Here is a 110,810-nt window from a genome sequence, read left to right as displayed (position 1 = left end):
TAACCACGTGGTCACTAGATTGGATTGCAAATTATTGAGCAACAATAGATTGCAGTACATCTCGTGATTTAATAAATATATCACGCACACATAATAATAATTATGTGTGACAAAACCGTGCATATTCATAAAGCAGTGGTTCCTAAACTGTTACCTCGTGGGTCACTAGATTGTATTGCTAATTATTGCGCAATAATAGATAACAGTATATCTCGTATATACATATATCATGCAATCATAATAATACCCCTACGATTTATCCCCCGCCCAATTCAAACGGGGATTGATATTATGACGGCCTGAGGTGAGGTTCGAACCCCTGACGGTGCCCTCACACTACAGTCGTATCCGTCAGGCGGGAGTTGGCCTTCAGCCGCTCCATAAGTTCTTCCTTTGGTTTGGAGTGTCATCTACACTCGCACTTTATCGTCCGGTGAAGCTGTAAAGATCAGCTGGCAGGGCAACAGTCGAAAAAAATCATAATAATGATTATGTGTGACAAATCCGTACTGATTGGTAGAACAGTGGTTCCCAAACTGTTACCTCGTGGGTCACTGAATTGCATTGCTAATATATTTTATTTTATTTATATAACTCACACCGATATAAACAATCGTACTCACAAATAAAAATGTTTGCTTTTGACAAAATTGCAATATTTACTATTGCATATGCACTTTATTCTCCCAAATTTGAATTTCAAAATGTATCTGTATTATTGTAAACATGTACAACTATATTTGAAAATAATACGAGCTGAGTTTCTTGTCAGTTCTCATCTCGAAATCATTCTGAACTGACGGTAGATTTGACATACCATAAGTCTGCAATAGACCTACACGAATACAGATATTTTGGTTTGACTTGACGTTGCGAGGAATCGAACCCGCGACTATTAGAAATAAATTAGTGTAAAACCGCTAGATCACCGAAGTCGTCGGATGTCCATACATGTCCATAAACAAACAAAGTAATAGAGCAAGAAAACTGTCTGGCAATTTAGGAAACTCAGTCTGAGAGAACTCTCAATAATATATATAAATTTCAGCTTTATTAAAATGACGTAAGTTTATTTATAAAATAGTATAGTTTAGGGGGGTCCGGCGGGGGGTTGGAACCACACTAAGTGTCTGGCAATGAGCAGCGCAAGTTATAATAATGCTACGAACAACATATGAAAATATGGAGTTTCTTAAAATAACGAATTTGATATGTTTTTTTTACACCTTTGTTACCTGTTACCTGCCAAATGAACCACGATCCAGGTTTCATGTTTGGGGATCGTTCTTACCTGTGTTGGGGACACACATACAAGAACTTTCACGTTTACTACAATGACGTATGTCAGGCCGTCGTGGGCTCTTGGGCTATAAGCTTTCTGGTTTAATGTTAAATTAAATATTTCCAGTCGAAACCAGGTGAGGTGACGCAAGCTGTGAGCGACGCCATAGACATAGGTTATCGGCACTTGGACTGCGCCTTTGTCTATGGTAATGAGAAGGAGGTCGGCGCGGCCATTACAGAGAAAATTAAGAGCGGCGTTGTGAAGCGGTAAGAAAGAATGAAAATATTTATATAATTTATTATTATTTAGATTTACAATAAAAATTTTAAATATTTCTTTTAGTTTTCCATAACACAAGCTCTGCGGGGAGTAGGGATTATTAATTATTATTATTATTATTATTAATAATAATAATAATAAGGCTTGGCTTAGGCCCGTACATACCAAGATTACCGGCGAAAGTCGAGAAAAAATAATATAAAAAAATAATAATAATAATAAATGAAACTGAAAACTGAAACAATTAAATATACAAAAAATATTTAAATAATTTATAATTAGTTATTTAGGTTCACAATCTTGTAGGACTACTGGACGGAACGGGCTGAAATTAGGCATGCAGGTAGATGTTATGACGTAGGCATCCGCTAAGAAAGGATTTTGATTAATTCTACCCCCAAGGGGATAAAATAGTGGATGAAAGTTTGTATGAAACTTTGTCAATTTTAAACCGATCGGACTGAGACTTTGCTTGTATAAAGCTACTATGACGTAGGCATCCCCTAAGAAAGGATTTTGATAAATTCCACCCCTAAGGGGATAATAGTTTGTATAAATCTTCTTAGATTTTCGACTGATTGAACTGAAATTAAAGATTGGAGCTACTATGATGAAGACGTTCGCTTAAATAAGATTTTGATAAATTCAACCCCCATGGGGATAAAATAAGGGATGATGCAGGATGTAAATGTATTAGTTTGATTACCTAATAGAACGAATAAATTAAGACGAAAATAATTTTTAGTTCTTTAGGCTACTTTTATTTTAGAAACAAAGTTAAATTCCACGCGGACGAAGTCGCGGGTAAAGCTAGTTCTTTAATATAAATGTTTGATGTGAAATCACAAACAGAGTGAACACTGTGCTTAAAATATTGAAGTAACTTTTATCTGTAGTCTATTTTTAATAATATAAAAGGACTACTGTATACACATCATAAATTAATACACAATCAAATACTTCATTTAAATTAATGGTGGGCCGGGTCGTGCAATGATGGCTGGCTCATCCATCATACTCGTGAACGGGTGCTCCTTGTCCCCACAAGGAGCACTGGTCTGTTCAGGTTACGAACACTGAATAGATTTTTTGTTTTATGCAATAGCATATGCTGGTGGTCACTCTATTCTCCCAAATTTGAATTTAAATGAATCTGTATTATTGTAAACATGTACAACATTTATTTAAGAAGAATACGAGCTGAGTTTCTTGTCAGTTCTTCTCATCTCGATATCATTCCGAACTGACGGTAGATTTGACATATCATAAGAGTCTGTAATAGACCTACATGAATAAAGATATTTTGAATTTACACTGAGTATATTGAGGACTAGCTTTTACCTGCGACTTCGTTTGCGTTTGTGAAATATATACCCCATATACAGATATAGGCTATTGAATTATATTAGAACAAAATATCATAAATGAAGAAAGAAAAGGAAAGAAACATAGAAATTTATTGTCAACTGGTTGTACCCGCGATATGGAATTTAACAAAAAAGTTAATTAGAGATTTTTTTTAAAATAAAAGTAGCCTAAGTTTCTCCTTATTACATCAGCTACCTGCCAGTAAAAGTTCCTTCAAAACATATAAATAAAATTGGAGTGTCTGTTTGTAATATTGAAATAACTGTTTTTACTACACGCATATGAATATAAATACGGTACATACACCAAAATAACATTTTTTACAATTTTTGTCTGTCTGTCTGTTTGTTACGGCTAATCTCTGAAATGCCTGGACCGATTTTGATGGGACTTCTTTTGGCAGGTAGTTGATGTAATAAGGAATAACTTAGGCTACTTTTATTTTAGAAAAATAAAGTTAAATTCCACGCGGACGAAGTCGCGTGTACAGCTAGTAAAAAATGTAACATTTCCAGGGAGGAGCTATTCATCACATCCAAGTTATGGAACACCTTCCACCGTCCAGACCTGGTGCGGGGCGCCCTTAATGCAACCCTGGAGAACCTGAACTTGAAATATTTGGACCTCTACCTTATACACTGGCCTCAAGCTTACAAGGTAAGGTAACAAGCACCTCGGTCGTCCAGCGGTTCCCACCGCCTTATTTCTCCTAACTCCACCTGATGGTAAGTGGTAACCGTCGCCTGTATACATAAACAGCTAAACGGTTTGTTTTTATTGATGATAATGGAATGGTGCACATGTCTGTGCTAACGGTTTACGCTGGCGGGGCACCAGTGGATGATAAGGTCAGGTCAGTTAGCCCATCGTGACAAATTCCCCAGGAATTTGACAAGATGGTTTCCAGGAGAAACCGCGTGGAGGACAACCTGACGTGGTACATTGCTAGCAATAGCTATAGCTTGTGGATAGTGACAGCAAGATGTGGGACTGATCAGGCTAGCCGTGAGCTTCTTTTTTCATTTGCCAGACATTTAAAGTACTAGGACAACATGAAAATGATTTCCATCGAATTATTCTGTCAGTTTATTTTTTAATTTATTACTAGTATTTACATAACCTAATTGTACAACTAAGACCCTAAAATTAAAAAGCTTAAAAAAAAATATAATAAAATATAGATGATCTTCCATGTGGTTGGTGACTGCAAGATGTGGGACTGATCAGGCTAGCCGTGAGCTTCTTTTTTCATTTGCCAGACATTTAAAGTACTAGGACAACATGAAATTATAGATGATCTTCCATGTGGGTGGTGACTGCAAGATGTGTCACTGATCAGGCTAGCCGTGAGCTTCCTTTTTCATTTGCCAGACATTTAAAGTACTAGGACAACATGAAGTTATAGATAGTTTAATGATACTTATCAGTGAATATGGACATATGACTACTTGGGCATATGTTAACTGCTGTTCATGTATATAGCAACATTGTTTTTTTTAGGAGGAAGCAGGTAGTCTATTCCCAGCTGACGAAGCAGGAAAGCTTCAGTTCTCCGACGCAGACTACGTGGACACGTGGAAGGAGATGGAGGGTCTGGTCAGGGACGGCCTGGTGAAGAGCATCGGAGTCTCAAACTTCAACAAGAGGCAGCTGGAGAGGTTACTCCAAGTGGCATCCATCAAACCAGTTACCAATCAAGTAAGTTCTAAGAGAATTTTTTTTCAGACTATTATAATAGAATAGAATAGAAAATCATTTATTCAAATAAACTTAATTTAAGTACTTTTGAATAGTCATAGTTATCATTCTTTTAATCTACCGCTCATTCGGAAAGCTGTTTCATCACAAAAAGAACGAGCAAGAAACTTGCGTGTTGCTCTTTTAAATAATCATTGTAATTTTACATTTCCAATTCGAAACGTGTGAATACAAACTACCAACCAGAACTAATTTATTTGGGTCAAATATAAAAACACAATAAGATTAAGTCGGTTGTAGTGATAAGAGCAGACCTGTCCCTACAAGCAGCACTCGTTCACGAGTATGACGGATGAGCCAGCCATCACTGCGCTCGACCATATTTTAGGGAGCCCAATGACTCGAACACTAAACTATTCTATATTATATTTATATACAGAATAGTTCAGCATTAATAATCTATACATATAAATAAAATTGGAGTGTCTGTTTAATAGAATTGAGTAATATTGAAATAACCGCTTATAGAAGAAGTTTTGACCGCATTCAGAACCGAGCAGCCAGAATCATTGGTAATCAACGTCTATGTGACAGACTCGACCAATTGGCTTTGCGGCGAGATATTGCATCTCTGTGCATTTTCTACCGCATATATCACGGGGAGTGTTCTGAGGAATTGTTCGGATTAATACCAGCTGCTGAGTTTCACCACCGTACCACCCGCCAGAAACTGAAATACCATCCTGATCATCTGGATGAATGGCGGTCTTCCACAGTGCGGTTTTCTAGAAACTTTTTGCCTCGCACAACCACATTGTGGAATCACCTTCCAGCAATGGTATTTTCGAACGGATACATTATTGAAACCTTCAAGAAAAGAGCTTATTCCTTTTTAAAAGGCCGACAACGTACTTGCAATTCCCCTGGTGTTGCGGGTGCTCATGGGCGGCGGTAATCACTTACCATCAGGTGAGACGCATGCTCGTTTGTCCCCTGTGTTATATAAAAAAAACGTTTTTTACTACATGCATATGAATATAAATGAGGTACATACACCAAAAAACATTTTTTACAATTTTTGCCTGTCTGTCTGTTTGTTCCAACTAATCTCTGAAATGTCTGGACCGATTTTGTCGGCACTTTTATTGCCAGCTAGCTGATGTAATAAGGAGTGACTTCGCTACTCTTATTTTAGACAACACGAGCGAAGTCGCGGGAAAAACTAGTTTTTAAATATATTAAATGACTATTTGCGATTGGAAACAAGTATAGTAAAATATGAATTAAAATATTTCAGGTAGAGTGCCACCCGTATCTGAACCAGAGCCGCCTGAAGGCGTTCTGCGAGGAGCGCGGTATCACCATCACGGCGTACTCCCCGCTGGGGTCGCCGGACAGGCCGTGGGCGCAGCCCGGCGAGCCGCTGCTGCTGGAGGACCCCAAGCTCAAGGCCATCGCCGACAGGATCGGGAAGACCGTCGCGCAAGTGCTCATCAGGTATAAAACCTTGGAGTATTTCCACCACCATCAGTATCAGCGCCATCTAGTCATAAGCTAAGCAGAGCTTGTGTTATGGGTACTAGACAACTGGTAGAAATACTTTGTGGCTATATGTACTTATCTTAATCTAAATATATATAACTCAAAGGTGACTGACATAGTGCTCTATCAACGCACAGCACAAACCACTGGACGGATCGGGCTGAAATTTAGCATGCAGGTAGATGTTATGATGTAGGCATCCGCTAAGAAAAGATTTTGATTAATTCTGCCCCCAAGGGGATAAAATAGGGGATGAAACTTTGTCAATTTTAAATCGATCGGGCTCAGACTGTATGCATAGAGCTACTATGACGTAGGCATCCCCTAAGAAAGGATTTTAATAAATTACACCCCTAAGAGGTTAAATTAACGCGAGCGAAGCCGCGGGCAAAAGCTAGTAATATTATAAACGCGAAAGTTTGTAAGTATGGATGTTTGTTACTCTTTCACGCAAATGCTACTGAACGGATTATTTTGAAACTTTACAGTGATATAGCTTACGCATCCAGGGGCGGATCTACTTAAGGACTTTTTGGGCTGCTGCCCACGGCCCCGAGGATACAAAGTGCCCTAGTCCTCACTGAAACGATATTTAGAATATAAGAAAATATCTAGAATGTTAAAAAACCTATCATAAGGTTGGCAACCCTGAGATCAATCAACGGAAAGAAAGGAACGGGGAATTTCTGGTCGGTGTATTTTTTTAATCTATACATATAAATAAAATTGGTGTGTCTGTTTGTAATATTGAAATAACCGTTTTTTACTACATGCATATGAATATATATACGATACATATACCAAAATAACATTTTTAATCATTTTTGTCCGTCTGTCTGTCGGTCTGTTTGTTCCGGCTAATCTCTGAAATGGCTGTACCGATTTTGACGGGACTTTTTTCGGCAGGTAGCTGATGCAATAAGGAGTAACTTAGGCTACTTTTATTTTAGTAAAATAAAGTTGAATTCCACGCGGACGAAATCACAGGAACAGCTAGTTAAGTAATATAATTAGGTAGGCCCCTCAGTAGATTTAGCCCAGGGTCCCACAAATTCACGATCCGCTCCTGTATGCATCAGTACAGTATATAGGCTATATTTTTTATTTAAATTAAATATAAGAAAAACAGCGTTGCAGCACTCCAGCCTGCAGCATTATGCTGAGCATGGACCTATTCAGTAGATGCTTCGACAAACATACACATGCATGGACACTGCACACTCGTAATTTGTGTACTGTTTCTTTTTTTTTGTAATTGTCGCAATGTTTGGTTTATTTTAAATTTTGTTTGTTTAATGTGTGTTTTAGTTTTTTCTTCTACTGAATATATATCATTTTGTTCAAAATATACCCTGTACCATCGTAAGCACAGATTATTATATTAGAGCACGTTAGTTTGTGTTCCCGCGGCCTTCCCTGCCCCTCCCTTAACTAGTAACAGACGGACCGTACAGCGGCCTTGACGCGCGCGCGCATTGTGTTGTGAATTAAAATAAATTAGAACTGTGTTACTGTGTTAACCTACTGTGAAAGTGTGTGAAAGCTAGCGAAGATACCTTCGAGACCCTGAAGCCCAAGAAATCCGCAGAACCAAATCAAGTACACGACAGACATAGTAAATTCCCTAACATTTTGGTAGCAGAGTAGTTTCCCAAACACATTTCATTTCATTTTAATTTAATATAACCCTGCGTTAAATTAAATTATAATGAAATGAAATGAAATATAATAATAAAACCGCGGGTAGGCAGCTGATTAAACATTATATTTCACAGATACCAAATAGAGCGCGGGGCGATCGTCATACCCAAGTCTGTGACGAAGGCGCGTATAGCGAGCAACTTTGACGTTTTCGACTTTAAGCTGTCGCAGGAAGACGTAAATTTGATTGACAGCTTCGACTGCAACGGACGCCTGGTGCCTATGACTGCGTAAGTGAAATCAAATCAAATAAAATATTGTAATTATAATGACCCTGGACAATTCACATAGCGCCATCTTTTGGTTTTGCTAAACAGAGGCTGTGTAACTAGACAACTGATATAAATACTCTGCTAGATGCATTTTGATTATAAAATTAATAAATATATTCAATCTATACATTTGACGATTGTGATGAACAGAATGCATATTGAAACACTTTATAATTAATTAAATTGAATAGTCGATTTCGTCAGAGGCAAGTACTCGAAATGGACAGCTAGGGTTGCCAATACCAAATATGTGTGTACATATATTATTTAAAAGAGTAGGTAAATGAGGGTATTTTTCACAAATATTGAAGATGTATACGCAGAATTAGGAATTATGAAAATAATATATCATTTCTTTCTTGACGACCTCGGTGGTCTAGCGGTTTACGTCCGATGGTCGCGGGTTCCAGTCGTCTCACGGCACATACATTTGTATTCTTGAGTATGACTGTTTGTATCGGTCTGGGTGTTTTCTATGTATAATATGTATGTATTTACGAAAAAAAATATCTATGTATTTGTATCAGTTGTCTAGTACCCATAACACAAGCTTTAGCTAGCTTAACTTGGGTCTAGATGGCGTTGTGTGAATTGTCCTGAGATTATTATTATTATATATATAAATAAAATTGGAGTGTCTGTTTGTAATATTGAAATAACCGTTTTTTACTACATGCATATGAATATAAATACGGTACATACACCAAAATATTTTTTTTTACAATTTTTGTCTGTTTGTTCCGGCTAATCTCTGAAATGGCTATGCTAATGCTAAACCAGACCACACATGAGTGCATAAATCAAGGAAATATATCTATTTCGTTTTAATCAATCTGTCTTACTCACACGGTACTTTATATCCCCTCCGATCGATACCCCGTTCAATTCAAACGGGGATCGAAATTACGACGGCCTGAGCCGAGGTTCGAACCCCTAGTGGTGCCCTCAGACTAAAGTCGTATCCGTTAGGCGGGAGCTGGCGATAAGTCCTTCCTTTGGTTTGGAGTGCCTCGCACTCTGTCTGCACTCGCCCCCTATCGGCTCTTTGTATTTATAGTGGCCTGGTACTGTGTACATAATATCTATATTTTTATTTATTTACTAATTTTATTATAAATGTGAAAGTAGGCATTTTTGTTACGCTTTCACGCAAAACTACTGAACCGATTATCATGAAATTTTGTACACATGTTCTTGGATGTATTAGAATGAACATAGGATACATTATTATTGTAATGATCTCCGATACTTATTTAATGGATTCAGTGCGAGTGAAGCAGCGGGTAAAAGCTGGTAAATATATAAAATATGAAAAATGTATGTGTCCAATACAAGATGATATTTGTTCAAAATCTACCCTGTATCATCGTAAGCACAGATATTATATTATATTAGAGCCCGTTAGTTTTCTGTTCCCGCGCGTTCCCTTCCCCTCCCTAACTAGTAACAAACGGACCGTACAGCGGCCTTGACGCGCGCGCGCATTGTGTTGTGAATTAAAATAAATTAGAACTGTGAAACCTACTGTGAAAGTGTGTGAAAGCTAGCGAAGATACCTTCGAGACCCTGAAGCCCAAGAAATCCGCAGAGTAGTTTCCCAAACAATATTTAAATGGTCCTCACGGTTTACTGGATTTTGATGCCTAGTACCAGGCAATCAGAAATAGAAGGAGCTTACAACATGTGAGAAGGACAGATTGACTTAAAAAAAGATAGATATACATATATATTCCAGTGATTTTATTTTGACTTACATATTATAGTAGTAACGAGCTACTCACCCCGATGTACATGTATTATATATACAAATATTCCTCTTGAATCACTCTATCTATTAAAAAACCGCTTCAAAATCTGTTGCGTAGTATTAAAGATTTAAGCATACATAGGGACAGCGACAGCGACTTTGTTTTATACTATGTAATGATAACGTACTTTTTCTAACCTTTTCTTTAGGAATAAATAATTTATTTTTTCTATTTGTTCTTTTTACAGCTCCCTCGGACACAAAGACCACCCCTTCGAGGAAGATGAATACTAATTACTAATAATTAGTATATAATAATTGCCATAATAAAAAAACAAAAGCTAGAAAACGGGTAAATAAATGAACTCACATAAAAATAAAGTATTTACACACTATGGGAACAAGTTGCAATAAATAAAAAATGTTTTACATATATTCTCAAAGCATAATAAACTTATAAATATATTAATTTATAATGTTCAAAATTTGAACATATGGAATATTACTAATGATTTTTTAATTTGATTTAATAATTTTTATTTCATTTTACATTTAATTTATAAATATGTAAGTAAAACAAATAGTAAAAATTAAAAAAAAAAGATATTTTCAACGCATAATAACATTATAAATATATAAACATTTAATGTTTAGTGATTATATGAAATGACTAATGATTTTTTGGTTTGGAAGCATCTTTTATTTTATTTTACATTTATATCTAAAATTGTTAAATATATTTATTTGTGTAATGTCATATGATTTTCTTTGTATCATATTGAAAATGTTTATAATAAATACAAAAATACATTTTCCGCGGTTATAATATTAAAAAATATTAAATAAATATATATTTTTAACGTTACTACAATGTTTATTTTACATTTATTTTGTCACTATATGAATTTGAAATGTTCAAATAAGATGTCAGTATTTTTTATATGTTACATTCTTATTGTCAAAATAATAAACTATATGAATTTGTAATGTTACATTTTTGTGTTTTTTTTCCTTTCTTACAAGAGTCCGCCCGGGTACCTACTAATATTTTTTTTTGTTTATATTAGAATGGCAAACAAGTTGATAATAATAATAATAATAATAATCTCAGGGCAATTCACACAGCGCCATCTAGACCCAAGTTAAGCTAGCTAAAGCATGTGTTATGGGTACTGGACAACTGATACAAATACATAATTTGTTTCGTAAATACATACATATTATTACATAGAAAACACCCAGACCGATACAAACAATCATACTCATGAATACAAATGTTTGTGCCGTGCGAGGAATCGAACCCGCGACCATCGGACGTAAAGCAGTGTCGCCGCTAGACCACCGAGGTCATTATGACGAGATACCTGATGGTAAGTGGTAATGAATACACGAATGACATGGGACTCCTTGAAACAGTCGCCGTAGCCGGAGTAGAGTATCATATCATCAGTAGGAACAGTACTTACTGAAAATATTCTATAACTTCATGTAATCCTGTACTCTCACTGTAATACCATTGACTTTTATGTAACGGTAAGGCAAACAAGCTGAGGTCTGATGGTGGATGGTAAGTAGTAACGGAGGCCTATACATAAATAGTAGGACTTGAACATGTTAGCCAACAGTATCCACTGAGAATATTCTATAACTTCATGTAATCCTGGTACTTTCACAGTAAAACCATTGCATAATTTACTTTTATATATCGATAATTGGCAAACAGCGACAGTCAAGTGATAAACGTTAATAAGATGAACGGAGTACGGTAGCTACCACTGCCCCATGGGGAAGATCCTATAATTTCATGTAATCCTGGTACTCTCACTGTAATACCATTGACTTTTATGTAACGGTAAGGCAAACAAGCTGAGGCCTGATGGTGGATGGTAAGCAGTAACGGAGACCTATACATAAATGGTAGGACTTTTACTTTGCGGCGCTTGCGCGGGAATGTGTCTCTCTTGCGCACCGCGGCCCGTGTACCTTCGGCGCTTGATGACAGATAATAAACCGCTAGTGTTACCACTACACTGGTGGCATATACGTGCATAGTTAACTATCAGTATCCACAAAAAATATTCTATAACTTCATGTAATCCTAGTACTCCCATTGTAGTATCATTGTATCACACTTGACTTGTAATACTAATGGAAAGCTAACAGCCCACCCGATGGTAAGTGGTAACAGTTGTCTATATGCATGAACAGCGCCATGGATATTTCATTATTTGACGGCCGTGATGAGCTGCCGCTGTTGCTTACACCGTATTACCATTGTATCGCTCTTGACTTTTTGTTTCATCAAATATCTTGAACCCGGGACCTGCAGATCCCGTGCTATTTTGCAACATAGCCACCCGATTATCATTTGTTAAGTAAATAAAACACAAAATAAATATATTACAACATTTATTACACTTCACAATTCATTATGAACCGTTCATACACAATTTCCATCACAGTCGTGCTCTCCCATATTGCTTACCGCCATTGTCAGTTTTGGCGCCAAATTGGAGTTCGAAATTTAAGTAAAAAAATAATCTATACCATAACGCTAAACTACGCTTTTTGTAATCATGTACAAACTCATTTGAAAAGAATAAGAGCCGAGTTTCTTGTCAATTCTTAGCTCGAAAGCACTCAGAACTGACGGTATATTTGACATATTATAAGAGTCTGTAATAGACCTACATGAATAAAGTCATTCTTTTTACATAATACCTCCTTCATTTCCATAACTATTATTTATAATTAAAATTCTTATTACCATCAGTCGAGTTTTGAAATAGATCGGTTATGTACAATCTTAAGATTAAATAGTAATAACTAATTGATCTTGTAATATCAGGGGTGTGTTACATTATCAATCTTTTTTTTTTATTTTGTAGAAAATATATTAAGGCAGGTGTTACATATGAATGTGGATGGTTATAAGGGCACAGGAAGGCCGAAAAATATGGTAAGAAAGGGATTAAATAACGAGATGACTGCGAACAGGGATGAATGGAAGTGAAAAACATATTACGCCGACCACAAATGAGAGGAATAAGGGAGGCGGCAGATGATATGTAACTGAAATGGCAACCTGAGTTTGATGGTAAAGCAAACCGTCACCTATTTACATGAACAGCATCATGAATATCACGTATGATACCTGTAGAACTTCCCACGCGTTATCACGCCTCTTACCCTGTAATTTCACTGCCTAATCTGCACCCTATAACCGAAACAGCTTACAAAGCAAGCTGCTTGACGGCTCAAATAGCTGAGACTGAGGTACACACGCAGAGGACTTTGCTCAAAGTCTACCTTAAATTTTATGATGATTATTTAAATCATTAACGTATGAACGCATACCAAAGAAACTCACTTAATTTTAGGATAAAATAATAATTTATAGTAAAATCATTGTCATGTAAAAAATTAACTTACTATTATAATATTATAAACGCGAAAGTTCGTGAGTATGGATGGATGTTTGTTACTCTTTCACGCAAAAACTACTGCACGGATTTTGTTGAAACTTTACAGTAATATAGCTTATACATTAGGATAACACATAGGCTATAATTTAAAAAGATATTATATATAATTGGGTGGTATATAATGATAATTGTGATGCAGACGAGGTCGCGCGGGTCAGCTAGTGCAACATAAAAATATCTTTCTCAACTTGTTTAGTAAAGTAAAAAAGTGTCAAAGGTATGTTAAGTGCATTAAAAAATCAAATACAGGTCTAATTGTAAAGATTATACTACCAATTAATATTCTAGACTAGTTGTTATCTGCAAATTTGTGCGCGTGGAATTTAACTTTATATTTTTTAAATAAATGTAACTTCTGAAATACATTAGGTATCAGCCAGTGAAAGTTATGTTAAAATGGATTTAGTCGTTTCAGAGATTATCTAGAACTGTCAGACTATTTTTTTTAAAGTCATTGATTAAATTTTTATGTAAATATATACGTAATATATACTTTCATACATAATAAGTGTATATATTACTTGAATGACGAGCGTGTATGGCAATAGTTTTCATTTTAATTTGTCATTATAAACAGACACATCAATTTTATTTAATAATAATAATCCAAAATGCTGTAATATTAAACACTTGTAGAATAGTCCGCAAATTTTAGTCTTCCACTTAAAAATTATCCATCCTCATCATTCATAATTTATACTGTCATTGTTTGGTGATTTTTACCCGCAATGATCAGTCTATTACCCCATCAAAGGGAGATACATAATATATATATATATATATAAAGAAATAATAATATCGGCCCGTAAGTATGGAGAAAACCAGCAAAAGCTGAGAAAAAATAAATAAATAAATAATAATAATATTGCCATCTCCTCTCCTTAAGAGGGGAGATGGCAACAAAGAATTTTTGGAAAAAAATAAATAATAATATTTATTCATGATACACATTTACATTTCAATTTATTATAGTTCTACACTAGACTCGCAGGCCTATTTGTATATATGTTGCGGGTGAATATATATAATTGTTGGTCGAGACGATATATATTACAGATGATGATAAACTGACAATATGTACATAGAAATAATGATCTTATATACTAAATGACAATAGGAAAATGTAAGGTGGGGTGACACAGTTTAGATACAGCAGTGCTTAGTAGACAATATTGAATTTGTCTTACTAGACATTATTAAATGCAATTATTATTTTGATGTATCTAGGTGACTGTGTTCCATAGATACATTGGAAAATACTCGTTTTAACTATAAGACGCTATGTACCCTTAAATTACATCACACATTTAAGGAACAGGAAGGTCCAGGAACTGTGTCGAGAGGTCGTAGATGTCATAAAATAAATTTGATAAATTTTCATGATTTAGAAATTTATTTACATTGATAAATATTTAAAAAATAAATTTACATTTCTAGTTGTAGAACATGTGACAGAACGCTAGGATGGGTCTCATAATTACGACCCCACTAGTTGACCCACGCAACTTCGTCTGCGTTTCATTTCTCCACCTTTTGTAATATATTTCATTGCAGCTCCGCTGCTATTGGTCGTAGCGTAATGTTATATAGCTTAAAGCCTTCCTCGACAAATGGACTATCCAACACAAAAATATTTTTTCAATTTAAACCAGTAGTTTTTGAGGTCAAACAAACTCTTTAGCTTTATAATATTAGTATAGATGTGACAAGGTGGTGGTGTGACAAGGAGGTTAAAATAATTGAATTGGTGTGACGTACAGTATTGAAAGATATCTGTGGTTGATGAATCACCACTGATCGGAGTAGGTGCTCTCAGACAGTGTAGTTTCAGAGGAGCTTCCTCCCACATACACTTACATTGTGGAATGAACTACCCTGGTTTTCTTGAGAGAAAACTTCGGGACATTTTTCTCTTTCTGGGGCAGTGGACACAACTACCTTTTACCATCGCACCGCTCGCCATCGTCAGGGAATTCATCCCCACACACTAGAACCTAAGTGGTCTCGGACAGTGCAGTTTCAGAGGAGCTTCCTCCCGCGTACACCTACATTGTGGAATGAACTACCTGCCGAGGTTTTCTTACGAGACTACAGCATAGGGTTTTTCAAGAAGGGTATATTAAGGTTTCTTAAGGGTCGGCAACGCGTATGTGACACCCCTGGTGTTACAGGCGTCCATAGACTACGGTAACTGTTTACCGTCAGATGGACCGTATGCTTGTTTGCCACGTACGTGGTATAAAAAAAAGGTAATATTGATATTATTCTATAATATGACGATTACACAAAATAGCTCTACCTACTCCGATCACTAGTGATAACAGAAACCATATGTTTGTACTGTTTTAGTTTAGGACTAGATGCCGTTGTTGTAATATTTTATACATTCTTAACTTACGTTTTTAAATAATCCAATATTACATTAAATTCATAAATAATTGTAACATTACAAAACCACTAACCAAATTCCTATGTTAAATATACAAAAATATACAAAAGAAAACGCTAAAAGAAACTCCAATACGCTCACAACACTGCACTTACTTGGTCAGATATCTGTTATTTATAACAGTACTAATTCACTCGATAACAGCCTGTTAGTTGTAACAGTATAAATACTAGTTCTCTTAGTTATTAACTTGGTCACAGATATCTGTTATTTATAACAGCAAGTTGTTGTCCAAGTTACTACTTAATATCACTCGAATAGTCGTCAAAACATACCTATCCAACCACTTCACTTTTTAACAACAGTTTATTACTTGTAACACGATAATTAACGCTTAAAATCGCGCTGTTACAAATATCGGTTATTTGTAACGAGTAAAACATTGAATTTACCTTGTAACAGCTAACTGTTACTTGTAACTAAATACCGTTTCATTGTAACGTAAGTCTGTTACTTTAATACGCACGCTACATCACTTAATATCACTTCGTTACAGTACACAAGTGTCACGATATTTCGTGAATCACTGAACAATCGTCACGTAAATACTAGGTAACAGGTGACGCTGTTATTTGATACCTGTTCTTTTTAATCAGTACTTTATCGCTCGATCGGAGCAATACGTCTCACTTACTGTTATTTATTCGCCTTTGATCCTTTTACTCATTTTCTCTTGTTGTAATTCTCGCCATTCCTTCTTTGGTTTCATTCGTTTCAATTGACCGTCCCTATAAAAAAAAACAATTTTAATATAATATGACAGCCTCGGTGGTTTAAAGGTTTAGTCGCTTTATTTCTAATGGTCGCGGGTTCGATTCCTCGCACGGTGCAAACATTTGTATTCATGAGTATGATTACTTGTACCAGTATGGGTGTTTAAAAAAAAAACGAAAATATATCTAAGTATTTATATCAGTTGTCTAGTACCCATAACACAAGCTCTGCTTAGCTTGAGACTAGATGGCGCTGTGTGATTGATATATTATAGTTATTTACGATTTCCGTTCATCATCATTATATGTGTAGACACCTTTTTAGTTTTTTTTCTATTAAAAATGTAAAAAAAAAACTATTTTAATATTATATGATAGCCTCGGTGGTGTAACGGTTTAGTCGCGGGTTCGATCCTCGCACGGTGCAAACATTTGTATTCATGAGTACGATTGTTTGTACCGGTGTGAGTGTTTTGATGGATTGATCTCAGGGTTGTCAACTTTATGATAGGTTTTTTCACATTCCGGATATTTTTTTATTTCTAAATATCGTTTCAGTGGGGAGTGGGGGGCCTTTATATCCTCGGGGCCATTGGCTGCAGCCCAAAAAGCCCTTAGATCCGCACTGTGTGGGTCACCTTCTTAGATTTCTCCTGGTCGCACATTACCAAATAGTAGGTAATGGAATCTAAGAAGGTCATCCTGCTCCATATGTAAATCAGTTTCCCTATGGTTGCCTTAAAAATATTGCTTTCAGCAATAAGACCGCCTTATTGTAACTGTACAGGTGTTCTTTAATTGCTTATGTCTTTTTCTTATTAATATTATAAATGCGAAAGTTTGTAACTATAGATGTTTGTTACTGTTTCACGCAAAAATTACTGAACGGATTTTGGCGAAACTTTACAGTAGTAGTAGTAGTACTAATGTTAGGGGTAGTCCACCCCTATTTTTGTTTTTATTTTAAGGCAAAACAACGTTTGCCGGGACAGCTAGTATAGACTATACATTTTACGTGGCACAAACCGCTACGGACAGTTAGTATATTATTAACGCGAAAGAATGTGAGTATGGATGTTTGTTACTCGTTACACGCAAAAACTACTGAACGGATTTTGACGAAACTGTACAGTAATATAGCTTATAAATCAGAACAACATATATGATTTAAATTTCGAGCGGCTAAAACTCTACGGATAGCTAGTCAAAAATATACACTTACCACATAAGGTCAACCAGTCCTCCACGTAGAGCGATCACAGATTTGACCCGGTTGGCGAAATCGACGGCCGACTCGTGCTGCTCCCTGTGCATAGGGGGCAGGTACCATACGTCGCACACGATAGCCCACGAGGTCATCATGTTGAGGAGATAGTGCAGCATCCCGTAGCGGGAGCTGTTCCAGAACGCGTCTCCGAATCTTGGGTCGTATCTGTAATAGTTCAAATTCAAAACATCTTTATTCATGTAGGTCTATTACAGACTCTTATGATATGTCAAATCTACCGACAGTTCGGAATGATTTCGAGATGAGAAGAACTGACAAGAAACTCAGCTCGTATTTTTTTCAAATGAATGTTGTACATATATACAAAAATACAGATTCATTTATAAATTCAAATTTGGGAGAATAGAGTTACCATCAAAGGGTCGTCATTGGGCTCTCTAAAATATGGTAGAGCGCAGTGATGGCTGGCTCATTCGTCATACTCGTGAACGGGTGTTGCTTGTAGGGACTGGTCTGCTCTAATCAGTTGATTATATTTTTTTTATTTGAGTATTTAAGGAATTGAATTAGTGTTAATTGGTAGTTTGTATTCACACACTTCAACTTAAAAATGTAAAGTAACAATAAAAATATTTAAAAGAGCAACACGCAAGTTTCTTGCTCGTTCTTCTTGTGATGAGACAGCTTTCCGAACGAGCGGTAGATTAAAAAAATGTAATGACTATTCAAAAGTGCTTCAATGTAAGTTTATTTGAATAAATGATTTTCTATTCTATTCTTATTCTTATGGTCGAGCGCAATGATGGGTGGCTCATCCGTCATACTCGTGAACGAGTGCTGCTTGTAGGGACTGGTCTGCTCTTATCACTACGACTGATTTAATCTTATTATGTTTTTATATTTGAGCCTAAATAAATTAGTGCTGGTTGGTAGTTTGTATTCACACGTTTCGACTTGTAAAATGTGAACTTACAAGGATTGTTTAAAAGAGCAACATACAAGTTTTTTGCTCGTTCTTCTTGTGATGAGACAGCTTTCCGAATCAGCGGTAGATTGAAAAAAATGTGATGACTATTCAAAAGTGCTTCAATGTAAGTTTATTTGAATAAATGATTTCCTACTCTACAACTAACATTATAATAATAATAATAAATTTATTTGCAATAGATTTTGGGTACATACATATATGATGTTATACAAAAACATGGCCCTTGCAAAATCTGCTTATATCAAGTGTACAAATCTTAAGTTAATTGAATTATCGATTGTTTATATAATTATGAATTATTGTATGTAGGTATATGTCAATTTGTGTATAAATCTAAATGTCATGAGGAACAATTTATTATTTTAGTATTCCAAAAACTCTTTAATTGAGTAAAAACACTTGGAAACTAACCATTCATGCAGTTTTCTTTTAAATAATATTCCAGAGAGAGTTCTTATATCGTCAGGAAGCTTATTAAATATTTGTATCGCCATACCAAGTAGACTCTTTTTTGTTTTTCCGTCTTAAAGGGATATGAAAGACTTTTTAATAGATACATAGCTTTTTTTATATTACCATCAGGTGACCCAGCTTATTCGCATTTGTAGTCTATACATCTATACATATAAATAAAATTGGAGTGTCTGTTTGTAATATTGAAATAACCGTTTTTTACTATATAAATACGGTACATACACCAAAATAACATTACAATTTTTGTTTGTCTGCTCCGGCTAATCTCTGAAATGGTGATCCGATTTTGACGGGACTATTATTGGCAGATAGCTGATGTAATAAGGAGTAACTTAGGATACTCTTATTTTAAAATTCCACGCGGACGAAGTCGCGGGGACAGCTAGTATGTATATAGGTTTGAACTCACTTGATGGCCACAGGATATATGGTACCGCCGACCTCGAAGCTGCCCTTCTTGAACTGCATCACCGATGTATTGTTGATGCATGTGCCTTCGGGGAAGATCAGGATTGGTGGATTGCCAGGAACCGATATGTGCTCTTTGAGTCTGTAAATAGAATAGAAAATCGTTTGTTGAAATAATACTAATATTATAAACCCTAATGTTTGTGACTATGGATGGGTGTTTGTTACTTTTACACGCAAAAACTACTGAACGGATTTTGATGAAACTTTCCAATAATATAGCTTATACATGAGAATAACTCATAGGCTGTAATTTAAAAAGATATTTTGTAAATTGGGCGAAAAAAATCATAAATAAATGCAGACGAATTTGCGTGGTCAGATAGTAATAAATAATTAAATAGCAGAATTAAAATACAATAAAATTTCTTATATTTTCGTAATTATTTTTTTTAATTTAGTTTAAACAAAATGGCCGTTATGAAGTACATATCAAAACTAATCCAATAAAATATACACAATCCCGGCATATAACGATTTAATAATTATTAATATAATATATTAATAAACGAGGCTGTAGGAAGATAATAATATTTCTTACCTTTTAGCGACTGCATGTCTGTCTTTCACTTCCGACCTCTCAAACCAGATATGGGGCGAGGCTCTAGCCAATGCTCTTTGTAAGAGACCTAAGAATCCGCCATGACGTTGGCCAATCTAAAAATATGTTTTATTACATTAGTATTTAAATCCATAATAGCATAAACTTAAATCCCATAGTATACCGTAAACATTCAATGAATATAACCCTTGCAAATCCATAAGCAAAACCACATAATATATACTTATAATTAGAAAAAATTACGCGATCTTACCACGGTTTATTCAGTATCAGAAAGTGTGTTAAATGTACCGGAAGATACTGTGAGTATAGTTTGCCGAGATGAGTATCGAGCGAGTTCCAATAGTAGCAACAAATGAAGACGTGTGAAGGTACACGAATTACGTTACTCCACTACGTCAATTATATTATTTACAGCATAGGCTGTACCGATCACAGTTTTCACCCATTACAATATTAAATTTACAATATGTCATTAAAAAATTTATAATAAGTTTCTTTAATGTTATTACATTATCCATGTCAATGGGAAAATTATATACCTCATAACAAAAGTTAACATTGTAATTAAGTCCACACATTATAGACTCTTTAACAGAAGACGTGTGAAGGTAGACGAATATGTCTGCCCATAATTTTGTTTACCATCTACTCGCTACTCTTCAATTTACCCGCGATCATTGGATGTGGAAACACTGCCGAAATATTGGGAACTCAATAAAAATAAAAAATAAAGTGGTAAGATCCCGTGATTTTTCCTAATTGTAGATATAAATAATAACCGCGTCAAATTTAAAACAGAATAGAATATATATATATATATATATAACGATAACAGATGACTTTTCTTGACATTTTTGGGCATAAATAAACGACAAACTTTATCTTACAATAACTAAATAATCAACTATTTTTAAAAAGTTTCTTCACTTTATTTTTAATTAAAAATATATCCCAAAAGAAAAAGAAAAAAAAACATTACAATAGTTTTTTTTTTAGTTAATTTTAAACTTTCGTGTTTAATATACATTATTTAAATTATTAACCAGTTATGTTACTCCAGTCAGCTCGTGACCACGGCTAGTGCAACCTAGTCGAAACATCGAGAGAGGTAAATACCTTTATTTGCCATAAAATTATTCGTGTTAAGACCCGGTTAATAATTTAAATAGTTTTTTTTTCTTTTTTATATCTTGACACTATTACAATAGTTATAAATTTATTCGATTTATGACGTAAAAATTAAAGGTTATATTTGGTGGAGTTCCCGCCAAACATTACCTTTAATTTTTACGTGTGTCATAAAATTTCGGTTTTGGGATCCAACTATTTGACCATCCTGCTTGAACGCTCTAAACTTTGGAAATTATAGTATTACTTTAGAAATTTGATTTACATTAATGAAATAGCCCAATTCTCATTTAGGTATCAAGATATTTATTTAACACCACACAACGTTCTTTGAGATCCCTATACTCGTGTAAAAGAATAATTTTATAACTATTTTCTGTTATTACATGACAAAGTCAGTATGAGTTTGCAATTCATATGTAATATACCATTTATTAGAACTTTTAAACAGCTTACGATAACTGTAATATTCAATTAATAGAAACACATGCACCCATAATTGTTTTAAAAAAAACTAAATTATATTAATTATTATTTTTATACAACAACCATATATCTATTAACACCTGTACTTCATTTATTTTATGTTAATGCGTTTTAAATATTTTTTTTTATAGGTGATTCAGAAATAATGTGTGGGTGACATTATTTCTGAATCACCTGTAAAAATGGGTAATTAATATTAATTTCCGACAGTGCCACAACCCTGGCAACATCGGAAATGTCATTAAAAGACTGTTCTATTATTATTCATAAAAAAACCCTTTATGACTTTAGTCAATTTAGGCTCCGAGATTAAACAGACTATATCTACTAATACTTACCAAATATCCCTTAATGACTTTAGTCAATTTAGTCTGCGAGATTAAAATATAGCTATACTAATACTTACCAAATATCCCTTTATGACTTTAGTCAATTCAACATCCAGCATTAAACAGACTATATCTACTAATACTTACCAAATATCCCTTCATGACTTAGTCAATTTAGGCTCCGAGATTAAACGGACTATAGCTATACTAATACTTACCAAATATACCTTTATGACTTCAGTCAATTTAGTCTCCGGGATTAAGACTGTTCTATTATCATCCATAAAAAAACCCCTTTATGACTTTAGTCAATTTAGTCTCCGAGATTAAACTATAGCTATACTAATACTTACCAAATATACCTTAATGACTTTAGTCAATTTAGTCTCCGAGATTAAACTACAGCTATACTAATACTTACCAAATATCCCTTTATAACTTAGTCAATTTAGGCTCCGAGATTAAACTATAGCTATACTAATACTTACCAAATATCCCTTTATGACTTAGTCAATTTAGGCTCCGAGATTAAACAGACTATAGCTACTAATACTTACCAAATATACCTTTATGACTTTAGTCAATTTAGTCTCCGAGATTAAACGGATTATAGCTACTAATACTTACCAAATATCCCTTTATGACTTTAGTCAATTCAGCATCCAGCATTAAACAGACTATAGCTACTAATACTTACCAAATATCCCTTAATGACTTTAGTCAATTTAGTCTGCGAGATTAAACTATAGCTATACTAATACTTACCAAATATCCCTTTATGACTTTAGTCAATTCAACATCCAGCATTAAACAGACTATATCTACTAATACTTACCAAATATCCCTTCATGACTTAGTCAATTTAGGCTCCGAGATTAAAGGGACTATAGCTATACTAATACTTACCAAATATACCTTTATGACTTCAGTCAATTTAGTCTCCGGGATTAAGACTGTTCTATTATCATCCATAAAAAAACCCCTTTATGACTTTAGTCAATTTAGTCTCCGAGATTAAACTACAGCTATACTAATACTTACCAAATATCCCTTTATAACTTAGTCAATTTAGGCTCCGAGATTAAACTATAGCTATACTAATACTTACCAAATATCCCTTTATGACTTTAGTCAATTCAGCATCCAGCATTAAACAGACTATATCTACTAATACTTACCAAATATCCCTTTATGACTTCAGTCAATTTAGTCTCCGGGATTAAACTATAGGCTATACTAATACTTACCAAATATACCTTTCATGACTTTAGTCAATTTAGTCTCCGGGATTAAATGACTGTTCTATTATCATCCATAAAAAAAAAACCCTTTATGACTTTAGTCAATTTAGTCTCCGAGATTAAACTATAGCTACTATTAAAAATAAAATAAAAATTACGACGGCTTGCACAGCAACTTACCAATGAGTAACAGCTGTCGCACATAAGCACGAGAGCGTCAATAGGGCTCGTATGATTGGCGACGCAGATGCCACCACACGGCTTGTTATGCGCGTCGTGGTATGTTATCACGGCGGAGATACACCGCGATAAGAAGTTGAAGCACATGATCGAGATCACGTAGTTCACGCGCTGTTTGAACGGCCCGTCCGGGAGAGTTCCGATGCAAGCCGTGCATAGTATAAGGAGCCAGACCTGGATGTACCCAATGAATGAGCGAAGAGCATTTATGAGTATTAATGATTTATGTATTCTAGAAAAAAACAATTTTGCGTTTAATGTTTTGCATGATTTTTTTTTTTTTTGGTTAACATTTTCCGTTTCAGGGAAAGGCAAAAGGACTGAGCCTATACAGCCATTGTCTTCAGAAATGAAAATGAGTTTAATTTTTTTTTGGTCGCATTTTCCGTTTCAGGGAAATGCAAAAGAACTGAGCCTATTACAGCCATTGTCTTCAGTAGTGAACAAATTCAATTTTTTTTTAATGGTTCAATTTTTCCGTTTCAGGGAAAAGGACTCAACCTATACAGCCATTGTCTTCAGTAATGAACATGATTTTAGTGTTCTAAATCCCATTTTTAATTAGATGTTAAAGGATTTTTTTTGTTTTATTTATCATTATAGGAAAGGCAGAGTCTACGCCCATACAGCTTTTGTCTTTGGTATCATTTCTGTATTTTAATTTATTTTTCCTTCTTCAGATCAGAGATCTTTCAAGGGCATTATTAAATGACAGATGTCAGATCACATTTCACTCTATGGTTAGTTAAAAAACGAAGGTTAATACTGTCGTTGTCTATGTATTGGAGTCATGGTATAAAGATAGGATATACACAGAAAGTAAGTGATTAAAATGTTTATTATTAAATTAAGTTATCTTGGACTAATGGTAAAAATTGCTATTTTGCATATAACGTTAAAATATGAATGCAAAACATATATCTTGTTATTTTTATAAAATTATTAAACAAGTGTGATTATAAATGCTCTCCACGCTGTATTAAACATTACACTCGAAGCATCACTTCGATAAACATGAAGAAATGATGTTTAATTAAAAAAAAAATCATCAATAGATGTCCTTGACCAACACCCTTAAGTCAGTGATTTCTATTGGAATTAAAAATTTTTTTTAAAAAGTAATAAAAAAAAAAAAGAACTGATATATATCATCATTTCTACACGCAATATAGACATATGACAAATGAGGTAATATTAAACATAACCATGCACATATAAGCAGTAAGTACCCATAGACAACACAAAATTCCCGATAAAATTAAAAATTACTACCAAAGAGTAACAATTATTGATGCTTAGCGCGGCAACATCGATCGGGCTCGTGTGGTTGGCAACACAGAATCCATTGCTCTTCGGTAAGTACTTTGTGTCATGGAACGTTACATTACAAGAGAGAGATCTGAACAGTACTCTGAATGACATCTTATATGCCAACGCTCCCAGATATAGTCGAATTTTGCAGGCTGGCAACAAACTTATCAGCATAGTTGATACGATCATTGTTAGCACCTGGTGTTGCCAATTTATTATCACCAGAATTACACAATTGATAATAGTTTTGGGAAAATCCGATCCAGATGGTAGAAATCGTAGATCCAATTTATTTGATTTTGGAATTATATTTTCCCGCCATTATTTTTGTTTATGGTCACGTTTCCAATTGCCATGTCATGTCCGATCATCGAATGTTGCCACATCAGATTAGTAAAACGAAAAGAAAAATAAAATTAATAATGACAAACAAAATTAATTATAAGACAAAATTAATATAAGGAAGTAACTTAGCTCCAGAATGTTCCATTTATTAATACAACAGACAGACAAGAAATTATATTTTAATATAGGGTCCTGTTATGTAGAGTACGTAGGAGAACTCGTCCCTCAAGGGAAATCGTTTATGGACTCTTTTCGCGCGTAAAAAAAACTATGCTATAAAAAAAACTGAAAAGTATAGAGAAATACAAATAAAAATATACAGCCGAATTGAGAGAGTCCTTTTTGAAGTCGGTTGAAAAAAAATCTTTAAACTTTCATGAATCTTGTGAGATACCAGAGTACTAGGAGAACATAACCATATAGGAGGTTTTCAGGATAAATACTGAGCATTGCTTAGTTTCATACTATATGGCGCTGATTTGTTGTATCATTCTGTTGCTAAGTACAGGGTACAGACAGACAAAGTAAAATAGTTATTATTACATTTACAATTAAATTAATTATTAATAACTATGAAAGGATTATTCTAGTTCACAGGAACATTTAGTAATCAGTCGAAAAAAAAATGGAAATTAAATAGAAAAAAAAAACAGTTTTTTTTTTTGTCTAACATCTCCTCTCTGTCTTTCTTATAATCTGTGGCAGAGATTCAATGAATTAGGATAGAAGTACTGACAATCATTTCGAGTCAATAAATACCCTTTAACTTTACCATCATATGTGTTTTAAACTACCTACAACTTCATGTTATCCTGGTACTTTTGCTCTTCATACAGTATCAAAATTTACCGCTTTTGATGATTTTTTCTTTCCTCTCGCTTTCCGATCTGTGGGTAAATCGTGATAAGGTACGGAAATGTGTAATAGGAAGCTGGGGAGCGATGGTAGAGTAGACCGTCAGATGGTACCACTTTTTTCGAGAAGTCGTTTCTTAGATACTGTTTGCAGTGTAGTACTCGGGATTTCATGTATACATATATATATTTAATTATTCATGGATACAAGACCTTCAGTCGATTATGTACCTAATATTAGCGAGTATTGCCACTTACCATCAGGTGGGCCATAAACTTGGTTGCCATATCAAATACTAAAAAAATCAAAGAATATGCGATTCTCTATGGATCATCAGAATTTAGAATATGTTTCAAATAATAATTGTTCAATTATTATTATTATAATCATAATTCATGTGACTATAATTACATAATTAAAACAAAAAATAATTTATTCATTTACGACATTTTACCCGCGAAACTCAAGTTTTTTTTATTAATATTTTCCCTACCGTACAGTTCAGTATACATATTAAATTGAGAAGAACTGGCAAGAATCTCGACTGAATTTCCTTTTTAAAGCCAGTTTATTTACAATGTATATTTATATAGGTGTCTATGTCTAACATTAAATGAAAATCCCGTGCATGAACCACTATTGCCATGCACGTTTGTCATTTTTTTTTTATTTAATATTTTACGGCTCTGGATACAAGTCCTTTTTAGCCCAACATAAAATACAAAACCTAAAAAAAATTATAATTTCTTCCCAGTGTTAGAAATAAATTTATATAGTGATTCGTACTTACCCCAACAATGAAGATCAACACCCGCAGTGGTAGCAAGAAAAAATATCTGACCAGAAAGCCCATAGCCCAAATTATTGTAAGGCGCCATGTTAGAAATTCATATTGTCTGAAAACAAACAGATCAACTTTACGTCGTTATCTATACATATAAATAAAATTGGATTTGGATTGGATTGGATCTGTTTGTAATATTGAAATAACCGTTTTTTACTACATGCATATGAATATAAATACGGTACATACACCAAAATATCATTTTTTACTATTTTTTGTCTGTCTGCTGTTTGTTTCTGATAATCTCTGAAATGGCTGGACCGATTTTGACGGGAGTTTTATTGGCAGGTAGCTGATGTAATAAGGAGTAACTTAGGCTACTTTTATTTTAGAAAATAAAGTTAAATTAACTAACTAAGGTTATTTACATTACGTGTGAATTATCGAAAGTGGAAATTACTAAATTGCTCATAAATGTAGATTATAATTTAGTGTGATTTTTTTTTATTGTATTAACTGTGTTTAAGATTCACAAAAGTAAAGAAGTGTCAATAAACCTAATTTACAATTAATGTTTTGTATAGGCCTTGAATTGTCGAATTATGAGGAATTTTTTAAGAAACATTTTTCGCCCATACATAGGTATGGATACATTTACAGCATTTAAACTATCACTTCTAGGATCTTCCGGCAGGAAGACGTGGAGTTGCCAGTAACTCTAACGTTACAGTGGTGAGGTGATAAAAATAATATAATAGACTTACTTGTTGGTTCTAGTGAGGAGATTCCAGCTGCGCAACTCCTCAGCTTCGAAGACTGACGTGACCTGGTCTTCAATGATGGACTCCATACCGACTTTGAGCAAATCCAGGCAATGGGACAGATGGAAATCCAGATTTTCCTGAAAATATTTTTATTTATTTATTTAGGATCAAAAACAGGTTCACAATTAGGAAACTTATAATTATTTTACATTTTCTATGTACTATGTTATTGTAAACCCAACATGCACGATCACAAATTATATTAAAGTATTAAGATATGTGGGTCGCATACAAACTAAACGCATACAAACTGTTGCGGGTGGTTGATACTATGTTGTTGGTTGAGACGATGTATATTACAGATGATAGTAGACTGACAATATGTACATAGAACTAATGATCTTATATACTAAATAACAATAGGAAAATGTAAGGTGGGGTGACACAGTTTAGACACAGCAGTGCTTAGTAGACAATATTGAATTTATCTTACTAGACATTATTAAATGCAATTATTATTTTGATGTATCTAGATGACTGTGTCCCATACAAACTAATATATTTTCTACTTATAATTATGATGGTGTATATGTAGTGGGTTGAATGAGGAAAAGAGATATGAGATATGTGTGAAAAGAAATTTGAGAAAAGGTTGTATGGAAGTATCGTCACTTTTAAAGTTAGAAGCTTGAAACTTATTTTTTACACTGTGGCTGTACAAATATACATAAACAAAAAGGGTTGTAAGGGGTTGAAAGGGGAGATAAAAGGAAGTATCGTTATTTTTAAAGCAAAAATACCGAATTACTGTTTAGACTGTTAAGTATTAGGTTGTTCGGAAAGTAATTTCGTTTTTTCCTAACTTAGGATTTAATTGTATTTTTTGCACTCAACTTCACACTTAAGCCGCATAATTTTTATATGCTTTGAGAGCTCATATAGCAAGGATTGTGTGTGAAAAATTACAATTAATTCTACGCAGTAGTTTATGGTTGGTGCCCTTTTAAATATGGAGAGGAATAAGCAGCATTTTCGACATATCTTACTGTTTTACTACAGAAAGGGTAAAAATGCTGTTCAAGCCAGAAAGAAATTGACCGACGTGTGTGGAGAAGGTGTGTGAACAGTACGCCAGTGCCAGAACTGGTTCGCAAAATTTCGGTGGCAATTCTGATGTCGAAGATGCACCACCCTCGGGAAGGCCGGTTGAAGCTGATAATGGCACTGGTTGATGCGAACCAGCGATTCAAAGCAACCTCCGCCTGATGGATACGACTCAGGATCGTCATAATTTCGATCCCCATTTGAATTGGGACGGGAAATTGATAATGGGTGATCGGTGGCGATGTGGAGAGCCCGGTTGCTTGCGCGGTATGACGTGGTTGAGGTCGTCGTCTTGGCCGGCGAGGACGGTGTCGTGTTTGTGATAGCGACGATACATAAAAAAGTGGGTGTATTATTAAAGAAAATACCTCATTCTTTTCCTGGTCGGGCCCAAGTCCATTTTGCATCCGTTCCGGGCTAGAACTTCTCTTGTAGTTCAATTCTGGTGATGGACCCAATATCTCCTGTCTTTCTATCACCGTCATCTTTGTACCTGGAATTATTATAATAATCATTACTAGTAAGTCGCTGTCGCTGTCTGTCCGTCCCTATGTATGCTTAAATCTTTAAAACTACGCAACGGATTTTGAAGCGGTTTTTTTTAATAGATAGAGTAATTCTAGAGTAAGGTTTATATGTATAATACATGTACACTCAGGCAAAGCCGGGGCGAGTAGCTAGTAATTTTATATACTCATTCATTCAGGTCATTGGGCTCCCTAAAATATGGTCGAGCGCAGTGATGGCTGGCTCATCCGTCATACTCGTGAACGAGTGCTGCTTGTAGGGACTGGACTGCTCTTATCACTACGACTGATTTAATCTTATTGTGTTTTTATATTTGAGCCTAAATAAATTAGTGCTGGTTGGTAGTTTGTATTCACACGTTTCGACTTGTAAATGTAAACTTACAAGGATTATTTAAAAGAGCAACACACAAGTTTCTTGCTCGTTCTTCTTGTGATGAGACAGCTTTCCGAACGAGCGGTAGATAGAAATTGTTATGACTATTCAAAAGTGCAAATACCAACCAAAAATACAAACTACCAACCAGCACTAATTTTTGAGTCAAATATAAATATACAATAAGATTAAATCAGTCGTAGTGATAAGAGATATACATATATATATAGAGAAATTAAGATTTGTAATGGATACGTGCGAAGGCGCGTCGGGTTGTGTTGTGGATGTTTCATGGAAACCGTATAAACAGACAAATATCAAATCGTAGCGTGACTAAAGTCAATTTGTAATAAACAATGCAAGTTAAGCGACATAATATGTGACTGTTCATTTGTGTTATCTAATATATTTACTACATAGCTGTTCGCGACTTCTTCCGCGTGGAATTTAACTTTATTTTTCTAAAATAAAGGTAGCTCAAGTACTCCTTATTAAAATAGCTACCTGCTAAAAAAAGTCCCGTCAAAATCGGTCCAGCCATTTCAGAGATTCGCCGGAATGAACAAACATACAGACAGATAAAAATTGTAAAATATGTTATTTTGGTGTATGTACCGTATTTATATTCATATGCATGTAGTAAAAAACGGTTATTTCAATATTACAAACAGATACTCCAATTATATTTATATGTATAGATATATAGACTAGCTGTACACGAGACTTCGGCCGCGTGGAATATAAGGTTATTTTTCTAAAATAATAGTAACATAAGTTACTCCTTATTACATCAGCTACCTGCCAATAAAAGCCCCGTCAAAATCGGTCCAACCATTTCAGAGATTCGCCTGAACAAACAAACATACAGACAGACAAAAATTGTAAAATATGTTATTTTGGTGTATGTACCGTATTTACATATATTCATATACATGTAGTAAAAAACGGTTATTTCAATATTACAAACAGACACTCCAATTTTATATGTATAGATTTCAAGTTAAAGTACTAGGAAAACATAAGCAGTCAGGAGAATTTCTGAATACCGAGGTAGGCTTTGTTTAGACTCGTTTTCTGACTAACTCGCCAGCAAAGTAAACAACTACATATAACAAAATAAAAAAATATCCGAGACATGGCCGTAGCTTTGCTTTTGTCACATTTCATTGTTAGTAACGAAGGAAAGAATGGGCATGTAAATGTAGACAATGAGTACGAAAGACCGCGCGCAAACAGCGAGTTCCCGCGTACAACAATCGTGAGTGGTTTTGGCGCCTTTTTGTAATAATTAATTGTCATTTCAAAATGGCGGACATCTGACTATAGACTATATAGCATAGACTATTATAGATTTATTGATCATTACATAGTATAAAACAAAGTTGAGCCAAAAGAAGAAAAAAAAAGAAAGTAGCTGTCGCTGTCTGTCCGTCCCTATGTATGCTTAAATCTTTAAAACTATGCAACGGATTTTGAAGCGGTTTTTTTTAGTAGATATAGTGATTCAAGAGGAAGGTTTATATATGTAACATATGTACACCCGGGCGTAGCCGGGGCGAGTAGCTAGTAAATTAGAAACGTGTTTTTGGAAAATATCGTATACTGGCTGTTCGCGACATTGCTGAAAAAATGCAGGAAAGTAGGCTGCGATGGTATGGACACGTGAAGAGAAAGCCGCCTGATTACGTCGGAAACCTGGCACTGCAACTTTCTATTCCTGGTCGAAGGGGCAGAGGCAGACCAAGGAAGGGATGGGAAGATGTTGTTGTTAGGGACATGATAGAGTGTGAGGTCTCTGAAGACGATGTCCGGGACAGGATAAAGTGGCGGACAAAAATAGGGAAAGCTGACCCCACCACCATGTGGGATATATAGCCAGGAAGAGAGAGAGAGAGTCTTTGGAAAATATTGTCTGTGGAATAAAATATACAATTTTAAAGAAAAACTTGAATCTCGCGCTATAAGGGGTATAAAAATTGATAACAAAAAAAAAATAGTAAAATATCTTTCACGACTGCGCGCGCTCTTTCCCGCGCCAAATTGCGCTATCATAAACATTATCAATGAGTGCAATGATGGCTGGCTTATCCGTCATACTCGTGAACGAGTGCTTCTTGTGGGGACTGGTCTGTTCAGGTTGTGGACTTAATTACAATTTTAACTTTTGTTATGAGGTATATAATTTTTCCCATCGACATGGATAATGTAATAACATTAAAGAAACTTATTACAAATTTTGTGATGACATATTGTAAATTAAATAATGTTAATTTAATATTGTAATGGGTGAAAACTGTGATCGGTACAGTCTATGCTGTAAATAATATAATTGACGTAGTGGAGTAACCTGAAACAGTCATGCTTGCTATAAAGTTCAAACTTGTGGCGGCGTGGTGGGCCGGGTCGATGTGCTCCCTCAAATATGGTTGAGTACAATGATGGCTGGCTCATACGTCATACTCGTGAACGGGTGCTGCTTGTGGGGCCTGGTCTGTTCAGGTTGCGAACACTGATTAAATTTTTTGTTCTTTGCGATAGCATATGCTGGTGGTCACTCTATTCTCCGAAATTTGAATTTTAATGACTGTGTATTATAAACATGTTCCACTATTATTTGCAAAAAATACGAGCTGAGTTTCTTGTCAGTTCTTCTCATCTCGATATCATTCCGAACTGACGGTAGATTTGACATATCATAAGAGTCTGTAATAGACCTACACGAATAAAGATATTTTGAATTTGAATTTGAATTTGTTTCCTTTACACAACATGGTGTCAACGGTGTGTTAATTTAATAATAAATAGTCTATTACAGTTTATATTCTCTGTGAATAGTGAATTTTGAAAGTTATACATAAAGCAAGTATAGTGGTTGCTCCATATAACATTTATTTATTTTATTTATTTGATTTTAATTCGGATTACATCCATATTGTGTTAGTAAAAACTTATAAAACTATGTTAGTAACTTATAATATACATATACGTAGATATATTTAATTCATATATCTGTGTCCACGTCCAGAAGCACTGGGTCCACAATGCAACGTTATACAGTGCCTCTGGAGCGGACAATCAGGTATAACAGTTTTTAGGATGCTGTTTGAGCTCCCCCGAATTCTAGACATCAGTGATGCAGCTCTTTTACGCATTATCTAGCTTCAAATCCATCTACCTACCATACCATACCATTACATTTTTGTTTATTATTATATAATTATTATTAGTAATAGTTTGTTGAAATAAATAATTTAACGTTAATTTTCTAAGGATTGGCACTACACTAATTCCTTCATCCTCTCCTATTCCTTTGTTTTAAGTGCGAGCGAGAAGATTCACTTGTATCGAAAGTGACATATCGCGCTCGCGCGTCACTGTTAAACTGAACTTTCAGAGTTCAGTTTAACAGTGAACTGAACTCTGAAGTTGACATTGAATTCCCGCCTTGATCGCGTTTACGACCAAGTATTTTTTGTAGTTCGTGATAATTATTAAACACTTTAATCCACTGCATCGCTCTAGTGTGTTTAAGATCATTGTGTTTGTGCCATAGTTGTGAAGCAAGTCGCTGGGACCAGAAACACCGATAGCCGCCGCACTGTAACCTACGATTCAAAGGCACTGTGCCCCCTTCCTTACCAGAACTGTCTTTCTTTGTGTTCCATCCTCACAAGCAGTTCTCAATCACCAACCTAACAGTGTATCGTGTCAATCCACGTACCCGTCAGATTATTTAGATACAGTCCACTTAAATCAAAATCAAACAATATTTATTTCACCCGCACCGCCATATAGTAAATATAGATGGAGCATGCGAGGCCTCCGTCAGAATTGTCTGGATGGCAGCCCGTCAGCAGGGCTGACGCGTGGCAACTATGGAAAAGTTGTTTTTAAAGCATGATGATCTGCTTCTTCCTTATCCTATTTATTTCTGGTTGTCGTAATATGTTTTTTTCTGGATGGCAGCCCGTCAGCAGGGCTGACGCGTGGAAACGATGGAAAAGTTGTTTTTAAAAGCATGATCATCTGCTTCTTCCTTATCCCATTTATTTCTGGTTGTCGTAATATGTTTTGTCTGGATGGCAGCCCGTCAGCAGGGCTGACGCGTGGCAACTATGGAAAAGTTGTTTTTAAAGCATGATGATCTGCTTCTTCCTTATCCCATTTATTTCTGGTTGTCGTAATATGTTTTGTCTGGATGGCAGCCCGTCAGCAGGGCTGACGCGTGGAAACGATGGAAAAGTTGTTTTTAAAAGCATGATCATCTGCTTCTTCCTTATCCCATTTATTTCTGGTTGTCGTAATATGTTTTGTCTGGATGGCAGCCCGTCAGCAGGGCTGACGCGTGGCAACGACGGAAAACGCAGTTTAAGTTGTTTTTAAAAGCATGATCATCTGCTTCTTCCTTATCCCATTTATTTCTGGTTGTCGTAATATGTTTTGTCTGGATGGCAGCCCGTCAGCAGGGCTGACGCGTGGCAACGATGGAAAACGCAGTTTAAGTTGTTTTTAAAAGCATGATCATCTGCTTCTTCCTTATCCCATTTATTTCTGGTTGTCGTAATATGTTTTGCCTGGATGGCAGCCCGTCAGCAGGGCTGACGCGTGGCAACGATGGAAAACGCAGTTTAAGTTGTTTTTAAAAGCATGATCATCTGCTTCTTCCTTATCCCATTTATTTCTGGTTGTCGTAATATGTTTTGTCTGGATGGCAGCCCGTCAGCAGGGCTGACGCGTGGCAATGATGGAAAACGCAGTTTAAGTTGTTTTTAAAAGCATGATCATCTGCTTCTTCCTTATCCCATTTATTTCTGGTTGTCGTAATATGTTTTGTCTGGATGGCAGCCCGTCAGCAGGGCTGACGCGTGGCAACGATGGAAAACGCAGTTTAAGTTGTTTTTAAAAGCATGATCATCTGCTTCTTCCTTATCCCATTTATTTCTGGTTGTCGTAATATGTTTTGTCTGGATGGCAGCCCGTCAGCAGGGCTGACGCGTGACAACGATGGAAAAGTTGTTTTTAAAAGCATGATCATCTGCTTCTTCCTTATCCCATTTATTTCTGGTTGTCGTAATATGTTTTGTCTGGATGGCAGCCCGTCAGCAGGGCTGACGCGTGGCAACGATGGAAAATGCAGTTTAAGTTGTTTTTAAAAGCATGATCATCTGCTTCTTCCTTATCTCATTTATTTGTGGTCGTAATATGTTTTTCTCTTCCATTCATCCCTGTTCGCAGTCATCTCGTTATTCACTCCCTTTCTTACCATATCATCTTTCACACAGTCCATCCATCTCTTTTTCAGCCTTCCTCTGCCCTTATAAAATCCTTTTAAAAGCATCGAGGGTGTATAATTTATTTACACAACACAATGTAAATAAACTGGCTTTTAAATAAAAATAAAAACTGTTGAGTTTCTTGTTGATTATTTTTAATTGAATCTATATATTGAAAGGGACAGTCGAAAAAGAGAAATTCAAAAATTTTACGTTCATAAGCGGCTAAAATGTCCTACATGAATTATTGATTTTTAATTTTAATTTTTTTTTTTAAAAACGTACCGTTAACTCCGTTCTCCTTGATGATGGCTGATGGTGGCTTATCATCAGGTATTGGAGGTTCCTCTTCCTCATCAGAGCTGTCATTTCTCTGCACCTTTTTCGCAACTTCGATGTGTTGGCGGCCATACTGCAAATAATTATTAAAATTTTAATTTCAAATAGTTTTTTCTTTTTACTGTTGACTAGCTGTCTCCGCGACTTCGTCCGCGAGGAATCTAACAAAAAAGTTAATTAGAGAATTTTTCTAAAACAAAAGTACCCTAAGTTACTCCTTATTACATCAGCTACCTGCCAATAAAAGTCCCGTCAAAATTGGTCCAGCCATTTCAGAGATTAGCCGGAACAATCAGACAGACAAAAATTGTAAAAAATGTTATTTTGGTGTATGTACCATATTTATATTCATATGCATGTAGTAAAACCCGATTATTTCAACATTACAAACAGACACTCTGATTTTATTTATATGTATACATTGTAGTATGTAGGTAGTGAGTATACCGGTGAAATAATTGTACTATTTATTGTACACTAGCTACTCGTCCCGGCTTCGCCCGTGTGTACATGTATTATACATATAAACCTGCCTCTTGAATCACTCTATCTATTAAAAAAACCGCTTCAAAATCCGTTGCGTAGTTTTAAAGATTTAAGTATACATAGGGACGAACGGACAGCGACAACGACTTTGTTTTATATTATGTAATGATAATGATTACCAAGTTTCTTTGGTAGTGTGCTATATGGCTTATTAGTAACGCGTACATTCGACGCGGAGTAGTAACGTGGCCTGACTTTACACTGAACTTATTAGTAACGCGTACATTCGACGCGGAGTAGTAACGTGGCCTGACTTTACACTGAACTTATTAGTAACGCGTACATTCGACGCGGAGTAGTAACGTGGCCTGACTTTATACTGAACTTATTAGTAACGCGTACATTCGACGCGGAGTAGTAACGTGGCCTGACTTTACACTGAACTTATTAGTAACGCGTACATTCGACGCGGAGTAGTAACGTGGCCTGACTTTACACTGAACTTATTAGTAACGCGTACATTCGACGCGGAGTAGTAACGTGGCCTGACTTTATACTGAACTTATTAGTAACGCGTACATTCGACGCGGAGTAGTAACGTGGCCTGACTTTACACTGAACTTATTAGTAACGCGTACATTCGACGCGGAGTAATAACGTGGACTGACTTTACACTGAACCTAAATATATTGCTACGTTTACATTCAGTCGCTTCCTCTGCCACTTGCGCTGCTGGAAATATTGCCGGGCGATAAACGAGCGAGAGGACTGACTGCAAAAACACGCTGCCACTCGCGCTGCCAGTCCTTTGACTCGCGCACGAAATACCGACAATCGAGGGAGCGCCGGGCAGCGCGAGTGGCAGCGCCAATGGCATGGGAAGTGTTTCCACTCGTGTTTACACTCTCGCGCTGCTCACTTCCCTGTTGAGCATATGTTATCTGGAGAGATACTAATGGAAGGGAGTGTTGTTAGATTTCTTTACCATTATGTTTTATTAGTTAAGTATCATTTAGAAATAGTCAATAGGTCTTTTATGGGAATAGGTATAAAAATTTACAATAAGATACCAAAGGATATATTGGAAATACCCTTAAATAAATTCAAAACATCTGTTAAATCATATTTACTGAGCAAAGCCTATTACTCACTAAACGATTACTTGAATGACGAGCGTGCATGGCAATAGTTGTTCATGCACTGGATTTTCACTTAATGTTAGACATAGACACCTATATAAATATACATTGTAAATAAACTGGCTTTAAAAAAAAGTAATTCAATTGAGTTTCTTGCCAGTTCTTCTCAATTGGATCTATATACTGAACTGGATGGTAGGGGGAAAAAATTAAAATTATAATGTAAAAAATTTGACGTTCATAATGCTAAAATGTCCTACATGAATAAATGATTTTTCATTTTTTTTTTTAATTTTGAATTAATTTAAAATAATATACGGAACTTTCAGATCACAAGTTTGTTTCGTATATACCGAATTTTTGAATTTTTACTTGAATATTTAGTGTCAATATTTGCTACACTCAATACAGAGAGGTGTTTTTATATGTTTGTAGCGTTTGTCCAAATATTTGATTGTTAAATATCGTATGTTTAAAACTAAACTGAGCTAACAAAACTTACAAATTATTGGAAATAGACCTAATAGTGATAAAATTAAGATCGATATTGCAAATTTTGAGTTAACTGCACTTTATTTTTAAAACTTATGTTAATTTTTACACTTACTTGTCTTTTAGAATAAAAGTCAATATAAAAATTGCAACACTGAATGTACCAGGACAACATGAAGTAACAGATATATAGAAGAATTAAATCTTTACTGAATTATTTGTATAAAAAAGGACACGTGATCCAAACGTCAAAAGGCAAACCCAAACGGTCGTGCTATCAGTCGAGTCGTATGCCCATCGACATAAAATTTGAATATTTTAACAATGAAAGTACCAGGATAACATGAAGTAACAGATAGTTTGAAAGATTCAACTACTAAACTATTATTTGTATAAAAAAATACCGACACGTCATTCAAAAGCCAAGGCAATCACCAAAAGGTCATGACATCAGTCGAGTCGTATGCTTATCGACTTCATATCTAGTTTTTATATAATTGAAGTACCAGGACAACATGAAGTAACAGATAGTTTGAAAGATTCAACTACTAAATTATTATTTCTATAAAAAAATACCGACACGTCATTCAAACGTCAAAAGGCAATCAGAAAAGGTCTTGACATCAGTCGAGTCGTATGACAAACGACATAAAATCTAGTTTTTATATTATATAATATTGCAACAATGAAACTACCAGGACAACATGAAGTTATAGATGGTTTGAAGAAATAAATCTTTACTGAATTATTTGTATAAAAAAAATACGGAAACGCCATCCAAAGGTCAAAACGCAATCACAAATGATCATGACATCAGTCGAGTCGTATGCTTATCGACTTCAAACCTAGTTTTTATATAATTGTACAACAATGAAAGTACCAGGACAACATGAAGTTATAGACAGTTTGAGGGATTCAATCATAATTAAGTACAGTATTGAATCATTAATATTCATACAAAAAAATACATGTCATCCAAACGTCATACATTCAAAGATCATACAAACTTGACAAACAATAGAAATAATGAATTCTTCACTATTATATCATTATTTAAATGTAGTCGACTTTGACATTTTAATTACTGCGTTTTTGTTCAAGTCAGTATGTTCTATATAGGAATAAATGTGTACAATATATCTTATATATAAAATTCTCGTGTCACAGTTTTCGTTCCCATACTCCTCCGAAACGGCTTGACAGATTCTCATGAAATTTTGTCACCGGGACAGCTAGTCTTTATATATAAAAATTACGTGTCACGTTGTTTGCCCGCGATGGACTCCTAAACTACTGAACCGATTTCAAATTTGATTTGCACATTGTGTGCAATTTGATCCAACTTGAAAGATAGGATAGCTTACATCTCAATTTATAGTCGCAATATTATTTTATTCAAGAACCTTAGACACAGCAACGCGTGGCCGGGTCTGATAGTACTTATATTTCGGACTACTCTAATGCTATTGGCCGCAGCTGGCCTTTACAGCTTCACCGGACGTCAGGGGGCGAGTGCAGATGGCACCCCAAACCAATGGAGCGGCCTGCCTGACGGATACGACTTTAGTCTGAGGGCACCACTAGTGGTTCGAAACTCGGCTCAGGCCGTCAAAATATCGATCCCCGTTTGAATTGGACGGGGGTCGATCGGAGGGGAAATATACATAACAACTAGTTGCCCAAATAAAGAAAAAAATATTTAATAATAAAAAATTACAATTATCAACCTTTATTTCTTATTATATTTGACTCCCTTAAGGGTAACATTTTTACAAACTTTGAATGACATATTTATTTATATTTAATCAACGGCCTAAAAAATAAATTTCAACCTCTAGCTTCAAAAATAACAATGCTTCCATACGAACTTTCAGAAAGGGGTTGTAAAGGGTTGAAAGGGTTGAAAGGTTGAAAGGGATCTCCCCTTTCAACCCTTTACAACCCCTTTTCGCATTAAAAAGAAGCCTATGTACTTTCTCAGGGCCAATACCATCTGTGTATCATTATTTCATTTCATTTAAATCGCTTCAGTAGTTTTGCGTGAAAACGAGTCAGACAGACAGAGTTTCTTTCTTATATATAATATTAGTTAGGATTTATACGCCAAGGGAGAAAGATTGATATTACAAAAACCACTAGGTCCTAATTCTAAAGGAACTATAACACTATATTAATAATTTCGTCAAAGCGTACGGTAGACTCGAACGTAACCTTATGTGAATAACAAAACATAAAAAAAATATTGATTTCGAGTCGACAACATATATCGGCAAAATTCGGATTATGGAGTATTTCGTTAAATTCTAATGACACTGACAAACAAACCGCAGTCGCCATCTTTTCATTTCACTAGCATTTTCTTCGGTCGTTGACGTTTCGCGAAAATATTGTTTTTGATACTTTTTTATGATAAAAGAGTATGTGTTTTTTCTTTAAACCTGAAATTGGCTGATTGCGAGACAAATTTGGCAATTTATTTTTATTAATTTGTTTTACGGCTCTGGATACAAGTTCTTTTTAGCCCAACTTAAAGATTTATAAGAAAAAAAAATAGTTTAAAAACTTTTGCACCTTTATTTACTATATTTATTAAACACAATGAACGAAGCGTTACAAATCTATGCCTTGCTTACTTTTAATATTCCATGAGAACCGATGACTACAGAAATATCTACCCATATTTCACCCGAGCGAAGCCGGGTTTTCATCTAGTAACATTATATTTTTCGGGCGAAGCCAAGATACGTTACTAGTATTTATATTCAGATTAAGAAAATGCGCAACCGACTATATGCCAAGGGAGAAAGACTGATATTACAAAACCCACTAAGTCCTAATTCTAAAGGAACTATAACACTATATTTTTCGTGCGAGGCCAAGATACGTTACTAGTATTTCTACATATGAAGAAAATACGCAACCGTGTTGTGTTGTGCTTAATTTATGTTGACCTTAATTTATCCTCATTCAGGATCCAAGGCAGAACAGGTTATCTAGATTCATACATCTATAAATAGATAGACAGACAATTGTTTTATATAATTGAATGGTAAACAAACTCGACCATCCATCCAATGATAATTGGCGACAGTCTGAGTAAAGGTATACAGAGTAAATATGTACAGAAATGATAACAGAGATAATGGCTGTATGGGTTTAGAGTCTTTGCCTTTCCTGTAATCTATTTATTTATTTATTTATTTAATTAATACAATATAAACTTACAGCTAATTGCCAACACGTTTATATTTTAAAACTATTTATTCTACTTAAAATTATACGATGATAAACATATTCTTATTTCAGTAATTATGAAAGGCAAGGCTTCTGTATAAACGTCAGCATCTATACATATAAATAAAATTGTAGTGTCTGTTTGTAATATTGAAATAACCGTTTTTTACTACATGCATATGAATATAAATACGATACATACACCAAAATAACATTTTTTAGAATTTTTGTCTGTCTGTTTGTTCCGGCTAATCTCTGAAATGGCTGGACCGATTCTGACGGGCTTTTTTTAGCAGGTACGTGCTGTAATAAGTAATAACTTAGGGTACTTTTATTTTAGAAAAATAAAGTTAAATTCCACGCGGACGAAGTTTCGGGTATAGCTACATTGTATACGGTACATATTTTATAATTTTTGTCTGTCTGTCTGTCGGTCTGTTTGTTCTCTGAAATGGCTGGACCGATTTTGACTGGACTTTTTTTGGCAGGTAGCTGATGTAATGGCGAGTAACTTAGGCTACTTTTATTTTAGAAAAATTGTTTTATTTTAGAAAAATAAACCTAAATTCCAATGCGGACGAAGTCGCGGGAACAGCTAGTGCTAAATAAAACAAAAAAGTCATTAATGACATATGTCATCACGTGGCGGTTGCAATATCCCAAATGCACTACCATTCTAGAGAACAAAGGGGTCTCTACTCTGTAACCTATAATTTTACTACCATATTGACATGCTTTCAAACGAAACAACAATTATTAAACAGAGCAACACACAAATTTCTTTCTAGTTTTTCTCGTGATGATACACTTTCCGAATAAATATATATTAAAAAAAAAACTTAAATTTAAGTTTATTTGAATATAGAATTTGCTAAATCGAATAAAAAAATTTGCTTATTTTGGATGACTTGGGGGCGGGGGAGTCTTGATGATGATTACGTCATCGTAATCATCATCATTTACTTTTTTACACGAATGGCAACCCGCACATTATCTTTGCTAAAAAAACAATATCATTGCCTTGCCTTTTTCCCATTATTTGGGGTCGGCGCAGTATGTCATTCTCTTCCACTGCTCTCTATCGGTCGTCATATCAGAACATACTCTATTTAAATTATTAACGTATTTACCTCTCTCTCGTACACTAGCCGTGGTCACGAGCTGACTGACTAGCTAGTGCAACCTAGCCGAAACGTCGAGAGAGGTAAATACCTTTATTTGCCATAAAATTATTCGTGTTAAGACCCGGTTAATAATTTAAATAATGTATATGTTGTGGTGGGGTTCTTTTTTGTTGAGATGTGTTAAATAAGAATAATATGTATGTTTGCAGAATAATTGTATTGTCTCTTTTTATGATATATTTACACTGATGTCAATCTATATTTTGTATTTTGACAACTAAACTATTACTCGTAATATATTAAATAACAAATTAATAAGTAGGTCGTATATACTCGTAACAGTATATTAAACACGAAAGTTTAAAATTAACTAGAACATACTCTTCTTTTATTGACATCATCTTTCACACAATCCATCCATCTTTTCTTAGGGCGTCCCGTCCCTTTACATACAAAAAAAATATTTACGTAAGCAAGGAAAAAAGACTATTCAAAAGTGTTTAAATTTAAGTTTATTTGAATAAAGAACTTTCTAAATTTGCCTGAAAAAAGATTCAGATGTCGTGTTCAAACACTGCCCTTGTAAATAAAAAAATTATTACAAAATTGAAGAATTTGTAAATGATAGTAATGTTTTTGTTGAAAAACACTTTGAATTCATAGCACTGACAATATTATCTGATTGCACTAAGAATGAGTGCATAGCGGTTTCTATGTTGCATACGTCTTACCTGCTATGGTGTAATTATTTATTAAAAAAGAAACATCTATTCTATCAAAGGAGCAACACATAAGTTTCTTGCTCGTTCTTCCTGTGATGAGTCTGCGTTCCGAATGAGTGGTGGAATTAAAAATGTGACTATACAAAAGTGCTTGTATTGAGTTTATTTGAGTAAAGATTATTTCTATTCTAAACACAGTATATAAAGCAAGCTGAAGAGGCAGAATGTGAGAGAAAGTCACCCAAGCAACACGACTTCCTACAAATGTACTGCTTCCAAAAATCGGTTGCACTGTATCATTTCCTAGAAACATTATCTAAATTCCTAGCGTACTCTGAGCCCCTAATAGAGCGGTCATCGCGCACAGATTAGATAACATTGTAATCTTAAAATCCATAGATTAATTTTATACTCGATAAAGCATATTTATTTGTTAATTTTAAAAATACAATAAGATAATGTAATACCAAGTATATATTACATAAAATTAACATCCTGGTTATAAATATAGATAATCTGGTTATCATAGGACTTGCGACCTTTCAGTAACTTGATTTCACATCTTAGTAATTTAATAAATTAACATTACAAATTTTCCAACACACATGCTAGTAAAGTCTATCTAAATTGACTGTTTTGCGATATATAAAGTCACTTATAAAACACCTGTGCGTTATAAATGCTCACAGTTACTATATTCCATGCTCGGAGTTTCTCTGCGTGATCGAATCAGAAATGAGGAGATCCGCAGAAGAACCAGAGTGACCGACATAGCCCGAAGAATTGCGACTTTGAAGTGGCAATGGGCAGGGCACATAGCTCGTAGGACAGATGGCCGTTGGGGCAGTAAAGTCCTCGAGTGGCGACCACGGACCGGAAGACGCAGCGTGGGAAGGCCTCCAGCAAGGTGGACCGACGATCTGCTCAAGATCGCGGGAAGGCATTGGATGCGAGCAGCGCAGGACCGATCGTCGTGGAGATCTTTGGGGGAGGCCTATGTCCAGTAGTGGACGTCTTCCGGGCTGCGATGATGATGATGATGATGACTATATTCCATAACCTCAGTTGAAATAAATTCAAGAAAGTGCTTCCTCAAATATGGTTGAGTGCAATGATGGCTGGCTCATCGGTTATACTCGTGAACGGGTGCTGCTTGTGGGGTGGAAGTATATTGTCAAAGTAATATTCAATAACAAATAATAGACAATGTCGGATTACAAGGGGGGCCAGATTAGACAGGGGCCGGATTACCGCGGGTCCACTGTACTACAGTAGAAGTACCAGGAGAACATGAGTGTATAGACAATGTGAACTAATTTCATGTAATTTCAGTATCATGAAATCGTAACAAAGCATTTGTTGGCGGTAAAAATTGATTACATATTGAAAAGCAAACAATTAACAAATGAGTCATTTGTTTTGCTTTTCCTTATACGTGTGTAGAAACGTGCGAGGGGCACCACTATCTATATAATAGGGCAAGAGGGACATAACTATCTTTACATCTAATATATAAAATTCTCTTCCTTCCTACTAATATTATAAATGCAAAAGTAACTCTGTCCGTCTGTCTGTCTTATATCTTTTAAACTACGCAACGGATTTTAATGCAGTTTTCAGCCATAGATAGAGTGATTCAAGAGGAAGGTTTATATGTATAATACATGCGTGTTATAGTATAGAAGAAGGCGAGAAATTAAAAGATTTGTAACGCATGTGCGAAGCTAGTATATAATATAATCCTTACTTCCTACTAATATTATAAATGCGAAAGTAACTCTGTCTGTCTGTCTCGCTTTCACGTCAAAACTACTGAACCGATATAAATGAAATTTAGTACGAAGATTGTCTAGATCCTGACAAAGGACATGGGCTACTTTTTACCGATTTAAATTAAATATTTTTAGGCTGTTGATCATTACATAGTATAAAACAAAGTCACTGTCGCTGTCCGTCCCTATGTATGCTTAAATCTTTAAAACTACGCAACGGATGTTGAAGCGGTTTTTTTTAATATATAGAGTGATTCAAGAGGAAGGTTTATTTGTATAATACATGTACACCCGTGCGAAGCAGGGACGAGTAGCTAGTTACATATAAATATACTAGCTTTTGCCCGCGGTTTCGCTCGCGTTAAGTTGAAAAAGGGAGAATTAATCAAAATCCTTTCTTAGCGGATGCCTACGTCATAACATCTACCTGCATGCCAAATTTCAGCCCGATCCGTCCAGTGGTTTGGGATGTGCGTTGATAGATCACTGTGTCAGTCACCTTTGAGTTGTATATATTAAGATTGTACATTCAAAGTTTGTAAAATTCTTACCCTTAGGAGAGTGGTCTCGGACAGTGCGGTTTCAGAGGAGCTTCCTCCTTCCACTTAGATTGTGGAATGAACTTCCTGCCGAGGTTTTCTCACGAGACTACAGCATGGGGTTTTTGAAGAAGGGTATATTAAGGTTTCTTAAGGGTCGGCAACGCGCCCGTGACACCCCTGGTGCTTCAGGCGTCCATAGGCTACGGTAACCATTTACCATCAGATGGGCCGTATGCTTGTTTGCCACCATAGTAGTATAAAAAAAAAGGAGTAAAATAGGGGGTGAAAATTTGTATGGAAATTCGTCACTTTTGAAGCTAGAAAGATGAAACTTTTTTTTGCTTTTTTGGGTTAGTTTATTGATTTTTATTCGTTATTTAGTCAAGGTTTTCACACGCAGACGAAGTGGAGTGGACAGCTAGTAATCAATATGACAAATCAAAACGTTAGCGATGAGCTGGACTTTGTATCTGCGTTATATCAACAATTTATATCTAATGTTCGATTTCCAATGTACAAACGATGACTGTGACAACATATAATTATACACTACAATGTATGTAATATACATTACTCAGAGGACTCACAGGACATTGCAAATTGAATAAGCATATGGCAAAACTAAGCCTATGCACGACAAATATCTGCAGATTCTGCCAAACTGAAGAGGAAACGCCACTACACATCCTATGTGGTTGTAGCCCACTCATGCATAAACGAAATATCTTCTTTGGAAAGTTTACACTCTTTCCAGAGGAGATAAAAACCATCGCTCCTAAGAATATCCTTCAATTCTTGTCCCTGACGGGTCTAGGTAGCGAACTCTGAAAAAGGGCGAGCACAATAGATCCATGTAGGTCGCAGTGCTACAGGTGCTACAAACACCTGACAATAACCCAAACAAACCAATAAAATACATTAGAAATTTAATTAATATTACAGCACATATATGTACATACTAGCTGGGCCGACGACTTCATTCGCGTAAAATAGTGACATTGACCAAATAATTAAATATTTTTTAATTATCTAACCTAAAAAAAGTCAAATAAAAAGTTTCATATAGCTTAAAAAATGACGAATTTCCGTACAGAATGCCATACAACTCAATGAACAGCCTAAAAATTAATATTAATATGAGATCATATATATGTACATACTAGCTGGGCCGGCGACTTCATTCGCGTCAATTAGTGACATTGACCAAATAAAGAAATATTTTTTAATTACATATCTAACCTAAAAAAAGTTTCATGTACATTTAAAAATGACGAACCATACAGAATTCCATACAACTCAATCAACAGCCTAAAAATTAAGTTTCAGACTTCAAGCTATAAAAGTGACGATTCTTCCATACAACATTGCATCGCCCCTTTCAATCCCTTACAACCCTTTTTCGCATCAAAAACTAGGCTATGTTCTTTCTTAGAGTCCACACTATCTGTGTATCAAATTTAATTTAAATCAGTTCAGTATTTTTGGCGTGAAAGAGAGACAGATAGACAGAATTACTTTAGCATTTATAATATTCAACAACAAGCATCCAATTTATGTTTTTTCTTCGGACTATTGTAATGCTGTTGGCCGCAGTTGGTCTTTACAGCTTCACTGGACGATAGGGGGCGAGTGCAGATGGCACTCCAAACCAAAGGAAGGACTTATGGAGCGGCTGAAGGCCAACTCCCGCCTGACGTATTCTTTAGTATTTAGCTTTGTCATTTTTGGGTTAGATTTTTTTTTCTTTATTTAGTTAAAGTTACTAGTCCACGCTGACGCTAACGGTAGACGCTGGCGGGGCACCAGCGCAAGAACCGCGTGGAGGACGACCTGACGTGGTACAGATGGTTGCAGGTTCAAATTAAAATTATCTCATGACACAAACATATTCATGATTACAATTGATCTGGGTGTTTTCTATGTATATTATGTATGTATTTACAAAACATATATTTTTAAGTATTTAGACCAGTTGTCTAGTACCATAACACAAGCTCTGCTTAGCTTGGGACTAGATGGCGCTGTATGAATTGTCCTGGGTTATTATTATTATTACAGACTAGTTGACCTGTGCGACTTCGTTCGTGTTTAATTTCCCTACCTTTTACAATATTTTTCATTGCAGCTCCGCTCCTATTGGTCGTAGCGTAATGTTATATAGTGGGGGAAGGGGATTGTTAGTAATATGGATTGATAACCCCATTGTTAGCAATGTACCATGTCAGGTTGACCTCCACGCGGTTCCCCCTGGAAACCATCGTGATAAATTCCCGGTGAATTTGTCATGTTGGGCTAACTGACCTGACTTCATGTTCATCTTATCATCCTCCACTGGTGCTCCGCCAGCGTAAACCATTAGCGCAGGCGGGTACACCATTCCATTATCATCAATTAAAAAAAAAATGTTATATAGTAGTATGTAAGCGTCGACAAATGGACTATCCAACACAAAAAGAATTGTTCAATTCGAACCAGTAGTTCCTGAGATTAGCGCGTACAAACAAACAAACTCTTCAGCTTTATAATGCGAAAGTAACTCTTTCTATCTGTCAGTCGCGCTGTCAAGTTAAACCTACTGAACCAATTTAAATATAATTTGGCACACAGATAGTCTAGACTTTGAGACAGAACATAAGCTACTTTTTAATGCTAAGAAAGGGTTGTAAGGGGTTGAAAGGGGAGTTGAACAGTTGTAAAACAAACAAACAAACTCTTCAACTTTATAATCTTAGTATAAATAACATATACCGCATCTCATAGATAACGGGGTCATATTGAGGTCAATTAATGGAAATATTATATGAGATACATTATACACAGAGAAATAACAACATCTTTCCGTGGGGAAAGGGAATTGTTAGTAATGTGGACTGATGATCTTATTTTTTTTTATGGATGATAATGGGATGGTGCACCCGCCTGCGCTAACGGTTTACGCTGGCGGGGCACCAGTGGAGCATGATAAGATGAGCATGAGGTCAGGTCAGTTAGCCCATCGTGACAAATTCACCAGGAATTTATCACGATGGTTTCCAGGGGGAACCGCGTGGAGGTCAACCTGACATGGTACATTGATAGTAATGGGTTCATGAGTCCATATAACTAACAATCCCTTCCACCTTGATGATCTTATTGCTACCAACCATGTCATGTACCTCCACGCGGTTCCCCCTGGAAACCATCGTGGTACATTCTTGGTGAATTTGTCACAATGGGCTAACTGACCTGACCTCATGCTCATCTTATCATCCTCCACTGGTGCCCTGCCAGCGTAAACCGTTAGCGCAGGCGGGTGCACCATCCCATTATCATCCATAAAAAAAAATAAGATCATCAGTCCACATTACTAACAATTCCCTTGTTGCTCAACTCATGCTCAGCCTATCATTCTCCACTGGTATATATCCAGGCCGATAAAAATAATCATACTTATGAATACAAATGTTTCTTTCATCAAAGGAATCGAACACGCGACCATCGAAAATAAGGCTACGTTCTATAGTGTTAAAACTGGAGACATTGTAAAAAAAATCGTGAAATATAACAGATTTTGTGACGCCATTTTAAATTTTTATATCAAAACACGAAATTTAATAAAAATATTTTTTTTAAATGATTTTTTTAAAAGTCATTACCAAGGTCATGTACTAGGATATTATGAAAATATCAGAGGTATTTACGACCTCCTGTCATTCTTAATCATTATATAACAAAGTATGTATACATAAATAAGTTTATCTGATAAACAGAAGAGAAACAACATACTGATAATAATTTATGTTTATCACTATTTATTGATCATTTATCAATATTATAAATATATATTATATATGCTGGCCGGGGGGAGTGGTTACGCCTTTTATAACATTTTTATTGTTACCAATTATATATATTGTTATTTCGCTGGTCTGTTGTATTTGTAGTCAAGGTTTGTATATTTGTAATTTGGCGGGTAAGTGTGTACCTGTAAAGTGGCGCCTCTGTCGCGTCACTGCAAGTGCAATTGTGCATGTACATGTATTCACTTCGAAAAAACTCTGATTTGTACAATCAACCGCAGTGCACGCTGCTCAAAGTTAATCTCGAATTTAGACAATATTTTTGTGTTTTGTGCTTATATCATTGTGATCTGTGCGACAGCTGTTCAGAGGTGGTCTCCAGGAGTACGAGCCCAATATATTGTAGGTAACAAGCCTTGAATGTTTTAATCAGTCAGCGAGTTAACATCATATTTCTGAACCAGCGACCGCGCCCTACCGCATGGTGGTGAAACCTTATTTGCTATATTTTTCCGCAATTTCCCACCAGGAAGGCTTGTTAATAATGCTGACTTAACAATACAACACAATGTAATGTAAACTGTGAAATTAATAGTAGTGTAAGATTTATATAATTGTATATGCATATTGGTAAATGTTGGCTCCTAGCAAAAGAAAAAAAATACTATAAACAAATATATATATATATAGGAGCCTAGGAGCACAGCAGCCTAACACTTCTGAAGAAAAAGGAAAACAAATCCTAATAAAGATAGGTGACACTGCATGTCGTCAACTCACCCGGCCGGCCAGCGGTGGTTCTGGGCCAGACGGATAAGGTCTGCCTCGGTGCCACTGTTAGGCAAATTGTAACATCTCGGCTGGAGTTGTACAAAAGTGGAAATTAAAGAAATATAATAATATTAAAGTAAATTAAAAAAAGGCACGGACCAATATTTCTGTGGAAAATTGTATTTAATTAAAAAACAAAATAATGCTGACTAACAACCCTACTGCTAGCAATTCAAAATTCAAAATATCTCTATTCATGTAGGTCTATTACAGACTCTTGATATGTCAAATCTACCGTCAGTTCGGAATGATTTCGAGATGAGAACTGACAAGAAACTCAGCTCGTATGCAATGTACTATGTCTTATTGACCTCCACTAATTTTATACATTCCTGGTAAATTTCCCCTTACTTTCTACATTATGATCCTCAATTGCTGCGAAATTATAAAAAAAAAAACACCCAGACCTACAAACAATCATACTCATGAATATCAGTTTGCTCCATGCGAGGTATTGAACCCACAACCGTGGGAAGTAAGGCGGAGTGCTAAACCGATAAACCACCAGGGTTTTTTTATACTACGCTGGTGATAATCCGAGTGTACCAAAACGAACCTCTCTGTGACAACCTCAGCCATTTCAGATATCTAAATTCTTCTACCATCTACAACTTTATGTTATCCTGGTACTTTTACGGATTCATTAGCATATCTTGGTGGGAGAAAGGAGAGTTTGTAATAGGGGCTGATGTTTCCCATTGGGCTCCCTAAAATATGGTCGATCCCAATGATGGCTGGCTCATCCGTTATACTCGTGAACGGGTGCTGCTTGTAGGGACTGGTCTGTTCTAATCACTATGACTGATTTCCTCTTATTAATTGTTTAAGCAGTTGGTTGTATATTCAATATTTTTTCTATTTGAGTATTTAAGTAATTGAATTAGTGCTAATTGGTGGTTTGTATTCACACTTAAACTTAAAAATGTAAAGTAATAATAAAATTATTTAAAACACGCAAGTTTCTTGCTCGGTCTTCTTGTGATGAGACAGCATTCCGAATGAGCGGTAGATTAAACAAAACGTGATGACTATTCAAAAGTGCTTCAATGTAAGTTTATTTGAATAAATGATTTTCTATTCTATTCTATTCTTATTCTATTTATTGCAAACTTTTTTTATACTACGACGTTGGCAAACTAGCATACGGCCCATCTGATGGTAAACGGTTACCGTAGCCTATAAATGCTTAAAACACCAGGTGTCCGTGCGCGTTACCGGCCGTTAAGAAATCTTAATATACCCTTCTTGAAAAACCCCATGCCGTAGTCTCTCGAGAAAACCTCGGCAGGTAGTTCATTCCACAATCTAAGAGTACGCGGGAGGAAGCTCCTCTGAAACCGCACTGTCCGAGACCACTTAGGTTCCAGCGTGTGGGGATGAATTCCCTGTCGATGGCGAGCGGTGCGATGGTAAAAGGTAGCATGGACAACATCTACTCTTGAAAAACCCCTAGTCTCTCAAGAAAACCACGGCAGGTAGTTCATTCCACAATCTAAGAGTACGCGGGAGGAAGCTCCTCTGAAACCACACTGTCCGAGACCACTTAGGTTCCAGCGTCTGGGGATAAATTCCCTGTCGATGGCGAGCGGTGCGATGGTAAAAGATAGCCATAGGCAACATCTACTCTTGAAAAACCCCTAGTCTCTCAAGAAAACCTCGGCAGGTAGTTCATTCCACAATCTAAGTTTACGCGGGAGGAAACTCCTCTGAAACCGCACTGTCCGGGACTACTTAGGTTCCAGCGTGTGGGGATGAATTCCCTGTCGATGGCGAGCGGTGCGATGGTAAAAGGTAGCATGGACAACATCTACTCTTGAAAAACCCCTAGTCTCTCAAGAAAACCTCGGCAGGTAGTTCATTCCACAATCTAAGTGTACGCGGGAGGAAGCTCCTCTGAAACCGCACTGTCCGAGACTACTTAGGTTCCAGCGTGTGGGGATGAATTCCCTGTCGATGGCGAGCGGTGCGATGGTAAAAGGTAGCATGGACAACATCTACTCTTGAAAAACCCCTAGTCTCTCAAGAAAACCTCGGCAGGTAGTTCATTCCACAGTCTAAGTGTACGCGGGAGGAAGCTCTACTGAAACCGCACTGTCCGAGACCACTTAGTTTCTAGCGTGTGGGGATGAGTCGATTGCGAGCAGTGCGCTTGTAAAAGGTAACCGTGGGCAAGATCTATTTTTTTATTTAACTACTAAAACTAACTAAGTATTGAAAATTGTGTCAATTACAATCAGAGATAAGTGATTCGTAGTCCTACAGAAGCGTAATTACGAAACTTTGTTGATAATAATTATCAATTTAAACTGTTTAAAATCGACATACTTACAATTTATTTATTTATTTAACTTCAATGCACACAATATACAAAATATAGTTTAGTACATTTGGCGGACTTAACACCATGCGGCATTTTCTACCAGGCAACCATAGGTGGTGCTGAGAATAATTGTTGGCGGTGCAAATATAATAAATGATAAACAAAATGCAATCTTAATATATATAACTCAAAGATGACTGACATAGTGATCTGTCAACGCACAGCCCAAACCACTGGATGGATCTTGGTGGCTGAAATTTGGCATGCAGGTAGATGTTATGACATAGGCATCTGCTAAGAAAGGATTTTGATAAATTCCACCCCTAAGGGAATAAATAAACGCGAGCGAAGACACGGGTAAAAGCTAGTTAAATATAAATAGAGCGATAAACAAAATATATATCTAAGAATCACATATATATATAAATATATTATATTATACATATATACAATAATATATATACATACCTATATCTATATTGTAACCTGTTTGTAATATTGAAATAATCGTTTTTTACTACATGCATATGAATAAATATGGTTCATACACCAAAATAACATTTATTACAATTTTTGTCTGACAGTCTGTCTATTACGGCTAATCTCTGAAATGGCTAGACCCATTTTGACGGGACTTTTTTGGCAGATAACTGATGTAATAAGGAGTAACTTAGGAGTCTATTTTTATTTTAGAAAAATAAAGCTAAATTCCACTCGGACGAAGTCGCGGGGACAGCTAGTTTGTTAATAAAGATGTCTGTTAAAAAACATAAAACTCTCAAAAGATTAGTAGAAAAACATGAATCCAACAATATTATGTTGCATTCATACCAGGGATTCATAATTAAGCCACAGGTTGTAATTATCTTTTTATTACATTACTACAGCATATTATTGACTTACTAGTCATTACTGATAAGAGAAGGTTAGCGACCACAAACATTTATAGAGTGTCATAAATGTTTATTTAAATGATGGAACATTTGTATGTGAATAGACAATATATGATTTTTAATCTATACAAAAAAGAAATAATTAACAAAAAATACTTCTCCTTTTTTTTTTTACTGTAATAATTCTTTTAGATCTAATACATTTTTAATCTATAAACCTATAAAAAAAAAATCTGTGCCAATTCTTATTGTAATAATTCTTTTAGTTCTAATAGATTTTTAATCTTATAAATCTATACAGGTTTACATTGTACCTTTTCTTTCTTCAGATAGAAATAATGGTAGGAATAGATTATTATTAAATAAAATTCAATTCAAATAGTATTGATAATATATATATATATATACATTAATTATAGTAGTGGAATTATTACAGTAAGAAATAGCATAGATTTTTTTTTTATTTAAATACTTTTAACAATATATTTAATATCTATTGTAGATATTAAATATACAATATCATCATCATTGATGAAAAAGAAACATCACTGTTGCTCTTTTAAACAAATGTGGTGCAACTTTACTTTTTAAAGGTAAAATATCTGAAAGTCATACTATTAAATTATGTTATGAGTCAAAATAAAAAGAAAAAAAAAATAGCATAGAAATCATTTTTTCAAATAAACTTAAGTTGAAGCATTTATCAATAGTCACAGTTATTTATTTTTATTACTTATTCATAATACTGTCCCATCACAAGAAGAACGAGCAATAAACTTGCGTGTTGCTCTTTTGAATAATTGTAACTTTACACTTTTAAATTCAAATGTATGAATAAACTGCCAACTAGCACTAATTCATTAGAGACATATTAAATACACAATAAGATTAAATCAGACACAGTGATTAAAACAGACCAGTCCCTACAAGGAACAGTCATTCACAAGTTCATGAGTATATATAGTAGAATAATAAAATAATATTTACATATTATTATGGGTTTCAGCAGATTTTGTTATGATGAAAGTATACTCTACAACCTCTGCACAGAATAGATAATTTCATTTACATCAATTCTGAGGGATGTATAAAGTTAAATTATGTTTCTGTGATACTTGATCTGCTATGTTTTGTTAATATCTACAAAACTAAGCTATTGGCACACAGGAAAAGCTGGGGCGGGTGACTAGTCAATAAAAACAAATACGCATTATGAGCGTAATTACAGGCTTGGCCATACTTATCTTTTAAATTTCGACAGTGAATCGCAAAAAATGGTAAATCATGCAGTCTTTATGAATCATATGGCGTGGGAAGTCAAAATAAAACGTAGGATGAATTTAAATATCATAAAGAATTAATTTATTCAGGAGTGAAATTTGTAAACAATTAATTTTAAGTGTAGAAAACGCAGGAGTATGGTTGTCTTGTTCAGCGTATTTATTAGCTTAAATAATAAAGTCATGAGTGGGGCAATGCGGCCAGTATCCTGTAGATAACTTTTTTTTTTATTATTTCATTTTTTTTTTGGTTTTGTCGCATAAAGGAATCCTTTATCAAATCATTTAATATCCATTTAGAAAGAACAGAAACAGCTTTAATTTGTTATCTGTGACAAACACATGTTCGAACCGTTTAAAATTAAGACGTAGGTATTTTTAAATAATTTAAGGCAAAATACTCACCTCGAAAAGTTTGAGCAGTATATTCACGTATAAACGTCTGACGCCCAGAGATTTTCCGATTGAAGCAAGGAATATAACACACAGTACTAAAAGAAGAAACGGAGTATACAGTATAGAGATCGCTACTGACACAATAGACATGATCAACGCCATTTTGACGACTGAATCATAGACCACTATACGATGAAATACGAGTGGGAATTAAACCATAAAGTAATTTCATTTTAGTTGTCATCGTCATGTCATGTCACCAAATCCATCCAAATAGTAATGTCACAAAAATTATGACCGACTTAGCAGATTATTTTCGAGGATTGCAAATTTTGAAACAGATTGTAAAAGATGTGGCACTTGTTACATTAAAAAAAATATTAACACAGTAGACTAACGTCTTATTAAAAAAAAATTGTATTAAAAAAATTAAACCGTCTATCAAATCCTTAGTCAACGTACAGAGTAGTTGAATATATTTCGTGACTGTCAATCAACAGACTTGAAGTAAAATTAACCTGTACTCTCCACCTTTATCAAAAATCTTCAAGGATTCATAACCAAAAGATATTACAATTTTACTGAATCTATTAGATATTTTTAATAAATTAACAAAATGTCTGACCTTCCATACGGACCCCCAGTACGAGTATCACCATTGATCAGGGTAATTATTGTAAATTATTTTTAATTCGATGATCATATCAGTGAATATTATGTAACAAATAGGATTCTATATTTGAATTAAACATTAATTAAGGAATGTATAACAGGTTGTTTAATAATCAACCCTATTATTTAGATATTAATAGAACTATTTTAGCTTATTGATAAATAAGAACGAAATATTTTTATGAATTTGTAGAACCCTTTTTTTTTTCTTTACCACGGCATATTTGCATGTAATTGTTTCCTTAGATTCATTTTGAAGGATTTCAAATGAAAATCATTTTGAAGGATTGAAAATAAAAAAAATATTTATTCAGGTATGATTTTATACGCACGTCATAATTTTTTATTGTATATAGTTCGACTAGCTTCTTCAGTTAAGAAGAACGGGCGAGAAACAGTACTGATACTTTATATATGTTATTATTTTTAGTTGGTATCAATTTTGAAATCATAGCATTTAACTATTATATATGTGTAACATATTAAATCCCTTTTTAGACTAACTACCACTAGGCAGATGGGGATTGTTAGTAATGTGAAATAATAAAATTTCTAGCAATGTACCAAGTCAAGCAGACCTCCAAGTGGTTCCCCTGGAAACCATCATGATAAATTACTAGTGAATTTGTCACAATGGCCAAACTGATCTCATACTCATCTTATCATCCTCTGTTGGTGTCCAGTATGTTAGTGCAGGCAGGAGTACCATGCCATTATCATCCAAAAAGGAAAAAATCTTATATAAGCTTACTAGCTACTCGGCCCGACTTCCCCCTGGTGTACATGTATTATACATATAAACCTTCCTCTTGAATCACTATCTATTAAAAATAACCACTACAAAATCCATTACATAGTTTTAAAGATTTAAGCATACATAGGGACGGACAGACAGTGACAGCGACTTTGTTTTATACTATGTAATGATATATATAACATCTTTTCTATGGTGTTTCCCCATATAATCATTTATTGAGGCATTATTTAGTACTTTTTTTATAAAATTACTGAAATCATTAAACTATACTTCTAAAGTATGGGGCCATATTGTAAAATGTAATGCCTGTTTCCATAAAAGATACATCAATCAATCAATAATCTCAGGACAATTCACACAGCGCCATCTAGACCCAAGTTAAGTTAGCTAAAGCTTTATGGGTACTAGATAACTGATACAAATACATAGATATTTTTTTTTCGAAAATACATACATATTATACATAGAAAACACCCAGACCAATACAAACAGTTATAATCAAGAATACAAATGTTTATGCCGTGCGAGGAATCGAACCCGTGACCATCGGATGTAAAGCAGTGTGCTGGACCACAGAGGTCGTCAAATATATTATATCGTCATATATATTATGTGTATTATTATAATTGATGATAATGTAATGGTGAACCCGTCTACACTAACAGTATATGCGCTCAGTCCGCATGTGACAGGCACAGCTAGTCGATAATATGTGAATTTAACATGTTAATCGCCAGGATAATATCAGAAAAAATTCACTTTATTAGATAATTTAGTTAAAAATGTATCAAGGAAACTTAATGTTTAACAGAATTTTTTTTGCCAAAATTCCCGGAAATACAGGATGTTTTATATCACACATATATGACTGACATGACCCTATATTAAAACTTTTTCTCGACAAGCTGTATCAGAGTCTTATATGTCTGATGCATCCAAACAAGATACAACAAATATTAACCTATTGTTTTGAAGTTTTTGAACACGCCTTCAACCAAATCGCGTACGTCAGACATATGTATATGTCTGACATGGCTCATGTAGAACTTCTTAGCGTCAGACACATACGACTGACATGGCACGTGTTAATGGGATTCAAAATATCTTTATTCATGTAGGTCTATTACAGACTCTTATGATATGTCAAATCTACCGTCAGTTCGGAATGATGTCGATGAGAAGAACTGACAAGAAACTCAGCTCGTATTTTTTTTGTACATATTTACAATAATACATATTATATTTATTCCAGTTTGGTAGGTGGTCATTCCTCGGCGCCGGTATACTGTATGGAGCATTCCACCAGAATAGACTGTCAAAGAAAGAAGCCAAGTTCAGAGAGATCGAGGCCAAAGAGAAAGTCATCCGAGATGCAAAGCTGAAGGAAGAGAAGGCCATAGCGGCAGCTGGTATGTGTATATCTTTTACAAAAGTAGACATGTTCTCCTGCTGTTAGTGATCACACAAAGAACACAAGAAGGCTATTTTTTTTGTGAATGATAGTGGAATGGTGCACCTGTCTGCGCTAACGGTTTCGAAGATGACAAGATGAGCATGGTGTCAGGTCAGTTAGCCCATTGTGGTAAATTCGCCATGAATTTATCACGATGGTTTCCAGTGGGTACCGCGTGGAGTTCAACCTGATATAGTACATTGCTAGTAATGGGGTCATGAGTCCACATTACTAACAATTCCCTTCACCCAGAAGGCTATATTAAGCTTTCTTATGGGTTGTCAATGCGCACATAACACCCCTGATGTTTCAGAAGTCCATAGTCTACAGCAGGGATCTTAGGTCCGTAACCGTAACCGAAACTATCGGAATAAAAGTAAAAGTTTCAGATAATATCGGATAGGGACGGAGCCTAATTCAGATATGTTATGCAACCAATATATTAGCTGTTTGTGTTTTACTTTTGAAATTCTATAAAAAATTAATATCCGTAACCGAAATTATCCGAAACTAACGGATAATCCGAAATAATTTCATATCCGCAACCGTATCCGTGTCCGGTATAATAAACATTCCTATATCCGAAACCTATCTGTATCCGATATTTCTACTCTACGGTCTACGGTAACTATTTACCAGCAGATGGGACGTATGCCTATTTGTCACCATAGTTTTATAAAAAAACAAATAGGGGGGGAAAGGATATTGTGAGTAATGTGTAGTGATGATCTTATTGCTAGCAATGTACCACGTCAGGTTGACCTCCACGCGGTTCCCCCTGGAAACCAACGTGATAAAGTCAGGCGAATTTGTCAGGACGTGCAGACTGACCTGACCATCATGCTCATGTTATCGTCAACTGGTGCCCCGCCAACGTAAATCGTTAGCCCAGCAATATAGATACGGTATATACACCAAAATAATATATTTTACAATTTTTGTCTGTCTCTCTGTTTGTTCCGGCTAATCTCTGAAATGGCTGGACCGATTTTGATGGTGTTTTTTTTGACAGTTAGGTGATGTAATGAGTTGTAACTTAGACTACTTTTACTTTAGAAAAATAAAGTTAAATTCCACGCGGACGTAGTCGCGAGTACGGCTAGTTGCTAATATGATTTTTTTTTATATTTCCAGCCGAGATTAAAGCTCTCGAAGAACTCGTCTCGCCCGTGAAGAATTGAACAGGATGTAAATGACTCTAGTTTTAAGTTAACAGTGAAGAAACACCGCCATCTTGTATTTTGTGTATTGCCATAACGAATAATTCGCAAAACAGGTCCCTTTATTTAATTAACAATTGTAATTAAATATTTACAATTTTGCACTAATTTAGTGTTGCGAATCTTATAACTCTCAAATATTTATTAAATGTCGATTTTATGCTGCAATAAAGGAGTGTTACCAGGGATGCATAATAAAGACAGAAGTTCGGCTGTATACAGTTGTAGGTCTTTACCTGTTTTTTAGTTTTTATATGGCATAAAACAAACGAAATCTTGTTTAATTACTGTTGTATTTAATGAAATATAGGTGATTATATGATGTAATAGTTGCTTTTATTTAACACTAGTTACCTGTCCAGACTATAGAAAATATGTATGTACATGCACCAATTTTTATTAAATTTTATAATTTAATAAAAATTGTTCAAACCGTTACAGAGGTGATACGAGAATTTTAAACACATTGCTGTGGCTAAGGTTCTTGAATAAAATAATATAGCGACTATAAATTGAGATGTAAGCTATCCTACTTTTCAAGTTGGATCAATTTGCAATCGGTTCAGTAGTTTAGTAGTCCATCGCGGACAAACAACGTGACACGTAATTTTTATAAGACTAGCTATGCGCGCGGTTTCACTAGCGTGTAATTTCAAATTCAATATATAAAGCAAAAGACAAGCATGCGGCGAGACACTGTCACACTCGACCAAGAGGATTTCAAAGTAGCGTTCCTGGTACTCATCAGGGCCGTCTTTCACCTATTAGAGGCCCTGGGCACATTAACATACCTTCAAAACAAACCAGGCAAAAATTTTTTTTTTTCTTTCTTTCTATCTGCGATCAGCCCTTCCGGCTATAATCAGATTTTTTGAAGTTATTGGCTTTTTGAGATGAGGCCCCTTCAGTAAGGTGCCATCTCATTTACTTTCTTTCTTTAGATGTTGGCAAGGCGAGCTCTTTTTAATCTAGATGGACAGTTATTTATATCCAGTAGTTTTGAAGCTAACTGGTTCTTATGGCCGGCTAATCTGTGTTTATATCTTCCACAGGCTTTCTGTATCTCTTCTTTTACAGTTGGAATTTCTAGATGTGTATGTACTTCAATGTTTTTTATGAACCAAGGAGCTCTGGCTATGGTTTTTAATGCCTTGTTTTGGAAGCGCTGAAGAATTTCTATGTTAGAGTGTGAAGCTGATCCCCATAGTTCCATTACATATGTCCACACTGGTTTTATGATGCTCTTATAGATGAGGAGTTTGTTTTCCAGACTTAATTTAGACTGTCTACCTATCAGCCAGTACATGTCTTTAAGTTTTCTATCAGCTTGGTTTTTTTTTGCTTTTATGTGGTCTCTCCAAGTAAGTCTTCTGTCCAGATGCATTCCAGGCAAAAATAATGTTAAAAATCTTTATGTGTTGAGGTGTCCAAGTTCTTGGTAGACATTTATATGTATTTGTAATGTAATGACATAATATGTTAGAACTGTTTCCACATTAGCGAATGAGTAAATATAGGTGACATAGTTACCTATCATCACATTGATATAGGCTAACCTTTCAGTAAGGCCATAATATGTTAATAATAACAACTGACGATCTCAGTGGTCTAGTGGTTTAGCATACCGCCTTACTTCCGATGTACGCAGGATCGATTCACTGTCACACTCGACCAAGAGGATTCCAAAGTAGCGTTCTTGGTACTCATCAGGGCCGTCTTTCACCTATTAGAGGCCCTGGGCACATTAACATATTGGGGATGCCCTACCTTCAAAACAAACCAGGCAAAAATAATGTTAAAAATCTTTATGTGATGAGGTGTTCAAGTTCTTGTAGACATTTATATGTATTTGTGGGTATTTGTAATGTAATGACATAATTTTATATTAAATTGAATATGATTTAATTCGAATATTTGCAAACCTGTAAGGGGTGCTGCATGTCATGTACTTTTACTAGTTAATAATATCCGAAACTACCATGTAGCAAGGAAATAAATTATTATTATTATTATTAAGATTAAGATAATTGAACCTATAATTATACCAAAAAACACATTCAAATTACATATATAAAATAATGGGTAACATCCCACTTCATGTAACAGTTTTTGGATGCATTCATCATCTCGGGATATGCAAATATCTTCTGGAATTTATGCACAATTTCGTAGTATGGATCATAGAAGACTTATAATACAAAATTTTGTTCCATTGTTATCTTTGCGTCTCGTATTGGCTTAACTTTAAAAAAATGTTATTACAATTTAGTATTTATTTAACTTTAATTAATATCTTTACTAGATAATTGTGTCGTTAATACTATTCATTAGGTTTTTTTCTCTCCAAATATTAATATAAAGAAAAATTGTACTTGCTGCATCAATACTTTTGTGTCCAAAGTAATATTACAGTTTGAATTGACCGCCATTTTTCCTGATGTCAGTGTGCCTTGACATTTGTGAAGTATATTTTTTTTTTGGTTCGGTTTTTCCTTAATAGGGATAGGCAAAAGGACTCATCCCATACAGCCAATGTGAAGTATATATACAGTGAATTAGTTGTCAACAAGCCAGCCGTCATATATTACAAGGTACTCTGTACCAACTGGAGCAATACATAACTATAGATAGTGCAAGTAGAGATGTGCTAACTCGTATTAAACATTATATGAGTTAACTCGAGTTGAAATTCACTTAACCAGAGCCGGTTTTTTTAAAGCTGGCCTTGACAACTTCACCGAACTATACGGGGCGAGTGGAACAGGCACTTCAAACCTGTGGAGAACTTCAAAGGACTTACGCATGGCTGCTGGTCAACTCCTCGTATTTGAGTGCTCAATTTGTATTTCCTAAATGTTTATATCAAATCCGATTTTTAAATTTTACATGTCTACTTACTGGTGATTCGAAAATGTCCTAAATAAGGGATTTCCTCATATGTTACGGAATTTATAAAAATATACTAGGTATTTAAAGGTAACAAACAAATGACAACTGACAACCGCCAATGTACCTAATCATTTTAATGATAACATAATCTCAAACCTATAATGAGAAATATGTGACGAGTGAAAATGGTATGACATAAAATGATCAGGAAGAAGTCATTGTCGGTTCGACATGTCATGCTCACGCTCTTTCACTTGATTCGTTCATTTACCGGTCGAATTCCCCCAATTCGAGTTGGAAAAATTCAACTCAAGTTACATTGAACAAGTTACAAATCAACCCTGGACAATTCATTAGAGTAATCGTATATTCAATTTGTATTGGTCTCTAGTTTAAAGTTATTGTATGCTGTAGTTTTATTGGATTATAGTATGCTTTTCAAACTCGGCTAAATTGACAGGTGAAAATGTCAAATTTTCAATCTTTGGGGGTTATTTTATGGGGATTTGGAGGGATTTACACCTTCCCCTTGATGAGGAGAGTAATGAATTTTTAAAAATTTTAAGAACAGAATGCTTTTTGCAATATATTTAATAGATTTTAGGAGGGAGGGGTTGGGGGACTACTTATATTGATATTACTGGTACCTACCCTTTACTTTGGTGTCCCCCTTACAAAAGGGAATCCCCCTTGGGAAGCTGCGGTTCCTTATTGATTTTGAGGAGGACAGGTGAGCTTCTTCGTTCTGACTTACCTAACCTATACATTTATTTTCGACACTGACATTTGTAACGAATAACAAAACGCCGAAAGGATGTCAAAAGTATTTTCCTAAGCTAAACCTATTATTTTCACGTATTTTAATTTATATGTCAAAAATTAATACTTTCCGCAAGTTGATATTTTAGTAGACTAACAAAAACAAGAACAATCAAAGGTAAAATTATCGACTCTCAAATCGATTGTATAGATTTTACAGGTTATCTCTATACTTTATTAACTTTGTTTTAATGCGTTATTTTTATTAATACACCCACACATTATTTCTCAGTGACCCATAAAAATCGGTAATAAATATTAGTTTCCCATAGCGTACAACCCTAAAAATCGTAACAATTACAAGCTGGCAACATAGGTAATGTGAAATTTGTTTCTGCTTTCAAAACACTGAACGCTGTCAATTTCCCTGAAATACACTGAATCCACTACCTCCAATCTATTACTGGTTTTATTATTCTATCACAATTTTATATATGAAGTGAAAAAGTCTGTTAGATTGCCGAAATGCATTCAATCACCGACCACCACGACGCACAAGTAAAGGAGGAGCCTTGGTACTCAGTATCAGATGTAGCGGCAGTCAATATACGGGGAGACAATCTGCATGTTACTGGTGACACTAAACAACAGTCGCTTCCACTAGATGAGAAGTATCGGCAATACAATGAAGGTAGAAATACTGATGAGGAGCAGTGGACTGAAACAGAGGGTAATGGGCACGACGTAGATAGAGTAGTGGTTGTAAAGACTGAGTATGTTGATGAAAACGAAGAACCAGCAGATGTTAAGGATATATTGTGTGGTGAGGTAAATGATAATGTCCTAGAACTGTATGAGGATCATGAAATAAAAAACGAGATGGTTATAGGATCTACAGTTGTACAAGTGGAGTCTAGTAAATGCATGAAGCATGATATACAAAAGTCGATACAACAGAAGAGAAGAGGACCATCTAACAGTAAACAAGTTCATATGTGTGATATATGCAGGAAGACATTCAAGGATCATAAAACACTAAAAGACCATGTGTTATTGAAAAACCATGTTGTTGAAAAGCCATATACTTGTAATGTTTGTAACAAATGTGTTAGAAACAAGAGAAATTTAACCAACCACATGCTTATACACTCAAAAGAAAAACCATATAGTTGTGGTGTTTGTAACAAATGTTTTAGGTCCAAGTCTAGTTTAACCAGGCACATGCTTGTACATTCGAATGAAAAACCATATACTTGTAATGTTTGTAACAAATGTTTTAAAGTGAAGAATAGTTTAACCAGTCACATGTTGGTACATTCCAAAGAAAAGCCGTATAGTTGTGATGTTTGTAACAAATGTTTTAAAGTGAAGACTAATTTAAAACAGCACATGCTTGTACATTCAAATGAAAAACCATATACTTGTAATGTTTGTAACAAATGTTTTAAAGTGAAGAATAATTTAAAACAGCACATGCTTGTACATTCAAATGAAAAACCATATACTTGTAATGTTTGTAACAAATGTGTTAGAAACAAGAGAAATTTAACCAACCACATGCTTATACACTCAAAAGAAAAACCATATAGTTGTGGTGTTTGTAACAAATGTTTTAGGTTCAAGTGTAGTTTACCCAAGCACATGCTTGTACATTCAAATGAAAAACCATATAGTTGTAATGTTTGTAACAAATGTTTTAAAGTAAAGATTAGTTTAACCAGTCACATGTTGGTACATTCCAAAGAAAAGCCTTATAGTTGTGATGTTTGTAACAAATGTGTTAGAAACAAGAGAAATGTAACCAACCACATGCTTATACATTCAAAAGAAAAACCATATAGTTGTGGTGTTTGTAACAAATGTTTTAGGTTCAAGTGTAGTTTAACCAGGCACATGTTTGTACATTCAAATGAAAAACCGTATACTTGTAATGTTTGTAACAAATGTTTTAAAGTGAAGAATGATTTAAAACAGCACATGCTTGTACATTCAAATGAAAAACCATATACTTGTAATGTTTGTAACAAATGTGTCAGAAACAAGAGAAATTTATCCAACCACATGCTTATACATTCAAAAGAAAAACCATATAGTTGTGGTGTTTGTAACAAATGTTTTAGGTTCAAGTGTAGTTTAACCAAGCACATGCTTGTACATTCAAATGAAAAACCATATACTTGTAATGTTTGTAACAAATGTTTTAAAGTGAAGAATAATTTAAAACAGCACATGCTTGTACATTCAAATGAAAAACCATATACTTGTAATGTTTGTAACAAATGTTTTAAATTGAAGAATAAATTAAACCAGCACATAGTTGTACATACCTATCCAAAGCCTTATAGTTGTGATATTTGCAAGAAATGTTTTAGACACAAGGACTATCTACCCATACACATGCGTAGACATTGCAATGAAAAGCCGTATAGTTGTGATGTTTGTAACAAATGTTTTAAAGTGAAGATTAGTTTAAAACAGCACATGCTTGTACATATCAATGAAAAGCCATATAGTTGTGATGTTTGTAACAAATGTTTTAGAAATAAGAGCAATTTAACCAAACACAAGTGGTGTCACCGTTAATAACATTTCACGATTAATTTTATATTGTTATTTTGTACATAAGTATGTACAAAGTGGCAGCTCTGTCGTGCAATTGTACATCTGTTCACTTCATAAAAAAATTATATTTTAAGTATTTTTTGCTTTATGTCATTGTGTACTGTGCAACCTCTGTTTAGATGTAGACTCCAGGAGTTTAAGCTCAGTATATTGCAGGTAATAAGCTATGGATGTTATTAATGAGTCAGTGAATTGTCATAATATTTCTGAACCACCTCACCCTACCATGTGGTGGTGAAACCTTATTTTCTATTTTATTTCCTCAATTTCTCAATATGCTTGTACATTGCAATGAAAGACCATGTAGTTGTGATTTTTGTAACAAATGTTTTATAATCAAGCACATGGACGTACACTCCAATGAAAAATCATTGGATTGTATAAATTATAAAATATTAAAATTAAGAACCTATTAAAAAATGTAAGACTAATAAAAACTATTAGTTGTATAAAAATTGTTTTGGTATCGAAAAGTGAAATTACGAATTTACTATTCATTAATTAGTGTTTTACTGTCCAAGCATTTGTCTAAAGAAAAAATTGTACTGGGGGAATGAAAATTTTTGTGTCCAAAGTAATGTCATAATTTGAATTGACCGCCATTTTTCTGATGTCAGTGTGCCTTGACATTTGTCAAGTAGATATTTAGTGAATTATTGGTCAACAAGCCAGTCGTCCTACATTATAATGTACTGTGTGCCAACTGGAGCGATATACAACTATAGATGGTGCAAGTAGAGATGTGCTAACTCGTAATAAACATGACTTGAGTTAACTCGAGTTAGTCTAATATTGTTGGCCGCAGCTGGCCTTGACAGCTTCACCGAAATGTAGGGGTGAGTGGAAATGGCACTTCAAACGCGTGGAAGGACTTACGCATGTCTGTCAACTCCTCGTATTTGAGTGCTTTGTAGAGAATAGCGATAGCAATCTCCCGAAACGCACCGTTCGGTTGACAGCCCGCTACCGCTAGTTTCCGGACACAGAGCAGCGTACGTCCGGTATCTATTAATAGACAACTCGAGCTAGCCCTGCCGTAGCTTTTTCTGTATTTCCTACATATTTAAAATAAATCCGAGCATTTTTTACATTTTACGTCTATACTTGCTGGTGATTCAGGGATTTCCCCATAAGTCACGGAATTTATAAAAATGTACTTGGTATTTAAAGGTAACAAACAAATGATAACTGACAACCGCTAATGCTCCTAATCATTTTAATGATAACATAATCTCAAACCTAAAAAATATAATGAGAAATTTGTGACGAGTGAAAATGGTAAGACATAAAATGATCGGAAAGCTTCTGGTCATTATCGGTTCGACTTGTCATTCTCACGCTCTTTCACTTGAGTTCATTTACCGGTTGAATTCCCCCAATACGAGTTGGAAGAATTCAACTCAAGTTTCATTCAACAAGTTACAAATCAACCCTGGACAATTCATTAGAGTAAATGTATGTTCAATTCGTATTGGTCTCTAGTTTAATGTTATTGTATGCTTTAATGTTTTTGGATTATAGTATGCTTTTTAATCTCGGAGGCTAAATTGTGGTGTAAGTGTAAAATATTCAAATTTAGCGGTTTTGGGGCACAAGATATGGGCGCGTGAGGTTCTCAGGGTTTTTATGGTGAGATTTAAAGACTCTCTTATGGAAAGCTGTTTTATTTGTTAAAATACACAAAACTTTATGCAGACCAAATCGCGTGTGTCTTAACTAATTGTAAGGAATATACTACCAATCCTACTTGTTTTTTTTTCGGACTGCTCTAATGCTGTTGGCCGCAGCTGGCCTTTACTATTTTACCGGACGATCCTACTGATACAGTGGACATATTTATAGAATAGCGAGCGGGCGGGCGGCCGCAAGTGCTCCGGATTGGTCGGTCTGTTGCTACAGTGGTGGCATTCTTTGTAGTGAATGCCATTGGAGGTTATTTTAGGGAGGCAGGTCACCTCTCCCTTGAATTGTTATGAATTCTCATAGCTTTATTAAAATGTTTTTTGAAAATTTTAAGGTTAGGACGCTGTTTGCAAAATATATCTAATAGATTTTGGGGGGGAGGGGGTTTGGGGATACTCCTTACTTGGGGGGTTCACCCTTACTGAAGGAAATCTCCTTTGGGGGTTGTAGTTCGGTGTGGAGGACAGGTGACCTTCGATCTGAGCGTACTAGTGACCATAGCTCCAGTTTTCTTTTGTTTTATCATTTTTATCGTGTGGAAAAATCTTCAAAAGACCGTCACCCCGCCGGAGGGATGGCGAGGTGGTGTGTGGGACTTGTACCCACTAAAAAACCACACGGTGTACCTACGAGCGCCTATGCCGGAGCCAGGGGATTCGCAAGTGCATTCTACCCCAGCTCCGACGGCGACGGCCCGCCCGCCCTGTAGATGTTGTAGGGCAGGCCCCATCTCGTTTTGTGGTTAGGGCGACCTATTTCGCCCTACTCCATTGTGGAGGCGTGTGGGTCACGGTACACGCGCACACCTCCGGGGCCTTTGGATTGGGGGGACTGCCTCCCTCAAGGCAGTCACCCCGGCCCCAGTGGGGGATAGAGGGGGGCGGAGTTGGATACGCCCCCACCTCTAGGCCTGGCTCTTCTGCGGCGGAGGGAAGCGGGACGATCTGACTCCCGCTCCCTTTCCGCCGCCTCCTTCCGCGAGATAACTTCCTCGCAGAAGGAGCTCACCGCCAGCCACGATCTCTCGCTACTGATCATCCTCCGAACTAAATTCGGCAGCGAGAGATCGTCCCCCACTATTCGTGTGAGGACACGGCGCTCACTCTCAAACGCTGGACATATTTCCAGCGTGTGTTGCGCCGTGTCCTCAACACCTCCGCACTCGTGGCAGCCGGTCGTCGGCTCCTTCCTCGCCACATGACACAGATACCGCCCGAAGCAACCGTGCCCGGACAATATCTGTGTCATGCGGTACGTCAGTGGCCATCGCCTACTCATCCACCTTTTGAGGATGGGACGGACAGCCTCGACGGTCCTCAGGCCGGCCGATGGACTGGCCAGCCTTTCTCTCCACCTGATCCTGAGGATCCGCCGAAAGTCGGACCTCCGCGCTCCAATCTCGTGGCCAGCGGGTGCCTCCCCCATGGAACGTCGCTCCGCGCGCCAGTGATACACTGACGCGTGGAGCTCCGCTACCAGGTCCCACGGAGGAGACCCCGCCAGCAGATCCGCCGCTTCCCCGGATATGGTGCGGTAGCCTCTTATGGCCCGTATGGCCATGACCCTGTGTGGCCTGTTGAGGCAGGCCACATTTTCCCTACCTAGGGCCCCCACCCAGATGGGGGCCCCGTACAGGGCCATGGACCAACCTTCTCCCGGGCTCCTCACATTTGGCAGCAGCCAGCTAAGAGCGCCGGCGGCTGCCATAAGGCGAGGGACCAGGTTCCGGAAGTGAGCGCGGAAGCTCCAACGACTGTCCAGGTCAAGCCCCAAGTATCGAATACAGGGCTTGACCCCCACCCTCTGGCCACTGACGACCAGCTGGGCATCCGGAGGTGGCGCACGCCGAGGCCCATGAAAACACAGGACCTCGGTCTTCTCCAGCGCCACCTGGAGCCCAAGCCTTCTTATAAAAAAAAATGTGGTCAAGTTGTGCCTTAACCATTTTGTGTGTTCCATCCTTGTCAAGGGGAGTGCTAACCGTCTCTCCTTTCAATAGACACTTATCATTACACTCTAACCTAACGTAACCTACGCATTTAATTTTCGACTGACATTTGTAAGGAATAAAAAAACGCCGAAAGGATGTCAAAAGTATTTTCCTAAGCTAAAACAATTATTTTCACGTATTTTAATTAAAATGTCAAAAATTACTACTTTCCGCAAGTTGAAATTTTAGTAGACTAACAAAAACAAGAACAATCAAAGGTAAAATTTTTGACTCTTAAATCGATTGTATATATTTTACAGGTTATCCCTATACTTTATTAATTTTGTTTTAATGCGTTTTTTTTTTTATTAATACACCCACACATTATTTTTCAGTGACCCATAAAAATCGGTAATAAATATTAGTTTCCGATAGTGTCACAACCCTAAAAACCGTAACAATAACAAGCTGGCAACATAGTTAAAGTGAAATTTGTCTCTGAAGCTTTTGAATAGTATAATTTTTGCTCTGAATTTAAAAAACCCGTTATAAATAATTGTATACACTGACCACTGTCAAATTCCCTAAAATACACTAAATCCATTACTGGTTTTATTATTCTATCACAATATTATATATGAAGTGAAAAAGTCTGTTAGGTTGCCGAAATGCATTCAATCACCGACCACCACGACGCACAAGTAAAGGAGGAGCCTTGGTACTCAGTATCAGATGTAGCGGCAGTCAATATACGGGGAGACAATCTGCATGTTACTGGTGACACTAAACAACAGTCGCTTCCACTAGATGAGGAGTATCGGCAATACAATGAAGGTAGAAGTACTGAAGAGGAGCAGTGGACTGAAACAGAGGGTAATGGGCAGGACGTAGATAGAGTAGTGGTTGTAAAGACTGAGTATGTTGATGAAAACGAAGAACCAGCAGATGTTAATGATATATTTTGTGGTGAGGTAAATGATAATGTCCTAGAACTGTATGAGGATCATGAAATAAAAAACGAGATGGTTATAGGACCTACAGTTGTACAAGTGGAGTCTAGTAAATGCATGAAGCATGATATACAAAAATCAATACAACAGAAGAGAAGAGGACCATCTAACAGTAAACAAGTTCATATGTGTGATATATGCAGGAAGACATTCAAGGATCATAAAACACTAAAAGACCATGTGTTATTGAAAAACCATGTTGTTGAAAAGCCATATAGTTGCAATGTTTGTAACAAATGTTTTAAAAACAAGAACTATCTACCCAGACACATGTTGGTACATTCCAATGAAAAACCATACAGTTGTGATGTTTGTAACAAATGTTTTAGGACCAAGAACTATCTAACCGAACACATGCAAATACATTCCAAAGAAAAACCATATAGTTGTGATGTTTGTAACAAATGTTTTAAAAGGAAGAATAATTTGAAACAACACATGTTTGTACATACCAATGAAAAACCATATAGTTGCGATGTTTGTAACAAAGGTTTTAGAATTAAGATAATATTAATCAGGCACATGCTTGTACATACCAATGAAAAACCATACAGTTGTGATGTTTGTAACAAATGTTTTAGACACAAGGACTATCTAAGCACACACATGCAAATACATACCAATGAAAAACCATATAATTGTGGTGTTTGTAACAAATATTTTAAACTGAAGAATACTTTGAAACAACACATGTTTGTACATACCAATGAAAAACCATATAGTTGCGATGTTTGTAACAAAGGTTTTAGAATTAAGATAAATTTAATCAGGCACATGTTTGTACATACCAATGAAAAACCATACAGTTGTGATGTTTGTAACAAATGTTTTAGATACAAGGACTATCTAAGCACACACATGCAAATACATACCAATGAAAAACCATATAATTGTGGTGTTTGTAACAAATGTTTTCGAATAAAGGGACGTTTAACCACACACATGCTTGTACATACCAATGAAAAGCCATACAGTTGTGATGTTTGTAACAAATGTTTTAAAACAAAGAGTAATTTAACCATACACATGCTTATACATTCCAAAGAAAAACCATATGGTTGTGATGTTTGTGACAAATGTTTTAGAAACAAGAACAATCTAACCAGACACATGCGTACACATTCCAAAGAAAAACCATATAGTTGTGATGTTTGTAACAAATGTTTTAAAGTGAAGAGTAATTTAAACACACACTTGCTTGTACATTCAAATGAAAAGCCATACAGTTGTGATGTTTGTAACAAATATTTTGCAACGAAGACATGTTTAACCAGGCACATGCTTGTACATAGCAATGAGAAACCATACAGTTGTGATGTTTGTAACAAATGTTTTAGAAAAAGGAACTATTTAACCAAACACATGCAAATACATTCCAAAGAAAAACCATACAGTTGTGATGTTTGTAACAAATGTTTTAAACTGAAGAATAGTTTAAAACAGCACATGCTTGAATATACCAATGGAAAACCATATAGTTGTGATGTTTGTAACAAATGTTTTGGAATGAAGGTAAATTTAATCAGGCACATGATTATACATAACAATGAAAAACCATATAGTTGTGATGTTTGTAACAAATGTTTTAAAGTGAAGTATAATTTAAAAAAGCACATGCTTGTACATTCAAATGATAAACCATATACTTGTAATGTTTGTAACAAATGTTTTAAATTGAGGAATAATTTAAACCAGCACATAGTTGTACATAGCTATGCAAAGCCTTATAGTTGTGATATTTGCAAGAAATGTTTTAGAAACAAGGAGTATCTATCCAGACACGTGCGTAGACATCGCAATGAAAAGCCATATAGTTGTGATATTTGTAACAAACGTTTTAAAGTGAAGAATAATTTAAAACAGCACATGCTTACACATACCAATGAGAAGCCATACAGTTGTGATGTTTGTAACAAATGTTTTAGAACCAAGAGCAATATAACCGCACACATGCTTATACATTTCAATGAAAAGCCATATGGTTGTGATGTTTGTAACAAACAGTTTAGAAATAAGGGCAATTTAAAGAGACACGTGTGTGTCACCGTTAATAACATTTCATGATTAATAATTTTATATTGTTATTTTGTACATAAGTATGTACAAAGTGGCAGCTCTGTCGTGCAAATGTACATCTGTTCATTTCAGAAAAAAATATATTTTAAGTATTTTTTGCTTTATGTCATTGTGTACTGTGCAACCTCTGTTTAGATGTAGACTCCAGGAGTTTAAGCTCAGTATATTGCAGGTAACAAGCTATGGATGTTATTAATGAGTCAGTGAATTGTCATAATATTTCTGAACCACCTCACCCTACCATGTGGTGGTGAAACCTTATTTTCTATTTTATTTCCTCAATTTCTCAATATGCTTGTACATTGCAATGAAAGACCATGTTGTTGTGATTTTTGTAACAAATGTTTTATAATCAAGCACATGGACGTACACTCCAATGAAAAATCATTGGATTGTATAAATTATAAAATATTAAAATTAAGAACCTATTAAAAAATGTAAGACTAATAAAAACTATTAGTTGTATAAAAATTGTTTTGGTATCGAAAAGTGAAATTACAAATTTACTATTCATTAATTAGTGTTTTACTGTCCAAGCATTTGTCTAAAGAAAAAATTGTACTGGGGGAATGAAAATTTTTGTGTCCAAAGTAATGTCATAATTTGAATTGACCGCCATTTTTCTGATGTCAGTGCACCAATGTCAGTGTGCCTTGACTTTTGTCAAGTAGATATTTAGTGAATTATTGGTCAACAAGCCAGTCGTCCTACATTATAATGTACTGTGTGCCAACTGGAGCGATATACAACTATAGATGGTGCAAGTAGAGATGTGCTAACTCGTAATAAACATGACTTGACTTAACTCGAGTTAGTCTAATATTGTTGGCCGCAGCTGGCCTTGACAGCTTCACCGAAATGTAGGGGTGAGTGGAAATGGCACTTCAAACGCGTGGAAGGACTTACGCATGTCTGTCAACTCCTCGTATTTGAGTGCTTTGTAGAGAATAGCGATAGCAATCTCCCGAAACGCACCGTTCGGTTGACAGCCCGCTACCGCTAGTTTCCGGACACAGAGCAGCGTACGTCCGGTATCTATTAATAGACAACTCGAGCTAGCCCTGCCGTAGCTTTTTCTGTATTTCCTACATATTTAAAATAAATCCGAGCATTTTTTACATTTTACGTCTATACTTGCTGGTGATTCAGGGATTTCCTCATAAGTCACGGAATTTATAAAAATGTACTTGGTGTTTAAAGGTAACAAACAAATGATAACTGACAACCGCTAATGCACCTAATCATTTTAATGATAACATAATCTCAAACCTAAAAAATATAATGAGAAATTTGTGACGAGTGAAAATGGTAAGACATAAAATGATCGGAAAGCTTCTGGTCATTATCGGTTCGACTTGTCATTCTCACGCTCTTTCACTTGAGTTCATTTACCGGTTGAATTCCCCCAATACGAGTTGGAAGAATTCAACTCAAGTTTCATTCAACAAGTTACAAATCAACCCTGGACAATTCATTAGAGTAAATGTATGTTCAATTCGTATTGGTCTCTAGTTTAATGTTATTGTATGCTTTAATGTTTTTGGATTATAGTATGCTTTTTAATCTCGGAGGCTAAATTGTGGTGTAAGTGTAAAATATTCAAATTTAGCGGTTTTGGGGCACAAGATATGGGCGCGTGAGGTTCTCAGGGTTTTTATGGTGAGATTTAAAGACTCTCTTATGGAAAGCTGTTTTATTTGTTAAAATACACAAAACTTTATGCAGACCAAATCGCGTGTGTCTTAACTAATTGTAAGGAATATACTACCAATCCTACTTGTTTTTTTTTCGGACTGCTCTAATGCTGTTGGCCGCAGCTGGCCTTTACTATTTTACCGGACGATCCTACTGATACAGTGGACATATTTATAGAATAGCGAGCGGGCGGGCGGCCGCAAGTGCTCCGGATTGGTCGGTCTGTTGCTACAGTGGTGGCATTCTTTGTAGTGAATGCCATTGGAGGTTATTTTAGGGAGGCAGGTCACCTCTCCCTTGAATTGTTATGAATTCTCATAGCTTTATTAAAATGTTTTTTGAAAATTTTAAGGTTAGGACGCTGTTTGCAAAATATATCTAATAGATTTTGGGGGGGAGGGGGTTTGGGGATACTCCTTACTTGGGGGTTCACCCTTACTGAAGGAAATCTCCTTTGGGGGTTGTAGTTCGGTGTGGAGGACAGATGACCTTCGATCTGAGCGTGATCTGAGATTTTTTTTTTTTTATCGTGTGGAAAAATCTTCAAAAGACCGTTACCCCGCCGGAGGGATGGCGAGGTGGTGTGTGGGACTTGTACCCACTAAAAAACCACACGGTGTACCTACGAGCGCCTATGCCGGAGCCAGGGGATTCGCAAGTGCATTCTACCCCAGCTCCGACGGCGACGGCCCGCCCTGTAGATGTTGTAGGGCAGGCCCCATCTCGTTTTGTGGTTAGGGCGACCATGGCCATGACCCTGTGTGGCCTGTTGAGGCAGGCCACATTTTCCCTACCTAGGGCCCCCACCCAGATGGGGGCCCCGTACAGGGCCATGGACCGCACCACGCCGAGGTATAGGCGGCGGGAACCTTCTCCCGGGCCCCTCACATTTGGCAGCAGCCAGCTACGAGCGCCGGCGGCTGCCATAAGGCGAGGGACCAGGTTCCGTGAGAACGTGAAGTGAGCGCGGAAGCTCCAACGACTGTCCAGGTCAAGCCCCAAGTATCGAATACAGGGCTTGACCCCCACCCTCTGGCCACTGACGACCAGCTGGGCATCCGGAGGTGGCGCACGCCGAGGCCCATGAAAACACAGGACCTCGGTCTTCTCCAGCGCCACCTCTCCAGGTGGTTTGGGCTCCCCCAAGCCTTCTTATAAAAAAAAATGTGGTCAAGTTGTGCCTTAACCATTTTGTGTGTTCCATCCTTGTCAAGGGGAGTGCTAACCGTCTCTCCTGGGGGGAAGGGGATTATTAGCAATGGGAACTAGTAATTCCCATTGCTAGCAATGTACCATGTTAGGTCGACCTCCACGCGGTTCTCCCTGGAAACCATCGTGATGAATTCTTGGTGAATTTGTCACGATGGGCTAACTGACCTGACCTCATGCTCATCTTATCATCCTCCACTGGTGCCCCGCCAGCGTAAACCGTTAGCGCAGGCGGGTGCACCATTCCATTATCATACACAAAAAAAAAAACGTCTCTCCTTTCAATAGACACTTATCATTACACTCTAACCTAACGTAACCTACGCATTTAATTTTCGACTGACATTTGTAAGGAATAAAAAAACGCCGAAAGGATGTCAAAAGTATTTTCCTAAGCTAAAACAATTATTTTCACGTATTTTAATTAAAATGTCAAAAATAACTACTTTCCGCAAGTTGAAATTTTAGTAGACTAACAAAAACAAGAACAATCAAAGGTAAAATTTTTGACTCTTAAATCGATTGTATATATTTTACAGGTTATCCCTATACTTTATTAATTTTGTTTTAATGCGTTTTTTTTTTATTAATACACCCACACATTATTTCTCAGTGACCCATAAAAATCGGTAATAAATATTAGTTTCCGATAGTGTCACAACCCTAAAAACCGTAACAATAACAAGCTGGCAACATAGTTCAAGTGAAATTTGTCTGGACTTTTTGGCGGGAAGTCAAATTGAGCGGGTGTTTTAAATCTTCTCCTTTTTGATTTTTTTATTTTAATTGTAAATACCTAAATAGTAAATCAAGCAGAGAAAATGAGTGATAGTAGCGACGGGGGAAACCCCGTCGACCGTGGAAAAAGTCAACGCGGCAAAAAACGGAAGATGTCGCCGAATCATTTAATTATATCCGAGGACTATAAAATGTATACAAAACCCAATTACAAAAGACAGTTTCCTGAAAATCATAGTGTAGATTGTGTTGTCTATGTAGAATCTACAGAAAATGAAAAAGTTGGGAATAAAAACCCCATTACTTTAACAAAGTTATTCACCGAAAATGTGAAAGGCATTGCAGGTGTACACAGAGTAAACGCCTATAAAATAGGTGTGACCTTTCGAAAGCCCGCACCAGCCAATAATTTTTTAAAAATGGACAATTTTTTAAACAAGTATAAATTCAAGGCTTTTGTACCAGCATATATCACAGAAAAAACTGGTATCATAAGATACGTACCGACAGACATGTCCAACGAAGATATTTATAAAAGTATTAGTTGTGATACCGAAGTGATATCCATCAAACGTTTTATGAAAAAAGTAGAGGGAAAACTATCTCCATTGGGCACTGTAGCCGTCACATTTGCAGCTACCACTTTACCACAATATGCCTACATACAATTATTTAGATATCCTGTACACACTTATATTCCACCATTAGTCCAATGTTACAAATGTCTGAAGTTTAACCATTCAGCTAAAGTATGCCGTAGCTCACAGATGTGCTCATCATGTGCTGGTCAACACTCATACAAAGAATGTGATGTAGAAGAAATCGTTTGTATCAATTGTAGTGGTAACCACTTAGCAATTTCGAGAGATTGTCCCATTAAAAAGAAGAAAATTGAAGAAAAAAGAAGTAAATATGTCAATCACTCCTATGCCGCTGTTGTGAGTATGCCCTCAAGTAGTACAACCCCAAAAGTATATCCCACTTTAGAGAAATCTTTAAATGTATATAATTCACAATTTAAACAAAATGTAAATAATAATAATACTGCATTCAATGCAGATCAAATTGTAAATAATGAAATTATAATTAATGCATTAGTTAAATCTCTTGTTGCTCTCGGTAACAACAAAGAGAAAATGTCAATAACTAATAAGACAATAAAAGAAATATTGTTGTCAAATTTAATTTAATGAATACATACTTAAATATAGCACAGTTTAATATACAAAGCTTACAGAGTAAAAAAGCTCTGTTGCAAAAATACATGAATGAACAAAATATTGATATCTGTCTCATTAATGAGACATGGCTTAAAAGTAACAGTAAATTTCCTAAATTTACATCCTATAATTTCATATTCAAAAACTCAGTAAATACACACAATGGAGTGGGTATTTTAATAAAAGAAAATTTTAAATATAATATCATAACTACTACTTTTTATGAATCAGTTCAGAATATATGTATTGCAATAGAAACATCCATAGGCAAATTAAACATACTATGTGTGTATTGTCCTCCTAATGGAAGATTTGATACCAAAAAAGTTTTGAAAAAAGTTCTACTTAGTGCTCCTAAGCCATGTCTCATTATGGGTGATTTTAATGCACATCATATTTTGTTTGGTTGTCATACAAACAATAGTAGAGGTAATAACATATACAATCTCATAGATGAACTTGACTTATGTGTGTTAAATGATGGTAGTCCAACCACCATTGAATCACCAAACAGGCAGGCATCAGCAATAGATATAACATTAGTTAGTCCCCGAATAGCTCCTCTCTGTGAGTGGAAAGTCCATGATGACCCGATGGGCAGCTATCACTATCCAACTCACGTAAGTGTAAATGTGAGGCCAACAGTGTATGAGGTCCGACCTGTAGAACAAAAATTTTTATATAATAAAGCAGACTGGTCGAAATATTTTTCTTTATCAGAAAGTATTTTTTCCCACTTAAATGTACATAATAATGTAAATAATGACACACCATTACAATTTTATAATAATTTTGTTAATATTTTATATGACATCAGAGACAAGACAGTACCAAAATCAAAGTTTAAACAAACTATACACACTTTAAGAAAACCAGTGCCTTGGTGGAACAAAACATGTGATGATGCTGTTCAACAGTCTAAGAGAGCCCTTTTACAATATAGAGTTACCCCAACAATTGTTAACTTCATAAATTATAAAAAAGTTGATGCTAAAAAAAAAAGAATTCTAAAGGAACAACGCATAGATTCCTGGCAAGAGTTGTTAGTAGCTTCAATAGAATGACACCTATTTCAAAAATATGGAGTTCCATTAAAAAGTTTAAAAGGATAGGTACATCTTCCAACAAAAATTTTAATGATGACTGGGTACAAAGTTTCTTAGATATGTTGACAGCTCCATCACAATGCAATGATGCAAATTTAGTTGATATATTGAATCAATCTGATAAAAATGACAGTGACTCCTTTCTCAACAGACCCTTTACACTGGCCGAGCTTCATATTTCGCTTAAGAGTAGGAAAGATACAACACCAGGTTTGGACAATATTACATATAAATTAATAAAACAGCTACATCCAAATGCAATTAAAATACTATTAGATATATACAATAAACTTTGGGAGAATTTAATAATACCGGAATCCTGGAAAACCCAGTGTGTTATTCCAATTTTGAAAACTAATAAGGATATTAACTGTGCATCATCTTATAGGCCCATTTCCTTGTCATCGTGTCTAGGCAAACTATTTGAAAACATGTTAAAATTACGTTTGGACTACTTTACTGAAACACAGAATAAGTTGCCAGATATTCAGTTTGGATTCAGAAAAGGCAAAAGTTGTTCTGAAAGCTTTGTAACTCTTATATCCCTATTAAAAAAAGCAAAATTAAGTCATTCCAATGTTGTGTGTGTATTTTTAGATGTTAAAGGTGCTTTCGATAATGTAAATATAGAATCCTTAATTCATGTCCTACATAATTTAAATTTCCCCTGCAAAATATTAAACTGGATTTTTAATTTTTTAAAAAACAGAACTGTTTATGTTAAGTATAATAATATCCTACATGGACCTAAATATGTTAACAGGGGAACAATGCAGGGAGCAACCCTGTCCCCTCTATTGTATGGCTTGTATACATCTGAAATCCTCAATTATGTGGATACTACAAAAGTTAACATACTACAGTTTGCAGATGATTTGCTTTTATACACTGAGAGTCAAAGTTTGCCTTTGGCTATAAATAATATAAATACTGCACTAAATCAATTACAAAAGTATTATTCAAATATTCTAAAACTAGAAATCAGTTCAGAAAAAAGCTCTGTGTTAGTATTTAGTAGAGATACATTCACACAATCTAATCTTAAAATTATGTATCCCATCAAAAACATAAATGTGAAATGATAGCCGAGTTTAATATTATGATATATGCCTTGATTGTTGACTTCTACGACAAAAGAGATGAGATCTAAATGGGTGCCAAGTTCAATGGTCTGTCCTGAAATGTATTTATAACAATATAAAATATCATTTCTTCTTATAACTTAGGATAATATACCGTAGCCTAAGGTCTAACTTGGGCAGTTCTCATATACCAATTATTACTTTCGATTGCTAGTTACTATTAATATTAAAATAGGAACCGACAAGTAACATGTTTAGAACTTGCGAAGGCTACAGTATATTTCGTATATGAAAACTAGCCAAGTTAGACCTGGCTACAGTATATTATCCTAAGTTATAAGAAGAAATGATATTTTATATTGTTATAAATACATTTCAGGACAGACCATTGAACTTGGCACCCATTTAGATCTCATCTCTTTTGTCGTAGAAGTCAACAATCAAGGCATATATCATAATATTAAACTCGGCTATCATTTCACATTTATGTTTTTGATGGGATATCATTACTTTTTGTACATAAATTATACTAGGTACATATTTATAACTAAATTAATACCAAATTATTTTTGATAAATTACTGTATTTTCGTATATTTACGGGGTATAATTGTCTTTTTTTTGTGTTATTTTCTATATTTTCTTGTAACTTTTAAATGTTGAAGTCCAAAGCCAATTCAGTATCAGGAATTTTTGGGCAAATCGGGGCGGTATAACGTCCACAGATGGTTGTACTCTACAATAGAGCTCTCGTGACTTGGATCTAAATTGTTAAGACGTACCCCATCTAAGGTTTTAACTCTGGAGAGTCCAACGTAAACCTGCCCTTTATTAAATATGGAGGAGCCTATGTTGAGAAGAGGACTGCCAAAACTAAGGCCTTGTGATTTGTGGATAGTAATAGCATATGTTAAGCAAATACGGAATTGTTCTCTTTCAACATATACATTATTTAATATCTGAAACTTGGTATTGACACGTTATAGTTCGTAAAGACGATTATGTAACAAATTGACTGTTATATATTGAATTCTCAAGAAAACAATTTGTTACCAATGAGTTCTCATTCTCGAGTTAACTATACATTCCTACTTATAACTATACTAAAATTGTTATTAATTTTTGGTTTAAACTATTGTCGATACCATACGTATTTACTAAAATAATGTAATAATAATATAACCACAAATATATAAGTATAATTTAAGAAAGCTATAAATTTCGTAGCATAAATCGCAACCTTATAGGTTAGATATCGAGAAACAAAACATTGAGGCATATGAGGGTGGCTGCCATTCGCTCGGACAGGTTCGCGTCAACGTTTTATCGCACCGCTCCCACACGGCGCCGCCGCGGCGCCCTATACCGAAATGTCTATTATTTATAAAAATAATGATTTTACACTATCGATGTGCGCTAAATATTGAAATAATAATTAATACCAAATCTCAGTTAATAACATAATAAATACGAAATTCGACTATACTCCTAGTTATAAGTACGAGTATATTTTAGACAGAATCTAAATTATAGCAACTAGTGTTTACCGCTCAATGCAATATTTGAAGTTTGCTAGTTATCGACACTGATGTGAAGGGGTCAACGTAAATTGGTAATGATCGACGTTTTCATACAATATTACTTTCCGTCCAGTACAAGATGAAATTTTTCGCCAGGGATCAATGTCAATTGGTGGTTATCGACGTTTTCATAGAATTTTAGTATTCGTCCAGTATAAGTTGAAATATAATCAATTAAAGTGAAAAATTGTAGTAAAATGATAACAATGTACCAGTTTCAGATTTTTTCCTTTATATTCACCTAATTACCTATCTGCATGCCAAATTTGAACTTCCTAGGTCATCTGGAAGTGGGTTATAATTTTGATCTATAGTTGATCAGTGATAAAAATGACAATTTTTGGACATTAATATCTAAATAACCGTTTGAGATATGTTTATGAAATTTGGAACACATATTTATCTCGCAAGTCTCAATATATGAACCAAATTTGACAGGTTTGTGTGATAGAGTTTTTGAGTTATGAGGGGGTCAAAAGTGGCTCCAAATGGTTCGTGTAAATATACACACGGTGCTGCAAGCCAGTTTACTTGAAACTCGGCTTGACACGCTGCCGCGTGTCTAGATAATAACAAAATAATACGCATTGTCCATCAACACAAATTTTTAGGTATAGTTTTGGACAATAAATTAAAATTTGATAAACATATAGATTACATTTGTCAAAATGCAATGAGGAGCATAAATATTTTGAGATGTTTAGCAGGGACTTACTGGGGCTCTGATCCCAAAACACTCAATATACTATATAAAAGCATAGTCAGAAGTCATTTTGATTATAGTAGTTTAGCCTATATGACTGCTAGTACCACATTGTTGAGGAAATTAGATGTTATACAAAATATAGGGTTGAGAATCATTAGTGGAGCTATGCGTTCCACACCTATAAATAGTATGGAAGTTGAAAATTGTATACCTCCATTGTCTCTAAGACGTTTGCAACTGGCAGAAAGATTTTGTTTAAAGGAATTATCTTCCAGTAATAGTATTGTGCTTAAAAATATTTTATATCCTGCACAGCTTTCTCAGTTAGTTGTAGGTTCCCCCATATCAGCATCTGTTATTATTTCAGGATCATTACCTGAAATTTCAATAATAATGACACATGTTAAAAATGCTACAGGTGGAATATATATAAATGACAAATGGCCAGTATACAAATGTCCATATGATTCACTAATCTGTTTCCTTGACACTACATTTCATTTAGATTTAATATATAACAAATATGACTTTACAGAATTTTTAAATAAGAAATCAGAATTTTATGTTATTTATACCAATGGTTCTAAAAATTTAAATGATGTTAAAGCAGCTTATTATGATCCACAAAAGAAATATACTAAATGTATTAAACTCAAAAGTAATTGCAGCATCTTTACAGCCGAAAGTTATGCTATATTAAGTGCTTTGTTATATGTTAATAACCTTGTAAATAATGTAAATATACTAATAGTTACTGATTCGAAGAGTGTATTGGAGACTTTATCCAGTGGCGATTGTACATATAAACAAAATTATATTATATATGAAATAAAAAATAGGTTAATAACTTTAATTAAAAATAAGAATGTAGAATTTGTATGGGTACCCTCACACAGTGGCATACCTGGAAATGAGGTCGTTGACTTGGCAACTCGTCAACAATATGATGAAGATCAGAGAGACATTTTGAAAGTGCCATTTACCGACTACTACCAATATTTTAAAAGTAACTTACGAAGAGTGTGGAAAGAGTACTGGAACATAAGCACAGAAAATAAAGGAAAATGGTATGCAGAATTACAGCCAGACTTACCAGTGACACCTTGGTACAGCAAATTCAAATATTACAATAGAAAATTTATTACTATCATCAATCGTCTACGTTTCGGCCATTGTTTAGTTCCATCCCATCTCAACAGAATTAAAATCACAAATGACAACAGATGCAACCACTGTTTCAAGATAAATGCTGACATAAACCATATTATATTTGAATGCCAAGTTTTCAACATACAACGGTTGATTCTTGTCAGTGACATTAGTGACATCGCAAAGGAACACTCACAAAGTATTCCCCGCCGCGTTCAAGATTTGCTATCTCACTTTGCATATTTTATTCCAATATATAACTACATTGTACATACTGTGGAAAAAATTTAATATTAATGAATTATTACTAAAATTGTATTGTCTAAGCTTATATAATAGTTTATTTCTTATGTTTTGTATTAAATTCATTATAAAAATGTGTTCGACTGAAGGACTTGTATCCATGGTCATGAATAAAGCATTATTAAAAAAAAAAGAAATTTGTCTCTGAAGCTTTTGAATAGTATAATTTTTGCTCTGAATTAAAAAAACCCGTTATAAATAATTGTATACACTGACCACTGTCAAATTCCCTAAAATACACTAAATCCATTACTGGTTTTATTATTCTATCACAATATTATATATGAAGTGAAAAAGTCTGTTAGGTTGCCGAAATGCATTCAATCACCGACCACCACGACGCACAAGTAAAGGAGGAGCCTTGGTACTCAGTATCAGATGTAGCGGCAGTCAATATACGGGGAGACAATCTGCATGTTACTGGTGACACTAAACAACAGTCGCTTCCACTAGATGAGGAGTATCGGCAATACAATGAAGGTAGAAGTACTGAAGAGGAGCAGTGGACTGAAACAGAGGGTAATGGGCAGGACGTAGATAGAGTAGTGGTTGTAAAGACTGAGTATGTTGATGAAAACGAAGAACCAGCAGATGTTAATGATATATTTTGTGGTGAGGTAAATGATAATGTCCTAGAACTGTATGAGGATCATGAAATAAAAAACGAGATGGTTATAGGACCTACAGTTGTACAAGTGGAGTCTAGTAAATGCATGAAGCATGATATACAAAAATCAATACAACAGAAGAGAAGAGGACCATCTAACAGTAAACAAGTCCATATGTGTGATATATGCAGGAAGACATTCAAGGATCATAAAACACTAAAAGACCATGTGTTATTGAAAAACCATGTTGTTGAAAAGCCATATAGTTGCAATGTTTGTAACAAATGTTTTAAAAACAAGAACTATCTACACAGACACATGTTGGTACATTCCAATGAAAAACCATACAGTTGTGATGTTTGTAACAAATGTTTTAGATACAAGGACTATCTAAGCACACACATGCAAATACATACCAATGAAAAACCATATAATTGTGGTGTTTGTAACAAATATTTTAAACTGAAGAATACTTTGAAACAACACATGTTGGTACATTCCAATGAAAAACCATACAGTTGTGATGTTTGTAACAAATGTTTTAGATACAAGGACTATCTAAGCACACACATGCAAATACATACCAATGAAAAACCATATAATTGTGGTGTTTGTAACAAATATTTTAAACTGAAGAATACTTTGAAACAACACATGTTGGTACATTCCAATGAAAAACCATATAATTGTGGTGTTTGTAACAAATATTTTAAACTGAAGAATACTTTGAAACAACACATGTTGGTACATTCCAATGAAAAACCATACAGTTGTGATGTTTGTAACAAATGTTTTAGATACAAGGACTATCTAAGCACACACATGCAAATACATACCAATGAAAAACCATATAATTGTGGTGTTTGTAACAAATATTTTAAACTGAAGAATAATTTGAAACAACACATGTTTGTACATACCAATGAAAAACCATATAGTTGCGATGTTTGTAACAAAGGTTTTAGAATTAAGATAAAATTAATCAGGCACATGTTTGTACATACCAATGAAAAGCCATACAGTTGTGATGTTTGTAACAAATGTTTTAGAACAAAGAGTAATTTAACCATACACATGCTTATACATTCCAAAGAAAAGCCATATGGTTGTGATGTTTGTGACAAATGTTTTAGAAACAAGGACTATCTAACCAAACACATGCGTACACATTCCAAAGAAAAACCATATAGTTGTGATGTTTGTAACAAATGTTTTAAAGTGAAGATTAGTTTAAAACACCACATGCTTGTACATACCAATGAAAAACCATATAATTGTGGTGTTTGTAACAAATATTTTCGAATAAAGGGACGTTTAACCACACACATGCTTGTACATACCAATGAAAAACCATATAATTGTGGTGTTTGTAACAAATATTTTCGAATAAAGGGACGTTTAACCACACACATGCTTGTACATACCAATGAAAAGCCATACAGTTGTGATGTTTGTAACAAATGTTTTAGAACAAAGAGTAATTTAACCATACACATGCTTATACATTCCAAAGAAAAGCCATATGGTTGTGATGTTTGTGACAAATGTTTTAGAAACAAGGACTATCTAACCAGACACATGCGTACACATTCCAAAGAAAAACCATATAGTTGTGATGTTTGTAACAAAAGTTTTAAAGTGAAGAGTAATTTAAACACACACTTGCTTGTACATTCAAATGTAAAGCCATACAGTTGTGATGTTTGTAACAAATATTTTGCAACGAAGACATGTTTAACCAGGCACATGCTTGTACATAGCAATGAGAAACCATACAGTTGTGATGTTTGTAACAAATGTTTTAGAATAAAGAGTAATTTAACCATACACATGCTTATACATTCCAAAGAAAAGCCATATGGTTGTGATGTTTGTGACAAATGTTTTAGAAACAAGGACTATCTAACCAGACACATGCGTACACATTCCAAAGAAAAACCATATAGTTGTGATGTTTGTAACAAATGTTTTAAAGTGAAGAGTAATTTAAACACACACTTGCTTGTACATTCAAATGTAAAGCCATACAGTTGTGATGTTTGTAACAAATATTTTGCAACGAAGACATGTTTAACCAGGCACATGCTTGTACATAGCAATGAGAAACCATACAGTTGTGATGTTTGTAACAAATGTTTTAGAAAAAGGAACTATTTAAGCAAACACATGCAAATACATTCCAAAGAAAAACCATACAGTTGTGATGTTTGTAACAAATGTTTTAAACTGAAGAATAGTTTAAAACAGCACATGCTTGAATATACCAATGGAAAACCATATAGTTGTGATGTTTGTAACAAATGTTTTGGAATGAAGGTAAATTTAATCAGGCACATGATTATACATAACAAGGAAAAATCATATAGTTGTGATGTTTGTAACAAATGTTTTAAAGTGAAGTATGATTTAAAAAGGCACATGCTTGTACATTCAAATGATAAACCATATACTTGTAATGTTTGTAACAAATGTTTTAAATTGAGGAATAATTTAAACCAGCACATAGTTGTACATAGCTATGCAAAGCCTTATAGTTGTGATATTTGCAAGAAATTTTTTAGAAACAAGGAGTATCTATCCAGACACGTGCATAGACATCGCAATGAAAAGCCGTATAGTTGTGATGTTTGTAACAAACGTTTTAAAGTGAAGTATGATTTAAAAAGGCACATGCTTGTACATTCAAATGATAAACCATATACTTGTAATGTTTGTAACAAATGTTTTAGAACCAAGAGCAATATAACCGCACACATGCTTATACATTTCAATGAAAAGCCATATGGTTGTGATGTTTGTAACAAACAGTTTAGAAATAAGGGCAATTTAAAGAGACACGTGTGTGTCACCGTTAATAACATTTCATGATTAATAATTTTATATTGTTATTTTGTACATAAGTATGTACAAAGTGGCAGCTCTGTCGTGCAATTGTACATCTGTTCACTTCAGAAAAAAAATATATTTTAAGTATTTTTTGCTTTATGTCATTGTGTACTGTGCAACCTCTGTTTAGATGTAGACTCCAGGAGTTTAAGCTCAGTATATTGCAGGTAACAAGCTATGGATGTTATTAATCAGTCAGTGAATTGTCATAATATTTCTGAACCACCTCGCCCTACCATGTGGTGGTGAAACCTTATTTTCTATTTTATTTCCTCAATTTCTCAATATGCTTGTACATTGCAATGAAAGACCATGTAGTTGTGATTTTTGTAACAAATGTTTTATAATCAAGCACATGGACGTACACTCCAATGAAAACTCATTGGATTGTATAAATTATAAAATATTAAAATTAAGAACCTATTAAAAAATGTAAGACTAATAAAAACTATTAGTTGTATAAAAATTGTTTTGGTATCGAAAAGTGAAATAACAAATTTACTATTCATTAATTAGTGTTTTACTGTCCAAGCATTTGTCTAAAGAAAAAATTGTACTGGGGGAATGAAAATTTTTGTGTCCAAAGTAATGTCATAATTTGAATTGACCGCCATTTTTCTAATGTCAGTGTGCCTTGACATTTGTCAAGTAGATATTTAGTGAATTATTGGTCAACAAGCCAGTCGTCCTACATTATAATGTACTGTGTGCCAACTGGAGTGATATACAACTATAGATGGTGCAAGTAGAGATGTGCTAACTCGTAATAAACATGACTTGAGTTAACTCGAGTTAGTCTAATATTGTTGGCCGCAGCTGGCCTTGACAGCTTCACCGAAATGTAGGGGTTATACAAAACGATATAGACCATAAGGAAATATTGGTTTAATTCAACTAAAATGCTAGTAAGATATACATGTTGAAATGTTACAATATGACAAGACAATAAAAAAACAAATCATAGTATTATAAAGAGTTTCTATACTACCACAAGGGGTGAGTGGAAATGGCACTTCAAACGCGTGGAAGGACTTACGCATGTCTGTCAACTCCTCGTATTTGAGTGCTTTGTAGCGAATAGCGATAGCAATCTCCCGAAACGCACCGTTCGGTTGCCAGCCCGCTACCGCTAGTTTCCGGACACAGAGCAGCGTACGTCCGGTATCTATTAATAGACAACTCGAGCTAGCCCTGCCGTAGCTTTTTCTGTATTTCCTACATATTTAAAATAAATCCGAGCATTTTTTACATTTTACGTCTATACTTGCTGGTGATTCAGGGATTTCCTCATAAGTCACGGAATTTATAAAAATGTACTTGGTGTTTAAAGGTAACAAACAAATGATAACTGACAACCGCTAATGCACCTAATCATTTTAATGATAACATAATCTCAAACCTAAAAAATATAATGAGAAATTTGTGACGAGTGAAAATGGTAAGACATAAAATGATCGGAAAGCTTCTGGTCATTATCGGTTCGACTTGTCATTCTCACGCTCTTTCACTTGAGTTCATTTACCGGTTGAATTCCCCCAATACGAGTTGGAAGAATTCAACTCAAGTTTCATTCAACAAGTTACAAATCAACCCTGGACAATTCATTAGAGTAAATGTATGTTCAATTCGTATTGGTCTCTAGTTTAATGTTATTGTATGCTTTAATGTTTTTGGATTATAGTATGCTTTTTAATCTCGGAGGCTAAATTGTGGTGTAAGTGTAAAATATTCAAATTTAGCGGTTTTGGGGTACAAGATATGGGCGCGTGAGGTTCTCAGGGTTTTTATGGTGAGATTTAAAGACTCTCTTATGGAAAGCTGTTTTATTTGTTAAAATACACAAAACTTTATGCAGACCAAATCGCGTGTGTCTTAACTAATTGTAAGGAATATACTACCAATCCTACTTGTTTTTTTTTCGGACTGCTCTAATGCTGTTGGCCGCAGCTGGCCTTTACTATTTTACCGGACGATCCTACTGATACAGTGGACATATTTATAGAATAGCGAGCGGGCGGGCGGCCGCAAGTGCTCCGGATTGGTCGGTCTGTTGCTACAGTGGTGGCATTCTTTGTAGTGAATGCCATTGGAGGTTATTTTAGGGAGGCAGGTCACCTCTCCCTTGAATTGTTATGAATTCTCATAGCTTTATTAAAATGTTTTTTGAAAATTTTAAGGTTAGGACGCTGTTTGCAAAATATATCTAATAGATTTTGGGGGGGAGGGGGTTTGGGGATACTCCTTACTTGGGGGGTTCACCCTTACTGAAGGAAATCTCCTTTGGGGGTTGTAGTTCGGTGTGGAGGACAGATGACCTTCGATCTGAGCGTACTAGTGACCATAGCTCCAGTTTTCTTTTGTTTTATCATTACACTCTTTTTTTTATCGTGTGGAAAAATCTTCAAAAGACCGTCACCCCGCCGGAGGGATGGCGAGGTGGTGTGTGGGACTTGTACCCACTAAAAAACCACACGGTGTATCTACGAGCGCCTATGCCGGAGCCAGGGGATTCGCAAGTGCATTCTACCCCAGCTCCGACGGCGACGGCCCGCCCTGTAGATGTTGTAGGGCAGGCCCCATCTCGTTTTGTGGTTAGGGCGACCATGGCCATGACCCTGTGTGGCCTGTTGAGGCAGGCCACATTTTCCCTACCTAGGGCCCCCACCCAGATGGGGGCCCCGTACAGGGCCATGGACCGCACCACGCCGAGGTATAGGCGGCGGGAACCTTCTCCCGGGCCCCTCACATTTGGCAGCAGCCAGCTACGAGCGCCGGCGGCTGCCATAAGGCGAGGGACCAGGTTCCGTGAGAACGTGAAGTGAGCGCGGAAGCTCCAACGACTGTCCAGGTCAAGCCCCAAGTATCGAATACAGGGCTTGACCCCCACCCTCTGGCCACTGACGACCAGCTGGGCATCCGGAGGTGGCGCACGCCGAGGCCCATGAAAACACAGGACCTCGGTCTTCTCCAGCGCCACCTGGAGCCCAAGCCTTCTTATAAAAAAAAATGTGGTCAAGTTGTGCCTTAACCATTTTGTGTGTTCCATCCTTGTCAAGGGGAGTGCTAACCGTCTCTCCTTTCAATAGACACTTATCATTACACTCTAACCTAACGTAACCTACGCATTTAATTTTCGACTGACATTTGTAAGGAATAAAAAAACGCCGAAAGGATGTCAAAAGTATTTTCCTAAGCTAAAACAATTATTTTCACGTATTTTAATTAAAATGTCAAAAATTACTACTTTCCGCAAGTTGAAATTTTAGTAGACTAACAAAAACAAGAACAATCAAAGGTAAAATTTTTGACTCTTAAATCGATTGTATATATTTTACAGGTTATCCCTATACTTTATTAATTTTGTTTTAATGCGTTTTTTTTTATTAATACACCCACACATTATTTCTCAGTGACCCATAAAAATCGGTAATAAATATTAGTTTCCGATAGTGTCACAACCCTAAAAACCGTAACAATAACAAGCTGGCAACATAGTTAAAGTGAAATTTGTCTCTGAAGCTTTTGAATAGTATAATTTTTGCTCTGAATTAAAAAAACCCGTTATAAATAATTGTATACACTGACCACTGTCAAATTCCCTAAAATACACTAAATCCATTACTGGTTTTATTATTCTATCACAATATTATATATGAAGTGAAAAAGTCTGTTAGGTTGCCGAAATGCATTCAATCACCGACCACCACGACGCACAAGTAAAGGAGGAGCCTTGGTACTCAGTATCAGATGTAGCGGCAGTCAATATACGGGGAGACAATCTGCATGTTACTGGTGACACTAAACAACAGTCGCTTCCACTAGATGAGGAGTATCGGCAATACAATGAAGGTAGAAGTACTGAAGAGGAGCAGTGGACTGAAACAGAGGGTAATGGGCAGGACGTAGATAGAGTAGTGGTTGTAAAGACTGAGTATGTTGATGAAAACGAAGAACCAGCAGATGTTAATGATATATTTTGTGGTGAGGTAAATGATAATGTCCTAGAACTGTATGAGGATCATGAAATAAAAAACGAGATGGTTATAGGACCTACAGTTGTACAAGTGGAGTCTAGTAAATGCATGAAGCATGATATACAAAAATCAATACAACAGAAGAGAAGAGGACCATCTAACAGTAAACAAGTCCATATGTGTGATATATGCAGGAAGACATTCAAGGATCATAAAACACTAAAAGACCATGTGTTATTGAAAAACCATGTTGTTGAAAAGCCATATAGTTGCAATGTTTGTAACAAATGTTTTAAAAACAAGAACTATCTACCCAGACACATGTTGGTACATTCCAATGAAAAACCATACAGTTGTGATGTTTGTAACAAATGTTTTAGATACAAGGACTATCTAAGCACACACATGCAAATACATACCAATGAAAAACCATATAATTGTGGTGTTTGTAACAAATATTTTAAACTGAAGAATACTTTGAAACAACACATGTTTGTACATACCAATGAAAAACCATATAGTTGCGATGTTTGTAACAAAGGTTTTAGAATTAAGATAAATTTAATCAGGCACATGTTTGTACATACCAATGAAAAACCATACAGTTGTGATGTTTGTAACAAATGTTTTAGATACAAGGACTATCTAAGCACACACATGCAAATACATACCAATGAAAAACCATATAATTGTGGTGTTTGTAACAAATGTTTTCGAATAAAGGAACGTTTAACCACACACATGCTTGTACATACCAATGAAAAGCCATACAGTTGTGATGTTTGTAACAAATGTTTTAGAACAAATAGTAATTTAACCATACACATGCTTATACATTCCAAAGAAAAGCCATATGGTTGTGATGTTTGTGACAAATGTTTTAGAAACAAGAACAATCTAACCAGACACATGCGTACACATTCCAAAGAAAAACCATATAGTTGTGATGTTTGTAACAAATGTTTTAATGTGAAGAGTAATTTAAACACACACTTGCTTGTACATTCAAATGAAAAGCCATACAGTTGTGATGTTTGTAACAAATATTTTAAAAGGAAGAATAATTTGAAACAACACATGTTTGTACATACCAATGAAAAACCATATAGTTGCGATGTTTGTAACAAAGGTTTTAGAATTAAGATAAAATTAATCAGGCACATGCGTGTACATACCAATGAAAAACCATACAGTTGTGATGTTTGTAACAAATGTTTTAGATACAAGGACTATCTAAGCACACACATGCAAATACATACCAATGAAAAACCATATAATTGTGGTGTTTGTAACAAATGTTTTCGAATAAAGGGACGTTTAACCACACACATGCTTGTACATACCAATTAAAAGCCGTACAGTTGTGATGTTTGTAACAAATGTTTTAAAGTGAAGTATAATTTAAAAAAGCACATGCTTGTACATTCAAATGATAAACCATATACTTGTAATGTTTGTAACAAATGTTTTAAATTGAGGAATAATTTAAACCAGCACATAGTTGTACATAGCTATGCAAAGCCTTATAGTTGTGATATTTGCAAGAAATGTTTTAGAAACAAGGAGTATCTATCCAGACACGTGCGTAGACATCGCAATGAAAAGCCGTATAGTTGTGATATTTGTAACAAACGTTTTAAAGTGAATAATAATTTAAAACAGCACATGCTTACACATACCAATGAGAAGCCATACAGTTGTGATGTTTGTAACAAATGTTTTAGAACCAAGAGCAATATAACCGCACACATGCTTATACATTTCAATGAAAAGCCATATGGTTGTGATGTTTGTAACAAACAGTTTAGAAATAAGGGCAATTTAAAGAGACATGTGTGTGTCACCGTTAATAACATTTCATGATTAATAATTTTATATTGTTATTTTGTACATAAGTATGTACAAAGTGGCAGCTCTGTCGTGCAAATGTACATCTGTTCATTTCAGAAAAAATTATATTTTAAGTATTTTTTGCTTTATGTCATTGTGTACTGTGCAACCTCTGTTTAGATGTAGACTCCAGGAGTTTAAGCTCAGTATATTGCAGGTAACAAGCTATGGATGTTATTAATCAGTCAGTGAACTGTCATAATATTTCTGAACCACCTCACCCTACCATGTGGTGGTGAAACCTTATTTTCTATTTTTTTCCTCAATTTCTCAATATGCTTGTACATTGCAATGAAAGACCATGTTGTTGTGATTTTTGTAACAAATGTTTTATAATCAAGCACATGGACGTACACTCCAATAAAACTCATTGGATTGTATAAATTATAAAATATTAAAATTAAGAACCTATTAAGAAATGTAAGACTAATAAAAACTATTAGTTGTATAAAAATTGTTTTGGTATCGAAAAGTGAAATCACAAATTTACTATTCATTAATTAGTGTTTTACTGTCCAAGCATTTGTCTAAAGAAAAAATTGTACTGGGGGAATGAAAATTTTTGTGTCCAAAGTAATGTCATAATTTGAATTGACCGCCATTTTTCTGATGTCAGTGTGCCTTGACATTTGTCAAGTAGATATTTAGTGAATTATTGGTCAACAAGCCAGTCGTCCTACATTATAATGTACTGTGTGCCAACTGGAGCGATATACAACTATAGATGGTGCAAGTAGAGATGTGCTAACTCGTAATAAACATGACTTGAGTTAACTCGAGTTAGTCTAATATTGTTGGCCGCAGCTGGCCTTGACAGCTTCACCGAAATGTAGGGGTTATACAAAACGATATAGACCATAAGGAAATATTGGTTTAATTCAACTAAAATGCTAGTAAGATATACATGTTGAAATGTTACAATATGACAAGACAATAAAAAAACAAATCATAGTATTATAAAGAGTTTCTATACTACCACATTCACCCATCCATATGATTCATAATCATTTATGTAAGCAGGGGGCCTTCTTTCACGAACAGGCCGTTGGGGCGAATGAACTGATTCTGAACCGGAATTATCAGCATTTAAATTTTCATTCTCAGATGCTGTCTGGTAGATCTCGGCATCAGTATCAGAAGGGTTATGAATGGAGTTATACGTTTCATCTTCAGTGACTACTTCTTCAATTTGCCTATTAATTGGCGCTAGATGTCGGTTTGATACTGTATCCTCTCTCCCATCAGCAAAGCGTATTATAGAATAGTTTGGGTTTGATTCCAGCAGTTCCACTTCTTCCACTAAAGGATCATATTTACTTTTTCTTACATTTTTTTTAATAGTACTGGGCCTGGAATCATTAACCAAGAAGGTAAAGAAACTCCATTACCAGATCGTCTCGGGAAACAGAACATCTTATCATGTGGTGTAGCATTAGTAGCTGTGCATAATAACGATCGAAGTGAGTGCAGCGCTAAAGGCAAGACATTTTCCCAATACCGAATATCTAGGTTTTTGGATCGTAAGGATAATTGTATAGTTCTCCACAGAGTCCCATTCAATCTTTCGACCTGGCCATTTCCTTCTGGATTATAAGGCGTAGTCCTGCTGCATGCAATATCATTCCTTATTAGGAAATCTTTAAATTCTTGTGACATAAATCCAGTTCCACGGTCTGAATGTACATAGAGAGGAGTTCCAAAAGTAAAGAAAAGATGCTTTAAACTTGCTATTATAGTGGCGGATGATACATCTTTGCAGGGGTAAGCAAAGGGAAATCGAGAAAATTCATCAACAATCGTTAAAATGTATTTATTTTCGGAATTTGAAGGCAACGGCCCCTTGAAGTCTAAACTAAGTCTTCAAAAATTCAAATGGGGACGTCGCTTTAATAAGTCGTCCTTTACTGTTTGCAAATTTTGGCTTTATCTCCGAACAAATAGGACAACTTAAATTCTTAGACCGCACCCAATGAGCCATTCTTGTGATTCCTGGATGGCATAATGTATTATGAAGCTCATATAAATTTTTGCGTGAAAACATATTAGCACAAACTCTTGACAATGTATCAGATACAATATTTTGTTTACCCGGTCGATATATAATATCAAACTTGAAACAAGATAATTCAAGCCTCCATCTCTCTATTTTCTCGTTCTTAATTTTACTTGAATGTTTTTGATTGAACATGAAGGAAACCGATTGTTGATCCGTTATTAAAAGAAAATGTTTTCCAATTAAATAGTGACGCCATCTACGTAGGCTTTCAACAATTGCCGACGCTTCTTTCTCTATTGAAGAATGGTTTCTTTCGGACTCTGTCAATGAGCGAGAGAAAAATGCTACCGGGCGACTATTTTGTGAAAGTGTTGCTGCTAAGGCATGTTCAGAAGCATCAGTCTCTACAGTAAACATTTGTGTGTCGTCAATAGCAATTAAAGCAGCGTTTGCAATATCTTTCTTAAGACTCTCAAACGATATTTCTGCATCACGTGATAATGGAAATGAATTATTAGTCGCTAAATTACTTATTTTCTCTGAATAGTTATTTATCCATTTAGAATAATGTGCAAACATACCTAATACTCTCTTTAGAGAATTTATATCTGTAGGTGCAGGCATGGAGAGTAAAGGTTTAAGACGCTCTTTATCAGGTCTTACAACATTGTTCTCTATAGTATAACCTAATATATTAATAGTCTCAGAACCAAAATTACATTTGTCTTTGTTTAGAGTAATTTTATACTTTGCTACAGTTGCCATAAATTTTGCTAGATTAGCATCATGAGTAAGCTTATCCTTACCACAAACAGTAACGTCATCTAAATATGCATAAGTGTCAGTAATTTTCGTTAGATATGATAAATTGCATCGTTCTTTGAAATGCTGATACTCCATTTGTTACTCCAAACGGTATACGTGTAAATTGAAATAGATTACCGCATGCTTCAAATGCTGTATAAGGTCGTTCTCTCTGTTGAATTGGTACTTGTACTTTTGAGATCAATTTGGCTAAAATATTTATTCTGCGCAATTTTTGATATAAGTACTTCAATATTAAGTAAAGGATATGCATCAAGTTCTGTAAATTTATTTATAGTTTGAGAATAATCAATAACGAGACGTTTACGATGGATACCACCGCCAGTTACTAGAACTTGTGCCCGCCAAGGTGATATACTTGGCTCAATGATTATAGAATAGAATAGAATAGAATAGAAAATCATTTATTCAAATAAACTTACATTGAAGCACTTTTGAATAGTCATAACATTTTTTTTTTTAATCTACCGCTCATTCGGAATGCTGTCTCATCACAAGAAGAACAAGCAAGAAACTTGTGTGTTGCTCTTTTAAATAATTTATTCTTACTTACAATTTAAGTTTAAGTGTGTGAATACAAACCACCGATTAGCACTAATTCAATTAAATACTCAAAAAGAAAAAAATATTGAATACATAACCAACTGGTTAAACAATTAATAAGAGGAAATCAGTCATAGTGATTAGAGCAGACCAGTCCCTACAAGCAGCACCCGTTCACGAGTATGACGGATGAGCCAGCCATCACTGCGCTCGACCATATTTTAGGGAGCCCAATGACCCGGCCCACCACGCCGCCACAAGTCTGGACATTTTAGTGAGCATGACTACTCAAAACACCAGACCACGTCATAGCTACTCACAATTGCCATCTGATGTTTATAGTATTCACATTTCACATAAGAATGCATGCGGCAATTAATACAAAACCCGCTACGCTTTCATATTTCTAAAATAATTGAATCAAGAAAGCAATGAGATAAACAAATTATAACGTTGTATGCTAATAAACTAATTATTTACTTGATATGTTGTCTTCTATGAATTCGTCTATCCTGTAATAGGCTTTCTTACATAAAAATTGTTTAATATAAGATTTGAATTGCCTCTCTGTCAGATTTAGTGCAGATTCTGGCAGTTTATTATAAAATCTTACGCAATTACCATAGAATGAATTACTGACTTTGTGCAGGCGGCATTTAGGTAAAATTAGCTTATTTTTATTGCGTAAGTTTCTATTTGTACAGTCTTTAAGTTTTCTAAAACTGTCTAAATTCTTCCGTGTATACATGATATTCTCATAAATGTATTGTGAAGTAACGGTGAGGATATTTGAATCTTTAAAACACTGACGTAATGACTCTCTTGAACCCATCTTTTAATAGTTTTTCAACTTCTTCTTTAATAAATTGTTGATCACCCTCGCTGTAACGTCTTGATTTTATTACTACGGGTTTGACATTAGGAGATAAATTCAGCTATCTGACTTTGTTTTTAAAAACAATTTAGTAAGCCCTTTCCAGTCTGGATTTCGCCCTGGACACAGCACCACTACGGCTTTACTGAAAATTACTGAGGATGTGAGGGAAGGCATGGAACATTCTAAATTAACAGTTCTCATTTTAATCGACTTCTCCAATGCTTTCAATACCGTTGACCATGATGTCTTACTCGCTATTCTTTCACATCTTGGGCTTTCATCGTCGGTTGTTAAATGGTTTAGCTCCTATCTTCGTGGACGTCAGCAGGCAGTTCGTGCCAATCAGGCATTGTCGGATTGGTGCGATCTTGTTGCTGGTGTACCTCAAGGCGGTATTTTATCTCCATTACTTTTCTCTATCTTTATAGATTTTATTACTAAATGTCTCAAATGCTCTTACCATTTGTACGCGGATGATCTCCAGATCTACTCCCAGGCTGTTGCATCTGAGCTCAATGATATCATCGGCCAATTGAATATTGATCTTGATCATATACTCAATTGGTCCAAAAAATTTGGCGTATCTGTTAATCCCTCCAAATGTCAGGCAATAGTCTTTGGAAGCAGTCAACAACTAAGTAAAATTAACTTCGACACTTTACCCCCTGTTTTATTCAATAAGCAACCAATCGCGTTCAGTTCTCAAGTGAAAAATTTGGGTTTATTGATGGACAATACGCTAAACTGGAACAACTATGTTGGTGACATTAGCCGTAAAATCACTATTACTCTGCGTAGCTTATATAGATTGAAAAACTTTCTCCCTATTAGTACTAAAATTATCCTTGTTCAATCTTTAGTTCTCCCCACTCTTGATTATGCTGATGTGTGTTGTTCTGACATGAACGTAGACCTTCTAAACAAATTGGATCGTCTTCTCAACAACTCTATTCGCTTCATTTTTAATTTGCGCAAATTCGATCATATCTCTTCTTTTCGTTCACAGCTTAAATGGCTACCTATCCGTTATCGTAGAAATATTCGTATGCTATGTACACTCTATTCTATTTTACATGATCCTAATTCTCCTGATTACATTAAAAATAAATTTCACTTCCATGGGGACAACACCATTCGCTCTATTCGCACGACCAGAAAATGTCTGCTTCATATCCCGGCTCATTTGTCCGGTTTCGTCCACTATTCTTTCGCCGTTCAGGCTATCAAACTTTGGAACGACTTACCCCTTGATATCAGAACCGCCACGAGTAGATTTTCTTTAAAACGTAAATTGCGAGAATATTATTCCAATATGTAACCTTTCTGTTATATATATAATGGAATGTATATTATCTTATATATTGCTCTTTAGTGTGTACATTTTCTAAGTTATAACTGATCTTTTTTTTTTTTCTTTCTTTCGTATCTATTTCCTATCTTTTGTTACGTTTACTCCCTGTTTTCACTTTTTCATTGTCAGACTATCTTATATGATATGTATATGGTATATTTGATTTATATATTTTATTTTATATTTATTTATAGATTGATATATATTATATGTATATATATATATATATATATAAATATCCCCTTGGGCACTTTGTGGCTCAGACGTGCCGTATAGGTAGTTTTTTGTTGATCCTTTTTCACTTGTTGATCCGGAGGCCTTTTGTTGATCTAATGCCAGATGACCATATATAAATGTTGATCCGTTTTGAGCCACAACTGTCACGACGAGTAATAATAATAATTAAGCGATTTATACACGATTTTATACAAATCCACCTTTTTGGCATACGAGCAGTTCTTGATCCAATTCAAACGGGCCAATCAGGGTGCAGCATTTGCCAAGGGCTTCCTCATTGGCACGTTTGGGCTACTACATTATGGCTACAGTAACTTAATAATGTCTATCTAGTATTTCAAAAATAATAGTCTACCTAATCTAAATATTTATAGAAATCAGTCTGGAGTAACGTGACTCCAGATCAAACCTCAATACTTATTATTTTTTGGACGGGAATCTTTTCTTTTGTAACAAAGTTACTGAGCGAATAAAGAGAAGACGCAACGGCGGATCCAGGGGGAGCGTCATGGAGGTCATGGGAGTCATGGGGGCGTCATGACTCTCTCCCCCCCTTAGCCCAGGACTTAGGTAGACCACTAATTGAACTAAAAAATAATGAAACAGCAAATTTTTTTGCACAATCGGAGTGTTGGTGCAGTAGTATTAATTATAATTAAACATTGTTACTTAAAACATAACAGTTAAAGTACTATAACACTAAAAGCAAAATAGGTATTTTCAAAATACTTTTTCAAAATAAATTACCCTTTGAGTTTTTGTTCAAACCTCAGATATTATATTTATTTTAGGTATATCAATCAATACATAGTATAGCATAGTACAGTCTGTCTGTCTGTCTGTTTGTTCCGGCTAATCTCTGAAATAGCTGGACCGATTTTGACGGGACTTTTTTTGGCAAGTAGCTGATGTAATAAGGAGTAACTTACGCTACTGTTATTTTAGAAAAATAAAATAAAATTTCACGCGGACGAAGTCGCTGGGGCCAGCTAGTCTATAGATATACCGAGATTTAATGTTTAAGTTGCTATTATGTTATTGACAAAATTTTACTGTAATGTTACTATTACGTTATCCTACACAATTTGTATTATTTTGGATGAATAAATAAATAAATAAATAAATAATAATCTATACATCTATACATTTAATAAAAATTGGAGTGTCTGTTTGTAATATTGAAAAAACCGTTTTTTACTACATGCATATGAATATATATAAGGTACATATACCAAAATAACTATTTTTATAATTTTAGTCTGTCTGTCTGTTTGTTCCGGCTAATCTCTGAAATGGCTGGACCGATTTTGACGGTACTTTTTTTTGGCAGGTAGCTGATTTATAAGGAGTAACTTAGGTTACTTTTATTTTAGAAAAATAAAGTTAAATTCCACGCGGACGAAGTCGCGGGAACACCTTGTTTTTAATAAAAACATCTTTTTTATGGTACTTGAGAATGTTGAAGCCTGTTGTTTGTAATATTGAAATAACCGTTTTTTACTACTTGCATATGAATATAAATACGGTACATACACCAAAATAACATATTTTACAATTTTTGTCTGTCTGTCTGTTTGTTCCGGCTAATCTCTGAAATGGCTGGACCGATTTTGACGGGACTTTTTTTGGCAGGTAGCTGATGTAATAAGGAGTAACTTAGGCTACTTTTATTTTAGAAAAATAAAGTTAAAAACCACGTGGACGAAGTCGCGGGAACAGCTAGTGTATAATATATTAGAGATACCTACGTGTTTTTTTATTGATGACTAGCTGTACACGGGATTTCGTCCGTGTTGAATTTAACTTTATTTTTCTAAAATATAAGAAGTTAAATTCCACGCGGACGAAGTCGCGTGTACAGCTAGTTGTCGGTAGTCTAGCGATTTATCTAGCACACCGCTTTGATTCCTGCTTGGTGGTCGAGGGTTCGATTCCTCGGACGCTGCAAACATTTGTATTCATGAGTATGATTGTTTGTAACGGTCTGGGTGTTTTCTATGTATAGATAATATATATGTATTTACGAAAAAAAACTTTGTATTTATATCAGTTGTCTAGTACCCATAACATAATCTTCAGCTAGCTTAACTTGGGTCTAGATGAAGCTGTGTGAATTGTCCTGAGATTACTATTATTACTATAATAAATCTTTTCAAATCAGCCGATGTTTATTTTTGCCATAATACGTGCTGTTACCATGTGATAATATTACGTACGTACTTATTACTGTTTTAAATGTGATGCGTTCATTATTTATATTTCCTTTGAATTAAAGACAAATGTAAGTATATATATATATATATACTTACATTTGCACACTTAGTTGATCCAGCCACGATCCGTAGATATTGCTGATTCCACTGTCTCTCTCTTTCTACCACTATAACGGTAGCGTGGCGGAACGGCAACATGTTGCCGTTCCGCGTTCTACCACTATCTTTGTATTCTAATATGCGATGTTGCCGTTCCGACCGAGACCATGCGTTGTTGCCAAATGTATTCGTCGATAGTAGTAGATACCTATACTCGATATATATTTTTTCAACAATTTCCTGCAATAGTGAATCCGTATCGGCATTTTTTTTAAATGCACAAAGATTTTTTGGCTCTGAATATATTTAAAAATCATTTACTTGTGTGTTGATGAATTTATATACTAGTACATGAAGTACCTAATACTTGTTTTGATTTGAATAGGTAGCGATATTATGAATTTATTATACGTAATCTAAAGATTTTGACGAAATAAAAGTAATTAGTTATCTGTTAACCTTGACTTCATGCTGGCACCAGTATTATCAGATGATGAACATACTCTTCGAAAACTTACAGCAGAAATATCGTGTTTGGACTCATTAGATAGGTCTCGATGAATAGAGTTTAAAAAACTTAAAATAAATGGTACATTAGAAATAATGTATAAAAACCCCTTACGTAAAATTCAACCACTTTAAACTTAATAATAATAATAATTAGGAAAAGAGAAAAGCTATACATGCACTGAAAGTAATTGATGCCTTCCACACAATATTTTCAGTATTAAACAACTCTGTTTGTTCAGTAAAAGTGTAAATACACTGGTAACCTTTAATCATATTTTATATGCAAACATTACATATACAAACACTAAAGTTTTATTTCAGAATAGCCAGTAGTTTTCAAGAAATAAGTCTTTGAAATTGTACGTGTAACTTATATATATACCTACTAGTTTTTTCACCATAACAAACAACACCAATATGGCCTAGTTAGTAGTTTACCTGTGTACCAATTAATAATAATAGTAATCTCAGGACAATTCATACAGCTTCATCTAGACCCAAGTTAAGCTAGCTGAAGATTATGTTATGGGTACTGATATAAATACAAAGATTTTTTTCGTAAATACATATATATTATCTATACATAGAAAACACCCAGACCGTTACAAACAATTTAATAATAAGTTAATAGTTTAATAAGTACGTACGTAATATTATCACATGGTAACAGCACGTATTATGGCAAAAATAAACATCGGCTGATTTGAAAAGATTTATTATAGTAATAATAGTAATCTCAGGACAATTCACACAGCTTCATCTAGACCAAAGTTAAGCTAGCTGAAGATTATGTTATGGGTACTGATATAAATACAAAGATTTTTTTTCGTAAATACATATATATTATCTATACATAGAAAACACCCAGACCGTTACAAACAATCATACTCATGAATACAAATGTTTGCAGCGTGCGAGGAATCGAACCCTCGACCACCAAGCAGGAATCAAAGCAGTGTGCTAGCTAAATCGCTAGACTACCGACAACTAGCTGTACACTCGACTTCGTCCGCGTGGAATTTAATTTCTTATATTTTAGAAAAATAAAGTTAAATTCAACACGGACGAAATCCCGTGTACAGCTAGTCATCAATAAAAAAACACGTAGGTATCTCTAATATATTATACACTAGCTGTTCCCGCGACTTCGTCCACGTGGAATTTAACTTTATTTTTCTAAAATAAAAGTAACCTAAGTTACTCCTTATAAATCAGCTACCTGCCAAAAAAAAGTACCGTCAAAATCGGTCCAGCCATTTCAGAGATTAGCCGGAACAAACAGACAGACAGACTAAAATTATAAAAATAGTTATTTTGGTATATGTACCTTATATATATTCATATGCATGTAGTAAAAAACGGTTTTTTCAATATTACAAACAGACACTCCAATTTTTATTAAATGTATAGATGTATAGATTATTATTTATTTATTTATTTATTTATTCATCCAAAATAATACAAATTGTGTAGGATAACGTAATAGTAACATTACAGTAAAATTTTGTCAATAACATAATAGCAACTTAAACATTAAATCTCGGTATATCTATAGACTAGCTGGCCCCAGCGACTTCGTCCGCGTGAAATTTTATTTTATTTTTCTAAAATAACAGTAGCGTAAGTTACTCCTTATTACATCAGCTACTTGCCAAAAAAAGTCCCGTCAAAATCGGTCCAGCTATTTCAGAGATTAGCCGGAACAAACAGACAGACAGACAGACAAAACTTGTAAAATATGTTATTTTGGTGTATGTACCGTATTTATATTCATATGCAAGTAGTAAAAAACGGTTATTTCAATATTACAAACAGACACTCCAATTTTATTTACATGTATAGATGTATAGATTAAAAAAAAAAGTAACAGTCATAAGGCTAGTCTTATGCCTAATATATATAATAATGTAATAAATTCATTTAAACAGAAATTGCGGGAACATTATTTAAATTTGTAACTTTTTTACTGTCCTTCTCCTTTTTTCACATCTTTCTGTTATATCCATATAGTTCTCTCTATATTTTCTGATTTTCTTACTTTCAATTTGAGACTGTACTTATAATTTGATTATCGGATCATTATGTATTTACTTATATATAATATTTATACATTTATGGGTTATATTTAGATATATATTTATGTATGTATATTGTTATTTTTTTATAGAAATGTATATTTTGCTTATCTTTGTTATCTTTATAAATCTTTTTTTGACATTTCTTATTTATATTAGTGCACCGCCAATAATCTTTCGCTGCACCACTCATGGTTGCCTGGTAAATAACGCGGCAAAATATTAAGTCCGCCACATGTACAAATTTTTTTGTGCATTAAAGTTAAAGAAATAAAAAAATACAATACTGTTTAATGAAAATGCGTGTTGTCTAGTGCTTTGAGATGTATCAAAATAAGGTCAACAAAAAAGTCCGTGATGGTATATGTCTATCTCTTAAGGATAACCAACAATAACCATTTTTTATCTTTTACATTTTACGGGATTTTTTTTTATCGTATGTTTCCCTTAAAATCATGTAAACTATGTTATTATGTCATAATCTAAAGAAATAATAATATTTTATAGTGACATATCCACTATAAAATACCAAAAAGTAGCAATGTAATTCGTTACGCGCGAATCAGGTGTTATAAGGTCAAAGGTCGGTGCACCCCGCGTATTTGATAAATAGTGCTTCTCTGGATGTCTTTAAGAGAAAATGGCAGTATGTACGTGTATATGTACAAGTCCTTAAGTGTTAAGTTTTTCAAATGTACATACAGTAAAGAATAAATATTTTTAAGTACAGTACTTACGTACATTAATATAATACCTACTTTTTACTTGTATCTATTGTTATCAAAATTAAATTATAAGTTCTTAACTTGACCACGACTATGTGACCCTCTCTTGGCGCCAAAACGAGTGAAAAAATGAACAGCATACGACGACGACGCAGTACCTATAGAGTGGAGCAACTGCTTATTCAGTTTTATTCAACTATTTAGTCCCTCCACCGTTACAATGAATGGAGGCGGATATTACAATGTACGTAGCATTGCGAATATAAAATATCTAGATTAGGTATAATAAATTCATAATTCATAGGCCGTTACGGTATCAGAGCCAAAGTCTTCTTTCTTTGTTTATGTACTGTTAGATGCGACAGCGACTTTGTTTTTATATTACTATGTAATGATTGATATACCTAAAATAAATAAAATATCTGAGGTTTGGACAAAAATTCAAAAGGTACTTAATTTTTAAAAAGTATTTTGAAAATACCTATTTTGCATTTAGTATTTGAAATACAAGACACAAAACTATTTTTGTTTTTAGAGTGACATTTCTATGAATTCACTGTCGATAGCGAGCGGTGCGATGGAAAAAGATAACCGTTTATAAAAATATAATAAATAACCCTGGACAATTAACACAGACTGATACTGAACTGATATAAATAGATATTTTTATTTTGTAAATACATATATAATATACATATAAAACACCCAGACCGATGAAAACAATCGATGACCGATGAGTACAAATGTTTGCATCGTGCGAGAAATCGAACCCGCGACCATCGGATGTAAAGCGGTGTGACCACCGAGGCAGTCGAAATATATAAATAATCTTATGAATTTAATTTATTCTAATTTGTTTATGTGCGCGGGGTGCGGTGTACGGTGCTCCCCCTGCCTCCACCGTTGCTGGAGCTTGCATGTATGGAGCATTGCGAATATAAAATATGTAGATTAGTAAATTCATAATTGATAGACCGTTACGGTATCTATATATATTCGGATTAAAATAAGTATCGCAGTAAGGACCAGTATATAAAGTGATCAACACAATTAACTGATTTTTGAAATATATATACAGAGCCAAAAAGTCTTTGTGTATTCAAAAAATATCTAATTTGTTTGTGTGCGCGGGGTGCGGTGTACGGTGCAGGGGGGACCCTGCCTCCACCGTTGCTGGAGCTTGCATGTATGGAGCATTGCGAATATAAAATATCTACATTAGTAAATTAATAAAGTCATAATTGATAGACCGTTACGGTATCTATATATATTCGGATGAAAGTAAGTATCGCAGTAAGGACGAGTATATAAAGTGATCAACATAATTAATTGATTTTTGGAATATATTCAGAGCCAAAAAGTCTTTGTGTATACCAAAAATTTAGCCGTTCGGAGCCATTCAGTCACGAATTATTAGTAAAAAAAGTGTCGAGTATATCGTACTATCGACGAATATATATGGCCGCATCGCAAAATAGAATGCGACGTTGCCATACCGCCTGAGATATACGCGATAGAGGTCAAGTTATTCAGTGCAAAAGGTGGAATCAGCAAGTGTGTAGGTTGTGGCGTGATCAACAAAGTGCCCAAAGAGGTGTTTATATATATATATATATATATATAAAAATTTGTACATGTGGCGGACTTAATATTTTGCCGCGTTATTTACCAGGCAACCATGAGTGGTGCAGCGAAAGATTATTGGCGGTGCACTAATATAAATAAGAAATGTCAAAAAAAGATTTATAAAGATAATAAAGATAAGCAAAATATACATTTCTATAAAAAAATAACAATATACATACATAAATATATATCTAAATATAACCCATAAATGTATAAATATTATATATAAGTAAATACATAATGATCCGATAATCAAATTATAAGTACAGTCTCAAATTGAAAGTAAGAAAATCAGAAAATATAGAGAGAACTATATGGATATAACAGAAAGATGTGAAAAAAGGAGAAGGACAGTAAAAAAGTTACAAATTTAAATAATGTTCCCGCAATTTCTGTTTAAATGAATTTATTACATTATTATATATATTAGGCATACGACTAGCCTTATGACTGTTACTTTTTTTTTAATCTATACATCTATACATGTAAATAAAATTGGAGTGTCTGTTTGTAATATTGAAATAACCGTTTTTTACTACTTGCATATGAATATAAATACGGTACATACACCAAAATAACATATTTTACAAGTTTTGTCTGTCTGTCTGTCTGTTTGTTCCGGCTAATCTCTGAAATAGCTGGACCGATTTTGACGGGACTTTTTTTGGCAAGTAGCTGATGTAATAAGGAGTAACTTACGCTACTGTTATTTTAGAAAAATAAAATAAAATTTCACGCGGACGAAGTCGCTGGGGCCAGCTAGTCTATAGATATACCGAGATTTAATGTTTAAGTTGCTATTATGTTGTTGACAAAATTTTACTGTAATGTTACTATTACGTTATCCTACACAATTTGTATTATTTTGGATGAATAAATAAATAAATAAATAAATAATAATCTATACATCTATACATTTAATAAAAATTGGAGTGTCTGTTTGTAATATAGAAAAAACCGTTTTTTACTACATGCATATGAATATATATAAGGTACATATACCAAAATAACAATTTTTATAATTTTTGTCTGTCTGTCTGTCGGTCTGTTTGTTCCGGCTAATCTCTGAAATGGCTGGACCGATTTTGACGGTACTTTTTTTGGCAGGTAGCTGATTTATAAGGAGTAACTTAGGCTACTTTTATTTTAGAAAAATAAAGTTAATTCCACGCGGTCGAAGTCGCGGGGACAGCTTGTTTTTAATAAAAACTGTTTATTTGATAAAAAAACATCTTTTTTGTGGTACTTGAGAATGTTGAAGCCTGTTGTTTGTAATATTGAAATAACCGTTTTTTACTACTTGCATATGAATATAAATACGGTACATACACCAAAATAACATATTTTACAATTTTTGTCTGTCTGTCTGTTTGTTCCGGCTAATCTCTGAAATGGCTGGACCGATTTTGACGGGACTTTTTTTGGCAGGTAGCTGATGTAATAAGGAGTAACTTAGGCTACTTTTATTTTAGAAAAATAAAGTTAAAAACCACGTGGACGAAGTCGCGGGAACAGCTAGTGTATAATATATTAGAGATACCTACGTGTTTTTTTATTGATGACTAGCTGTACACGGGATTTCGTCCGTGTTGAATTTAACTTTATTTTTCTAAAATATAAGAAGTTAAATTCCACGCGGACGAAGTCGGGTGTACAGCTAGTTGTCGGTAGTCTAGCGATTTAGCTAGCACACTGCTTTGATTCCTGCTTGGTGGTCGAGGGTTCGATTCCTCGCACGCTGCAAACATTTGTATTCATGAGTATGATTGTTTGTAACGGTCTGGGTGTTTTCTATGTATAGATAATATATATGTATTTACGAAAAAAAATCTTTGTATTTATATCAGTACCCATAACATAATCTTCAGCTAGCTTAACTTGGGTCTAGATGAAGCTGTGTGAATTGTCCTGAGATTACTATTATTACTATAATAAATCTTTTCAAATCAGCCGATGTTTATTTTTGCCATAATACGTGCTGTTACCATGTGACAATATTACGTACGTACTTATTAAACTATTAACTTATTATTAAATTGTTTGTAACGGTCTGGGTGTTTTCTATGTATAGATAATATATATGTATTTACGAAAAAAATCTTTGTATTTATATCAGTACCCATAACATAATCTTCAGCTAGCTTAACTTGGGTCTAGATGAAGCTGTATGAATTGTCCTGAGATTACTATTATTATTAATTGGTACACAGGTAAACTACTAACTAGGCCATATTGGTGTTGTTTGTTATGGTGAAAAAACTAGTAGGTATATATGTAAGTTACACGTACAATTTCAAAGACTTATTTCTTGAAAACTACTGGCTATTCTGAAATAAAACTTTAGTGTTTGTATATGTAATGTTTGCATATAAAATATGATTAAAGGTTACCAGTGTATTTACACTTTTACTGAACAAACAGAGTTGTTTAATACTGAAAATATTGTGTGGAAGGCATCAATTACTTTCAGTGCATGTATAGCTTTTCTCTTTTCCTAATTATTATTATTATTAAGTTTAAAGTGGTTGAATTTTACGTAAGGGGTTTTTATACATTATTTCTAATGTACCATTTATTTTAAGTTTTTTAAACTCTATTCATCGAGACCTATCTAATGAGTCCAAACACGATATTTCTGCTGTAAGTTTTCGAAGAGTATGTTCATCATCTGATAATACTGGTGCCAGCATGAAGTCAAGGTTAACAGATAACTAATTACTTTTATTTCGTCAAAATCTTTAGATTACGTATAATAAATTCATAATATCGCTACCTATTCAAATCAAAACAAGTATTAGGTACTTCATGTACTAGTATATAAATTCATCAACACACAAGTAAATGATTTTTAAATATATTCAGAGCCAAAAAATCTTTGTGCATTTAAAAAAAATGCCGATACGGATTCACTATTGCAGGAAATTGTTGAAAAAATATATATCGAGTATAGGTATCTACTACTATCGACGAATACATTTGGCAACAACGCATGGTCTCGGTCGGAACGGCAACATCGCATATTAGAATACAAAGATAGTGGTAGAACGCGGAACGGCAACATGTTGCCGTTCCGCCACGCTACCGTTATAGTGGTAGAAAGAGAGAGACAGTGGAATCAGCAATATCTACGGATCGTGGCTGGATCAACTAAGTGTGCAAATGTAAGTATATATATATATATATATACTTACATTTGTCTTTAATTCAAAGGAAATATAAATAATGAACGCATCACATTTAAAACAGTAATAAGTACGTACGTAATATTATCACATGGTAACAGCACGTATTATGGCAAAAATAAACATCGGCTGATTTGAAAAGATTTATTACAGTAATAATAGTAATCTCAGGACAATTCACACAGCTCCATCTAGACCCAAGTTAAGCTAGCTGAAGATTATGTTATGGGTACTAGACAACTGATATAAATACAAAGTTTTTTTTCGTAAATACATATATATTATCTATACATAGAAAACACCCAGACCGTTACAAACAATCATACTCATGAATACAAATGTTTGCAGCGTCCGAGGAATCGAACCCTCGACCACCAAGCAGGAATCAAAGCGGTGTGCTAGATAAATCGCTAGACTACCGACAACTAGCTGTACACTCGACTTCGTCCGCGTGGAATTTAACTTCTTATATTTTAGAAAAATAAAGTTAAATTCAACACGGACGAAATCCCATGTACAGCTAGTCATCAATAAAAAAACACGTAGGTATCTCTAATATATTATACACTAGCTGTTCCCGCGACTTCGTCCACGTGGTTTTTAACTTTATTTTTCTAAAATAAAAGTAGCCTAAGTTACTCCTTATTACATCAGCTACCTGCCAAAAAAAGTCCCGTCAAAATCGGTCCAGCCATTTCAGAGATTAGCCGGAACAAACAGACAGACAGACAAAAATTGTAAAATATGTTATTTTGGTGTATGTACCGTATTTATATTCATATGCAAGTAGTAAAAAACGGTTATTTCAATATTACAAACAACAGGCTTCAACATTCTCAAGTACCATAAAAAAGATGTTTTTATTAAAAACAAGGTGTTCCCGCGACTTCGTCCGCGTGGAATTTAACTTTATTTTTCTAAAATAAAAGTAACCTAAGTTACTCCTTATAAATCAGCTACCTGCCAAAAAAAAGTACCGTCAAAATCGGTCCAGCCATTTCAGAGATTAGCCGGAACAAACGGACAGACAGACTAAAATTATAAAAATAGTTATTTTGGTATATGTACCTTATATATATTCATATGCATGTAGTAAAAAACGGTTTTTTCAATATTACAAACAGACACTCCAATTTTTATTAAATGTATAGATGTATAGATTATTATTTATTTATTTATTTATTTATTCATCCAAAATAATACAAATTGTGTAGGATAACGTAATAGTAACATTACAGTAAAATTTTGTCAATAACATAATAGCAACTTAAACATTAAATCTCGGTATATCTATAGACTAGCTGGCCCCAGCGACTTCGTCCGCGTGAAATTTTATTTTATTTTTCTAAAATAACAGTAGCGTAAGTTACTCCTTATTACATCAGCTACTTGCCAAAAAAAGTCCCGTCAAAATCGGTCCAGCTATTTCAGAGATTAGCCGGAACAAACAGACAGACAGACAGACTGTACTATGCTATACTATGTATTGATTGATATACCTAAAATAAATATAATATCTGAGGTTTGAACAAAAACTCAAAGGGTAATTTATTTTGAAAAAGTATTTTGAAAATACCTATTTTGCTTTTAGTGTTATAGTACTTTAACTGTTATGTTTTAAGTAACAATGTTTAATTATAATTAATACTACTGCACCAACACTCCGATCGTGCAAAAAAATTTGCTGTTTCATTATTTTTTAGTTCAATTAGTGGTCTCCCTAAGTTCTGGGCTAAGGGGGGGGGAGAGTCATGACGCCCCCATGACTCCCATGACCTCCATGACGCTCCCCCCTGGATCCGCCGTTGCGTCTTCTCTTTATTCGCTCAGTAACGTTGTTACAAAAGAAAAGATTCCCATCCAAAAAATAACAAGTATTGAGGTTTGATCTGGAGTCACGTTACTCCAGACTGATTTCTATAAATATTTAGATTAGGTAGACTATTATTTTTGAAATACTAGCTAGACATTATTAAGTTACTGTAGCCATAATGTAGTAGCCCAAACGTGCCAATGAGGAAGCCCTTGGCAAATGCTGCACCCTGATTGGCCCGTTTGAATTGGATCAAGAACTGCTCGTATGCCAAAAAGGTGGATTTGTATAAAATCGTGTATAAATCGCTTAATTATTATTATTACTCGTCGTGACAGTTGTGGCTCAAAACGGATCAACATTTATATATGGTCATCTGGCATTAGATCAACAAAAGGCCTCCGGATCAACAAGTGAAAAAGGATCAACAAAAAACTACCTATACGGCACGTCTGAGCCACAAAGTGCCCAAGGGGATATTTATATATATATATATATATATATATGTATTTGTGTATGTATGTGCATGTGTTTACATGTATTTACTTTTAGTATATGTATAATTTTTTTTTTTGACCTATTGTTTTTATTAATTATATTTGCACCGCCTACAGTTTTTCTCTGCACAGCCTATGGTTGACTGGTAGAAAATGCCTTAAGGCATTAAGTCCGCCATATGTACTTTTACCTTGGTATTTTGTGCATTAAAGTTATATAAATAAAAAAATAAATTTGAAAATAATGTAGCGTGAGGTAAGTTAGCAGCCATGACATTACATATCTTCAAAGGATCTCGGGGACCACCAAACTTCAGTTCTAATGAGTGATGAGCTTTAAGTAAGTCATGACCTAGTATAATATCAGCGCATAAATTACGTACAACTAATAATTTGACGTTGTCGTACGAGTGATTATTCAATTGTAAACTTGCATTGCTGTAACAGTTGACTGGTGATGTGTGATTAAGTGAAGCTAAAGTTATAATTTGTTGACAATGTTTCTGTTTAAGTTTCAATAAGTGCGCTAATTCTTCATTTACAAAGTTTAATGAGCTTCTAGTATCGATAAGGGCTTCAGCATAATACTTATTAATGGTGATAGGTACAGTTGCTTTATGTAAACTAGGTAAAGAAGCTGCAGATATAGCT

At 34.9% G+C, this 110,810-nt stretch overlaps 6 protein-coding genes, 2 non-coding genes and 2 pseudogenes across 9 annotated transcripts in view; 6 read left to right on the top strand and 4 right to left on the bottom strand.

Annotated features, from left to right (window-relative positions):
* The window catches only part of LOC131840839 (aldo-keto reductase family 1 member B1-like), a 13,563-nt gene extending 3,377 nt beyond the window's left edge, over positions 1-10,186 (top strand). Inside the window, exons 2-7 of the mRNA XM_059189033.1 lie at positions 1,409-1,551; positions 3,448-3,589; positions 4,433-4,630; positions 5,928-6,127; positions 7,948-8,103; positions 10,141-10,186. Coding sequence (XP_059045016.1) covers positions 1,409-1,551; positions 3,448-3,589; positions 4,433-4,630; positions 5,928-6,127; positions 7,948-8,103; positions 10,141-10,186 — 885 coding nt within the window. The remainder of the gene's footprint in view (positions 1-1,408; positions 1,552-3,447; positions 3,590-4,432; positions 4,631-5,927; positions 6,128-7,947; positions 8,104-10,140) is intronic.
* Positions 10,187-16,109: 5,923 nt separating this feature from the next.
* LOC131840750 (glycerol-3-phosphate acyltransferase 4) lies at positions 16,110-54,554 on the bottom strand. Of its 2 annotated transcripts, none has more exons than XM_059188941.1 (10): positions 54,384-54,554; positions 35,311-35,437; positions 29,218-29,342; positions 27,746-27,882; positions 26,988-27,093; positions 24,959-25,195; positions 20,239-20,354; positions 19,639-19,779; positions 17,762-17,971; positions 16,110-16,554 (listed from the first exon to the last, which is right to left on the bottom strand). In XM_059188941.1, exons 1-10 carry the CDS (start codon positions 54,534-54,536, stop codon positions 16,467-16,469), a joined length of 1,440 nt encoding a protein of 479 aa, XP_059044924.1. In that variant the 5' UTR covers positions 54,537-54,554; the 3' UTR covers positions 16,110-16,466. The 2 variants fall into 2 exon arrangements, with proteins under 2 accessions (XP_059044924.1, XP_059044925.1); XM_059188942.1 differs by lacking the exon at positions 24,959-25,195 and adding an exon at positions 23,627-23,860.
* On the top strand, positions 19,955-58,675 carry LOC131840755 (ATP synthase subunit e, mitochondrial). The gene is made up of 4 exons (XM_059188948.1): positions 19,955-19,965; positions 54,944-55,041; positions 57,056-57,212; positions 58,391-58,675. The coding sequence occupies exons 2-4, from the start codon at positions 54,991-54,993 to the stop codon at positions 58,435-58,437; spliced, it is 255 nt and encodes an 84-aa protein (XP_059044931.1). The 5' UTR covers positions 19,955-19,965; positions 54,944-54,990; the 3' UTR covers positions 58,438-58,675.
* Positions 58,676-62,419: 3,744 nt separating this feature from the next.
* LOC131840749 (gastrula zinc finger protein XlCGF58.1-like) lies at positions 62,420-65,214 on the top strand. The gene has a single exon (XM_059188940.1). It carries the CDS (start codon positions 62,650-62,652, stop codon positions 64,705-64,707), a length of 2,058 nt encoding a protein of 685 aa, XP_059044923.1. The 5' UTR covers positions 62,420-62,649; the 3' UTR covers positions 64,708-65,214.
* A 3,128-nt stretch (positions 65,215-68,342) lies between these two features.
* Positions 68,343-68,432, bottom strand: LOC131840852 (U6atac minor spliceosomal RNA). The gene has a single exon (XR_009357431.1). It is a non-coding gene; the product is annotated as a U6atac minor spliceosomal RNA (small nuclear RNA).
* A 470-nt stretch (positions 68,433-68,902) lies between these two features.
* Positions 68,903-72,287, top strand: LOC131840747 (gastrula zinc finger protein XlCGF58.1-like). Its single transcript, XM_059188938.1, has one exon. It carries the CDS (start codon positions 69,028-69,030, stop codon positions 71,431-71,433), a length of 2,406 nt encoding a protein of 801 aa, XP_059044921.1. The 5' UTR covers positions 68,903-69,027; the 3' UTR covers positions 71,434-72,287.
* Positions 72,288-74,298: 2,011 nt separating this feature from the next.
* Positions 74,299-74,376, bottom strand: LOC131840853 (U6atac minor spliceosomal RNA; annotated as a pseudogene).
* An 8,001-nt stretch (positions 74,377-82,377) lies between these two features.
* LOC131840838 (zinc finger protein 493-like) lies at positions 82,378-85,708 on the top strand. Its single transcript, XM_059189032.1, has one exon. The coding sequence runs from the start codon at positions 82,547-82,549 to the stop codon at positions 85,706-85,708; it is 3,162 nt and encodes a 1,053-aa protein (XP_059045015.1). The 5' UTR covers positions 82,378-82,546.
* Positions 85,709-88,726: 3,018 nt separating this feature from the next.
* Positions 88,727-88,816, bottom strand: LOC131840851 (U6atac minor spliceosomal RNA). Its single transcript, XR_009357430.1, has one exon. It is a non-coding gene; the product is annotated as a U6atac minor spliceosomal RNA (small nuclear RNA).
* A 424-nt stretch (positions 88,817-89,240) lies between these two features.
* Positions 89,241-91,580, top strand: LOC131840757 (gastrula zinc finger protein XlCGF58.1-like; annotated as a pseudogene).
* Positions 91,581-110,810: the final 19,230 nt, after the last annotated feature.

The sequence above is a fragment of the Achroia grisella genome, unplaced genomic scaffold (assembly GCF_030625045.1).
Source record: "Achroia grisella isolate CSIRO2021 unplaced genomic scaffold, CSIRO_AGI_Agris_v1 utg149, whole genome shotgun sequence".
In the NCBI taxonomy this organism is placed as follows: Eukaryota; Metazoa; Arthropoda; class Insecta; order Lepidoptera; family Pyralidae; genus Achroia; species Achroia grisella.
Note: the sequence above shows the minus strand (reverse complement) of the source record. Positions and strands in the feature narration are given on the sequence as shown.

What these genes read in the sequence shown, in the direction of transcription:
- LOC131840750 (XM_059188941.1), bottom strand. Translation starts at nt 54,536, where the DNA reads ATGGCGTTGATCATGTCTATTGTGTCAGTAGCGATCTCTATACTGTAT. An exon ending in CAAGGAGAACGGAGTTAACG is followed by an intron (nt 29,343 to 35,310) that starts GTACGTTTTTAA and finishes TAATAATTCCAG; the next exon opens with GTACAAAGATGACGGTGATA. An exon ending in CTCCTCACTAGAACCAACAA is followed by an intron (nt 27,094 to 27,745) that starts GTAAGTCTATTA and finishes GTTTGTTTTCAG; the next exon opens with ACAATATGAATTTCTAACAT.
- LOC131840755 (XM_059188948.1), top strand. Translation starts at nt 54,991, where the DNA reads ATGTCTGACCTTCCATACGGACCCCCAGTACGAGTATCACCATTGATC. An exon ending in GAGTATCACCATTGATCAGG is followed by an intron (nt 55,042 to 57,055) that starts GTAATTATTGTA and finishes TATTTATTCCAG; the next exon opens with TTTGGTAGGTGGTCATTCCT. An exon ending in GAAGGCCATAGCGGCAGCTG is followed by an intron (nt 57,213 to 58,390) that starts GTATGTGTATAT and finishes TTATATTTCCAG; the next exon opens with CCGAGATTAAAGCTCTCGAA.
- LOC131840749 (XM_059188940.1), top strand. Translation starts at nt 62,650, where the DNA reads ATGCATTCAATCACCGACCACCACGACGCACAAGTAAAGGAGGAGCCT.
- LOC131840747 (XM_059188938.1), top strand. Translation starts at nt 69,028, where the DNA reads ATGCATTCAATCACCGACCACCACGACGCACAAGTAAAGGAGGAGCCT.
- LOC131840838 (XM_059189032.1), top strand. Translation starts at nt 82,547, where the DNA reads ATGCATTCAATCACCGACCACCACGACGCACAAGTAAAGGAGGAGCCT.